Genomic DNA, 142,406 nt, shown 5'->3' on the forward strand with positions numbered 1-142,406 from the left:
TGGTGTAATGGACTCATTTCCTGCTTACAAGGATTAGAGAAATTAAGCAAAATAATTTCCCCTGCTGGGATTGCCTTAATGAACTCTGACTATGCATGGGCACAGCTCTCAGGGAGGGTACAGTTGGCTGGGATATGGTATAGATCTTACCGCATGGTGTAGCACCACTGCCATGGGACCTGTTGGTGCCATAGAATGGCGTCATTATTTGCTGTGCTGGTCCTTTGAGGTCATTTTCTGGTGCCTAGTCTTCTATCACGGTCCTGTTTTGGTCCTGTATTCACTTCAACTTCCCCCATGAGCCCTTGCCCCTCAATGTGGTGGATGACATCATAGGTTACAGTAATAACCTGCCCAAAACCCTAACCACAGTGGCTGCACCGGGGACACCAAACAATGGAGCCGAGAGCCCAGAGAGGCTGGGGGGAAAAGTCCTGCTGTAATTATGACATTGGGGGTGACCTAACTCTAAGGTTTTCCCCTTTCACTGTGCACAAAAGTGCAGTACAGGTCAATACCTTGCTCTTTTTGGCAGATGTAAATGACCTCATTCATTATAGACCACTATCGGGATCCCTGGCCAGCCAATCATTAGAGACCTTGCCTGGTGGATTTAGGAGACAGAGGCTTAGAGACAGGAAGACTATTGTATCCACTTACTGTAGGCCCACAGTCATGTACCCTTTCAACCACATCTCTAGCCCAAGTTCTCACAGTCATACAATGTACTCTACCCTCGGATGTTAGCAGGACTGCATGAATAGGTTCTGTAAAGAACAAGTTTTCCCATGCAGCAAATGTTTATACTGTGATACTGCGTTGGCGTATGTATTTATATACAGTAACCACGCATGTGTTCGTATTAACTGAATTCGTTTAACGGACCATGTGATATTAGGACTGAGAGAATTCGACGTTCTGGCCCAGCTCCCACAATGCACTGTGCCAGTCGTGTTGGCTGACCTTCTGGTGGACTCACATTAAGTGGGAGTTTGAACTTGATGGAGCCAGCAGTCAGCAGGACTGAAGCACTCCCCCACCCAGGGCTAAATTATACCAAACTACCCAGGGTTAACAAGGCATCTAATGGAGGGGTTACTGTAGTCTAGTCCTCCTCCATGTGTCCCTACCGTGTGTGTGTGTGTTTACCCGTATACCTATGCGTGTGTACTTGTTTGTGCGCGCCTGTCCTCACTGTCTCCCCAAGGCTTTTGAAAGTCTCCTGCGCTGGGAGTATCGCATTGTCTGGCTCTGCTGGTTCAGCGCACGCTTGACAGTTTTATGGGAGAACGCAGAGCAGACAGGGGCGCTGGCGGCAGGGCGGGGTGGAGAGGGGGTGTCTGTCTGATTGTCTGGCTTTGGACAGGCGGAGATGAGGAACGTGTGTGTGTCTGATCACCGCTCGGTGTGTCCGCGGAGAGTTAGAGAGATGCTGGCTGGCGGGGGGTGAGGGGGGTGGGGGTAGTGCGGGGGGTGGGGGGGTAGTGCGTCTTTATTAAAAGCTCTATGTCTACTGCTGCAGGTTGAGGTTATGGCAGACGGGGCCAATTCCTTTGGCTCAGCGAGGCAGATCTGCCGGTGGTGGTGGTGGTGGTGGTGGTGGGGGGGGGGGGCTGATTATAGAGTCACGGCGGCTGTGAGAGTGCTGCGTCTACATCCCTGTGAATACGAAGCGGCAGGCAGACAGTGACCTGGAGGTTAGGCGGGTTTAGAAGACACGTAGACAGACCAGGGCCTCTGACAGATTATCAGCCTCACTCCCACCATATCTTATCTCTGGACCAACGACACAGATAACAGAACATATACAAGAGGGGAACAATTGTTAAAGCCAGGAGACACGGGTTACATTTTTACATCAAACATGATGTGCGGAGGCTATTATGAAGAGCTTTTTGACGTGAGCACCTAATGACATAGCTCTGGGACGAACGACTGACCAGACATTCAGAAAAGAAGGGGGTAAAGGGGTATCTCTGTCTGCAACCTGACCCTGGTCTTAAAATGGGTGTGTGGTCATCCTGGGAGAGGCACAGTGATGAAGACCAGGTCTGGTGAGTGTGTGTGTGTGTGTGTGTGTGTGTGTGTGTGTGTGTGTGTGTGTGTGTGTGTGTGTGTGTGTGTGTGTGTGTGTGTGTGTGTGTGTGGGTGTGTGCGTGTGTGTGTGTGTGTGCGTGTGCGTGTGTGTGTGTGTGTGTGGAGCTCCAGGTCAGTTGGGTGGGTCAGGTGACAGTCTGGGACCGTGGGTGGCAGTTACACGTTTTTTAATGCACCAGAGGCAGAGTCAACTTCCAGCTGGAGGTATGATTTCATGAGCTCATCGTAGCGAGTTGCGTGCTCAGTGAGTACATTTACATGCACACGAATAATTTGACACTTAACCGATGATGGCATTAGGCCGAGTATGGCATTTTCGCATACAAACTTTACATGTCCGAACTCAAATAGGCTTCGCAAAAATAACATGGCCGCCGTGGTGGAACGTTTGTTTTGATTGGCTATCTTCTGCACGTATCAAAGTCCAATCAGATGGTCCATGTAAACAGGATTATTAGCAAAATCGTTCTTCTCGCAAAGCATGTAAACGTTTAAATCACACTATTATATTCATCTGACTATTCACAATGATCATATTGTTGTGTGCATGTAACCGTACTCAGTTCAGCACATCCGTGTGTCATTGTGTGACAGCTGTAATGTAGAACTGTCAGATGAGACAAACAAGGGAAAAACAAGGCAGGATACATACAAACGCAAACTCTATTACTACATACTCTGACCTTACATGTTGTTTACATGTGGTTGAGCGTTTCCGTACAGTTTATTCAGAGGCCATTTGGACCTGTGTATGCCCAGCTTGTATGTCAGTCCTTTAAAGGGGCAATCTATGATCGCTAGAGTCATTTTGAATTTACCCATTGATTCTTGAAGAATAGAACTTATGTAATGTCTCGTGAGCTAAGATCAACTGTTCTACCCCGTCAGAACTCAAAATATACGTTTATTTTACTCCGATGTCTGGAAACAATGTAAATGTAAACAAACACTATATACCCTGGAAACATGGTAAAAACAATTATTTTGATCCCGTGAATGGTCAGTCCTTGTATCCATAGCTCTGTTTATGAATTGGAGAGTGATTACATTTCTCCAGCCCCATTCCTCAGCTGCTTACCAAAAAAAAGCTGGCTGGGTGTCTGCTTGGTCGTTGTTTGAACTACAGATTACCCTTTGAACTAAGAGACAGTCTCCTGACGGGATCTCCCGAGCATTTCCCAGAACTTAGAAAGCCTCAGTGAGGAATCCATGGCATGTCTCCTGGACTATGACATAAAGCGGAGAGACAGAGGGGTGCCTGGGAGTGCCCATTCCAAAGGTATGATCCATATCCCTGTTCCAGAGAGAGGGAAAGTCCACCAACACACAGATATAAGGGATGTTGGGGGGGGGGGGGGTCTCTGTGTGGTCCAGTCCATGGGGCCAGAGCGTCTAACACCTTTAGGTTGTCAGAGGTCAGTACCAGGGCTTCTGTCCTATCTGACACTGAACAGAGCACCAGTCATGCTGCCAAGGTAGAGCTCCTGTATCTATAGGTCTGCTCTCACTGTCATGGTGACAGATAGGTTAGATAGTCCTGCCCCCACACAACAGGGCACGTCCAGTACACACAGCCAGAGCAGGTTTGCGTGTCCCTGATATTTCAAGGAAACACGCCTGGCCCAAACGAACCTGTAATTAGCAGAGAATGCAGTGCACGGTGTGTTGTATCCTTGAGTGGGTTTCTATCTCCACCTAGCTCAAAGGGTGCATGACAAGAGTGGATTAAGCAGCGTGGATAGAATAAATAGGTCTATAAATCTGCCCTGGCTGTCTCCTGTGGCGAGGAGGGGGAGGGAGGGGGGGGACGGGGGGGTAGCTATCTGTTTGCATTCCGGAGTGGCACACAACAACACAATCAACACATACCAAGCCAGCCCGCAAGGCAGGGGAATCAGACAGGAGAGTGACGGGCAGAGAGGTGCCAAAGATGGCACCGTGCTCTCCCAGGGGAATGTCGTTTTAACTGTCCTCAAGCACACATTCTCTCTTTCTCTTTCTCTCTCTCTCTCTCTCTCTCTCTCTCTCTCTCTCTCTCTCTCTCTCTCTCTCTCGCTCTCTCCTTCTTGTGCCCTGTTTGTCTATCATTTCCGTTCTAGCAACAACACTCACTCCCTCACAGATTCACTCAGTGTTGCTCTCCCTTCCACCACCGTTCCCCCGTGAGGTTCTCAGTGCCACCGTGCTGAAGTAGACACAGCAGTTTTATGATCTCAATCGGTCTTCCACTCTTCTCTCCTCCCTTCCAATGCAAGCCTATAGGGGAGACATGGTGCAAGTCTGTCATTTGTCTGGCTTATCTGGGCTTCCGAAGTCCTTTCATCCGACCTCTCTCTCTCTCTCTCTCCCCCTCTAATCCCCTCCATCTCTCTGCTGATATAGTGCTTTTTGAGGAGTGCTGCTGCGAAAGATACCCAGACTCCTCTTTTCTTGTGGGGAGCAGACTTGGATACTTGTTTATACACAGCTAATCCATCCTTCTAATTCTCTTCGATGCCAGTCAATAGGGATTATGGCCAGTCAATAATAATTATACACTGCCTTAGTTTATCTACGTTCTGTCCATATTACATGTTCTGCAGATGGAATCCCAGCTCACTCAGACAAAGTAACTGTCCTACCTTCCAGATACAGATCTCATGGCACAGTCGGAGCACAGTGCAACTATTCAATCATCAAGAGCCCTGGAATGGAACGGGGGCAGGAATGCATGTTGAGGTGAGAACTGGACCAGACTCTCTCACCCTGAAAAGGCTCCTTTATTCTGTAATGGCCATGTGGGGAAAAAAAAGATGACTTCTCATTAAAACCAAGGAGAAGAAGGGAGGGGAAGAGTGACAATGCCAGCATCTGCATGGCATAAATGAAATGACAGGCTTTTGAGGAAAAGAGGGATAGTCTCTACATTACTCTTCCTCCTCTCCATCTGTGGTACGTCTCCTCCACAATACATTTGACGGTGTCCCATCTGGATCCGATCTGAGGGGACTGGATTCTTCTGAGGGTGCGCGGTGGCTCTCAGCTGCAGACCTTTACTACCTTACTGCTGACTTCAATGGCACCGTTTAAAACAGCCAGCTGGGTGAAGGCAGGGACATGCGTGCCCAATGCTGTCCTGTGGGTCACATAAGTATCAGGTATCAGAGGAGGGGCTCTAAAGGAACAGATGAGATGCAATGTAGAGGGAGAGAGTGAAGGAGCACGACAGAATGACAAACGAAGGGGAGAGATAGGGAGGAACACTGAGGAGATGAAGAGAGAAGTAGATGCTGACATGAAATGAGAGCGTGGCAGGCATTGAAAAGCCCCTGACAGGGCTGAAACCACAATTGCCCTCATTGCTTTGAGCGTGCAGCCATTGTAAACAAAGCCCGGGACGTGAGTCTCTGTTCGGCATGTGCATCTCTCTCTCTCTCTCTCTCTCTCTCTGTAGTTTATACAAGGTGCTCTGCACCCTACCTCATCTGGGTGGGGGAAAAAAATGACTCCATCTACAGAGCACCACCTTCTCAGGGCTCTCCCTTCCTGGGTGACCCGCAAATATAGCCTCTCTCTGGGCAGTGTGCGCTCCAGATGCTGCCTGGCTGCCCCGCTCGGGGTCTCCGGGGCTGGTGCCCAAGCAGCTGCAGTAGGATCACCAGACATCACGGGCAGGGAATGTCTGACTAATCTCCTCTCCGGGCACCGAACAGACAGTGTGCTGCTGCTGAGTCTGTGGTGTGACTCTCTGTAAACACACAGGTCTAGTGCTAACCCTCACACACACGGGGAGAAGCGAGCACACACCTATCGAAGTTTTCTGCTTAGGATGTTGTCTGTTGTTTTCACCTCGGAGAGAGAGAGAGAGAGAGAGAGAGAGAGAGGTGGAGGGAGATGGAGAAAGAGAGAGAGAGAGCGAGAGAGAGAAACAGATACACAAAGAGACAGAGAGCGAGATAAACAAAGACAGATAGAGTGAGCGATTGCAGCAGTAAAGGCGTTTGTCATGGACATGGTGAATGGCATGTGAGCAAGCGTGGAATCTGTTGCCATGGCCCCCTATACTAAGACATTGAACAACATCAGTTGCCTAGATGAACTACAAAACAAATTGATTATTTTCACCAAACCCAATGGTATTTTGTGGCTCGGCCATTGTTTTGACGGGTCACCAAGCAATCTTCACAACACTAAACGCACCATTACTTCCCTGGCCCAGTCGCATGCACGTTGAGATAGCTTCTTTATGGAGAGGAGGTGTGTTTGCCACCTTATGACGTGAGCAGTAAGATTCCCTCACGGTGCTCTCCTCTTTAACTCAATCACACCATGTCATTGTATAGCCTTTCCTCCTTATTACCGTAACGGGTTTGGCAACAGTCGGACCACAGTCTGGTTCTGCTCACTCAATCCCTCAGGGGTCCAACACACACCTGTTCTATATACAGGCTTACTGAGTGTATCACACACACGTGCTTGCGCAATAACTAAACACACACACCCACCCACATAACTACACAAGCATGCACATAACCACACACACGCACGCACGCACACACACACACACGCACACGCACGCACGCACCCACACACACACACACACACACACACACACACACACACACACACACACACACACACACACACACACACACACACACACACACACACACACACACACAGTGTTACAGGTTCCACTATCAGAGGGTGTGTGTTACAATTTTTTTCCAATTGCTAACACACTAAAATGACATGCACAGCACAATTATTTAAACTGACACACAGAGAGCAAAACCTCTTCTCAAGTCTCTAAAAGTCTAAACACATTTTCTGCTTTACACACATTTTGCAATTCAAAATGGCACTTTTTAAATGCACTGCACACGGATCTCTGCATAAGACACAACAATCTGACATAAAGTCACATGTTTGCCATTTCAAAACACTGCCATTCAAAATGACACTTCATGAGCTAATTGGCCAATACATGTGCCACCTGGCCAAACACCTTAATGGTTAATTGTTACCCCTTCAATCAGGAAGTAAACACTATGAAAAGACCACAGGTGAGCACCTTTTGTTTTACAACAACAACGGAAGCCGTTGCAGAGAGAGGAAGAGGAAGAGGGAGGGTGAGAATGAGAGGGGGAGGAAGAGTGAGAGGTAGGGGTAGAGCTGGTAGAGGAGTTCATGGCCAAAGAAGACAACAACTTTCAAATGAAATCAGAGCAACCTTATTTGATCATGTCATCAACCATGGGCTGACAATGCGAGAGGCTGGACAGAGAGTGCAGCCCAACTTGTGCCGTTTTACTGTCGCCTGTGTCATCCGGACATTTAGACTGGAGTACAGGTATGGAACCAAAACATGAATGGCTGATGTCATACACTAACTGCACAAATTTCCTGTAGAATTTACTCTACTGTGGGGGAAATATCTTTAGGCTGCATTGTCCAAGCCCTATATTCTTGTTTTTTTGTTTTTCTAAAGGCCTGAGAGACGCAACCATGGTGGAGGAAGGGGCCAAATGTTCACCGGGGTACAGGAAGCTGCCATTGTAAACTTGGTTTTGGAAAATAATGAAATCAGATTACGAGAAATTCAAAGCTACATCATCCAAGACAACACCATATTCAACAACATTCAACGAGTCAGTCTGTCCACATTGGCTTGCATTCTCAAGCGAAACCAAATAAGACTGAAACAACTTTATAAGGTGCCGTTTGAGAGAAACTCTCAAAGAAACAAAGAGGTCAGACGAGCATATGTGGATGTAAGTACAATATTGACTGCAGTACACTACACGCAACATTGTTTCCCAGTGTACTGGATAACACCATATTGACTGCTTTTGTTCTTTGTTTTCAGGGAGTACTGGAAATGGATGCTCATGCAATCCCACATGAGTTCATCTTTATAGATGAGGCTGGGTTCAACCTAGCAAAGACCAGAAGAAGGGGGAGAAACGTCATTGGCCACAGAGCCATTATAGATGTTCCTGGCCAACGTGGTGGGAACATCACAATGTGCGCTGCCATCTCCAATACGCATGGTGTCCTCCACCGTCATGCCAACCTTGGACCATACAACACAGCCCATATTCTCACATTTCTGGACAGACTCCACAACATTCTCATACCACCAGAGCGTATGAATGATGCAGACCATCAAAGAACCCGGTACGTTGTAGTATGGGACAACGTGAGCTTTCATCGTGCAGCCCCAGTCCAAAACTGGTTTGCTGACCACCCACCATTTCTCGTGCAGTACCTCCAACCATACTCACCATTGCTGAACCCCATATAAGAGTTATTTTCGGCATGGCGGTGGAAGGTATACGACCGGCAGCCCTTTGTGCGCATGCCTCTTGTGCAGGCTATGGAAGAGGCATGTGATGAGATTGATGTGGGTGTGATTCAGGGATGGATAAGGCACTCAAGGCGCTTCTTCCCTCGATGTCTGGCAAGGGAAGATATTGCCTGTGATGTGGACGAGGCGTTGTGGCCAGACCCAGCTGTGCGGCAAGATGCTGCCTAATTATTGTTCTTGACTCTTTTTTTCTATATATTTTTTCTGCACATTTTTTCTGCAATTTTCTTTTTCAGTTTACTGTTTTTTTATGAGCATATTTTTGTTCAGTCCAATGTAAATATATCTGCTGTGCATATGTTGCACTGACTTGTTTGGTAAAAAATAAGATGTTTCAACAGCATGTGTGTGTATCTGCAAATATGTCTGTGCATCTGAAGAATTTTCTACAATTTGAACTATTTTAGTATTATGGCAAAGCATACTAAAGATGAGAGTGCTTTTCATTATGCCCAACAGTGTGTAGTTGGTTAGACAAAAATCTGGTAATATGAATGAAGTGTGTGCCATTTCGTGCAAACGTTTGATTTTGATAATGCTATATGTAGTTTTGGTTGCAGTGCTTCATTTTGCAGGATATATGAGGTATTGTGCAGTTTGGGTGTGTGGTTTTGTGAGTTGTGTTAAGTATTTTGATAAAACCAGCCTAGTTGGCAAAATTGTGTTTTAGCAATTGGGAAAAACTGTAATAGACGCTTGGTCTGTTGCCCTTCGTGTTCCAGGCTGATCCCTGGTGTAGGGTTGTGAGGCTTGTGTTTAATGTGACATGGGGTTCTGATGGGGAAGACTTACCTCCTCTCTCCTAAACATAGACCTCAGATTAAACAGGGCTGTATAGGGTTTTACTACACAGAGGAGAAGGAGCCGACATCATAAAACCCACACATCAGGTCTACCACGTATTTCCTCATCTGGAGCCCTTTGTACTTTAAACGGTGTAAACACTCAATTACTCTGACAGATTACAACGTCCGTGCGGCCTCCCAGTTAATCTGGGACTTCATAAAAATGTGGTATGTCGTGGTAATATTAGGGAAAACACAATCTGTGTAACATGAAACATGCTACCGTCGCTGTTCGTGAACTTCCAATACGGTTGTGAGGTCCGTTGTTGGAACTAGAGTTAGAATTCAGGGTCCACAGGACGCTGTTGCCCTGGCAACAAGGGCAGAACATTCTCTCAGGGAAAAGAGTGACCCGGCTGGATCATGTGACCGTAACGGAGCCACTTCCTCTGACCCGGGACTGTATACGAACACACAAGCGTGGGGAACAACAATTCTCTGAGGAGGAAAACGCTACAGATGTACTGAGGATCACTGGTGACCACCATGACTACAATCAACATTCATCATCCTCCCTTGAACCCCTTCTAGTCTCGTTTCTCTCCTGTGCGTGCAGACCGTCACGCATGCCTGCATGTTGAGCCAGGGGGACTTGAGTAAGCGTGGCGCTGAGGTGGGTGTTTTTACAGCGGGCCACGCCAGCAGAAACAGAGCTGGTGCCCCACTGAGACGCAGACTGTTTACAAGGTAACAATCACCTCGCTGCCCTAAAGCAGGTGGAATCTAATCATGAGCAAGCATGGGCCAGATGTCACGGCTTGCAAAGCCACGATGCCTAAAAAGCCAAGAGGGACACAAATTTCAGTACATATGTGAATTTCCCTCGACTTACCCATTTCATCAAGCAATCTAGACATAAGCAATTAGGACTCCAAAGAAAGTGTATTGAGCTGTCATTTAGGCCACAAACGGATAGAAACCCATCTAATGTTCCCATTCCATATGTGCACCCTGTGTGCTCAGAGTCTAACATACACTCCACATGCATGTGTAGTTTATGAGTAATGGGTGGGTCCTGCTATGAATTGAGACATTTCTCCCTTTACTTTGTTTTTGCCAAGTGCCCAAACATATTATGCTATACCAGATGTTCTGCATATTACACCACTACCTCACTTTTTAACACTAAGAGGGTCGGTCCATTCCCGTCACACTCCAAATTCTGACTAGGAGTTATGAGATAGTAAGTCATTATTATGGGATAGTAAGTCTGGATCATGGATATTGAATAGACCTGCAGGTCGACACTATTTAAAGGGGTAATCTGGGATCCAAACAATATAAAAAAGGGTTCTCAACGCCACTTCGATTGGTAAACAGCTGAAAAATGGGGCAGAAGAAATGTAACCACTCTCAAACTCATAGACGCAAGAACTCTCACATATGGATGCAAGGACTGACCATCCATGACATCAAAATGACAGTTCTACCGTGTTTTGAAGCAAAACAATGTTTGTCTAAAATTACATTGTTTACAAACAATGGAGTAAAAAGCATATATTTTGGGTTCTGATGGGGTAAGGCCGTTGCTCATGGGGCATTTCTAAGTTGTATTCTTAAACATTCAATGGCTATATATGAATAATTTAAAAGTAAAAAAAAATGAATGTGCCAATCCCAGATTGCCCCTTTAATGAATTTAATTGAATTAATCAATTAATTAAATCGGATGTCAACCAGATGTCATCAAACAGGCACCAACTCACATCAACAAAACTCTCCAATCCATTCATATGGAACAATATCACCACAAACTCTCTCTCTCTCTCTCTCTCTCTCTCACACACACACACACACACACACACACACACACACACACACACACACACACACACACACACACACACAATCACACATACTATCTAATAATTATGACTTAGTATCTCATAATTATGACTTAGTATCTCATAATTATGACTTACTATCTCAGAATTCTGACTTACTATCTCATAACTCGTAGTCAGATTTTATTTTCTTGGTGGCGGGAACGGGCTTCCATACGGTTAGACAAAGACAGACATGAAGAAATAGAAAGTGCGGTTAAGGGGACAGGATAAGGATATACCATTTGCAACTTTTTTCAGAATATTAGGTACGAACTTACTGCTTGTATATATGGTAGGTACAGTAGCAGAGTAACAGGTGGTATGTGCAGTATGTAGGCCTAACAGGTGTGTGTGTGTGTGAGGTTAATAACAGGGTTTGTTTCTAGCCGTGGTTAGGTATTGCTGGTAATAATTAGTCCACTGCTCAGGGGAGCAGCCAATATAAGTAAGCTAATTTAACAACGCCAAGGCCAGGTCTCAACTCTAGATAGAGGTCGGGAAATGATTGGAGCTCAGCAGGTTCTAAGCCCTGACAAGGCTTACGAGGAATGTATTAGTGGAGCTACAAAGAGGGCTGTCGCGTTAGGCCACAATATGGAGCCATTTTGCGACGGTACCATTAATGCATTCCTTATAGACCCATGGTTTGTTATCTTGCGCTGTCACATGTCATTAAAACGGCCTATTTATTCATGTTCCGATGAGAGCTTGCATTTACTGTGCCTGCAAAAAGTCGTCACACCCCTTGACTTATTCTATATTTTGTTCCACAGCCTGAATTCAAATTTTTTTTTTTTTAAATGATCTCGCCCATATACATACAAAACCCCATAATGACAAAGTGAAAACATGTTAAATTGTTTTTGTTTCCAATTTATTGAAAATGAAATAAAGAAATATCTCATTTACATAATATTCACACCCCGCATCGATACATGTTGGAATCACCTTTGGCAGCGATTACAGCTGTGAGTTGTTCTGGGTTAGTCTCTAAGAGCTATGCACACCTGGATTGTACAATATTTGCCCAGTTTTCTTTTCTAAATTCTTCAAGCTCTGTCAAATTGGTTGTTGATCATTGCTAGACAACCATTTTCAAGTCTTGCCATAGATTTTCATGCCGATATAAGTCAAAACTGCAACTCGGCCATTCAGGAACATTTACTGTCTTCTTGGTAAACAATTTCAGTGTAGATTTGGCTTGTGTTTTAGGTCGTTGTCCTGGTGAAAGGGGAATTAATCTCCCAGTGTTTGGTGGAAAGCAGACTGAATCAGGTTTTCCTCTAGGATTTTGCCTGTGCTTAGCTCCATTGTTTATTTTTTAACCTGAAAAACTCACCAGTCCTTAACAATTACAAGCATACCCATAACATGATGCAGCCTCCACTTTGCTTGAAGATATGGAGAGTGATACTCAGTAATGTGTTGTATTGGATTTGCCTCAAACATAACACTTTGTATTCAGGACAAAAAGTGAATTGCTTTGCCACATTTTTTGGAGTATTACTTTAGAGCCTTGTTGCAAACAGAATGCATGTTTTGGAATATTTATTGTATTCTTTACAGGCTTCCTTCTTTTCACTCTGTAAATTAGGTTAGTACTGTGGAGTAACTACAATGTTGTTGATCCATCCTCAGTTTTCTCCTATCACAGCCATTAAACTCCGTAACTGTAATTGTGAAATCTCTGAGCAGTTTCTGGCAACTGAGTTAGGAAGGACACCTGATATTCAATCTTTTTTTTTTTTTACCTTCTACCAAACCTGTGTGTACCCTTTTTGAAAGGCATTGGGAAACCTCCCTGGTCTTTGTGGTTGAATCTGTGTTTTTAATTCAATGCTCGACTGAGGGACCTTACAGATAATTGTATGTGTTGGGTACAGAGATGAGCTAGCTATTCAAAAATCATGTTAAACACTATTATTGCACACAGTGTGTCCATGCAACTTATTATGTGACTTGTTAAGCACATTTTTACTACTGAACCTATTTAGGATTGTCATAACAAAAGGGTTGAATACTTTTTGACATTTCAGCTTTTTATATTTTATTTATTTGTAAACATTTCTAAAAACATCATTCCACTTTGACATTATGGGGTATTGTGTGTAAACCAGTGACAAAAAAAATCTAAATTTGATCAATTTTAAATTCAGGCTATAACACAACAAAATGTGGAAAAACAGAAGGGGTGTGAAAACTTTCTGAAGGCACTGTAAATATTTGAATATTGATATCTAAGTGAATAGTATTGTGAATCTACAGTATATTCTCTGTGTCATGATTTGGATATAGGTTACTACTGTATAGAAGGGCACCTGCTCTGACCAAATGACTGTACTTGCTTCCTCTCATTGCTGTAGTATTTGGGCTGTTGCTGCAAAATCTCCCTCCCATTTTCCCATGGTCCATGTTTCCTGGGCCCTGGTCACAGACTGCGATCTTAGCTCAGGGACAGTTTGAAGAAGGGGTGGGACCATTGTCAGAATATAGTTTGTTTGTTTACTGAAGTCCTCAATTGGGAATTTGACATTATGGTGGACACAATAAATCATGATCCCACAGCTTCTGTATTGGTGGAGTGCCAAGCATCAAAGCACATCATGAATAGGTCATTGAGATAGTTAATCAAATGCAGTATCACTTTGGACTAATAGACTTCTTTGTTTTTAGAGCATTTTATTGTGTACATGTCCAGCATGGATCGTTAACACACTCAACAGGAGGTGAACACACAACACAAATGTATAAAATCTTCACTTTCTACATCAAAATAAAATGAAAACACATACGGAATGTTATTAAAAGTACAAAAAATAAACCCTACGAAGTTCAACGAAAAATTTGGAGAAAAACGACACATAATTAAACAAACTAAATGAATATTCAAAATAATCACGATAATCATACAAACAAATGAACTTTTTATTTTCATCCCATCAATGTTAATAGGCGTGGTGAGGTTTAAAAAAAAAAAAAATCACTGAAGCATTACCCGGGTAGTAACTTTCACACAACATTGCTGTAAAGTTTTTAAAACATTTGTGAGATGTAATGCTGCGTTGCCATAGCCTGGTAGGCTTTTAGTTGCCTGGTTTTCCAAGGATCTGGGAGGAGTAGTCTACTAAGTCAGTTGAGAGTTAATAGCATGTGGTTTCAGTTGTTCAAGCTCAGCTGAGTGAGTAAGGTGAGATGCACTCTGGGATAGGGATGCGCGCCCACTGAGTGTGTCTGGAGCTGAGACGTCGAGACTCAACTGAAGGGCATCGATCATTTCCCCCACCAACCTCTGGATCTGACAGACATCAGACAGGGGATTGAGACATCGAACGCGGGGATCAAAATGAACCCCTTTCTCTTGACATGTCTTCCGTGTCATCTTTCTAACATATCTCTCTTTTTCTCCACAAAGAGCGGTCTGGCATCCTGTGTGGTTGTTGATTGCAATGGATAACAAAACCATTTTGTCAAGCTAGTGGTTAACCGCGAGACATGATATGAAGCAACTGTACAGGATGCCTGTGAAATGCACTGGCCACAAACAACAACTAGCGGAATACATAGAATGAACATAGTCTGCTGGGTTCCTCTCTATCTTGGATATAAAACAGCTCTGCTCCCTCCCTGGCCATGACAGAGATGCGGGGAGGGACAGAGTGGGATTGTGGGAGGAAGGAAGCTTCCGGATCCTGGCCTAGGGCTCAGCCTGCCTTCCTGCAGGGCCGGAGCAATGACAGCATGGAGGACAATGCTGCACTTTGTGAGAGAGCCCATTGTTACAGTCCCCCCGGGGCCAAGGCTGGGCCTAGACGGGCTGCAGAAGAGTAGAGTGGTGTTCAACAGAGAGAGAGAGAGGAAGTAGTGATACTGTAAGGCTAGGGTAAAGTTATTACAGGCGACTACAGAGTAATAGCACTCGAAAAACTCACACCAAACACCTACACACAGAGTGTTGATACCTCAATCAATCCCTGACATAATATTTCAGAACTGTATTTTTCTTAACTGTATTTTTCATAACTGTATTTTTCATTGCTGTATTTTTCATTGCTGTAGTGTTCCAAACAATTCTCATGAATAACAAAAGAAAAAAGGAAAACAAACAAAGCAGTCTTGGAGTCAATCCCAGAGTGCCCTTATAAAGGCTCTAGTTTACTTCAAGCAGGCAGTTCCTTTGTGAAATTTCCCACATTTCCGTTGCATCTGCTTGAGCTAGTTCTTAGGCAGGCATCGTTGAGGACTACAGTGTCTTATCGGGGAGATGTCTCAGACCCCCCGAGAAACAGTTGGAAAATAAATCCACACTAAGAGATAGACATACTAGGGACACAAACAGCCACACAGGCCACAAAGGTCTGGGACTCGCAGTGATAAGTCTACTCCATACAGGCACAAAGATACTAGCTATCCCAGATAAAGAGAGAGCGAGTGAGGCATGGACTGTGTCTCAGACGAGGAGTGAGCATTTTGTCCAGATACCTTCCAGGCCCGCTGATGGTGATTTCTCGATTGATTTGGACAGGATGGGTGGGTGGATGGGGACAGGTGGGGGAGTCAGGGGAGAGAAGAGAGAGGGAAGGCTTTTACCTCTGATTAACTCCCCTCTCAACCTCGCAGCACAATGAGAGGGCAATGGGAGGAGGCGGTCTCCTAGCAACCCCATCGAGCGGGATCCATCACTGACACACGCAGGACGTCTCATGACAGTGATTCCTCTCTGCTGTCAATAATATTTATAATAGCCCTTTTAACTGGCCTTCCCCCATCGCAGTGGTATTATGGAAGCATCTCACGCATCCTCTGTGCACCTACCCCACCCCCGTCGATGCCTGAGACAGACATGTTCATCACAACTACTGTTTGACAGATGGTAAACAGTGAAACCTGTCTGGTATCTGAGTATAAAATGACTTATCTCTACCTTACGGAAAGTCCTTCCTCAGTATCTTTTGGGCTGCTAGTAAATCTACCAGACGTATGCATACTGTACATGGGCCTTCGTGGTCGAAGACAAGAACATAGGGAATACATAACAATGTGAGAAATAAAGAAGTCACATACACCGCGTGCTACCATTTCCCTTTGGTATCAGAGAATACACTCCCCAGTTCCTTCTCTGGAGCTAGTGAATGTGGGTCATGTGATACAGGGCCAATAATAATCCTTACAGGAAGAGCCCCGCCGTGAGCTCCTCTCCCTCACTCCCCCTACTGCCCTACTCAGTTGTAGGAAGGGACCTCTGGTCTCTCACTCAGCCTGCCTCGCAGCCTTCCCAACCCCCTTCCAACAATCACCAACATCTGGGTAAAACAATCCAGGAACAGACTGTAAGCCTTCCCAAACACTTAACAGATAAGGTTTATGTCTTTGAACTCCCTGTGTAGATTGCTAGCCTCTCTAGCCTCCCACGCCCTCTCTTGTTCCCCTTCTCCCTCTCTGGTAAAGTCTGTCTCTCCGTTTGGACCTCTCAGAAAATGAAAAGAAGCCTGCTTTGGTACAGAGAAGGCCTAAGATTCGAGGCTGGGGGTTAACAATATTTTAAAACACCTGCTATTTTTAAATGAGAGGATTAGTTGACATTTTCTGAGTATGTTCAGAGGAATACTTCTCTAGAACAAGCTCAGTGAGAGAGAGTTAGGGAGAGAGAGAAAGAGAGAGAGAGAAAAAAGCCCTCCAATCTATTTAAATCTAGGGGAGTAGGGTATTACAGAGAGAGGGCTCATTGTGTGGTGCATTACTTGAATTATATTTATTAAAACATTTCAGGAGGCTGAAGTATCGTTTGTTCCAAGTATTTCTCAGATGAAAAGTGTTAGTCAATCTCTTACCCACTGGGCACAGACGTTATTTCAAACTCTAGTTTGATTTAATTTTGGTTGAGTTGTCAACGAACTTCAATTCAACATGAAATCAACAAAACATTTCAGCATGTCATTCCCAGCTAGCACATAATGTTCTGAGAATCATATTTCTTCGAGCTTGGTGAGAGCGTGGTTGTCCTAAGGTTATTTTGCATAAAACCTTCCCGCAATGTTCTGGGAATGGTGCAGGGTACCCAGCAAGCACACAACGTTCTGAGAACCATATATTTCTTAGGTTGGAATGTCAGTACTGTTTCCTATAGGTTTCCTCATGGTTCTATTTAAAGTGATGTTCTCCAATTGTTCAGAGAACGTTAAGAAACAAAGTTCTTCTGTGGGAATTTCGGTACTTCAGAATAACTTTTTCTACAGGTTTTCTCATGGTTCTATTTAAAGTCATGTTCTCAGAACGTCCAGAGAACGTTAAGAAACAACGTTCTTCCGTGGGAATTTCAGTACTTCAGCATAACGTTTTCTGCAGGTTTCCTCATGGTTCTATTTAAAGTACTTTCTCAGAAACATTAAGAAAATGTTCCATAAAATCCCACAAGAAAACATTAGTAATGTTCAAAGAACGTTCTAAATTTTTTATTTAAAAACATATACATTCCGTTCTCAGCATCAATGGACTAAGTCCATGGATAGAGAGCAGAATACCATAAGTTCCTAAGAAGGTGAATTTCCATGTGTCCTATCTGTGGTTGGAGTTCAAAACAGTTAACCTAAGCTAGCAGTAGTATTAAGTCTTATTCCCAGAACTTAATTTAATTACCTTCAAATAACCTATAATTTCCACCTCAGAACATTAATAAAACCTCACAGGAAAACTTTCAGGGAACCATAGTAAAATGTTCTCACAACCTCCCTGCAACCGAAAAATCAACATTCCCAGAACAGGCAAAATGTTCACTTCCATTCTCAGAACGTTTAAAAGACATTCCGTTTTACTATTCAGGAAACGTATGGCTTCTTTCCCAGAATCAATGGATAACCAAAAACTTCTGTTCCCACAACTTCCAAGGAACCAAATGTGCTAGCTGGGTTGGATTTAGGTTAAACGTTTGGTGGAAAAATTTGATTCCCTTACGTTGATGACTTTTTGCAAATCCAATCAGCTTTCCACATTGATTCAACATCCTCACATTGAAATGATGTGGAAACAACATTGATTCAATTAGTTTTTGCCCAGTGGATATTCATTCAATACCCCGTCTCTCTCCTACCTCAGTACCTCAACTGCTCCTCCAAGTCCCACACAGAGTCATTTCACAGTGAATTGCCTTTGTCTTAAAAAAAATAATAGGAAAGAAGCACCTTTCTTTTCCAACCCCTCCCTATCATAACAACTCAAACTCTCATTGCCACGATTAATAGGACCGAAACAAGGTTAGAAATGAAAAAGGCACCACGGGACCATGTTTGGTTGAATAAGCCAAACATTTGTGAAAGTTGTCTATAAAGTATGGACAAGATTTCCAATATCATCCATGGTGCCCTTGAATTAAAAACAGATGAGAAAACGAAAAGTTAAGTTAGTGGCTGTTCAACATGGAAGGTGTAGTAATAAAAGGCATTGGGTGAGTTGCAGTTCAAAAGTGACACTATTTACACTGATCTCTCTCCTGTTGATACCTGACGTGCAGTAGGCCTGGTTCAGCTGAAGGAGTCCTGAGTGAGGGAGGAGGTGGGAGGGAGGGATGAGTGGGAGAGGGAGGGGGGGCTCTCTGCTTTTCACAGAATCAAACCTCCTTCACTCCCTTCATTCTGTGCTGCAGTCTCTCTCTATTGCTCTGTTTTATCTCTGTTTTCCTTTCAAAGGCTAATCCAAAAACCAGATGGAAGTTATCTCAGAGAAACCCACTGTAACGGGCGGAGAGAGAGAGAATAATGCAGACACTTCCTGGTTTAGAAAAAAAGACTCACACACAATATGAACCAAACAAAAACAAAAAACAATGTGCAAACTTTCTGATATAAATAGACTACAGTCAACTCACTGGGTAGAGCACCATGGGAGGAGAACGAGTTATGTGTATGTGTTTATGTTTGCTGTGTGTGTGTGTGTGTGTGTGCATCGTGTGTGTGTGTGTATGTATTTGCACGTATGTCACTACTACCATGTTTTGGATGAGAAGATTGATGAATGAGCGTAGGGTTCAGGTTGTGGGGTGGGGGGGGGGGGGGGGGTTATTAAGTGTGTCAGAGGTCACACCCAGTCCTGCATGGAGCGTTTGCAGTGGACCAGAAGTTTGGGAGTTCCTTTCCTCTTCAGTGTGTTGATGATGGCGTAGATCAGTCCCAGGATGCACAGCACCAGGACCAGGGGTACTGTCACCATGATGATGTTCATAGTGCGCGTCTCGCTCTCGTCGATCTTCAGCACCACGTCCACCTCGTTGGTCTCCTCTTCTCTCTCGTCCTTATAGTCTACATCGTTGGTACGGCCCTGATCCTTGTCCCGCTCCTTGTCCTTCTCCTTGTCCCGGCCTGCGTCAGGGTTGAAGGGCGGGCGATCCACGTCGGGGACCTTGCGGCCTGCGTCGGTGTCCCTGTCTCTGTCTGGGTCCAGGTCCACGCTGCAGCCCATGAAGTCCCTCAGGATGGATTTAGGGTAGCCCGGCTCACTCTTCATCCGGTGGTTGTCAAACTTCCAGTATTTGGATCCCTTGTAGAAATATGTATAAGCTGGGAGGGGAAGACAGGGGCAGAATGTTAAGTACTAAATACACTGTTATGATAATCAAATACTTATCCACGGCATTGATTGAGACAGTAAACACAGTACGGTTCTGGGGAAAAGGAAGAGAGCAAAAAAACACATTTTTCTTCATCCTTTCAAGGTAATGTTACTTTTCCCCCTACTCAGCTCATAAACCCTATACTAAGCGCTCTTTTTCTCTCCATCCCTCTCTCCCCCTCTCGCTCTCTCTCTCTGATTGACCAGACCCACCCTCCTTTGTTAAGAGTGTTCATTACTGGCATTCTCTTGGCCTCACTCTCGCCTCTCTCACCTCCATCATCGCTGAGGAAAGCCCCCTTGGGAGAGGACGGGACTGCAGAGCCCCACACACTGATTGGCTTGGGGTAGTCCTTGTCTACCGCACGGGACTGTTCGTTAAAGCGCCAGTACCTAGAGACGAGAGGGAGAGAATAACAGTATGTTAAACCACTATACAGCACGTATGTTAAATCAGACATTCATGTAGAACTCAGGGTGTATGTGTCTTCTAAGCCCAAAAAAAAGCAGTCAGCACACGCCAAGAGATTATGTGATCGTAATCGTGCAAAAACATATTCCGTAGCCCCAAAAAATAAAAGACAATTTACAGTAGTGAACACATGATGGAAACTCCTTCTGTCAACATGGAAAAGGGCCACAATTCACAGATAGCTGGGAGAGTCCCTTCCTTACCAGTCTCCTTTGAAGAAGTATGTGAAACCTGACGGTTCCCACCAGATGGCTGTCTCTATCTTGTCATAGGGGATGTCCCTGCCGTAGTCTGTCAGCTCCTGGGGGTAACCAGGCTCCAGGTTTGCCTCCCTGAACAACCAGTACTTATTCCCTAAAGGTGGAGGAGAGGAAGGGGGAGGAGAGGAGAAGTACAGTGGTGTAGGAGGGGTGGGGGAACAGATACGTCAAGGAGATGGCAGAAAAGGGAAGACAGATATTGGGTGGGACATGATCATTCGGGAGGGAGGGATGGAGAGAAAGAGGGAGGGAGAAAGGCATTCATGGTTAACGGTCCTTTGTGGAGCAAAGGGACTTTCCCTTTCCAACAGCTACCACTCATGAACCTGGAGATCGCTATGGAAACGGTTAACCCGTCATTACATTACAGTCTTGTTTATTTGCTGGCTAGCGTGCACCAATAATGGACATTATAGAGAGTGAAATTGTGTTTATGCACAGCTTTGGTTAGATATAATGCATTTGAAGTGGTTAGAGTGGAGGACATGGCGAGGCGTTTAAAAAAAAAATGTTTTACAGTATGTTAGACACAGAGGCACCATCCGCGTGCCCTGCTTTCTATTCTCCTGGCCCAGTTCTACACTGAAAACAAAACCTTCGCAGTCAGCATCTGGAGACAAACGGCTGACGCAACTCTCTCACTCACATTTGCCAGATGTTGCAGGCCAACTTTTGGTCCCTTTAGTTTCTTTGCTATGGCTGTCATCCACATTTCAGAAGGCCTTGCCAATGACATCATTTGCCCTGAAGACTTTCTCAGGGAGAGCCAGCTGTCTTAAAGAGCTACAGCTCAAATATCTCCCCAAAAACGCGTTTTTCGCTATCTTCGTCTGTCTTTCACCGTTTCTGGTTACAAAATTCATGGAACAAAGTGATGCCAGCGGGATCTATAATACCCTCTACAGACAAAATCATATTGAGTAGGTTCTCCTAAGGATATTATTACATTTGTGGTTTAACAATTGAGGAGGAGGTGGGGGGAAATCAATAGAAAACCGCAATGAAGTCTGGGCAAAAAAATCTTATAGCAGCAAAAGCACTTTTTATGTCAACCTAATGAGGGAAAATGATCTAAATGAAAGTTAAAACCTAAAGTGTTTGGGGGCATGGGACGGTTTCTAGGGCAACGGTGCAGGGAGGAACGAGGTAGTTGTGACCGAATGAGGAGTCTGGGGAGGATTACAGCTCGAGCCAATGGGCATTCACTGCCACCAAGGAGGTCTCATGTCTAGCCCAATCCAAATTGCATTTCAGCGCAAAACTCCAGGGATCTCCAGTCGATCCCATTTCAACTTGACGATGTCATTATCTTTTCCATTTAGACAGAAACATAATCTCTTCGATCAATGCAAAGGCTGTTTGTCCGTAATATACTATTCGAGGTTACAATACATTTGGGGATCCATGCTAAAGTGAATGTGGAGATCAAGGAACACTTACTATCTGCAAAAACAAGTGTTAATGTGGAATTAGCATTGTTCACTCACTACTCAACTGTAATTAAATTGTAATGTGGAAAATACTAACAGCTTTAGGTTTAATCTCCAAGGCACACTAGCGTAAAAAGAAAATACACACATTACACACACAGAGGACTGAAACAATGTTTGTGAATCTATTTTAGTATCAGCAACAATGCTTCATTATAGTGTAACCAAAGCTTTCAGTTGTTTTGTCATTGCTGCTACTTCAACACATTAACAACCACTAGACCAGTCCTCTGAGTTGGACTATTTCTTCTCTGTTTAACCCTAATAAAAAAAATAAAAACAATGACTGACTGTGTGTGTGTGTGTGCGCGCGTGTGTGCGTGCGTTCGTATGTATGCCTCCGCGCCTGCTTGTAGTCTTACGTGTGCGTGCACGCGCGGTACAACGATTAGGAGAGTACAAACACCTTTAAAGAAGACAAATTTCCCATCGTGTCTCTCGTAGGCTGCATCGATGTCCCCAGGCAGTCCCCTCCAGAAGTGACCAATGGGCATTGGGTAGTTGTCCAGGACCCTGTTCCTCCGCACCCTCCAGAACCAGCGACCCTGTCAGGAAAGAGCGGGGAGAGACGTTAGAGGGCACATCCACTGGAGCTCTACTGCTCAGCCTGACCTCTCACCTCTGACCCTGCCTGCCTGTGGAATGGCTCTCTGGAGCTCCAGACCTAGCTGGGAGCTGCTGCCTGCACACCAGATATGGAGGCAACACTGCGTATCAGCAGTTTAGTACCATCGCGCAATCATTAAACTGCAGAAACATTATGGGAGAGAGGAACAGAGAGTGCCAAACATGATGGGCCATGTGCCCGATAGTTCCTGAACCTCTCCTCTCTATCAGAGCCTGTTCAGCACATTGCCTGGAGGAGGAAGTCTTCACAGCCACGTTCAACAGTTTGGATCAATCAATAGGAGAAATATTTCAATAACGTATGCATACACTACATACACTACATACACATCTGCGCAAACATGCTCTCTCTCTCTCTCTCTCTCTCTCTCTCTCTCTCTCTCTCTGTCAGTGTGTCCTCAGTAAGTCCCTAGTCACATGGAGCTTGACCTTCACATTCCCTCCATCTCGTTGGCTCAGGCCCAGAGCTTGAGATTACTTCAGATCTGTCTAATATAGAAACCAGACCCAGGAACGCAGCCAAGGGCCTCTAAATTAAAACCGTCTGTTCTAACACCCAGCCCCCACCCCCCCTCCTCCTCTACATCCACTAACCCCCCCCCCACCACCCCTCTCCACGCCACACACTCCCCCTTTCATTTCACCACCATGGCACAGTCTGCAGTGTCTAAAAGAGAGGGCAGGGTCCAGTCTATAGAAAGAGAAAGAGAGGGCACATTGAGTTCCATTTAAAAGGTGGGGGAAACAGCTGTTAGCCCGTACTTTCTCCGTCACCTGACTTTAACACAGGCTCTGTTCCAGCAGCGTTTGGGGTTCAGGAGAAGCCTGGTGCCGGGTGGTCGGGCTCCCAAGCGCATCCGAAAGCCTGCACTACATGACAAGCCTGCCAGAACGGACAATGAAATAACTAAAGGCAATGCTAGAAGGCTATTAATACCCACGACCACAGCACTGAGCATATCGTGTGTCCAATTACTGTAGGAACTGGTTTGGGCTTGCTGCATGTTGCACGAGGAGCGTTTTTACGAGTTGGACTTTTAAATAAAGTAGTTCAAGTGATTGAACTGTTCTGTTTGTTTTAAGTCAGCACAAAACATGTCTGAAACGGTAAAAGAGAGAAATCGCCCTCTCAGTGTAGGACTAGGAGTGCTTTCCAAAAACGACCTCACAGATCTGCAAACTCATTCATTAGCGGTAAGTTAATAGCATTGGCTGTCAGCATTAATGGTAAAAGCTAAGAGTTGCATCTTCCTGGCAGCAGCTCTTGTCTTTGTCCTTCAAGCGGGGAAGCGCAGCCTGTTGGTGAACAGAACATAATTTAAAGCAGACCTGCCCTGCATCCAATCTACTCCAACATGGAGAGGCAGGAAGAGAAGAGAGATGAGAGAAGTGTAACTACGATTCTGAAGAAAAGAAAAAAACACCCGCACAAGTCAAATGTACTGACTGTGGAGCCTCACAGGAGCACAAGAGGAAAAAGATATGACTTTCAGTGAACGCTACTCAATGTCAGAGACAGCCTGGGCTCGATGGTACAATTTCCTAAAATAGGCTGAGGGCATGAGCAGGAGACGGCCTTGTGGAGCTACAGTCTGCCGTAAAGCTAATGTATACTACTTCAAATAAAGCGCGATGACAAAAGAGCACAGCACAGTCAAAGACTCTTTTCCCCCTGCTCTCATATCTTCACACCCCTCCAACTCTATGGTGTCTGTCGTGTACACCTCCTCTGCCCTCTCCCACAGAGACAGTTGGACAGAGAGACAGATAAGTGAAGTAGAGGCAAATGACAGTTCTTGGGGAAAAAAGAGACATCCAACTTATGTAGATCCACCCGGAAGTAAGAGGAGTGCAGTAGAGGGAACGTGGCTCTTTTCAGTGCTTGACTTGGACTGAAATAGGAGCCTGCCCTGTTTATATTTATATTTAGGTGCTAGATACCTTTGAGCTAATATTCTAAATGAAGTGCAGGAGCTTAAGCAGTAAAACATTTTAGGTGCCGGTACTCAGCTCCGGCGAGCTCCTGCCCAAGTCAAGCACCGGCTCTTTTCATACAAAAGAGAAGAGTTGACCACATCAACTGAAGCATAAACAGTGAAATTCTCTCCAGCTGTCGGCAAATGGCCTAACAAATGGTTCAAATGAGAGCCATCTCCGCAGCCCTGGACTGGTTGGTGCTGCAGTTGTTAAGGCACACCTGAGACCTAGAGAGTGCTGTCCCTCTGCTCTTTACTGAGCTCCATGTCATAAAATACAACGAGTCTGGGGTTTTACAGCCTGCTTAGGGCCCAATTGAACCCAGGCCCTGAACCACCTGCCCATAAGGCTCTCCAGATGCGACTAACATTTACATTTGAGTCATTTAGCAGACACTCTTATCCAGAGCAACTTACAGTAGAGAATGCATACATTTCATTAAATGCATTTTTTTTTTCATACTGGCCCCCCGTGGGAATCGAACCCACAACCCTGGCGTTGCAAACACCATGCTCTACCAACTGAGCCACAGGGGAGACTAACCTGGGGATAACAGCTTTTACTGCACTACCGAGAGACACATCATGGTTATCCCACCCACTGGCTGCAATAAGACCAGCCTTTGATCAAATGACCTACTAGATCAAATCAAATTTGATTGGTCACATATTTAGCAGATGCTATTGCGTCTGTGGGGAAATTCTTGTGTTCCTAGCTCCAACAGTGCAGTAATCTCCAACAATACACACAAATCTAAAAAGTTAAATTATGGAATTAAGAAATATAGAAATATTAGGACGAGCAATGTCGTATTCTGGAGTATAAATATAAATGCATATGTATAAATGTGACGGGATGTATAGACCATAAACAGTATATGGATAGAATATGTAGTATATCTGAAAAGTAGTATATGTACAGCAATAGTTAAATAGGATGGTCTCGACTAGAATATAGTATATACATATGAAGTGGGTAAAACAGTATGTAATCATTATTAAAGTGACCCGTATTCTATGACTATGTACATAGGGCAGCAGCCTCTAAGGTCCACGGTCGAGTAACCAGGTGATAGCCAACTAGTGACAGTACTGTATGTAGGTCATGCAGCCGTCCAAGAGCATCTGTTCCTTGCAGCCGCGCTGAGACTGAATCAACTCATTTCATATGTGTAGGGGGCAGTGTGAGGTCCTCACCTTGAACACAAACATCTCTCCCCTGAGCATGGTGACCGTGTCGAAGTTTCCTTCACAGATGTTTGGGCCGTAGTGGTCCGGGCGGTCAGTCGTGCGGGGCTTGTCTGGCCTCCGGGGTGGGGCGTTGGGGGGAGAGTTAGGGGGAGATCTGGGGGGAGTGTTGGGAGGAGAGTTGGGGGGTGACTTGGGGGGGGAGTTAGGGGGAGAGTTGGGAGGAGAGTTGGGGGGTTTGGGGTCTGGCTGGGCTGGCCGGCGAGGAGTGACAGTGGGAAGAGCCTGGGTGGGTGTACCGTCTGGCTGACCTAAAGAAGATAAAGTGATAAACGCATGAAATAAAAGCAGTTAGAGGCTACTCTCCACTCCAAAATCCTAAAAGGAAATCAAGGGCTCAGAGATTTGTCCTCCAACTGATCTCATAATTGGTAGCTGTGTCCTGGTTTTGCCCAAGCTAGATAAGTGGATATGTGAGTCAGCAGGCTGATTTTCCACTTAGAGCTGTGGGAAGGAGGCATGTAGAGTAGAAACACAGACCTCAGACTATTCCAGCTTCAATCAGGGTTCCAAACACAAGGGTGCCCAGGGCTGGAACTCCCCACTCTTATACAGTTATACTGCAGTGCCCAAATCAGACTAAAACACTGAAAACCAAAGCTCTTACAGCCAACATTATCAGGTCCATATACCAGTAGTTTTGTCGCAGAGGCCCAACTCACCATAGATCTGTTGTATTCCTCTGAGGTCATCCTCAGGCAGTTGAAAGTCGTCCGTTTCCATCCACTGGTAGAAAGGAGCCATGATGGCCATTGGGTTGTTGGAGTGTTCCAGGCCCAGGGCATGGCCCAGCTCATGTACCGCAACGAGGAACAAATCATTACCTGGAGAGAGAGAAGAGAGAGAGATATATATAGAAAGAGAAAGAGAGAGCGAGACCGAAAGAGAGAGAAAGGAGTATAGTCATTATCATACTCAAGGCACTTAAGAAGTATACACCTCGTCACGACTAAACCTAAAATAGACAGCGAGTGAGTAAAGTGAGAAGAGCAATGACCTGAGCTGTGGCCACAAGCAGGAAGTGTTAACAGAGTTACTGGGATCACCCAGGAGGGAATGGCAGACAACGAGCGATACGGGCCATTCAGGCAGCATCTCATGCAACGTGTCTTTATTCATCCTCTCTCTCCACACGCTAACTAACCGTGTGTTGACTTGGAGAGCTCGGGGCTTGGGTTGGACCTGGGGCTGTGGTTGGAGCTGGGGCTAGGGTTGGACCTGGGGCTTGGGTTGGGGCTGGAGCTGTGGTTGGACCTGGGGCTAGGTTTGGACCTGGGGCTAGGGTTGGGGCTGGAGCTGTGGTTGGACCTGGGGCTTGGGTTGGAGCTGGGGCTTGGGTTGGAGCTGGGGCTTGGGTTGGGGCTGGAGCTGTGGTTGGACCTGGGGCTAGGGTTGGACCTGGGGCTAGGTTTGGACCTGGGGCTTGGGTTGGACCTGGGGCTTGGGTTGGGGCTGGAGCTGTGGTTGGAGCTGGGGCTTGGGTTGGACCTGGGGCTAGGTTTGGACCTGGGGCTTGGGTTGGACCTGGGGCTTGGGTTGGGGCTGGAGCTGTGGTTGGAGCTGGGGCTAGGGTTGGGGCTGGAGCTGTGGTTGGAGCTGGGGCTAGGGTTGGACCTGGGGCTAGGGTTGGGGCTGGAGCTGTGGTTGGAGCTGGGGCTAGGTTTGGACCTGGGGCTTGGGTTGGGGCTGGAGCTGTGGTTGGAGCTGGGGCTAGGGTTGGACCTGGGGCTTGGGTTGGGGCTGGAGCTGTGGTTGGAGCTGGGGCTAGGTTTGGACCTGGGGCTAGGGTTGGGGCTGGAGCTGTGGTTGGAGCTGGGGCTAGGGTTGGACCTGGGGCTTGGGTTGGGGCTGGAGCTGTGGTTGGAGCTGGGGCTAGGGTTGGGGCTGGAGCTGTGGTTGGAGCTGGGGCTAGGTTTGGACCTGGGGCTAGGGTTGGGGCTGGAGCTGTGGTTGGAGCTGGGGCTAGGTTTGGACCTGGGGCTTGGGTTGGGGCTGGAGCTGTGGTTGGAGCTGGGCTAGGGTTGGACCTGGGGCTTGGGTTGGGGCTGGAGCTGTGGTTGGAGCTGGGGCTAGGTTTGGACCTGGGGCTAGGGTTGGGGCTGGAGCTGTGGTTGGAGCTGGGGCTAGGGTTGGACCTGGGGCTTGGGTTGGGGCTGGAGCTGTGGTTGGAGCTGGGGCTAGGGTTGGAGCTGGGGCTTGGGTTGGGGTTGGGGCTGTGTTTGGAGCTGGGGCTAGGGTTGGACCTGGGGATGACCTGGGGTTGGACCTGGGGCTAGGGTTGGACCTGGGGCTAGGGTTGGGGCTGGAGCTATGGTTGGAGCTGGGGCTTGGGTTGGACCTGGGGCTTGGGTTGGAGCTGGGGCTTGGGTTGGACCTGGGGCTTGGGTTGGACCTGGGGCTAGGTTTGGACCTGGGGCTTGGGTTGGACCTGGGGCTTGGGTTGGGGCTGGAGCTGTGGTTGGAGCTGGGGCTAGGGTTGGGGCTGGGGCTAGGGTTGGGGCTGGAGCTGTGGTTGGAGCTGGGGCTAGGTTTGGACCTGGGGCTAGGGTTGGGGCTGGAGCTGTGGTTGGAGCTGGGGCTAGGTTTGGACCTGGGGCTAGGGTTGGGGCTGGAGCTGTGGTTGGACCTGGGGCTAGGGTTGGGGCTGGAGCTGTGGTTGGAGCTGGGGCTAGGGTTGGACCTGGGGATGACCTGGGGTTGGACCTGGAGCTAGGTTTGGACCTGGGGCTAGGGTTGGGGCTGGAGCTGTGGTTGGAGCTGGGGCTAGGGTTGGACCTGGGGATGACCTGGGGTTGGACCTGGGGCTAGGTTTGGACCTGGGGCTAGGGTTGGGGCTGGAGCTGTGGTTGGACCTGGGGCTAGGGTTGGACCTGGGGATGACCTGGGGTTGAACCTGGGGCTAGGGTTGGGGCTGGAGCTGTGGTTGGACCTGGGGCTAGGGTTGGACCTGGGGATGACCTGGGGTTGGACCTGGGGCTAGGGTTGGGGCTGGAGCTGTGGTTGGAGCTGGGGCTAGGGTTGGACCTGGGGATGACCTGGGGTTGGACCTGGGGCTAGGTTTGGACCTGGGGCTAGGGTTGGGGCTGGAGCTGTGGTTGGAGCTGGGGCTAGGGTTGGACCTGGGGATGACCTGGGGTTGGACCTGGGGCTAGGATTGGGGCTGGAGCTGTGGTTGGAGCTGGGGCTAGGGTTGGACCTGGGGATGACGTGGGGTTGGACCTGGGGCTAGGTTTGGACCTGGGGCTAGGGTTGGGGCTGGAGCTGTGGTTGGAGCTGGGGCTAGGGTTGGACCTGGGGATGACCTGGAGTTGGACCTGGGGCTAGGTTTGGACCTGGGGCTAGGGTTGGGGCTGGAGCTGTGGTTGGAGCTGGGGCTGGGGTTGGGGCTGGGGTTGGAGCTGGGGCTAGGGTTGGGGTTGGAGCTGGGGGTGGACCTGGGGTTGGAGCTGGGGATTTGGGTTTTAGTTGGGGGTTGGGTTGGAGGTGGGGGTTGGGGGAAGTTAAGGGGTTTTCCCATTTTGACCCTGGTTATTGTTCCCCAGAGCTGGCCAAGTGAGGAACACAGTTACGTCATTCTGAGACTTCATGGCGGTGGGGCAGTAGTCTACACGTTCAGACGGCAAGCTCCTCCCATTGGGGTTGTGAAGTCAACGCAGAAAAATGGGCTTGTTCAGGGTTTTTAATGGTGTTAATGGTGCGCTCAGTCGATAAAGCGGTCGGTCTAATGTCTTCTGATAAGCATCAAGACACGCACTCCTCGTACCCTAATCAAAGCCTGCCGTTGTCCCACACAGAACGACAGTGATGCATTGTCACTGCAACAGAGAACACATCTGTGACACAGTGACCGCCACTTCAACCGCCCTCCACAAAGAACATCCTGCGGACACCCGCAAAAAAAAAAGCAGATGGAAATCGCCTTGAATTTAATTGACCTATCCTATAGGTTCGCCTTTTAAGTTGGTTCCAAGTTATGGCATGGTACTTTCCCAGCAAATGACACATTATTCCATTCCAGTATTAACTGACATTTAACCTGATCTGTGGGCCATCCTGTCTGAAAGGGAGGCTGAGGGTGGTTAGTGAGATGTCTGTAGGGATCACTCTATTATATTGACAGACAGCATTATGTCATATGGCTTCTGTCATCTGAGGGAGTTGAGCTGTTCAGGATTCCTCCTTTTGCCAGCTCCATGCTCTCATCCCCTCCCCTTCCAGCTTCTCCTCCAACCACAACCTGCGACTTAGCAAGCTATCTGCACATCCACGTTACTCTAAAAATATACCACAGGATACAGAGAGAGAGAGAGAGAGAGAGAGAGAGAGAGAGAGAGAGAGAGAGAGAGAGAGAGAGAGAGAGAGAGGGGAAGAAAGAAGTCTCTGTAAGGTAACCCTGACAACCATGTGGCTCGCAGACTTCAAACGTCTCGGGAGAAGAGCCAACTTATCTCTCTTCCTCCTCACTAAAATGAACACAGCAGCACATATCCCCATCTAAGAGCCTAAAGAATAGACTTGCAGCTTTGTTGGATATCAGTGTGTAATAACCACAACACTTGTCAAGCGTGTTTAAGCCTTGCCAACAACGTCGTTAATGTGCCACGAAAACTTAGTTGACCTTTACTTTTAGAATTTTCGTGGTTTAAAAGACCGTTAAAAGTGATGTGTCAGAGCGTTTCAAAGACCCAGGCTACACGAGGATACAACTGTGTTAAAGACAAGGTCAACTCAAAAACCGGTCTCCCACTGTGGAATTACCTCAACACCCTCACTGTGGCATTTCGACTTCTCTCCGATCTGTCCAGTAACACCTCCTACTCTCTTGACCTCACCAAGCAGAGTCAGCCACCCGCCTCTGCTCTGACTGGCTCAGGAAATTACAACGTTCACCTCCACAAGGCAGGGAAAACCCTCAGTCACTCACCAAGACTCCTCTGGTTAATGATTGAAAGGATGAAAAGGGGGGGGTTTAGAACGAAAGAATACTACCATTCCTTAAAACACGGCTTTGAGAGCCGGTGGGAGTTGTAAGAGCAGTATGATGTCATCCATCTAACTTTGAAGTTTAATGGAGGTAATGGAGGAGCGAAACTCGACAAATTCTCAACAAAATGAGGGACGATGTGGTTTTGTCGTGGCAACTATGGTTGAACAAGTGGAAGGCGGGGACAAACCAGCTGAAGTAGGTGAGGAGAGAGGAAAGCAGGGACGTTGCGTTTAATTCTAGAAGAATGTTTCAGAGGTAACGGTTCTGGTGTAGCGCTAAAGAGACCGGTGTCCATCCACATCCATCACCTACCTTGCAAGTTCCCATTGCCGATTGTCCACGGCTCATCAGAGTCAAAGTGAGTGTCACCGCCCATACCAGGGCCAGGGAAGTAGGCGTGGGCCAGGAACCCGCCCTCGCCATCGAAGGGTGAGCTGTCTCCATGGAAACCCGAGGCAAAGAAGATCATGATGTCAGGCTCCTTCCTGCGGCCGTATTTGATCTCCTGGTAGGGGATCTCATCGAAGGTCAGCGGGGTCACCTTCTGCCACACCTTGAAGGCCCTACGGATGGCCTCATACGAGTTGTACTCCCCGATCTTTGGTGTGTAGTTCTGTATACTGCAAGGGAAGAGGAGGAATCCAAATGAAAACTCATTTGGAATTTGGTTATGGACGAAGATTGACCAAGGTGAAGTAAATCCTGTTATTTACCTGTAGGTGAGGTGGCTCTTGTTCCATTTGTGGCCAGTGAGTGCATAACGTTTGCGCCGAACGTTGGTCTTGATCTGACCCCCAAACTTGTCTGGGACTCCACAGCGCGGCCTCCGCATGGCTCTAGGAGAGGACGTCAGGGTTACACTCCCCACTCCTCTACACAGTGTCACACTGGGGTTTTATGAGATACACTGCCCGTGACACCAGCCCAGGTGCCGTACCATAGAAAGGGTTCATGCGTTTTTTATGTGCAGTAACTGATCTGTGGGTTCAAGACGGGGCGGCGGGGTAGCCTAGCGGTTAGAGCGTTGGGCCAGTAACCGAAAGTGTTGCTAGATTGAATCCCCGAGCTGACAAGGTAAAGATCTGTCCTTCTGCCCCTGAACAAGGCAGTTAACCCACTGTTCCTAGGACGACATTGTAAATAAGAATTTGTTCTCAACTGACTTGCCTAGTTAAATAAAGGTTCAAAATAAAAAATAAAGATTGCTCCCTGTTGGGGATTTGATATTTACACCCCAGACCGCCTCACACTCCTATTAACTTATCACTCCAAGGCTCAAATCCTTCCGTCTCCCTCACACTGTACAAATCCACTACAAACTAGGAAATGAATCCATTGACATGATTGGACCCATAGGCATCAGAGAGAGAGAGAGAGAGAGAGAGGTCTGGTTCAGGAGAATAGCATTAGGATGGCAGTAATGACAGAGCACAACAGGGAAGGAAGTGTGACATACGTCACCGTGCCGTGGTCCATGGCGCCGGTGACCGCCAAGCCGTAGAAACGCTGCATGTCGCTGACGGCATTGGAAAGGATGTGAGCTGACCGCATGGTGGACATCTGCCTGCTGGCCTGAGGTAGGTAGCCATACATCCGCAGCCATGACTGAGAGAGGGACAGAGAGAAACTTAACACCATACAGAGTGTACACTTCTAAGGCTGCAATTCTGAATTTTTCTTCGACTAATTGGTCTTTTGGCCAATCACATCAGATTTTTCAGAGCTGATCTGATTAGTCAAAAGGCCAAAAAAGATCAGAATTGGGCTGCCTGTGTAAACGCAGCTTAATAGGCATACAGAACAGCGTAACTAATTGGCTCCTTATAGGACACATCACTGCACTCTATACTCTTCTGTGAAGTGATCATCTCTGTATACCCTCTCTTAGGCCTCACTCCCCCCTATCTGAGATATCTACTGCTGCCCTCATCCTCCACATACAACACCCGTTCTGCCAGTCACATTCTATTAAAGGTCCCCAAAGCACACACATCCCTGGGTTGCTCGTCTTTTCAGTTCGCTGCAGCTAGCGACTGGAACGAGCCGCAACAAACACTCAAACTGGACAGTTTTATCTCCATCTCTTCATTCAAAGACTCAATCATGGACACTCTTACTGACAGTTGTGGCTGCTTTGTATGATGTATTGTTGTCTCTACCTTCTTGACCTTTGTGCTGTTGACTTTGCCCAATAATGATTGTACCATGTTTTTGTGCTGCTACCTTGTTGTGTTGCTACTATGTTGTTGTCATGTTGTGTTGCTACCATTGCTGTGATGTCATGTGTTGCTGCCTTGTTATGTTGTTGTCTTAGGTCTCTCTTTATGTAGTGGTGTGTCTCTCTTGTTGTGATGTGTGTTTTGTCCTATATTTATATATACACATACCTATATATATATATATATATTTTTTTTTTATCCCAGGCCACCGTCCCCGCAGGACGCCTTTTGCCTTTTGGTAGGCTGTCTTTGTAAATAAGAATTTGTTTTTAACTGACTTGCCTAGTTAAATAAAGGTTAAATAAAAAAATATATATATTTCTTTTTTAAACTGCCATGTGGGGGAGGAAGACATGATGGGAGAAACCTGATACAATCACAGACTTCAGATTGACCGTTCCACCTGTTAAAGGGATATTTCATACCACCACAGGCTGTGCCAGAGCGTCACGGCAGACAGATCTACAGACGGAGACACTCAACAGGGTGGCCACGAAACTTTATCAGCTAAACCATTGTGAAAGAGAGATCAGGATCCCCTCATCCCTCGGCTGATGGGATACGCCTGGGAGGCGGAGGATACGGAGAGGTAGGGGTTGGCTTTTCTCTGAAGCCCACGCTACGGTATCGGAGGCTACTGATCTTTAATTACGTAATTAGCGCTAATTAAATAAGACGTCCCCCACACATATACTGTTAAAAACACAACTAACCCTAAACTGTGTTTGCTGAATCCTCGCCCTGCCTGCTGTAACCGACGTGGAGGCAATAACAGGGCTAGTGATTGAGAGCAGGGTTAAACACGGCGGGTTAACTTGATGTATCTCCCGAGTTTGATTACACACAGCTGCGCTGAGACACCATTTTGTTGACAGCGGTTTGTGTCCGAGAGATGATAAATCACAGCGTATGAGCCAGCGAGGCAACAAGCAATATTTTAACTGAAGAAAAAAGACACGGGAAACACGTGGCATACATTTTCCTCATCTCCCGAAAGAGCCATTTTAACATCCGGCGAGATGTTTTACCTCTCTGCCTTGAATCATTCTCAACCACTTCCAACTGTTAGAAAATCTTCAGGAGCCTCGTGGAGGGAGACGTGAATGGCCACACTTTTGTTGATGCCACTCCTCTGATATTTGTAAGACTGCCCCGTGTGACTGAGTGTGCGAAGCGGCCACACGGTTTACACAAGAATAGTAACAACCTCTGACCATGTAACACAAGCAACCATGGACATCTTCAGAAACTCTTAGAAGTGGACCTATCCCTACCATACAAGCACCGGACTGAGCAGAGTGGAGTGGGAGGAGTGCTGTAATGGCCACTTCACTTCTAGCTAAGGACCAGGCCTGGGTAGCTGTTCCTAGTTACAAGGGGCTCCCTCTGGTTTCTGGCTGGCATGATCTCCCCCTTCCAACCCCCCTGCTCACAGAAGACACAGGCCTTTGTGGTCCCCTCCCTCTGCTGTTATGCAGGACTGAATAGCCGGCCCTGTTTCTGGGCACAGGCTGAATGTAAACCCCTCTTTCTCCAGGGCACCAACTGGGGCCCCCAGATCCCATGCTGCTGCTTCTGGAAACACAGCTGACGAGAGAGCCTTACAGAGAGCTGAAACACTGCTCTGTCTCTCTCTCTCTCTGCTCTTTCTCTGCCGGCACTCTCTCCAGCCTCACTTATTCTCTTCCCCTTCCCTCTCTCGCTCTGATATCAACTTCCTCTCTCTTTCCTGTCACATTCTCAACCCCCTGCTGGCTACCTCTTTTTGCTTCCCTCATTCTACATGTTTCTCTCTCTTTCATACAAATTCAGGCAGATACTTTCCCTATATTTTCATTGGATATGGGTGGAAGCGGAGAATGGCTGGTTTATAGCTGGTTTAGGTGGGACCCACCTCATCTTCCAGATAAGGGCCCGATCACACAATCTGAGTCCGGGGTTCTGGGGGGTGTAGGAGATGAAGGGGAGTGTTCATACAAGACGGAAAATATATGTACCCAGCCTGTAAAATACACAGCAAAAAGGTTTCTTTTCTCTCTGGCATCGTTCGGGATGGTATTTATTGAAGGGCGTTGGAACAAGAGAAATAGGCTGCACCACGTTATAGATATATGAAAGCACCCTTTTAAAAAGTAAAGTGCTTCAGTCTGTACCCTAGCCTCTAAGAATCCTCTGTACTGAATACAAAGCAAGGCTATGGTTCCAGGGGGGAGTGAAGCGCAGGACGTACTTTAGTCCAATCAGCCACCCTGTCAGCAGCTCCTTCAATAAGACCTTGAGCCTACCTGCCAAAACGAAGGCCTCCTGGATCCAGCAATTCACGAAGAATTGTAAAACGAGCCTCACTCGGTGTGTGTGGTTGTGTGCGTGCGTGCGTGTGTGCGCGCGCGTGTGTGTCTACGTTCCCGCACAATGTCAGCCAAGACACTAACAAATGGAGAATGCTTTTATTCCCTGGACTTGGTAGCCTGCCATCTTTTGGTCCTAACCTCCAGCAGAGAGAGAGAGAATAAAAACGAAGGAGAGAGAGAAAGAGGGAGGAAATAAAAAACACACACAGGCACTGTCTTACTCTGTAAAGGGAGTGTCTTGAGAGAGAGAGAGAGAGAGAGAAAGAGATGGACACAAACAGAGAGAGCGCAAGAGACAGAGAGAAAGAGAGAGAGAAGAAAGAGCGAGAAACAGGGATCCAGAGAGATAAAAACAAAAAAAGAAAGAGAAAAAGAGAGAGATCCAGAGGGATGACAGTCACCATTAGAGGTTAATGGCTTTTCCCGTTCTCATCACTACCCATTTCCTCTCGCCATGGCGATGAAACCTCGCTGTACCCATGGCGACGGGCAACCTCAGGGGAACACAAAGGAACTGGTTGGAATACATGGAGTAGGCATGCTGCAGATTCCATAGATAAGCAGAAATAGAGGGAGGCTGGCCCTGCCAACGTTAAGGGTTAAACTCGGGATAACGATAAGGCTTCAGGAAGCAAACAGTCGGCCTCCTGTGTCCTGCAGACTTAATCAACCCTGGCCCCTCCCTCTTCTCTAGGCTGGTCTCTCTTTCTCCCTCGTTTCACTCTGAAACAGTCCTCTCCGGACAAGAGCCCCCATTGTTGCTCCTCAGCTGCCTGGGAGTCCTGCAGGTCTAAATGTCTCTCCACTGTTTGTGTCCCATTTGGAAGGAAAAAAAAGCTGTCACACTTACCCATCACATGGCGGCACGGCTGAGCAAGCCTCCTAGTTCCCTCTTCCTTTCTCTCCCGCTCTCTATCATTTATCGCTCCATATCACTCCCACTCCATCTCTGTTCATCAAGACAGCGTAGGAGTCCAGTCTCTTGTGATAGGTCAAGCTGTAGGCTCAGGGAGGGAGCTGATGACCATAGCGTCAGTGAGAAGGTTCAGTAAAGACGCAAAAGGGAGAATCCATTCAAGACCGACCTCGGCTGCGCTTCTATGCATTTTATTTGCGCACGCGGATTCATCCCGTTATGTTGAATTGAATGGAGAGAGAAAATCAGATATAGGCTAAGTGGAACAGTTTAGTGAAGACACACACGAAGCGTGAAATTCTCAAGTGAACACCAACCCACACCTTGAGGACAGACGCTGGCAGGTAGGCATTAACTAGCAGGCTGTCTGTTCTCGTCAGTCTCCCCCGCCCCATATTTTTAAAACAACTCCTCATTCAACAGGTCTCCCTGACTACACTTAAAGACCCCATTACCACCTAAACGCTACAATGCTAATACTCTACCAGGATGTGGCATGTCGGGACAAGAAAGTCGTCCCCCCCGGTCTTTTTGTCTGGTAAACAATGGCAGCCGGGTCAGCAGTAACTACCTGTGTGTGAGCCTCATTCTTCATCGTAAACCCTTCAGTCTAGCCAGTCACAAATCTGCCTCACTCAGAGTGCACTCAACCAAAACACAAACATAAACACAACTCCGGTAAGAATGCACGGGCACGCATTGGCCGACCCATCACTGATGTGACCAGTACTGACTAACTGAATGATGACAATATTGATGTTCCTCAGCGCAGCGTTTCAATCTAAGAGTCTGCGCTACATTCATTAGTGGATGATTTATTATGACACAACAATGTTTTATACTCCTTTATGGGGTTTGTCTTACATTTGCATTGTCTCTCCTAAATATGCGATTTTATAGTATTCTAATTATATTATTAAGTTATAATATTGGTAATATACCTTGGGAGTCCCATAGGCCGAACACCATGGTCACTAGGGCTTTGAGAGTCTATATATATATATCTATTTGGCAGTGGTAAATCCAGGGTGAAAGTTGGGCCAATAAAAAGTAGACCTCATCATGCCCGTCTGAAAAAAAGAAAAACGGTGTTGTCCACCCACGACGATGCAGGAGAACAACTCCTGGTCTCTCACAGCACCGGAACCTTCCAGCTAGCACAAAGGTGCTACGGCATAGATGTTAAATCTGCCACAGGCCCCACAGGTGGGAGAAATGTGTATACACATGGGTTGGCAAAGGATCCAGGCAGATTGTGGTGGTTCAGACTGCCTCACATGGCTATGTGTTAACACTATGACCTCAAAGTGGCTTAACAATCTTGGGAGTCACGACACAACAACCGACCTGAACTGCAGTGGCCCGTGAGGGAGAAAGAAACAGCGTGCACATAACTGACCCCTTCATTAAGCCTTGACCTGACGGGAGAGGCTAAGCACTAAAGTCAACACAGCATGGTTAAGTGGGTGCAGCTGGGACAAAGTCCACAAAAACACAGACCGATACAATAACAAAGGAGAAAGGGCATTACAAACATTCAATACTGCTCTGCTGGATTGAAACTGGCCCTCCACATTCACTTGGAGTGTTGTAAAGAAAAACTAGAGGGGTATATTCTTCTCTACACATTTGTTGGGACATTTGATTCCCTCTGGCACACATGTTCATTGCTAAGCTCGCCGCCCCAAACATTAGCCTACACCTCAGCTCACTCTCGCCTATCTCTCCCCAAACATTAGCCTACGTCTCAGCTCCCTCTCGCCTATCTCGCCCCAAACATTAGCCTACATCTCAGCTCACTCTCGCCTATCTGGGGCAGGTCGGAAATCAGCACTACCCTGCTGCTGAAGACAGAAAGCGTGATGGTCTGGAAATGAACTGCGAAAGCATTTGCCTATTCCGCCCACATTTAATCATTCAGTTGATTCACACTGTACGTCCAATGCAGGGGGCAACTAGTGAGATGAGCATGACTCGCTCAGTGATGCAGATATCTTTTCAGGTACTGTTGTAGTATTTCAAGAAAGCAAAACAACCCTACCTTACCTGTAAAGTGGGGTGGAACAATACTATGGATATGCGCTTACAGAATGTGGTTATAACAGTGGGATTACTTAACCTGACCCAGATCTCCTCTAAGAACAGCAGCTTTCCACATATGGTGCTGCCTGCAAGAGTGTGTCAGTGTGTCAGTGAATTGAGTAAGATTTGTGTAGTTTGGCTAGCAGCATGGCCTTTTTGGGGAGAAGTTCCAGCCCAGGAGGACCCTGCTGGCGGCACACAGGGGATAGGCCTGTTAATATTGGAACAGCTAGTTATGAGCAGGATATGCAGCTTGGTGTGCTGGATCGAGTTCCTCAGACCGAATGAGCTGGGTCATTAAGTTCAAAATGTGTGTGAAAGTGCCCCATTTGCACTCATGAATGCCTTATGAATAAGCAACATGTATAATAATGATCTGGCTTTTTGTTTCAAGACTGGAACAGACTTGACCTAACAAATATTTTGGTTTTCTTGCAGGGGTATCCAAAATGATTAGGAAGACCTGTCCTCAGCACACACAATTGTTATTTTGGCCAATTGTTATTTTGAGCGCAAGGTTGTCAATGTTATATGCGACCATCTCTATTGAAATATGGGCGGTCAAATAGCAATGTCAGCTAAAGTTAACTGGAGTTTTGGTGAGAGTTTAAAAGAATTATTTGTATGTGTTTTGCTGCATATTATGATACATTAAAACTAGTTTTTGTGTAAACACTACAGCATTGTTGTCACACAGGGAACTTTCTGAACATTGACAGTTTCAGTGACGATGATCCAATTACCTCTGCATTAAACGCGTCATCCTCTCCTCCGTGTGTCCCGAGACAGGTGACCCAAAGCACGAGGAGAGAGGGAACTAAAGTCCGTCTCCAGAGTAAGCAAATCCACTTTTCCCATGAGGATGCCATAGCCTACTCTTGGCTTGCCAAAACCCCGGACAAGGAAATGGATACCTTGTCCAAGTGTCCACTGTGCCACTGGGTACAAAGACGTGTTTCGAGTTGTTAAGAATAGTTTATGTTGGTCACCTTCCAAGGAGTTCCTCGAAAATACTATAAATGTTAAGAGGAACAAATATTACATTTGCTATGGCGATGACATCAATACAGACGATGACATTCATCAACTCCGTCAGTATCGCTTCCAGACAACAAGGTTCACTCGAGTAGCCAGAGGTGTTGCAGCTGTTCGAAAGGTTGTCCTTTGGACTGCCAAACGACAAGTCTTCTCAACACAGTTCTGTTTGAATAGACCACAGTCCCAGGAGGGGGATCAGAGAAGTCTTGCACTGTTGCCAGGATTTCTAAAACGCTTAGGTTGCCTATTATTGCTTGCGGGCGTGTCCCCAATTTTACTCACAATTCCGTATCAGGATTAGCCGATAAAAAGTAATTTCCTAACAACCAGCTTTATGGTAAGTGGCATGTTGGTGTAACTGCACCAGAAGCCAGCTCACAAAGCACGCATAGTGACTTTAATCGTAATATGTCAGTCATTTACGGAACTGCTTTGTGTAACAGGCTTAAAACTGACAGAATAAACGTGCAATAAACGTGCAAATGAGCCCAGAGAAACGGAAAACGGTTGAAGGTTAAATAACGGCTCCAAGTTTGTTGACAATTATTTACAGAACCCGACAAAGAAGTTGAAGTCGGCTGCAGCTGTCCAACACTCGCGCAAATCTAGCACGGGTGTCCCCGAAGCCTGTTTTGAATCGCGGAGCCTCTTGTGATTATTTAATATGATGGTTCTCTTCCCGTTAAAATCCAGATTTTTCTTCCAGTTTTCCTGGACTCTGTCCACTCTGTTCTGTTCCTCTCCCGGGTTTATGGAGCGGGGCAACTCGAAGCTGGACTGGCTGCTTCATCAGTGACTCTGTACCTTGTGCGTCGCCGTCAAAGTCGTTCCTCCAGCTATCAAATCAGTAAGGAGAGCGGATGTAGCCCCCCCACCCCATTAGCGGATGTAGCCCCCCACCCCTTTGGATGCTATCGAGCTCGTCTAGGCTACGAATTAGTATTTGGATGGCATTTACGTTTTCAGAGGTTTCACAAAACATTCTATTAATATGGTTATTGGCTGAATTCATTCTGCTTCATAGTTGGAAATAACAAATAGACTAGCCCTGAATATGATTATATTGTAGGTCTACTGCCTGGTAGCTCTAGAACTTCAATTCACCTCCCTAGGCTAATTGCCATTGACAGAAAGATCTTGGTGAACGAGATAACACCTTAGTAGGCCTACTTGATGATTTGTTTTTGTCCCTCTCTCATTAACTATCTTATTTATTGATAGTCTATCCCTCAATAGAATGCCTCAGGAAGGGACTAGCAGCAGCGGGGCAGAGCACTCATGGTTGTCAACAACAAGCCAGTAGCAGAGGAAATGTGTGCCAACGGCTGGGAAGAGACAGGTGAGTGTATAGCAGCCCTCTCATTAGTTCTGTCACATTCAGCCAACTCCTTTGTCTAACCTATGTCCTGTCCTGACACCTGCCTAATGGCAGCTGGGGACAGACATATCTGTAGGGTCAATGGAGCAGTCCCCTCCAAAGGAAGGGGATACATACCTCAGTAAGCAGCCTAATACCTCCTCTCCATGAGTAACGGTGCTTTCCAACAAAGGAGGCACAATCTGATCAGGTGAACAGCTTTTGCATTTTGTTATCAAGTGAGATCAAAGGGGGGGGGGGGGGGGGGATTTTGAATCCCTGTACTATCAATCACTTGTCAGCTTCTTATGTGTCTATCATCTGTTCAACAGCCTCTGGCTGGTTATATCCCTAACCTGTCTAATAACAGGAAGTTCACCTTTATTGGATATTACCTCAGCCTCACCACAGAGCACACAGGCAAAGTGTCATCACATTTGAAACACGGGATGTAGCTCACTGGCGTTACCACACATCCCCGCATTTTAGAATTACAGGACATTAGCTGTAAAACGGCAACATTTTTCTCTCTGCCCCATGGCAATATGTGTAGAATCGTAGGAAGCAGATCGAGGACCTGTATGTCTTTGGTTTGCATATGCACCACCACCACCTAAGAATGTGGCCTCCTGTTCCATTTTTTTATTTTGTATTTATTTTTTTATTTCACCTTTATTTAACCAGGTAGGCCCAGTTGAGAACAAGTTCTCATTTACAACTGCGACCATGTGTCCAGCCAGCCGCTAAACAGGCTGATTGATAAAGCGGTGTCCAGAGATGGACTAAGTGACAAAACAAAGATGTGGCTGAAATATATTTAGAATGAATGGGCACAGCTTTGCCCTGGGTATGTATGACTACTGGGTAGGACTAGGACCTGTGTTTCTGTCACTGACAGGGCCCGTATTAATCAAGCCTCTCAGAATAGGAGTGCTGATAGAGGTTCAGCTTAGCCTTTTAGATCGTCATTCATTTGATTATAATGGACAGAGACCACCTGATGCTAGATCAGCACTCCTACTCTGAGACACTTGGTAAATGCGGGCCATGTAACTCTACCTTGAAACGGCTTCAGTTGAGAGAGATTTGCTTATCTCTGGGCGCCCTCTACTGACATTGATTTTAGTCAGATGTTATGTATATCTTTTTTTTTTTTTTTAAATCTGTTTTCTGTCAGATGTAACCTGTGCCATTGGAAGGTAGTATCCATGAGTGATGGCTCGGCATCATCGGCGTTGGCTGTCTTGTGTCACAGGTAAACATGTTATTCATTGGAGAGGTTTTTGCCGGTTGGTTAGCAGTGTAAAATGAAGACTCTGCGGTTGTGATGGTGTTGATGGCGATGATCAAATTCATCGTCATAGAATGATTTATTTTCGTCCGCTCCTAAAGTGAGCATTCACACTTACAATTCAGCCAAACGCCTTTTGCAATGACCAATGCGAGCCAGAACGCATTACAGGATTTTGTATTGAGCCTCGATAAAGTGAAAGGGCAGGGGAAAGGGTATTTTTCTTGGAAAACATCATATCTCTCCAGTGGTTTAGTCCTCTAATCACTCTAACTAATTTCCCCTTTGTTTAAGTTTGTTTGGCATTTCCCGTGCCTCGTAGACAACATGACAGTGATGACACGATGTCAATGCACAGGTAACTGTACAGCAAGGGTATAAGTTGAAACAACAGAGTCAAACTGTGAAATACAGTATCTGTCATATACTGCATGTACATCCTCTGTAATTCTATTTGCACACACATTACTTCCTTAGAATGCATATAACCGCTCTGACCTCCTCTGCACCTCTTTGAGTTCTGTCGTTAGGACCCAAGTTCTGTTCTAATAATATTTAAAGAAAATTTACCCTGAACCTTGACTTCCCAGGTTGATAGGTAAGTTCTACTTTGACTTTGAGACATATTGTTATTACTACATCCAAATATGTATTTCTACAATAATCGTAATTGTATTAATTGTAATCAATTTCAGCATATCCAACCAGTATTCAGTGGTGACAGACACGTGAGTGGATGGGTTCTTTGCAAAATTATAGCAACATTTCCTCTTTACTAGGTCACAAGAAATATGCGTAGGCAATGAGATTGAATTTGGTTTTATTAAAATGAGTGTTTCTGATGTTGAAGGTCAACAAACATGTTGTGACTGAGCATTTACACTGGATTATAGGTCCTTAAAACACTGGCTACTCTATTGGCGCAATACAGAGACAGTGTGAAGTTGAGTTCGAATATTTGGGGATTGCAACACCTGGACGATTGATTCAACGATTATGTGATATCAGATAAATAGAATAATGGAGTAAGGGATGTCTTTCCACCTCGTGTTTGACTTTTACCCAATTAGGATGAAGTCCAGGTTGTTTGACCTCATAGTTCTGCTCACAGGTCTCTCTATGAACGAAGGAAACAAATATTCGTGCTCCAACTACACTGAAGGTAGATTAAAACAAATATGAGTTGACCTTCTGACTTAAAAAGTGAAATTGTTATGAACTTGATTATTATCTTACTGATATTCTGTTGCCTAGTTTTATCACTTTGATTTCCTGAGTTTGCGTCAAGTGTACATTTGATTTTAAACAACTAGAAGGACTCAGGTGTTTCACGAATCATATTGTTTGTTTGTACAGTTCTATCTGGCGTTCCGTCTGTAGTCGATGTGGATGGTGCAAGATGCTGGATGGAAGTTGTCAATGAGCAGCTTAAGACGGAGAACTTCAGCAATATCGTTAAGTATGCATCGAATCATTTTTGCGAGATAATATAGATGATATATCACATACATTTCATACACTCCAGATGTGGTATTGACATTTGTACGTTTGCCAAACCTCAAGGAATATGTATTATGTTTGTCCGTGCTTTCCTTACAGATCTGTGGAGAAACTAGAACGGGTTCTTGAAAACACAGCTTTGAATGAGACAACTTCAATTATTGTTGAGAGGCTTGTGGCCCACATATTCAGGGCCGAGGTCAACTTTACCGGGCTTAATATATCTGCCAGCCAAGATAGGGTAAGATGACAGTGACCTACGATGAAATGTTTGAGGAAGTTTACACACAGTCTTCTGTAAACCACGTACAGTTTGGCATTTATTGGGAATGGCATGAATCTTGTCCTGGAGGCAGCTCTGCAGAGTGGTCACTATTTATTTGCCCTAGCCACAAACTCATAACATCTTATTTTAAACCTAACCCTAATCTTAACCCTAACCTTAACCATACTGCTAACCTTATGCCTAACCCTAACCTTAATTTAAGCCAAACATTTTTTTGTTTGTTATTATGAAACATTTTACGATACAGCCAATTTTGATTTTGCGGCTGGCCCAACCCTTGGAAACTGCTCAGCACCGCCTCCAGGACAAGATTCATCCCAATAAACGTCAAACCTGCATCACATGCAAATAGATCATTTGAATGGAAATGCAAATAGAATATTTGAGGTATGACATTTGGGGTGGGAGGGTGATTTGAGATGGGGATGACATCATGACATAATTTTACAGCAAGTAGTGAACTCTGTGCATGATCATTATCCTTGTGTCATTATCCCTGATTGTACTGTTACCTAGGTAACATCAGACAGTGACTATGTGGCCAACATTACCGTCAAGGTCCACCTGCCCAAAGAGCTCTTGAAAACCAACGAGAACAATACCATTGTCTTCTGCATGATTACCTCACCTGAAAAATATGGGGTAGGTGTGTGTGTGTGTGTGTGTGTGTGTGTGTGTGTGTGGTGCGTGCATGCATGCATGCGTGTGTGTTCGTGTGTGGGTTTTTAGTACCTTGTTTAATTCTTTCAGTTTAGCCATATTTTGAAATGTTCCTCTAGCCATTGGGGATTCTTGATGGCCGAATAGTAGGTCTGTCTGTAAGCAAGAAGACAGTGTTGGGTCTGCAGGACAAGGTCAACTTCTCCATGCCTCTACAGCGCCCCACATTGGAAAGTCAAGTGAGTGCAATATCAACTCTCGGCTACCTGCACAAGTTCTATGACTATGATAATGGCAAGAATATAAACTTAGATGCCTCATTTCTGTTGTTGTACGTAGGCTGACAAACAACCATCTTGTCAATTCTTCAATTTTTCAACCAGAGGTAAGTGCCAATATGAAATGTTATAATACTGATTATAATACTTTTATGAAACTTTTAATACCCTTAAGGTATCAATCAATGTGATATCGCATTACTGTGTTTTCTCTGTACAAATGAATGTTTAGAGTTCTACCAGGATGGCTGCACCACAGAGTGGAAGAGAGACGAGGGCCGTGTGATTTGCTCATGTGACCACCTCACATACTTTGCTGTGCTGATGGTAGACTACTTTACAACTACCACAGTGCTTCCTTCGTTTCCTTATCACAGCATAAGCACACATTTTAAAAACGATTTACAGTCAAATGGAAGAGAATAAAAACAAAGTCAGTAAAGTATACCCATCTACAAAAATACACTTTAGGATTTAGCTTTATTTTCCTGCGTTTAGGTGTCTCCCTCCATCTCTGAAAGCGACCAGGAGATCTTAAGCTACATCACTCTGATTGGCTGCAGTCTGTCTCTGTTCTTCCTGGTGGTCACAATCGTTCTGTACGCCACTCAAAGGTATGTCACTCTCTGGGCATCATGGTCAGCTCCTCACAGGAACCGCTGGTTTGTCATAAGTTTGACATCATCAGAAAGTGACATCAAGATGTACAGATTAAATTAACATTTTATAGCAACTGACCTTGTTTTCACCATACGCTTTCTCTCTATTCCATTGTTCAGAGGTACAGGCACAGACATCTCCCTGAAGGTGCATATCAACCTGTCTGTGGCCCTGATCCTCCTCAACCTGCACTTCCTGCCCAGCCAGCAGGTAGCAGCATTATCCTCCTCTGGGCCATGTATCTATGTTGCTGTCCTTCTGCATTACTCTCTACTGGCCACCTTCACATGGACAGCAATCGAAGGCTTCCACCTTTACCTGTTGCTGGTCCGTGTCTTCAACATCTATGTCAGGAGATACCTGCTCAAACTGAGCCTGGTAGGATGGGGTGAGATTGCACTTTACAACCTGAAACTGGTCGTATGACTGTAAACAGTAAGCAAAACAAAAACAAAACAAAATGGATATTTTAAAAGAGGCATGGGTGATGGGCCAACCTTCTGTCTGTCCTCTGTGAGTTTTGTTGATCCGAGCGGGCATACAGTATAATAGATAGCCTAATGTCTCATTTTGTTTCAGGATTCCCTGCTGTCATTGTCATCGTGATTGCTATCATTGACAAAGACACATACAGCCGTGTGACTCTTCATCCGACTAAGACCAATGGCACAGCTGTGGAGATGTAAGACTGTTGTACCTCTTAAATGACTGACCCTTGTGGCTGCTATGTTTAAACCCCAAAACCTCTTGTCACATTTTATTATTAGAGTCTGTATTGAAATATGAGGACCCCCCATAGAGGTTAAGAGGTTTCTCTCTCTCTCTCTCTCTCTGTCTATCTGTCCATCTAACTCTCTCTATCTCTCTTCCTACCCCTTCTCTAACTCGCCTAACTAGGTGTTACCTCTCTAATGATGTGATGAAGCTGGTGACCACGGTGGGTCTGTTTGGCCTGGTGTTTGTGTTTAACCTCGCTATGTTGGTTGTGACTATGAGGCGCCTCAAGTCTCTGCGCACTGAGCAGACGTCAAGGGAGAAGGGTAGGGCCAGGAGGGACACCTGCACTGTGCTGGGCATCACCTGTCTGCTGGGCATCACCTGGGGCATCATCTTCTTCTCCTTCGGCCAGCTTACCACACCTGGCCTCTACCTTTTCTGTGTCCTCAACTCTCTACAAGGTAAGAGTCTATCACGGCTATCGTCGTCGTCAGACGATATGGCGAAATCATCGTCGGAAAAGGAGGACCAATATGCAGCAGAATTGAGATTGTTCATCTTGAACATTTATTAACTCAGAAATGAACATACAAAAATAACAAAACGAACTCACGATGTACAGACAGTCTTCTCAGGCTCACATACGCTAGACAAGAAACAATCTCCCACAAATGACAAACACAAATACACCCTAATATATGGGACTCTCAATCAAAGGCAAATAGACCACACCTGCCTTCAATTGAGAGTCCCAACCCCAATTAACCAAACATAGAAACACACTCACTAGACTACACATAGAAATACATAAACATAGACCATAAACCAAAAACCCGGAAATACTAAATCAAACGCCCTACTACCAAAACACCACCCCGAACTACATAAACCAAATACCCTCTGCCACGTCCTGACCAAACTACAATGACAATTAACCCTTATACTGGCCAGGACGTGACAGAGTCATTATCATGACTCTCATTTATGGACGCAGGTCAAACTGACTGTGTTTATTATTTAGTAGTAACCTAATGGTACTTCATTTTTTATACAAAAAGTAACTTTACTGCCATCGTGTGTATGCAATCAGTGTGCTATGTAGTTGAAGGGTTAACCATAATGTTGTTTCCAATCCTTGTCTTTGGAACATTAATGTCATAACAACTGTGCAGTAATGCAAGAATGACCAATACATCAACATACAGGATAATCTCCTCAATTTATTTAATCTTTATTTAACTAGGCAAGTCAGTTAAGAACAAATTCTTATTTACAATGACGGCCTACACCGGCCAAACCCGGACTACACTGGGCCAATTGTGCACCGGCCTATGGTACTCCCAATCACAGTCGGTTGTGATACAGCCTGGATTCGAACCAGGGTGTCTAGCACTGAGATGCAATGCCTTAGACCGCTGCGCCACTCGGGAGCCTATCTTCACATTGACTTTCTCTATGCATTTTTTTGCACTCTGTGGAGACTTTATTTTTATTTATTTATTTGACTGAAACAATACACATCGATTAACATTTCTGTAAATGTGCCAAATTTAGCCGGCTAGCTTTTATCTGTAGTCCCTGGGCAGATAGATAAAATCATTTAGCATCACAACATTCCACATATTTCTTATTTATTTCAAATCCAGTCCCTAGATGTGTCTTAAAGAGCGACTGCCTTTAAAAAGCAATGAATCCCTTTGAAAACAGTGGCATCGATATGAGCCAAAAACATTTATTCTAGTCTCAAAATTGCCTACGAAGTTGTAAATAGGATAATTTTGGTCATAAAGTCAGTCTCATCTAAAACTGAGCTTGGAACATCTGTGCGTCACAACGGGTAAATGAAGGTTGAGTTTTGATTTAATGATGTCCTTTTGCCCACTAACATGGAGTGAACAGCTGCGGTGATTGCTCGATCCAGTAGCATAGACAGTGAGACAGACCTGCCCGGCAGCTCTGACATGTTTTTACTTGAGAAATACTGCACCAAACACCTTAGTTAGATATAAAATTGTGCAACTAAAACATCCTCTGCAAAAGCGTCAAAATTAATTACAGATTTCTTGAGTTAACCCTAGATTCATTCTGGGGATTTTGAGGAAGTGAAATAGGCTTCCGCATCAACAGTGTCTCATGGTGGACAAACATCATTAACCAAATGTGGGATCAGTCAGGAAACACCTCCAAGACTGAAATCTAGTTTTTTGAATGAGCAACAGAAAAACACATGCGCAAATCGGCGTGTTCAGTGGCTCTTTAAAATAATAGGAGTAAGAAGTAAAAAATAATAGCAATAAAAAAAGTAAAATAGGCCTAATTGTGAAAAATAAAAATCACATCGTATAAAATACTAGCATAAAATACAAACAACCAAATTGTACAAACAGCAACAAAAAAGGTTCATACCCTACTGGTCCAGGGTATGAACTTTTTCTGTGAACTCACCAACACTAGCAACACATTTTAAACCTTCTGGAAGTTGTTTCCAGTGCTGAACAGCTTTTTACAGAAAATGCCAACTTTGAATAAGTATTGACATTTGGAATATATTGTGTGGGTTGTGAGAGGTTGACTGAATACTGTAATGAATTTCTGTCTCGAAGGGTAATATGTCTCATCTTCTTTTGTAGGTTTTTTCATCTTCCTCTGGTTTTGGGTGTTCAAACGGAAGACTGAGGACAGGCAACCTGGCAGTGACACTCACAGTACCAATACCGGATCTGCCTGAGGACAAAAGTCTGTTGTCAACCAATCCAGCACTGTTGTTATCAATGTTCATTTCAAACTTTATTGAGATTTTTTTCTTTTGAGAATACACCAGGTTCCTCTAAACTGTAGACCTTCGAAAATGTCTACAAACCACCCACTTGTTTTATACCAATACAATAACATGTCATATTGCTCTTTTTTTCTTTTTGCGATTGTTTAGTTATGGAATGAAGGAAGGTGTTTTCAGAACTCTTTTCATATGTGGTTTGTTCAATTATAAATCATGTGAGCCAACAGGATCTGATGTAATGTGGTGAGATCATATCCCTCACTAGTTGATTAACCTGCAACAGTAGATGAATAAGATTGACCTAAGCAGAGAACTGTAGCCTATTCATTGACGCTCCGCTCGAGCAAGCTGAAGTTCAGACTAGATTTGCATAAAACAAATGCAATGCCACCAGGTTCCTCTAAAGGTAACATAAAGATATTAAAATGTTGCAGTTATAAAATTTGACTATGAGCAGTCATGAAGAAAAAACAGCTCCAAATATTAGAATGGATGTTTGTTAAAGGCACAGTTGGAAATACAAATTGGATGGGAGTTTACTGTGTTCAATGATGTAATTATCTCTACAAAGCAGACAGTGGTTTCACAGATCATTTGCTCACCCCACAAGGACGTCAAATGTGAGTGAAATCAACTCCTAGCATGTAAGTAAGTGTATGTGTTTGTGTGTGAGGAATATGATTCAATCCTATTTTGCCATTGTAAAGTTCAGCTATTGTGTTGATAATGTTGTGCCATTATCTTACCTGAGTGATGGCAGAATGATATGTCTGGGAATAAGCAGACATTACAGTGTTGGTCATCAGAAAGCATGGCTAGGTTTTGTTAGTGCTGAAGCATTGTTGAAAACGAACAGAATGTGTTAGGCATACGTTGCGGTATTGAGCAGTGTTAGCCTAGGTGTCAAGCTGAAATGAAATTCTCAGGCTGTATAGTGTACTTTACTGAGTTTAATGTTGAATGAGTGGTAAGGGCTATGACAGAATGTTGAAAATATGGATTGCTTTGTAATGTATTTTTTTGTCATTCATATATTGCACTGTTCTACCCTTAAAACAGCCACAATGTTTCCTCTGCATCTACTTCTACTTATATCTGGAACACTGGCTATGAATTGCTCAAATTCAGGTACTAGCACACCTCGACTAACTGGTGCTCCCCGCACACTGACTCTGTACCGGTACCCCCTGTATATAGCCTCGCTATTGTCATTTTACTGCTGCCCTTTACATATTTGTTACTTTTATTTCTTATTCTTATTTTTTTGTAGGTATTTTTTTTGTAGGTATTTTAAAATGTTTTACTGCATTTTTGGTTAGGGCTTGTAAGTAAGCATTTCACTGTAAGGTCTTACACCTGTTGTATTCGGCGCATGTGACAAATACAATTTGATTTGACTAATGAGCTCAAACTGTGTTTCATTTTAATGCACTGTGGGACCAAATCAGTGGAGGCTGCTGTGGGGAGGACAGCTCATATTAATGGGTGGAACAGAGCAAAGGGAATGGCACCAAACACATGGAAACCATGTGTTTGACGTATTTGCTACCATTCCATTCATTCCGCTCCAGCCATTACCACGAGGGCTTCTTCCCCAATTGATATGGAGGACTTAAGTACACTTGATTTGGGTTGATATTGGTACAATTGGCACATTATTTTATGCTGTTGTAATAATTAGGCAAAAAGCTGTAAATAACCCCATTCATGGTTGTCGTAACACATAAATTGAATTGTGGGGTATCAACCAAATAATAATAACTTTATGCATGTTAGAGATGTTTATCTATTGCTATTTCATTTCCGTAGATGATACCTTTTATTTAGACACCACAACCGGGGAGATTTCAATGAAAAACATTCTGATCACCATCATTGATAAAGCTGAGGAAAATCTGAAATGCGTTTGGGTCATTGAAAGCTATATTGAGTGCACCCCAATGAATGTGACCTCGATTAACCTCACTGACTGTCAGACGGTGCCGATTTCTGTAGTCGAGAACTCAACCAACAAGTTGATCTTCAACATGTGTGAGCAAATAAACCTATCTTTCTTTTGTCTATTCGTAATCTCGAAAATTCTGAATGAAACGTGAAACTGTAATTCCTCTGTGATGTCAGAGGTGTTATATATTCATAACAAAATGACACTAATAACCCCTACTGAACTGTAACACTAGTACAAGGGCTCTTTTACTTTTGGTCCCTCAGCTTCATCCACGTGTGAGGTCACCAAGTGTACTGGGCCACCAGTCACTGCCCTGATGAGAGAGATACAAGACCATCCCAGTGAGGGTCCAAAGGATCTTAAAAGGGTCCTGAACATGCGAAATATGTGTGCAGACCTGTTTAAAAACAATCGGACCATGAGGATGATGTTTATTGGGTAAGTAACCAGCCAACCTGTTTCCATTGACTTCTGACAGAGACGTAACTTTGATTACCTGCCCTGTCTCTGTGCTGTATTTGCAGCGTTGAACGGTACCTGGTACACAAGATGGTGAACGTCTCAATCACTGGAGAGCCTGTGTACTACCACCTCAGTGATCTGGCTCTGATTGTGTTCAACCTGACCAACCTAACCAGTGCTGATGACAAGATGGTGAAAATAAAAGCACCAGAGGTAGGGCTGTGTCACAAGTATCTTCGTCTTCTGACGATAATGCGAAATCGTCATCAGAAAAGGTAGACCAATACGCAGCAGGTGTGCAGTTGTTCATTTTGAACATTTAATGAAATCAACACGAATACAAAAACAACAAACAAGAAAACGAACGATAAACTGACAGTCTGCAAAGCATAGGCTCAACACAGAACAATCACCCACCAATCACACACACAAACACACCCTCATATATGGGACTCTCAATCAAAGGCAGATAGACAACACCTGCCTTCAACTGAGAGTCCCAACCCCAATTAACCAAACATAGAAACACACACACCAGACTAACCATAGAATACAAACACATAGACCATCAACCAAAAACCCGGAAATACTAAATCAAACACCCTTTACACAAACACACCACCCCGAACCACATAAAACAAATACCCTCTGCCACGTCCTGACCAAACTACAAAAACAATTAACCTTATACTGGCCAGGACGTGACAGGCTGCTGTTATCTGGGTTTGTGTTTGGGCATCAATCTCAACGTCAACAGTGAAGAGGCGACTCCGGGATGCTGGCCTTCTAGGCAGAGTTGCAAAGAAAAAGCCATATCTCTGTCCAGTGTCTGTGTTCTTTTTCCCATCTTAATCTTTTCTTTTTATTGGCCAGTCTGAGATATGGCTTTTCTTTGCAACTCTGCCTAGAAGGCCAGTTTTTCTTTAAAAAACAAGGACATTTCTAAGTGACCCCAAACTTTTGAACGGTAGTGTATGTCCTGAGTAAATATGTGGTCTGTGTCTATTTTATGTACATATTGTAGTACTCTGACTGCAGAAGGGGACCCTCTAATGATAATGAGTATAGTGTGTCAGCTAGGTATTTTCCTTTCTCGCTGAAATCATTTAGCTTCTCTCTGAGCACAATTCTTACATTCCGGAAACATGGATCCCTATTGATGCACTCCAGAACATCCCAGAGGAAAAGAGGACTGTGGGCGTGGTCACCTATAAATCACCCAATCAGTTCTTGGTACGACTTCTTATATTGTGCATCTATTCTATAATTAAATTCAATCATTCTTCCAATTCAATAAATGAAAATAAATCAAACATTTTGTGATTTGATGGACTGGGCTTTCATGAAATCGCAACCATCATAATCCTCCATGTCATTATCACCCTGTTCTATCCAGTTTAAAGAGGAACTCGTGAGAACCATGGTCATACGGATAGAGGTGGGCGGCGGCAGACAACTAGAGAACTTGACCACCCCACTGAAGATGAAGTTCAAATTGCTTGACCCTATTATACCAGTAAATTGTAAATTGTCGTCATAAGATTTAGGATGTTCCTGTAATTGCGACATACAAATGTTTTGGGACAGTGACACATTCTTGGTTGTTTTGGCTTTGTACTCCAGGACTATGAGTACAGAGCCAATGACTATGAGGTTAAAGTGCAGACTGTCAGCCTTCGTTTTCGGGTATTTTCATCCATATCGGGTGTACTGTTTAGAAATTACAGCCCTTTTTGTATATAGTCTCTCCATTTTAGGGGACCAAAGGTATTGGGATTCATTCATTTATATGTGTATTAAAGTAGTCAAAATATTTGGTCCCATTTTCCTAGCACGCAATTATTACATCAAGCTTGTGAATCTACAAACTTGTTGGATGCATTTCTTGTTTGTTTTGGTTGTGTTTCAGATTACTTTGTGCCCAATAGAAATGAATGGTAAATAATGTATTGTTTCATTCTGGAGTCACTTTTATTGTAAATAAAAAATATAATATGTTCCTACCTAAACACTTTAACACATTAATGTGGATGCTACCATGATTATGGATAATCCTGAATGAATCGTGAATAATGTTGAGTGAGAAAGTTACAGACGCACAAGTATCATTCCCCCCACAAGAATGCTAACCTCCCCTGTTATTGTAATGGTGAGAGTTTAGCATGTCTTGGGGGTATGATATTTGTGCATCAGTAACTTTCTCACTCGTCCTTATTATTGTTATAAACGGTTCACCCGATATGGATGAAAATTCCCTCAAATGAAAGCGGACAGTCTGCATTTGAACCTCATAGTCATCACATCCAAAATGCTGGAGTATAGAGCCAAAACAACAAAAAATGTGTTACTGTCCCAATAATTTTGTAGCTCACTTTAGTTCACAGTTGATTATTTTAATGCATTACCGTATCGGCGTTTTTTTTCTCTACAGGTGAATTACAGCCTGTCATGTCAATATTTCAATGAATATGGTGGGTTTATTTCTGTTACAGTATGTAGGCCTACAGTAACTGTGTTTACTGAAAACTACAGTCCATTGCATACCACAGTCCTTTGCATAACATTTTGTTGTTGCCTCATATGGCAATATAAGCTGTACACATACTGACTGCATTTGAGAATGACTAAAAAAGGGTACTCTCTTCCAAACAGGGAACATAAGCCTCCCAGACACTGTCTTTTGGAAAACAGATGGATGTGTTACTAAGATCAACGACAGCGTGGTGGAGTGTATCTGTAGCCACGCTACGCCGTTTGCCGTGCTGCTGGTGAGCAATTTATATCCATCAATTCATCTACATCATCCTATCATAAATTGTCACCTGGTGATAGTCATCGTGCCTTATCCGTTCTTATCCCCTCCAGATCGCCGACCTATCTATTGACAGTGCACACTGGCAGGTCTTGTCTTACATCAGCTACATTGGCTGTGGCTTGTCTGCCTTCTTCACCGCCGTATCCTTCCTCACCTACGTCATTACCACGTATGTGACCCCACCTCGCCAAAATGCCGCCTGCCCACTTTTCCCTCCTTTCTCCATTTTTGAATTGTATCTCTTCCTCTGTATGTTTCATCCCCTGTCTATTTCAGCATGGCCCGTGTAGTCATCCCTGCGTCTGTATAGATGACTGCACCCGTACTAGTCATCTATCCGCGCTGTTTTATCAGTTGTCTGATACGGTTGTACCCTTACTTAAGGAACTCCAGGGTGGACAACGCCAACAGCATCCACGTGTCACTGAGCGGGGCTCTGTTCCTGCTCAACACCTCTTTCCTGCTCAACGAGTGGGGGGCCAGTCTGGGCATCAGGGGCGTGTGTATCTTCATTGCGGTGGCCATTCACTACAGCCTCCTCAGCTGTTTCACCTGGATGGCCATTGAAGCTGTCCACCTGTATCTCCTCCTGGTCAAGGTGTTCAACACTTACTACCGACACTATATGGCCAAGCTGTCTGCCATTGGTTGGGGTAAGTGAATCAGTTATAAACATGCTCATTCAGGTGAGAGATACAGTGGGACAAGAGTTTGCGGACATGGAACCGTGGTCGGACATGTGAATGCACTCATCCTGTGTGTGCACTGTTCAGGAGTCCCTGGTATCATCGTGGGAGTTTCATTGGCAGTCAAGGATATCAAACCATTATATGGACCTACAGAAATGACTATGGCAGACACTAACCAGACAAACACAATGTGAGTAAATGTTACCGTTCTCTTTTTGAATGTTCACATTTTATCAGTACAATTTCAGGGGTGGCCCAACGTACAGCGTGTTTATGTTCCTAATGAACGTGCTGTGTGGAGATCAATAAGTGAATGTTGAGGACAAGGTGAATATGATTATGTGTTTGGTAAAGACCAGATGCAGTTTGTCCAATAGAATCACAGTTTGATCACTGCATTTTAACCAACGCTCTCTCCCCACCCCAGCTGCTGGATCATGGACATCCCCTTCTTCTACAGTATGAACCTGGCCTACTTCACCATCATCTTTGTCCTTAACTCTGGCATTCTGTTAACGGTGACCACCCGGATCTGCCAGCTGCAGCGCTATGGCAGTAAGGGTAAGCCTGGGAAGGCAAGCCTGGCCTGGAAGGACATCGGCACCGTCCTGGGTCTGACCTGCCTGCTGGGCATCACCTGGGGCCTGGCCTTCCTCAGCTACGGCTATGTCAACCTTCCCATCCTCTACCTGTTCAGCATTTTCAACTCCCTCCAAGGTGACCCAGGGAACATCACGAAAGACAGGGACAGAAAGAGATAGTAAAGCTGATGTAGAGGGGTGGAAGGGAAGAGAGTGGAGATCAAATAAGATTATGTACAAAGGGAAAGGAGTGACAGGTAGAGGAAATGTGGCCCTTTGATCTTGAATAGTTTGAAAGCACCTATTATTGAGCACCTATGTGGGTGGAGTCTGATGATCTGTCTGTGTTTCTCTCTCTAAGGATTCTTTATATTCCTATGGATCTGTGGCACTGCCAGGAAAGACAGGGAGCGGGTGGCGAATACCAAGAGCACATCAGCAGCTCTGAACACCTCTACAGCCAAACCCAAGGAGGAGATGTTCCCTGGCAACAACCGCTACCAGTAAACAATGTCTGTCCATAATGGAGATCACCCATATCTTCTTAGATGGCAAGGGAGTTTTGGCTTTGTGCCTAATGGCATATGCATTGTCTCTTTCTTTCTCTTTCAAATTGAGTTATCGTTTCTACACCGGTTGTGTTGATGTATTGTCACGGATCCCTCTGGAACTTTCATTGCGCACACCTGGCCCCTATTCCCACTGATTGTATTTGTATATAGGTGCCCTTTATTCACCATGGTAGGGACGATTATTGTTATAATGTCCGTTGGTGCGTGTGAGCACCTGTGCTGTGTGTTTTGGGCTTTCGTGCTCTTGTGGATTGTGCAGATGATTACGGGTCTCGTCCCGTGTGTTAATCATTGTGTGTGTGTGTTATTTATTTGAGGTACTCCTCGCTCTTTTGTTTGGGTTTCAACCCTGTGTCTTTGTTAGGTGTTTGTTTGGTCTTCGTCCCCATGCCTTTACACGGCACGCCGTAATTTGGGGCTGAATAAAAAAAAACGATTACGCATTCCTGCGCCTGTCTCCCGAATCCATTTATACCAACGTGACATGCATTTTCTTCTGTATCATTCCAATGTATTTATTGGGAAAGTGCTTTGAGGGAATCATTTTACTTGAAGTGTACGTTGTTTATGATTATCAACCTTCATTAAATATCCGATCTCAAGTTGCTGAACTGACTGTTGCATAATTAGTCAGATACAAACCAAAGGATTTAGTTTCCTGCATACTATGAGTTTTCTCTATGGTTGCTGTGGTAAAGCAGAATGAAATTAGATTTTCAAGTGTACTGATAGGGCATACATATTTAAAAATATATATATACTGTCAATATTCTATTTCAAATTAGTTACTATACTGTGTTACACAAAGAAAGTCCATGTATCATCAAAGTGAGTTTGTGAGATCTTGTTGGCGTAGTGCAACAAGACGTAAACTGTGACCTAGGTTTTTCACAATTTTTGGGATAAAGCCCACATATTCTCAACACATTGAGACAAAGCACTCTGATGTGATAAACGTTTTCACACAGCCTCATCATTATTCGTTTCACAATCTATCACTTAATTTTCTAACTCAACTCTGGAAAGTGTGTTGCAATCTGGTAATGTCTACGTTTGAACTAATATCACTTCTGCAGAAAGTGTCTCACTGGGAGCAATAGGTTCTCAAATGCACTCATGATTGACCATTTCTTTATGATTGTGAAACAGAGACATCCTCTTTTCTAGCAATTGTCTGGTGAGTGGCAGAATGAGTCTTAGAGATGCAGAGAAATGTCACAATATAGGAATTTTTTTTGATGATTCTCACTGAAATGTTTTGATTATATTGATTTATCTAACATTAACTCCCCCCCCCTCCCCCAAAAAAGGACTACAAAGGACATAAGCTTTCAAGCTTTATTGTGTCATTCTTGATGATTTTTCTTAAATTGTATGTGGAGGCGTCTTAAGACCAGTATGTTTTTTATTTCTATTGTCTAATAAATTGAATCAATCACTAATATAAGTATTGTATTCATTACATGCTGTGTTTACAACAGCCTACTTGTATTCACCCAGTTTTGTAATGCCATAACCTACAGTATACATGCAAATATGTCCAACCCCCTCTCTAATTATAGTAATGATATGAAACCAGGAAACAACAACACACGAGCAAAGATCAACTAACAAGACAGACCATTAACCCATCAGCGGTCACAGACTGAAAGAGGGAGAGAGTGATGAAGACCAGTTATTTCATTCTCATATTTATATGCATCCCTGCAACCCTGCGTACCAATGGTAAGCTCCTGTTTGTTTCTATGTGTCGAGCAAGTGTTAAAATGGATGGCACGTGTGGATGAATATTGGTCGAGGTTATGTAAACATTTTTGAACAAACAGTGAAAAGGGGTGGACCAGTTAATTGTATATCTGGGGTGGCCAACCCTGGCCTGGAGAGCTGTCATTTTCAAATAAGATACCTAATCAAGGTCTGTTAAAAAATATACACGATTAGTTCAACCAGGTGTGTCTCGACAGGGCTGAAAAAAGCTTGCAATCACTGCGGCTCTCGAGGACCAGGGTTTGCCACCCCTGATTGACGTGGTCCCCACTGAGTTTTTGTCACCATCATTGGCTTTAGTGTCTACAGTAGTTTTTCATCTGGTTGTTTTGAATGTGTTTGTCTTGAGGTGAAGCGTTGGTACCTTGTATGGATTTTTGTCATTTTCAGAGTGATATAATGGCTAACCTTGTCAATAACGTTCCCAGACAATCTTCCAAACTGTAAAGATGCTCTTCGAGATTGTCTTCGCCAAGAAGTGGTATGGACCAGGTACTCCAATAAAATTATTTATGCCCTATTGTAATGGGATTTTAACGTGCCATGGATATTACAAAATAGCCAGTACATGTTTATCCTTTTAACTACACAGTTAAACATCTAGCTAGTCCATATGGGAATGTCCATTAAGTTGACATTTTAGCGCTCTCATCCAGAGCAACTTATAGTAGTGAGTGGATAGATATTTGTACTTTTACATACTTTTCCCTGTGGGAAACAAACCCACAATCCCGACATTGCAAGCACCATGCACTACCAACTGAGCTATATGGGATTCGATAACCATTTGATATCCATTCATTACATTGATTAGGTTGAATATAAGAAACGGGTCAAATCATGTAAGATGATTTGTGTTTTTGGTAGGTGTTTTGAGGATAGAATTACAATATGCATTCCAAAGGCCAGAAAGCCCATACCAAACTTCTACAGATGGTCTGTCAACTCATCCAATAAGGTGAGATCATGAATTCATTGCTGTTGATCTCACAACCTTCTGGTTCAGTCATATATACCGGGGTGCAGCAACAAAGACTTCAGACACAGCCTAATCTCTTGTTTTTTTTTTTACTATTGCATATTGCAATTTTTGGTATTTCCGATGGATATGTTGCACTTAAAACTGTAATGTCCATTAATTCCACCATAGGCAGAAGAGAGCACGGATTCTGGACACAGAGTGCACATTCCTGCGCATGCCCTCCAGAGAAGCAAGAGGAACGACTCTAATAGCACTGACTATGTGCACATTACAATGGCTGTACTCAACAGCTCTCTATTCAAGGTTGGTAACTGACTCAAACAGTAGGCGATTCTTAGTTTTAGCTGAAACCAACCAATGGTAATGGACAAAATATTATCACTGCTGCCATATCCGGTATACAATTTATCACTACAGTAAAACAATTAATATATTATTTAGGATCATGAAGTCATTTATTGAGGAAGGATTTTACGGAAGTGAAAGGCACATAAGACCTCTCTGAATGACATTTGCTCTTCTGCTGCTGCTTTCTGTTGCACTTCCCTCCAATGTTAACAGCTTGGTCCAGTTCGAGGCTCTAGATCAGGGGAAGTCCTGGGGCAATCTGTGCTGGCTGTGAGGGTGGGGGACCACAGTGTGAGGGACCTTGACCAGCCTGTCAGAATCACCTTCAGAAACACAAATGTGGTGGGTGAATGGAGTCCACTTGAACTTTAGACACTTACTGGAAGAATAAGACTGTGACTGTGCACCTACTGTATCTCTGAGACAAATATTAGTTTAGTCTATACTTCAATGAACAGTGTGTGTTTTACATTGCCTTTGTTTCAGACTGAGAGAGGGACTTGTGTTTTCTGGAAGGACTCAGAAAATAAGAATGGCGAAGGTGGGGGCTAGGGCTTGACTCATCTTTTAATGGTTGAACAACTGCTGTTATTTTCCTGTGTGTGTGGGCATTTGTGTGTGTGTGTGTGTGTGTGTGTGTGTGTGTGTGTGTGTGTGTGTGTGTGTGTGTGTGTGTGTGTGTGTGTGTGTGTGTGTGTGTGTGTGTGTGTGTGTGTGTGTGTGTGTGTGTGTGACATTTGTGACTTTTCTGTCTGCAGGGGACTGGAGCTCAGGGGGTTGTAATACCACCCTCATTCACGGAGAGTTTGTGTGCAGCTGTAACCATCTCAGCTTCTTTGCAGTGCTTGTGGTAAATATGTGCTACAGTAATTATATAGGTCATTACTTTAGTTATTTGAATAGCTCTATACAAATCATAACTGTGTAATACATGCAAAGACTGATATAGAAGTCTTCAAAACACTCATTTTAAAGGGATAGTGGTTTCCTTACTCTGTAAGCAGTCCATCGACAAGGTATGACAGAAATCCATGTTTTGGTTTGTTTACCTGGCCATTGTTTCCAAATGCAAATGTTTTGGCACAAATCCAATGCAAGGCAACGATACAGATATTAGCATATTTTGAGCTTCATGTCCAAATCATCTACAAGTAACTTAATTGCGCTACGGAATCAATTGTAGATACTTTGGATAATTTGGACATGAAGTGCAAAAAATGCTAATAGGTACCATTAACTTGCATTGGATTTGTACCACCAATGCTAAAACGTTAACTATCACTTTAATAATTACATTCTTTTTTTTTGTATGGTAAGTCCTAGCTGGTAACATACTCTTGATTCCTTATCGTATTTTCTCACTGACAGAACTCAAAGTTGTCGGTAGACCCTGTGAATGCCGCCAACCTCGGCTACATCTCCTACATTGGTTCATTATTCTCTGTGGTTTTCACAACAGTAACCCTTGTCATGTACACTTGTCTTAGGTAAGTATTCTCTCTTCATTGAAAATAAACAGAGTAGTTAACAATGCAGCTACACAATAGTACACATTCACAAATGTATGTGTCAAAAATATTGAGCGATACAATTCAAAGTAGAGGTAAGCAAGAGACTTCACTTCAGCCCTTTAATCTGTACACAGACAAAGGCCTGATCACAGAAATAGAGCATACATGGTATACATTATATAAACATCTCTGTGGGCCTGAGCCTCTTGTTTTCTGTCCCCAAAGGAAGGGGCGTTTTGAACAGTCAATATCAATTCATGTGCAGCTGACAGGAGCGCTCCTGTTTCTGCACCTCTCCTACCTCTTGAGCGAGTGGTGGGTGTGGCATGAGGCCGATGGGGCTGAGGGACGTGTCTGTCTGACCTTTGGGTTGATGCTGCACTGGGCTCTCCTGTCCACCTTCACCTGGTTGGCCATTGAAGGCTTCCATCTCTACATGCTGTTAGTCCGCGTCTTCAACATCTATGTCAGGAAATACCTGCTCAAACTGAGCCTGGTTGGATGGGGTGAGATCACAAGTTCCACTCATAAGTCTTTTTTTCCCTCCTTCGACAGTTGAGCGATATTCTACACCATAAAATGTATAGTCTAAATGCGGTCCTTGATTCCAGGCATACCCACTGCAACTGTGATGGCCTGTCGTTTCTCAGGAGTCTACGGCATACATAGCTTCCACATGATGGGGGCCAACAATGGCTCATCAACAGACATGTGAGGTTCAATTCACAGTATTTTGTCATAGGAAGCTAATATTTAAATATATATGTAGCCATGAAAACAAGCAAACGTTCAAATGGACTCTTGTCTAACTGCAGATGTTGGATAAGCAGCGCTACAGACAGCCATGGAGTGGTGGTCAGCTACGTCACCGTGAGTGGATACCTGGGCCTGGTCTTCCTCTTCAACACAGCCATTCTAGGTGTGGTGGTGGTGAAGCTGTGGGGGCAGAGAGGGAAGGGTAGGATGTGGAAGGACTGGGCCACGGTCCTGGGGCTCAGCTGTGTGCTAGGAGTACCATGGGGGTTGGCATTCTGCACCTACGGCCCCCTTTCTCTCCCTGGATTGTACCTCTTCAGTATATTCAACTGCTTCCAGGGTCAGTATCCTATCACACACAACGTCTCTAAGGAAAGATATATGATTGACTGCTTTAAATCTGAGTGATCGCTGAGTGATTTTGTTGCTTTTCAATCCCTCCAATATTATTCCTACAACAGGTGTCTTCTTGTTCCTGTGGTTTCTTGCCCTTTCACGTAAGGGCCGCCCAGAGCACTCCTCTGTGAAAGACTCTTCCAGTCAAAAGATGGAGACAAACTTCAACTGATACTGTGGGACTTGCAACACATTCCAGGATACCTTTTAATAGTGTTTGCGGACCAAGTCCTGAGTATTAAACAGGGGGGAAAGTATAATTAATTTCTTCCCGGTACGGACCTCTTATACCGAAAATAAATGTTTGGGCCTAAAGATAGAATTGCATATAGAATCCCTATCAATTCAATAGCATTTCTTTGGGCCTAGTGGTAAAGATTTGACATGTAACTTTTAAAATGTATGACCTTTTATTATGGCATAAACATAACCAGTCATGATTTTTTCATCAGATTGTCAAACAAGGGCTCCTTTACTATGCTATCCGCGCACGTTTATCCACTCACAACATATTTCCAGCCCCCAAACAATGGTGAATGGAAAGAGACAGCTGTTACACAAAAACACCAAAAAAGTGTCATGACATTTGGCGTTTGTAATTAGGCCAGAATATATGCGTCCACTGCTGTCTGCGTGTGTCTCGGTGTCGGCCACTCATCTCTGCCGTGGCATAATTTCAGTGTTTTTACATTACATTTTGGAGTATACCACCTGTTTCCATGTTTCATTTGCAAAATGTTCATGCCTCTGACAAGCGGTAATAATAAAAAGTGGTGTAATAGCCTACAGTTTTTTTACATTTTGATTTCAATTATTGTGATATTTTACCGGTACAGTAAACCCTCACTATTTATTTTGTGGGGACACAGTGCCAGACCGTACCAACTTACTTTCACCCCTGGTGTAAACATGACATTTATGATACTATGACACATAAAGTGTGACGCATGGAGCAAATAGCCATTAGCACACAGCCTGGATAAAATGGTGTTTGGTGTTGTGGTGTTAATCAGATAATTTAATGCTTTCTTATTTCATTTACATTTTAGTCATTTTGCAGACGCTCTTATCCAGAGCGACTTACAGTAGTGAATACATACATTTCATTTTCATTTCATGCATTTTTTTGTTGTTGTACTGGCCCACCGTGGGAATCGAACCCACAACCCTGGCGTTGCGCACACCATGCTGGCGTTGCAAACACCATGCTCTACCAACTGAGCCACACAATGCTATCTGACCTATGATTCAGCCTTTTCCACAACGTTTTAACGATATATAATAGAATGTCACTTTGAACTTTAACATAATGTAATTTATTGGAAACAGCAGACAAAGGGCTGTGAGACAAAGGCTTAAGGGGCGGCAGGTAGACGAAGGGGCGGCAGGTAGCCTAGTGGTTAGAGCATTGGTCCAGTAACTGAAAGGTTGCTAGATTGAGTCCCCGAGCTGACAAGGTAAAAATCTGCTGTTCTTCCCCTGAACAAGGCAATTAACCCACTGTTCCTAGGCTGTCATTGTAAATAAGAATTTGTTCTTAACTGACTTGCCTAGTTAAATAAAGGTTAAAATAAAATACAAATATCCTTGACACACGAAAAGGGGATGTATGCGGAGCGTATGGGTCAACAGAAGATGAACAGCAGAGGGGCTACGGACTTCAGAGACGGGGAAAGGACCTATAAAATGGGGGAAAGTTTATGAGACTCCCCCCGGAGGGGCAGGTCCCACGTAGACAGCCATACCCTCTGCCTGAGACGATAGCGGGGAATAGGAGTCCGGTGGTGGTCTGTTTGCTGACAATACCTGGAAGCGCTCTTGAGAGAGGTGGATGAACATCTGGGCCGAGGGTATGTTGACCTCATCTTCTTGCTCAGGGAAGAGCTGGGGCTGATAACCCATGGAGCACTCGAAAGGCGAGAGCCCAGTGGCTGAGCAGGGAAGAGTGTTCACGGGCATACTCCACCCACACGAGTTGCCGACTCCAGGTGGTGGGGTTGGAAGAGACGAGGCACCGAAGAGTAGTCTCCAGGTCCTGATTGGCACGCTCTGACTGGCCTTTGGACTGGGAGTGGTTGAAGGAGGCCAGCCGGAGCTTGCCGCAGAGTCTTATTCTGAGCACATACCGTGCATGCAGCGACAAATGCTGAGACGTAAGGGAGGATGGTCTCAGGGATGGTCTCAGAGTCCGAAGGTGTAGAAGCGGAACTATACAGACGAGAGAGAGCATCATTCTTCACATTCCTGGACCCTGGGCGGTAGGAGATGGAAAAGTTGAAACTAGTGAATAACAGAGCCCAATGGGCCTGCCTAGAGTTAAGGCGCTGGCGGTGTGGAGATATTCTAAATTCTTATGGTCCGACCACACCAAAAATGGATGTTCTGCCACTTGAAACCAGTGCCTCCACTCTTCCAAAGCCATCTTGACCGCCAGACGTTCCCGATTTGCTACGTCATAGTTTCTCTCAGCGGGATGGGACAGGAAGGCACAGGGATGCAGCTTTTGCTTCTGGGCAGACCGCTGGGACAGGACAGCCCCCACTCCAACGTCAGAAGCGTCGACCTCAACCACAAACTGACGGGACGGGTCCGGATGGATGAGGATGGGGGCTGTAGTAAACCGATGTTTAAGGTCCAAAAACACTCTGTCAACAGCTGAGGACCATGTGAACGGCATCTTGGGAGAAGTCCTGTAGCCCCGAATGAAGCTGCGGTAGAAATGAGCAAATCCCAGGAAACGTTGCAGCTGCACTCTGGATGTGGGTTGGGACAAATCCACTACTACTCTCACACCTTTTCAGGATCCATCTGAACATTCCCTTCGGCAATGATGTATCCCAGAAAAGAGATAGTGGAGTGATGGAATTCACACTTCTCTGCTTTCACAAACAACTGGTTCTCTGGAGGACATGTTCTTGAGCAGAATGGGAGAAAACAAAGACGTTGTCGAGGTAGACAAACACAAACCGATTCAACATGTCACAGAGCACATCGTTGACCGGGGCCTGGAACACTGCGGGAGCGTTGGTGAGTCCAAACAGCATGACCATGTTCTCATAGTGTCCGTTAGCTGTGTTGAAGGCTGTCTTACACTCGTCTCCTTCATGTATCCGAACTAGGTGGTAGGCGTTCCGAAGGTCCAACTTGGAAAAGATGGTTGTCCCCTGGAGAAGTCTGAAAGCCGAGGAGTGGAGTGGTAGAGGGAAATGATTCTTAAGCGTGATGTCATTGAGGCCCCCGGTAGTCAATACATGGACGCAGGGTCTTGGTGCCAGGGAGGAGGTCAATGGTGCAATCATAGGGACAATGCGGAGGAAGGGAGGTGGCGCGAGCCTTGGTGAAAACCTCCAGGAAGTCCTGGTACTCCGTGGGAACGGCAGAGAAATCCGAGGCCCTACCAGAGCCCGCAGGAGGATGTCCCAGGCCAGGCTGTGCCGCCTTAAAGCAATGGGAGTGGCAGAACAGGCTCCAGCCCAGGATAGAACCAGTGGCCCAGTCTATAAGGGGTTGAAAATCCCAAAACAGGAATATGGGGAGATTCAATAAGAAGAAACTGCATGGACTCACTGTGATTGCCTGACACATGCAGGTTAATAGGAACCGTACTGTGAGTGACCCTGCCAATGGAGCGTCCTTCCAGTGCAATGGCGTCCATGGGAACGGAGAGGAGTTGTGTGGAGATACCCAGCTCAGATACCAGAGTAGCGTCCATGAAGCTCTCATCAGCCCCAGAGTCAATGAGCACCCAGAGAGATTAAAACTGGTTACCCCACAGCAGGATGACATGGAAAGGGATATGAGTAATAGGAGTCGAAACCCTCCCAGCATGGCCCACCATAGTACTAGTACCTAACTGATGAGTCTGGTCTTTTACTGGACAGGTGGATTTGTAATGCCCTGTAGCACCACAATACAGGAAACTGTTGGAGTTAAGCCTGCATAATCGTTCCTGAGGCAACAATCGAGCTCTGCCCAGTTGCATAGGCTCTGGAGTAAGCGAGTCGCCCGTTCCCGATGATTCCTGAGGGGACTCGTGTGACTTTGGATCCTCTCGGAAATGTAGGAGTCGGGACTTCCGGGGTTCTTCGAGGGCGAGCAAGCAGCCGTTGATGAACGAGTGGGGCCGAGAACAGACCTCCTCTCCCTCCTGCATTCCCGTAGGCGTCCATCTATCCTCATGGTTAAGGCTATGAGGGACTCGAGGTCCAGGGGTAACTCGGGAAGACGGGGTAGGCTGTACACAATCACCACTGAGCATCCGGGAGGTCTCTGTTGTGGCATGTTGCCTGATAGATAGTCCACGGTATTGCTCCAGTAAGGTTTTGAAACCCTGTTGATGGAGTCCCGCCAGCATATGGAGTCCTTCCATAAGGTTCTGGAGTAGCTCTTCTTGTCTTCCAATGGTGGCTCCATGCATGGAGACAGTGTTGTGGAGCTGGTCCATGTCCGCTGAGTCAGTCATGGCAGTTCGTACTATAACAACACAGGATGAGACTCAGCTGCAGACACGGGAGGCAGATGGTTTGAGTATCTGATATTTATTAAAATACAAGGGGCAGGCAAGAGGCAGGTGGAGGATAGGCAGAAGTCTGTAAACCAGGTCAGAGTCCGAAAGGTACAGGGCGGCAGGCAGGCTCGAGGTCAGGGCAGGCTGAATGGTATGGCAGGCGGGCTTAGTGTCAGGGCAGGCAGAAAAGGTTGGAACCGGGAGGACTAGAAAACAGGAGTACGGAATAACACGCTGGTCGGCTTGACAAGACAAGACAAACTGGCAACAGGCAGACAGAAGACATCGGTATAAATAAACAGGGGATAATGATAACAAATGGGAGACACCTGGTGGGGGGTGGAGACAAGCACAAGACAGGAGAAACAGATCAGGGTGTGACAGACTCGAAAGTATTGATGGCAGGGAGGTGTGTGAGGTGAAGCATAGAGAGGACAGAGACAGCCAGACTTGTACATTGGGCTAAGGAACAGGAGATGGGTTTTGGAGAAATGCCATCGGTGCGTGCTCTGCAAGTAATACATCAAATCAAATCAAAGTAATACAGCAGATGAAGGCGCAGCAAGAGTGTGGGGAATGGATAGATGTGGTTATGGACAGCAAGGAAGAAGGAGAAGAGCTGAGTGTAGTGGAAAGATGTGTGTTGAGGAAGAATTGCGCCAAGTATAAACCATATTCTGCTGTCTCTGCTGGCTCAGATTGAACCTGACAAGAGTGAGAATTAATTACCTGTGGTGGCAGGTGTGGTGAAGACCTCCGAGTCCGAGCCTCGCACCGATGGTCATGCAAAGGATGAATCTGGCCCAGTGGGAGTGACATTTTTGGAGAAAGTGAATCCCTGCCTTTTGACTGATCCATATGTTTTTATTTTTTAATTTTATTTCACCTTTATTTAACCAGGTAGGCCAGTTGAGAACAATTTCTCATTTACAACTGCGGCCTGGCCAAGATAAAGCAAACCAGCGCGACAAAAACAACAACACAGAGTTACACATGGGATAAACAAATGTACAGTCAATAACACAATATAAGTAGTCTCAGGCTGGGTAGAAAAGGAGTTTGGTACTGTTAACCTGTTGAGGACAGACGTTCCGCTAGCGGAACCCCGTTCCGCCTGCGGAACCCCTAGCCAACAGCCAATGGCATCGCACGGCGCGAAATACAAAACCAACTAAAATACCACAATTCAATTTTCTCAAACAATCAACTATTTTACACCATTTTAAAGATAAGACTCTCGTTAATCTAACCACATTGTCCGATTTCAAAAATGTTTTACAGCGAAAGCAAAACATTAGATTATGTTAGGAGAGTACATAGACACAAATAATCACACAGCCATTTTCCAAGCAAGCATATATGTCACATAAACCCAAACCACAGCTAAATGCAGCACTAACCTTTGATGATCTTCATCAGATGACACTCCTAGGACATTATGTTATACAATACATGCATGTTTTGTTCAATCAAGTTCATATTTAGATTAAAAAAACAGCTTTTTACATTAGCATGTGATGTTCAGAACTAGCATACCCACTGAAAACTTCCGGTGAATTTACTAAATTACTCATGATAAACGTTGACAAAATACATAACAATTATTTTAAGAATTATAGATACAGAACTCCTTTATACAATCGCTATGTCCGATTTTAAAATAGCTTTTCGGCGAAAGCACATTTTGCAATATTCTGAGTACATAGCTCGGCCATCACAGGCTAGCAAATTTGACACCCACCAAGTTTGCGGCTCACTAAACTCAGAATTACTATTAGAAAAATTGGATTACCTTTGCTGTTCTTTGTCAGAATGCACTCCCAGGACTTCTACTTCAACAACAAATGTTGTTTTGGTTCCAAATAATCCATAGTTATATCCAAATACCTCCGTTTTGTTCATGCGTTCAAGTCACTATCTGAAGGGTGACGCGCGAGTGCATTTCGTGACAAAAAATTCAAAATATTACATTACCGTACTTAGAAGCATGTCAAACGCTGTTTAAAATAAATGTTTATGCTATTTTTCTCGTAAAATAGCGATAATATTCCAACTGGGCAACGTTGTATTCATTCAAAGGCTGAAAGAAAAAAATTGAGAAGTCTCGTGACCGCACATCTCCAGTCTCACTGTCCCCAGGCTGACCACTCACAAACAGAGCTGCTGTACTTTGCCCAGAGACAGCAGACACCCCATTGCACTTTCTGGCGGCTTTAGAGAGCCAATGGAAGCCTTAGAAAGTGTCACGTTACAGCACAGATGCTGTAATGTCGATAGAGATGCAACAGAAGGACAACAAATTGTCAGACAGGGCACTTCCTGTATGGAATCTTCTCAGGTTTTGGCCTGCCATTTGAGTTCTGTTATACTCACAGACACCATTCAAACAGTTTTAGAAACTTTAGGGTGTTTTCTATCCAAAGCCAATTATATGCATATTCTAGTTACTGGGCAGGAGTAGTAACCAGATTAAATCGGGTACGTTTTTTATCCGGCCGTGTCAATACTGCCCCCTAGCCCTAACAGGTTAAAGCAGAGTCTTTACCTGATGAAGTCATGTCGGGATATGTCAGTTATCCAGTGAGAGCTTTTGTGCCGAACCTGCTACAGTGTTTCAGATACCAAGTTATGGTCATGTTGCAGCAGTGTGTAGGAGGGAGATTACAAGATGTGAGAAGTGTGCAGGAGGGCATGGGACAAAGGAATGTGTAGTATCGGTGGAGTAAAACTGTGTGTCAATTGTGTCCGGTGAAGTGGTGTTCAACCTTCCCAAGTTCTCTCACGTCACCCCGCTCCTCCGCACACTCCACTGGCTTCCAGTTGAAGCTCGCATCTGCTACAAGACCATGGTGCTTGCCTACGGAGCTGTGAGGGGAACGGCACCTCCGTACCTTCAGGCTCTGATCAGGCCCTACACCCAAACAAGGGCACTGCGTTCATCCACCTCTGGCCTGCTGGCCCCCCTACCTCTGCGGAAGCACAGTTCCCGCGCAGCCCAGTCAAAACTGTTAGCTGCTCTGGCACCCCAATGGTGGAACAAGCTCCCTCACGACGCCAGGACAGCGGAGTCAATCACCACCTTCCGTAGACACCTGAAACCCCACCTCTTTAAGGAATACCTGGGATAGGATATAGTAATCCTTCTAACCACCCCCCCCCCCCCCAAAAAAAAGATATAGATGTACTATTGTAAAGTGGTTGTTCCACTGGATATCATAAGGTGAATGCACCAATTTGTAAGTCGCTCTGGATAAGAGCGATGCGCATCAAGATGCTAGAACTGATGCGCATCAAGAAATAACCGGAGACAACAGGAAAACAACTTTAGGCGCTCTAGAGTGCATTAGATAAATTAGCTCGGAGGTGGTTTAAACTGCATTCTAATGTGGACTACTTATAGAAAAAAAAGGGTCTTACGTATGCTCAGGTCTTCGGTCTCAAGCGCAGCACGAGTGAAAACTTAAAATGGAAGTTATGGAACTCCCTAGCATGAATCCATTATAGGAAAAAGTCCACAATGACACTGATATTAAATGTAGAGAATGATACATTTGCATCTGGAGGCTACTGGAGCCTACCATGTTATACAATAAATATGTTGAAATGATGATATCACTGGAGTCATTGCAAATAATTTGTGCCACTTGTGTAGCCTACCTGGAGCTGACAAACGGATTTAATCAGTGGTGGAAAAAGTAGGTTCCCCAATTGTCATACTTGAGTAAAAGTAAAGATACCTTCATAGAAAATGACTCAAGTAAAAGTGAAAGTCATCCAGTAAAATACTACATCAGTAAAAGTCTGAAAGTATTTGGTTTTAAATTATATATTTTTTATTTATTTAACTAGACAAGTCAGTTAAGAACAAATTCTTATTTACAATGACAGCCTACCCCGGCAAAGCCCGGACGACACTGGGCCGATTGAACGCCGACCTATGGGACTCCCAATCACAGCCGGATGTGATCCAGCCTGGATTCAAACCAGGGACGTCTTGCACTGAAATGCAGTGCTTTAAACCGCTGCGCTACTCGGGAGCCCTAAATCATAAATCAATATATACTAATAAACTTAAGTGTCAAAAGTAAATGTCATTGCTAAAATATACTTAAGTGTCACGCCCTGATCTGTTTCACCTGTCATTGTGCTTGTCTCCACCCTCTCCAGATGTCGCTTATTTTCCCTGGTGTATTTATCCCTGTGTTTCCTGTCTCTTTGTGCCAGTTTGTCTTGTTCGTCAAATCAACCAGCGTTTTGTTTCTCAGCTCCTGCTTTCCCAGTCTCTCTTTTCTCGCCCTCTAGGTTTTGACCCTTGACTGTTCTGACTCTGAGCCCGCCTGCCTGACCACTCTGCCTGCCCCTGACCTCGAGCCTGCCTATCGCCTCGTACTGTTTGGACTCTGACCTGGTTTATGAACTCTCTCCTGTACCCAACCTGCCTTTTGTCATAATAAATATTGGAGCTCAACCATCTGCCTCCTGTGTCTGTATTTGGGTCTCGCTTGGTGCCCTTATACTTATGTATCAAAAGTAAAAGTATAAATAATTTCAAATTCCTTGTATTAAGGAAATCAGACCACACTACTTACTTTTTTTAATGTATTTATGGATAGTCAGGGGCACACTCCAACACTGAGACATCACTTACAAACAAAGCATTTGTGTTTAGTGAGTCTGCCAGATTTACATTTACATTTACGTCATTTAGCAGACGCTCTTATCCAGAGCGACTTACAAATTGGTGCAATCACCTTATGATATCCATCAATCTTATGATCAGAGGCAATAGGGATGACCAGGGATGTTCTCTTGATTAGTGCGTGAATTGGACCATCTTCCTGTCCTGCTAAGCATTCAAAATGTAACGGGTACTTCTGGGTGTCAGGGAAAATTTATGGAGTAAAAAGTACATTATTTTCTTCAGGAATGTAGCGAAGTAAAAGTTGTCAAAAATATAAATAGTAAAGTATAGACCCCCCCCAAAAAACCTACTTAGGTAGTACTTTAAAGTATTTTTACTTAAGTACTTTACACCACTGTATCCATGTTATTAATATTTGATTCAGTGATTGAAATTACGACCCATCCTCAGTAGCTTTTTCCAGCAGCCTATTGGGCAACGGAAGCACTTCTTACCCCGAAATCGCCTTGCTATTCATGATTAACAAATGAGTCAGTCAATTTGAACTAAGCAAGCAGATACATTTTTTATTTTACATCTTGCCTACATTTTGCCTAGGCTACTGAAGGATATCTGAAATTAGATGTAGGCCTACCAGGGGCTATAGGCTACCTGTATCTAGCTAACCAAACCATGGCAAAGTATGATTACAATCATAAACTCAGATTTTAGTCAGTAAGACTAGCCTATGCCCATTGAAATGATAAGTCAATCTCGCAAATTGGCCATTTGTAATGGTTTGTAGTCTTAACGTCTGGCACATAACGACACAATTGCCAGAAAATAGTCTAACATTCGTTTAATAAGGGCAAATTACATTTTCTCTCGTGACATATTCAAATTCCTTTATTATTCACATTAGGTCATAATTATTATTTTGATGGAAAACCTAATTTTGCTTCTTAGGTCATTAGAAGTTAAGTCGATATTCATTTTTAATTCACTTGATAATGTTATAGAAAAGGTTTATTTGGCTAAATGTGGCAACTCCTCTCTTGCTGTGAAAAACTATTTGGGGCTAGTTTTCAGGCCTTGTGGGCAGGTTTTGAGTAGTCATTGGGGCTAGAATTTTAGCTAGATCAGGCAACCCTGCCTCCTGGAAGATCTTCTGACGTCCTTTCCCGAGAAGGAGGGAAAGATGGCGGAAGTGGATGCTGAGTTCAAATCAAAGAGTGTGTCGAGCAATGTTGAATGTTCTGAATGGACAACAGTAGTATCGAAAACAGGAACAAAAAGGAAATTGTCTGAAATTGTAGTGGAGGATATGTGTATGAATGATAATGAATCGCTTCTTGTTGGGATGCTTTTGTTGAGTAAGGATGCATATGTGGGAGACCTGTTAGAGGTGTTTAAAGTGGTGAAGTATGCGCTGGGAAAAGTGGAGTCTGTCAACGTGACCAGGAGTGGTCTTATTTTGATGAATTGTATTTCTGAAGAACAGAGGAAGGTTGCAGTGAGCCACAAAAAAATCCGGACAACAGAAGTTTTGTGTTCTGAACTTCGGAGTAGAGCACCCGTCAAAGGAGTCATCTCAGGGGTGACGACGAATGTTCAGGTTGAATACCTGAAGAGAATTCCTGGTGTGGTTGGTGCCCGGCATCTGACCCTTTATTTTTTTTTAAATAGAAAATACCTACGCATGTGAAGCTTGGTTATGTAAGATACGTTGTAAGAGCTTTCATCCCCAAACCATTGCAGTGTAAGAATTGTAAAGGATTTGGCCATGTTTCAAGTGTGTGCAGACAGACAGAGTATATTGAAGAACGGTGTGTAGAAGAACGACGGTGTTGCAATTGTGGTAGGGATCATGATCCCGAGTTCCTGGAGTGCCCTGTAAGGGTGAATGAGATTGAGGTCGCAAAAGTTAGAGCGGTCAATCGAATCTCCTATGCGAAGGTGATTAAAAGAATTGAGAAAACAAGTGATGCTAGTGAAGATATGGTAGTGGACGCACCACAGTCTGTAGTTCTAAACTATATGGCACAAGTCTCAAAGAAGTCTAAGAAACTGGACATTATTGTGGCTGCGGCAGAAAGGTTTTTGGGACTTAAGGACTTTACATCTGAAGACCTGCAAGGGGTACTGGCGCCGAAAGACCTGCCCTCCCAGATTCCCCTTGAGTCTGTGTAGGGATCAGATTATACATTTATTGGTAGTTTGGTAGTTTGTTCAGTTTTCGGGGGAACCCTGTTTCCATCCCGCACAGTAGGTGGCGGGATGCACATTAAATTGTGCTATCGCCAATTTACCATAGAAGCGAGGATACTGGAGGAGAGATCCGTGAGAGGCTGTAGGGGGAGGAAGCGTCTGTGGATGATGGTTGGAAGAGTGCGCTTGTTTGAAATGGAAAAGCTTCTCGGTAGCTACTGACAAAGAAGAACATCAAAACAAAGCAGCTGCTTTACAAGTGGGATGCACTGTTGAGCTCTACTACCCGAGGGGTTCATGTTGATTGTACAGAGATTGTGACAGCTGGTAAAATGGCGTCCCTTGAAAGGGAAAGAACAAGATGTATGTCAGGAGAAGTGCAGTATTATCATAAGGAGACGTGTACTTGGAATACGGAGAAGGAATTGAGGGAAAAAGAGAGGTAGAGGAGGACGATGAGAGAGAAGGAGGAAGAGGGTGAGCTTGAGTCTAAAAATGGCAGAAAAAAAGGGAGATCGTTTGTTAAAGAAGAATGGAAGAAGGTGTAAGCAGAGTGAGCTTTACGTCGGATCGTAGACGAGGAGAAATGGAAGTGAATGAGGGCGAAATATCGGAGGTAGTAGGTGTGGTGAAGTTCTCGGAGCCCGAGGCTTGCACCAAGGGTCAGGATAAAGATGAGTCTGTGACAGTAGGAGTGCATTTTTTTTTTTAAAGTGCACCCTTGCTTTTGGATGATCAATTTGTGGTTTCAGGGTGGGTGAAAACAGAGTTGAGTGGTGTGGAATCGGTGAACATAACCAGAAGTGGTCTTGTGATAATTGTTTGTGTTTCTGCAGGTCAGAGGGAGCAGGCGCTCCGCGTTAATTGAATGAATGGGGACAAGCGATGTGAATTATTTTGCTCTCAAGGAAATGGCATCACTGAGAGGAGTGATTACTGAGGTAGGGGTGAATGTGAAAGTTGACCAACTGAAGGGGGAGATTCCCGGTGTTTGTGATACTCATCATTTGTTGCGACACAGACAGGGTGGCGTGAGTGGTGAAACAAAAGAGTCTGTCCTTGAGTTTTGATGTAGTCTTTGCCCAACAAAGTGATGTTAAGATATATAAGTTATCCTGTCAGGGGCGGAAATCCCGGGGGGGACGGGGGGGACACGACCCCCCCATCCTGGGAAAAATATGATTTCCCCCCCCCAATATATCACTGAAACATAACTATGTAATTTAAATAATATTAATAATACGCAATGAAAGCAATTGTGCTGATTATAGACACTTAATAGCTCGTTTTTAAGTTTCAAAAGATTGCGACCCCCCCACCCTTTGCCTCACAATGGTTTGATCCACTGCCAGTTCCTTAGCTTGCGAGGTAACGTAGAGGTCGTATCTACTGTCTGAAAGGCACTCAATGCACGTGACTGACAAGAGGTTAATCCAGTCAATCGCGCACACACACTAGCTGAATATGCAGAGCTAGCGCGCAAATATTAACTATTAGGCTAGCTAGTACCTATTCCATTTATGTGGCGTCGTCAAAGATGGAATCTTTGCTATCGTCAATTTATTCCAAGATCAGCATGCATGTAAGTTAGTGCTTCAAAGTCCCTGTGATAAGGTTAGCGATAAACTGAACAGAACTACACACTCTTCTAGCATTGTTTTAAATATATTTAATGGTCTCGTTGCAAAAGCTAAATTGTCGCAAGGGAACTTTTATTTATATATTTTATTTCACCTTTATTTAACTCAGCAAAGATTATAGCAAACACCACTGAATTGGTGCTCGCTAGCTTTGCAAATTCAGCTATTGTTAGAAGCCAGCCAATATGAAACAAACGATTAAAATTATAAAAGGTTGCAGCATATGTTGTGTAAATGGTGAACTCATACAGCTGTCAACTCTTGTCACTGCAATCCGTTTCACATTTGCTAGCTACCTTTTAGATAGAAGCCCATATAGAATGATAGAAGATAAGATGATAGAAGCCCATCTCCTACTGTAAATAACCTACATACTGTGTGTGTGTGTGTAGCCAACCAGGTAGAAAAATGGCAGAAAAAAGACGGACATCAGAGTATTTTTCAGTACACCAAAACGCAAAGAAAGAACCCTAGTAGCCTAATATCTCAAAGACTAGTTGATAAAATGTTCATAAGAAAGAAATGAAATTCTAATGGAAATGTTTCACAATGATGTCATTAGGCAGAGCAGGCAACAGATGGCACACAGACAGCAGAGTTGGGGACAGATATGCAGGGACAGACTGGCAGAGACAGGGAGTCTCAGGTAAGTTTGTTGAGTCTTTGTTTGGCAACATTATGAAAGGTTCTCAATTTTTTTTACTTGTAAAATAGGAACATAATTGGAAAATGCCATGGATACTCCCACTCTCAACTTAAACTGGTGACTGAACTAAGATTTGTTAAAGGCAATGGTATTGCTGTTGTGATTAGTTGTGTAGTTTTAGGTACCGGTAGTTAGGAGTACGGCAAACACCTTATTTCTTTGGTTCCTCAATATACATTTACCATATTAAACGTAGGCTATGTGTTACAGCACTACTTTTGGTGTCCCCCTCAGGAATTGCTCTTGAGAAAATGTAATGTAATTGTCCCCTCCAAAGTTGATATCAGATTTTCGCCCCTGTATCCCGTACGAGTATTTGTGCTGAATACATTACGTTGTTACAGGTGTCAAGCTTATGGGCATGTGGCAGCAGTGTGTACGAGAGAGGTTCCTAGGTGTGAGAAGTGTGCAGAAGGGCATGAGACAAAGGAATGTGTAACATTGGGGAAATGAGTTGTATGTGTTAATTGTAGGGGTGCCCATGGGGATGGGGTTCAGAAATATCCTGTGCGAGAGAGGCCGTTTGAGGTTTCCAGGGTTAGAGTAGTGCAGAGGTTGTCGTACGCTGAGGTGGTGAAGAAAGTAGAGGAAGATGGGTCAAGGGGGAGGGATCCTGAGAGGAGTGATGTGAGTAGTAGATCTGTACCAGTAGAGGCCAACAAGTGATATATGTTTCAGTAAGATTGTATTTTTATCAGTTATAGCAATGGTTATCAACTGTACTGCAGGGATGGAACATAAGTCACAGAATATTGAGGTTGTGGTGGCAGCTGAGAGTTACAAGGTGTTAACTGGTGGTGTCCCATCCCTTCAGGCTGTTGGCTTGAGGTAAGATAAAAAAATATTTAAATAGTGGAGTAGGGTGGTGGGTTTTTAGTGAGTGTAGGGTTAGATGGTATGGTATATGTTGATGTATGTATTTTATGATTATTTATTTTAAGTATAAGGAGTATACTCCAGTCTAGTAGGTGGCGGCAACGCAACATTTATTGGATGCCAACCGCCGTAAAACCTAATCGAAGAAGTTACCATAGTAGTAGTAGTAGAAGAATCCTGCCTCCTCTTTCACAAGTGCGACTATAGCTAGCAAGTTACGGTAGCGCCAGCTGGAACAGCCATGGATCCAAGCACCACTATTCTCCGGGTGAAAAGAAAGAGAGGAACTGACCCTGCCGATGCGTTGCTGCTTGCTTGTAAACGTATTCGGCCAGAGACCACATCCCAGATCGCTGGGGAAACTGTGCCTGAGCCCGATGATACAGAGGTTGAGAATTCAGTCTTCAAACTCGTGGCAACCGTAGCGTCACAGGTATGGGCCGCTGTCAAACCACGGTTTCTCGTGGGCGATGTACACAATCGGCTGGTGCTGTGCAAGACACTCAAGTCTGCTGTTTTAGTTTGGCTAGGTAGCTACCTAATGTATTTGATGTTAAACTAACTGTAGTTAGCTTATCAGCTGGTTAACGAACATTGTTTATTGCTAGTTAACGTTAGCTATATACATTGTATTTTCTCTCCAGCTCAAGTCATCCTTACTTAGCAAACTGGCTAGTTCGCTTTGTGTTGATTAGCAAGCAAGCTAACTAGCTGGCTAACAACACAGATAGCTAGGTAACTATCGTTCGCAAACTAGCGAGCTAGCCTACGTTCTCGCTAACTTCACAGCACCATTATCTGGTGTACCTGTCTCTTGCACACCTGCCATTTCAAGATCGGACAATATGAATTTGTATATTTAGCTAGCTATGAGGAGATAATCCTTCGCAACACCTGTTTGGGTAGAAAATACGTTTTGTTGGCTCCCGAGAGGCGTAGCGGTCTAAGGCAGTGCAGCTCGTTGTTGGAGGCGTCACTACAGACCCTGGTTCGATTCCAGGCTGTATCACAACCGGCCGTGATTGGGAGTACCATAGGGCGGTGCACAATTGACCCAGCGTCGTTAGGGCTTGCCCGGGGTAGGCGTCATTCTAAATAAGAATTTGTTCTGACTTGCCTAGTTAAGTGAAGCTTAAATAAATAAAAAGATGAGTTGGCTGGTCATGGTCCTGAGTCAGTCATAGCTAGTTTCATAACCTATTTCTTTTACATTGAAAATAAAACAATCTTAATGTTTTCTTAACACTCAAACAGTTCTGGTAGCTAAGTTTAATTTAGTGAACCTGTCATGTAATGCACTGCCAGTCTTGTTAGTCTCAACCCTCTTTGTTAGGATAACTGCTTCCCTATATTGTCACTATGCTCAGGATGCCCCAGTCCAGACACAGGTTCGTGAAGCACTGGCCCGCCCCCGTATGGCCCATGCCCTGCGCCCCTCAGGCAGCTCCCAGAGGATTGTGGGAGATCTGCGGAGCGTAAAGTGGAGCACCAGGCGGGAGGAGCGATACAGGATCCTCTCCAGCCATCGAGCAGGGATGCCTGCAGAACAGCCCCCCTCAACGCAGCCAGAGCCCACAGAGGAGCCAGGCAAAAATGCCTGGAGCCTGGGTGAAGTTCAGGTGTTTGACATCATCCAGGAAGATGGGGACCAGGGCAAAGCTCCTAGCAAGGTAAGTGTGAGCTGTGCTCCCCTAGCTAGAGCTGGGGAAACATTCTTAAAACCAAGATGTCCTATGTAAACGTATCAGTGCCCACAGTTCCCATATGATGAATTCAGTTGATCCAGATCGTAGCCTACCTGCCACATAGGCCTAGTATTTGGATGGCTTAAATTTGATGATTACGGTGACTGTTTCCCAGTTGCTGACCCCTGACCCAGAGACTATCCTGTGTAACTCGATGAAGATGCTCCGTGAGAAGCTGAGAGTGTCTGGAGAGGGTGTGGGTGTTGAGCATCGTGAACGGGAGGACGACTACGTGTATGACCTTTACTACCAGGAAACAGTCGCTGCAGGCTGGATCCTGGACATCCTGTCCGTCAGGCCCTACTCAGACGAGGGAGAGTTGGTAAGGATCAAAAGTGTATCTTAGAACTAGTTTTTACAAACTTTGTGCCCAAACTCAATCAATTGGGCTTCCCAAAAATATGGTTGCTATGTTTGAACTCTTTTTTTTACCATTTTAATACAGCTGTAGCAGGCTCTCGCCTTGATTTTTAACCCACCCCACTTTGTTGCAGAGTTTCCAGGCTCTATACGCAGTAGCAATTGAGCATTGGATGATGCAGGAGGAATAACCTTTATCTTGGTTTTCCAGGTGCCTGACTTGGTGGTGAATGAGGATGATGAGAATGAAGAGGGGAACTGGAGGAATGACTACCCAGATGAGGATGGCAGTGACAGAGAGGAGCGCTATGGAGGTAGGCTAGTACTTTTTTCGTTGTACAAAGTTCAAAAGCTTCACGCAATGATTATCAAAGCTCCCACAGTAAGGATAGTTGCATTAGTTTCTATCCAAAACCTAATTTTGCCTGTTCTCATCCTGAAGGGTACTGGGAAGAGCAGTCGTACAGTCGGAGATCCTGGGACCAGTACCAGGGCGAGGTGATGCAGGAGTTAGATGATGATGATGATGATGATGGAGACAAGGATGACTCCGACTGATCTCCATCTTTAAGCATTGGTGGTTGTTTTACTGTGCAAGTGTTGGTGTGACTGTGTGGTAGATATGTCACACATAACTGGTATGCTTTGTGTGCTTCTTGTTAAACTTGTATGTTGGCGAGATGGTTTGGACTGCGTGTTGTGCATGGTAGTATGTACGTGTAAGCGTATGGTAGTGATTGTGCATCTGAGTGTGGGGCATTTTGTGTGTGAGATACTGTTTGGGTCTACATTCCCTGTCCCACGGGAGATTGTACTCTTGATGTGTGAGAGATGGTTGATGAAAGTGACTCTGAATCCCTTCTGTAAATATGTAGATGTGTATAAAATAAAGCTTTCAAAATAAATGTGACTTCCCAAAAAAATTGTGCATTATTGCTGTAATGAATAAAATTATACTGCAAACTGGTTAAGTTTATTAATAGACTACACAACAAATTAAACCTAGCTTCCATGAAACTAGAATTTAGCAGGCAAACTCAAACCTCATTTAACTTGTTCATGGGTAACAGTGTCTTTCTTATTCGCTGAATAACTTGGCCCAGGAGAGCCTTTGCAGGGTTGACTTACAGGTACAATTAAGTTAACGTTCTGTTTAATTCACTGCTGCTGCCCTAATAGGCCCATCAAGTGATCCCAACTGTTAGTAAAGCTGACATGGTTTGCCACCATGGCCTTTGGAGGGTTACATTTGCCATTTCACATTTTCAAAAGCAGTACAGAATGTCTGGGTGGGATTGGGTTTTCAGGTTTACGGATAGAGGTCCAGCCCCATTACAGAAAATGTGCGTATGGATGAATAGTTTGCAACGACAACCTTACTGAGGTCAGTCAGCATCTGATAACTGAAGTAACACCAGAGAGGGCTGGGAAAAAACAAGCAGCAGACATTAGGTCATTTGTTCCCTTTTTCCAATAAACTATCATCCATAACTCAAAAGCTCCAAGAGGAACACAGACCGCAGCATCACCTTTAAGAAATACAGTTTAATATTTATGAAACTCTGTCTGTTTGCATATGCCGAAGGGACATGCAGACTTACACTGAGTGTACAAAACATTAGGAACAACTTCCTAATATTGAGTTTTTGCCCTCAGAACTGGCTTGAACACTACAAGGTGTCGAAAGCATTCCAAAAATGCTGGCCCATGTTGACTCCAATGCGTCCCACAGTTGTCTCAAGCTGGCCTATGGGTGTTGGACCATTCTTGATACAGGAAACTTGAGTGTGAAAAACCCAGTAGAGTTGCAGTTCTTGACACACTTAAACCGGTGTGCCGGACAACTACTACCATACACCATCCAAGGACATTTAAATATTTTGTCTTGCCCGTTCATCCTCTGAATGGCACACATGCATAATCCCTGTCTCAAGGCAACAAAATCCTTATTTAACCTTTCTCATAACCGTCATCAACACTGATTTAACAGGTGACATCAATAAGGGATCATATATTTCATGGAAAGAGCAGGTATTTCTAATGTTTTGTACACTCAGTGTATATGTATTTGACAGGCAGAGCATATTAAAAAGTGCATACCTATACCCTTTGACATCAAAACGACCTCTCTAGGTCATTCCATCACGAGATAAGAGATGTACTGCCATCTTACATGGATCTCCAGCCCTTGAGAAGGGAGAGACCAACTCCATAGGTTCTGATATGGATCTCCCCCCATACACCAGGCAGGGGACAATGATATGTCAGGAGAAGTAAAACTATGAGTAGGATAATGACATAAGGAGAGGGGATGTCCCAGAGTACTGGCCAGATGACCACGGCTTTCCTTGGGATCTGTCCTTGCCCAATGCTTAACTTCTCATGAACCATCAGGCACCAAGTTGGCGGCAGTGAAAAGTAATTGGAGTCCCACACTGTCACCTCCCTATGCATGTAAAACGTGTGTATAGTGTCCCAACTTGTAAACTACAGACTAACATAGTAGTGAGACATTCAGGTAAAATTATTAAATATTCCCTTGTCTTTGCAAAAGAGGTGAATTTCCATGAGTTGGTCCCATGTGTCTGTTTGTAAATTGCAAAGGGTGGTGAGTAACATGGTGAGAACTTTATGTCATGGTTGGGAGTGAGGTTTACTCACTGATGTCCATCTCAGTGAGCACACAGAAACAGGTGAGCTGGGTAAAGCGTGTGAAAGAACCTAACACAAGTGAAAGAGAGGTTAGAGCAATCATAAAATTACTAAAAATGAAAATACTGTTGCCACATCTTTCAATTGAAATATTTTCAACTATTATACAAGACAGGAATATAAAATCAGTCCTCATTTGGAAACAGGCTGAGGAAATGGTCTTATTGAGAGAGGGTAACTCACGTAGTAACTTGGTAATGTAGGGTGGTCGTTTGGACTCGGGCAGGTGGATGCCCAGGAAGTAGACCGGCACTCCAGAGAGAGCAATGGCGATGCCAATGAGAGAGTTGATGGTGTCACTGTACAGTGGCACTGCCACGAGGAACACAGTGCAACAACAGAAGATGATGGGGTACAACAGGGTCAACTGCACACAGGAACACATAGGGGAGACAAGCCCAGACATGGAAGGAAGGAGGAGAAAATAACATTAATTGTTGCCTTACAGTGGGGGGGGGGAAAGCATTTGATCCCCTGCTGATTTTGTACGTTTGCCCACCGACAAAGAAATTATCAGTCTATAATTTCAATGGTAGGTTTATTTGAACAGTGAGAGACAGAATAACAAAAACACATGTCAAAAATGCTATAAATTGATTTGCATTTTAATGAGGGAAGTAAGTATTTACCCCTCTGCAAAACATGACTTAGTACTTGGTGGCAAAACCCTTGTTGGCAATCACAGAGGTCAGACGTTTCTTGTAGTTGGCCACCAGGTTTGCACACATCTCAGGAGGGATTTTGTCCCACTCCTCTTTGCAGATCTTCTCCAAGTCATTAAGGTTTCGAGGCTGACGTTTGGCAACTCGAACCTTCAGCTCCCTCCACAGATTTTCTATGGGATTAAGGTCTGCAGACTGGCTAGGCTAGTTACATTTACATTTTTTGTCATTTAGCAGACGCTCTTATCCAGAGCGACTTACAGTAGTGAATGCATACATTTCATACATTTTTTTCTCCGTACTGGTCACCCGTGGGAATCGAACCCACAACCCTGGCGTTGCAAACACCATGCTCTACCAACGGGACCATAGTTCTGGGCGGATTCCTCACCTCACCATGATCATTGCAACTCCACGAGGTGAGATCTTGCATGGAGCCCCAGGCCGAGGGAGTTTGACAGTTCTTTTGTGTTTCTTCGAATAATCGCACCGACTGTTGTCACCTTCTCACCAAGCTGCTTGGCAATGGTCTTGTAGCCCATTCCAGCCTTGTGTAGGTCTACAATCTTGTCCCTGACATCCTTGGAGTTCTTTGGTCTTGGTGGAGAGTTTGGAATCTGATTGATTGCTTCTGTGGACAGGTGTCTTTTATACAGGTAACAAGCTGAGATTAGGAGCACTCCCTTTAAGAGTGTGCTCCTAATCTCAGCTCGTTACCTGTATAAAAAGACACCTGGGAGGCAGAAATCTTTCTGATTGAGAGGGGGTCAAATACTTATTTCCCTCATTAAAATGCAAATCAATTTATAACATTTTTGACATGCGTTTTTCAGGATTTTTGTTGTTGTTGTTATTCTCTCTCTCACTGTTCAAATAAACCTACCATTAAAATTATAGACTGATCATTTCTTTGTCAGTGGGCAAACGTACAAAATCAGCAGGGGATCAAATACTTTCCCCCCCCTCACTGTACATGTAACTACTTATCTTCCAAGAGATTCGATCTTTAGTCGATTAATTGATAAAGTATGAACATATTAGTTCACAGGTGAGACAGTCAAGTTCTCACCTTGAGTGGTCTGGGTCTGTCTGGTTCCTTCCAGCGCAGGTAGATCTGCCCGGCGATAGACAGACCCATAAAGAACCAGTAGCTGAAGCTGTAGTAGTTGATCAGCTGGAAGACATCCTCTACAGTCAGGTAAACCAAGGCCATGGCACACTGTGGACAAAAAAAAAAAAAAAAAGAAAAGACACTGGTCAACAGAGGCAGAACGTATGACTCACCAGCAGGGAGAGACATGGCTCATCAGCGTCATCCACACCAGATAGTTAGGAAGCTGCACTGGGCATGTCCATCCACCAGGTGTCAGCACTGACAACAGCTTTGAGTTGATGTGGTCAGTAGAGATGATTCTACTTTGTTTGTTTGGCATAAAAGCTGATGAAATTGTTCTAGAGTGTGCCATGTAAGTGATGTAAGGAAAGGGGGTGCTTACGTTGAAGAGCAGAGCAGGGACAGGAGTATACCTCTCCGCATGAATCATTGATAAGGCGTCCGGGAGGTGACCTTCACGAGCACCCACGAAGAACAGCCTGTCAACGGCGGAGGTATCACTTAGTGCTGAGCGATTAGTGCTTTTTTTGGTTGGTTCAGTTTCGGGTAGATTATTAAAAAAATATTATTTTTTTTTACATTAAATGCACTATGCATTATGTGGGTTGGACAACACAGAATAAAACAATTAATACAAGTCCCGTGATGGTAGCGACTGCCCATTACTGCTTATCACTTATTAAAATCAGTTATTCACATTATTTTACTTTAATCAAATACTTCAGTTGTTTATATTGGAAGACTTTATTATTTCATTCCAAGTCACCCCTATCAAGCTGCTGCCTATGCGGTCTGACAAAATCACTATTTTAATAGTTCTTGTAAGTAAATAAGTGTTTACTTTTATAACTGCTAAATACCAACTATCAATCACTTAGATCAAGTATTTTCAGGTAGAGATACCTCGAAGCAACTTCTCTATCCCTTTCAATCGCGCCTCTTCTCTCCCTCTCCCTGCCCCACACAGACCGGACAAGTAGCCGCGCAATGGATTACGGTCATTGTAGTTAATTATCACGTTTTCTGCGATAAACTATGTAGAACATTGGCCTATTGGTAACGACAACTCACTGCTATAATCGCACAGTCCAGGCATGATCTGAAATGATGACTAGTGAAACTGCAGCCAATGTGTGCACTGAGCTCACAGGAAGAAAAACGAACAAAATGGAATTCAAATAATTGAACAGATGTCGGTCAATTATTTGTTTGAAAAATAACGGACATTTCGGTTAATCACTCAGCACTAGCGGCCACTAGAGTGTCTGGACAACATGATGGTAAATCTGTGGCATACAGCATACACTATATATACACACAAAAGTATGTGGACACCCCTTCAAATTTGTGGAATCGGCTATTTCAGCCACACCCATTGCCCACAGGTGTATAAAAAAAATAAAATTAAAAAATAAAATAATCAAGCACACAGCCATGCAATCTCCATAGACAAACATTGGCAGTAGAATGGCCTTGCTGAAGAGCTTAGTGACTTTCAACCGCGTAAAAATCATCTGTCCTCGGTTGCAACACTCACTACTGAGTTCCAAACTGTCTCTGGAAGCAACATCAGCAAAATAACTGTTAGTCGGGAGCTTCATGAAATTAGTTTCGATGGCCGAGCAGCCGCATGCACACAAGCCTAAGATCACCATGCTCAATGCCAAGCGTCGGCTGGAGTGGTGTAAAGCTCGCCGTCCATTGGACTGGAGCAGTGGAAACGCGTTCTCTGGAGTTATGAATCACGCTTTACCAACTGGCAGTCCAACGGACGAATCTGGGTTTTGCAGATGCCAGGAGAACACTACATGCCCGATTGCGTAGTGCCAACTTTAACATTTGGTGGAGGAGGAATAATGGTCTGGGGCTGTTTTTCATGGTCCGGGCTAGGCCCCTTAGTTCCAGTGGAGGGAAATCTTAATGCTACAGCATACAATTACATTCTAGATGATTATGTGCTTCCAACATTGTGGCAACAGTTGGGGAAGGCCCTTTCCTGTTTCAGCATGACAATGCCCCTGTGCACAAAGCGAGATCCATACAGAAATGGTTTCTTGAGATTGGTGTGGAAGAACTTGACTGGCCTGACCTCAACGAACACCTTTGAGATAAATTGAAACGCTGACTATGAGGCAGGCCTAACATCAGTGCCCAACCTCACTAATGTTCTTGAGGCTGAATGGCTGCAAGTCCCTGCAGAAATGTTCCAACATCAAGTGGAAAGCCTTCCCAGAAGACTGGAGGCTGTTATAGCAGCAAAATGGGGGACCGACTCCATATTAATGCCCATGATTCTGGAACGAGACGTTCGACGAGCAGGTGTCCACATACTTTTCGTGTACCTCCATAGCCATGAGCAGAAAATAACTCCAGCTGGTGTTTATTACAGAAGGTCACTGTAAAAACCCTCGGAGCACAACATAACCAGAGATATAACCAGATGGAACATGGAATCGAGGCCTTAGAGACTGTACAGCAAGACCATAAAGCTTAGGGCATTGTATGGGAGCGCATCACAGGATTTACCTGGATGCAGCGATAATAGATGCGTTTAGCCCTCCGTAACAGGACAGAGCCACAGCGATGGGGATGGTCCAGCTCATCACTCCCAGAGTGTGGTCTGCAAACGTCTACAGAGGAGAAAATATACACTGATCAAAAAAATAAAGGGAACACTTAAACAACACAATGTAACTCCAAGTCAATCACACTTCTGTGATATCAAACTGTCCACTTAGGAAGCAACACTGATTGACAATACATTTCACATGCTGTTGTGCAAATGGAATAGACAACAGGTGGAAATTATAGGCAATTAGCAAGACACCCCCAATAAAGGAGTGGTTCTGCAGGTGGTGACCACAGACCACTTCTCAGTTCCTATGCTTCCTGGCTGATGTTTTGGTCACTTTTGAATGCTGGCGGTGCTTTCACTCTAGTGGTAGCATGAGACGGAGTCTACAACCCACACAAGTGGCTCAGGTAGTGCAGCTCATCCAGGATGGCACATCAATGCGAGCTGTGGCAAGAAGGTTTGCCGTGTCTGTCAGCGTAGTGTCCAGAGCATGGAGCCGCTACCAGGAGACAGGCCAGTACATCAGGAGACGTGGAGGAGGCTGTAGGAGGGCAACAACCCAGCAGCAGGACCGCTACCTCCGCCTTTGTGCAAGGAGGAGCAGGAGAAGCACTGCCAGAGCCCTGCAAAATGACCTCCAGCAGGCCACAAATGTGCATGCGTCTGCTCAAACGGTCAGAAACAGACTCCATGAGGGTGGTATGAGGGCCCGACGTCCACAGCTGGGGGTTGTGCTTACAGCCCAACACCGTGCAGGACGTTTGGCATTTGCCAGAGAACACCAAGATTGGCAAATTCGCCACTGGCGCCCTGTGCTCTTCACAGATGAAAGCAGGTTCACACTGAGCACGTGACAGACGTGACAGAGTCTGGAGACGCTGTGGAGAACGTTCTGCAGCCTGCAACATCCTCCAGCATGACCGGTTTGGCGGTGGGTCAGTCATGGTGTGGGGTGGCATTTCTTTGGGGGGCCGCACAGCCCTCCATGTGCTCGCCAGAGGTAGCCTGACTGCCATTAGGTACCGAGATGAGATCCTCAGACCCCTTGTGAGACCATATGCTGGTGCGGTTAGCCCTGGGTTCCTCCTAATGCAAGACAATGCTAGACCTCATGTGGCTGGAGTGTGTCAGCAGTTCCTGCAAGAGGAAGGCATTGATGCTATGGACTGGCCCGCCCGTTCCCCAGACCTGAATCCAATTGAGCACATCTGGGACATCATGCCTCGCTCCATCCACCAACGCCACGTTGCACCACAGACTGTCCAGGAGTTGGCGGATGCTTTAGTCCAGGTCTGGGAAGAGATCCCTCAGGAGACCATCCGCCACCTCATCAGGAGCATACCCAGGCGTTGTAGGGAGGTCATACAGGCACGTGGAGGCCACACACACTACTGAGCCTAATTTTGACTTGTTTTAAGGACATTACATCAAAGTTGGATCAGCCTGTAGTGTGGTTTTCCACTTTAATTTTGAGTGTGACTCCAACTCCAGACCTCCATGGGTTGATAAATTGGATTTCTATTGATTATTTGTGTGATTTTGTTGTCAGCACATTCAACTATTATGTAAAGAAAAAAGTATTTAATAAGATTATTTCTTTCATTCAGATCTAAGATGTGTTGTTTAAGTGTTCCCTTTATTTTTTTGAGCAGTATACATTACACATGATAACAAACAAAAAAACGCACACTTTTCCAGGGGGTCACGTTTACATATCGCTAAAGAAAGATCCACATCTAAAACGGGAGTCTGTCGGACTCCAATTAAACAGCCTGACTGTCAACGGGCCAGACAGCCCAGCCCTGACAGTCGCCTGAGGGTGAGCAGGTGCTTATAGAAACAAAGACAAACAGACCTAAGAACAGAACATCAACTCAATGTATACATAAAAAAAAAACAAGCAAGGGCATTAATCACATGGTAATTACTTTAACGTGTGGCATGTGGATCGGCACATTCCCGGAAATCAGAGCAGTAAGTAATCTGCCCTTCAACAGAGACCCAATAAACAAAATAAAACCTATTCCATGATATAAAAGTGAGCGCTCTTAATTCTGAACTCACCACAGCCACGGCATCACTGGCGAGGATGGCACTCATGTCCAGCACGGCGTAGTAAGCCACGTTAGTCATGATATATATGATCGTGACGATGGGCATGGAGATGGCAATGGACAGGGGCAGGTTCCTATGGGAACAGGGTAAAGAGGTCAAACATGATCATTCACACAGTATACGTCTCTCTTTGCTTGGCATATACTCTTACCGGAGTTAATGTGTTTAAACAAACAGTGCAACATGGTGGTAAGGTTACATGGCACTGGCGTTAATGTGTGAATGTACATACAGTAGGTTCTACTTTGGAATAACACCCAGCTGCCAGCAATCACTATGGAACTCCATTATCTACCACTGCATTCACACATCCTTGTTCCCAAAGTTTCCTCCAATTAGTAATGGAACCCAGTTACCGTTCTAGCACGGGAGCGGAGCAGTTTGTGCTTCAGCCGACCCCTCGGTTGGATTCGTTGTCGGTCAGGCTAGTTAATGACTGACTATAGAGGCGGAAATCAAGCAGGTCAATAGCGGTATGTTTGGTATGTGTTGTCAGGGCATCATGAGTACCTCTCTGGGTCCTTGATCTCCTCGGTAACAAAGTTGAGTGTGTCCCAGCCTGAGTAGGAGAACAGGGCAGAGTACAGGGCCAAGGCAATGTCTCCTGGGTCTGTGGAAGAGCCCTGGAATGACGCCTCAAAGTTCACGGTGTATCCTGAGAGGAGGCAGACAATAATTACTATACAACCTCTCATGCAATGGGATAAAAACCTGATATGAAAATGAATCAACAGTAGTGTGTTGGCAGCAGCGTTACAGTGTCACTGACCTTGGCATAGTTTCACTACGCCTGTGATGATGATGACGATGAGGGCGAGAACTTTGGCGTAAGTGAAGACATCCTGCACCCTGGTGCCCCACTTCACGTAGGCCGAGTTGATGAACGTCAGCAAACCTGGGCCAACCAAAAGACAGGAGTGTTCACAACATCAGAAGACTAGTACTTGCAGAGGACTGTTATAGATCAAAGACGCAAATATTTGTACTGTGCTGTGAGTCTTTCAAATCACAGAGTACTCATTCAATTAGTTACATGTTATGTGTTACAATTCACAGGTGACATGAAGAGAGGACTCGAAGCTTCTTAACTCAAGAGTAGTTCTGCCTGCCTTGTTTTGTTGGGCTGCGCTCTGTACAGACGCACAGCGCAGTGAGTGCACACACACATGCATGAAAACAGATCTGTAATCAGTTAATGTACCCTGTAGCCAGGAACAGTATGTACCATTTCTGTCTGCTGAAGTTGCGTAGGGTTACTGAAATGGGCACGAGGTAGGAAGGTACTGGAAAACCTGAAGAGCAAGTCCTACTAAGAGCAATTTGAGAGCATTCTATTGACTCAACTTTAATTAAACAGTCTGCTAATGTCTTATTTGCGTTTTCAGAGCGTATCCTTTGTTTGCCATTCGTGAGAGAAGGATAAAGTGAAGCAGAGAGTGCATAGGCACGTCATAAGGGTTAACTCACATATGCAGGCGGCTGCGATGAGGCGCGAGGCTGAGTAGGGTGGCTCACACGTGGGGAACAGCGGCTGCACCAGGTAGTTAGCGAACGTTATGGCGATGACCGCCTGACTGGTGGGCTCAATGATGAGCAGTGATGTCCACAGGCGAATAAAGGCAATGAATGGACCAAAGGACTCCAGGATATAGGCATAGCTGGCCCCGGACTTGGTGATGGTGGTGCCCAGCTCTGCGTAACACAGAGCACCGACCACTGAGAATATTCCACCGACAGCCCAGATGACCAGCGACAGGCCGTAGGAGGCGCTGTAGATGAGCACGCCCTTGGGAGACACGAAGATGCCCGAACCAATCATGTTGCCCACGATGAGGCTGACTCCGTTGAGCAGGGAGATCTCTTTCTTCATCTGCATGTTCTCTTTAGCCTGCTTGGGGGCCACGGCTGAGGTGTCGTCGGGGTGCGAGGAGCTCTCGTTCAACTTCCTGGACTCATCCCGGTTCTCCATGCTGGGACTGTCTGGGGGGCCTGGCTGGCTGGCTACTTCTGGGAAGAGGGTCCCCTCTGATTGGGTGCCACCTGCCTTAAGAGACAAGAAAGGAGAAGACGGAGAATTGGAGATTTGAAAGAGAGAGAAGGAAAAAAGTGGCGTAGCTAATGCTTCTGAAGCAGGCAGAGAGCGTGGAGTGGTCTAGTCCAAATGACTTCCCTCTAATCTCTAGACCCACTCCCTGGTGTAGCGAACACAACCGCAGCTCTGTGGGACAATGCGCCTATCATCTCACACCCATGTCTAAATTGTATCATTTAGATTTTTTAAAAAGAAATTAGACAATAACCCAATTGCATCGTATATGGCAATGTTTGACAGCCATCGTCGATGTTGACGACATTGTGATGTCACAAAACAAACAGGTTTAGTCTATTTGAAATTTGTGCATTTTATATAAAAATCAACAATCAGATACATTATTTAGCCTATAACAATCTTTATAACACTTGACTGAACATTGATTTAGGCAACAACAAAAAAATACAAATAGGCCTATTTTGCCTATCGAACTGTAAAAATCTTTTCATATAGGCCTACAAGTTAGAGAATAAATAAAGTAGCCTAAACAAAACGAGTACAAAAATAACCTAAATTAGTGAGAAAACCCACCCCCAAAAAACTGTGCAAATAAATCATTCAAGGTTTGACATAATATTCCAGCCTATCCTATAGACTATGTCTTTCGATTAAGAGGAATCTGGATTTGAATATAGGCTACATTTAAAGTTAAATAAAGTGCAATGAGGAGCCATTAGGTCGAGTTGTTTTTACCACATCTTAGGCCCCATAAAAGGTTTCTGGCAAGGAACACCAGCATGTTTACCCAGTGGCGAACTCAGCAGGATGATGGACTTGTAAATACTTAGCCCAGAATATTTTTTTATATTTTTATACAGGAGTAATAAAGGTCTAGTTCACTAATTTTGTGGGGGGACCCTCACACCCCTACTTCCCACGGCTATGCTGATATGAGGATTTTTATGGACAAGAGTACATGGCTCAACCAATTTGAAAATAATGCAGCCTAGACTAGATTTTTTTTCAACTAGGTTTAACACTGTTTAGGCCTAGCAATGGGTCCTTTACACATTTTGTTCTTCCCGCCGGGCAATTGACGCCTCCGTGTGCACCTACCTAGAGAGAAATAAAAAAAACCTCCACAATATTTGGACAGGAGGATGGGACGATGTGTCACTCCAGACAACTGCCAACCCTAAAGTGATGCGTTTGTTGTCCAATCTACAAGGGTAGTAGGCGAGTCAGAAATATGTCAGGGCTCTCCACAGGATCTTAAAAAAATATATATAAAAAAAATATGTCCCTTTTTCAGGACGCCGTCTTCCAAAGATAATTCATAAAAGTCCAAATAACTTCACAGATCTTCATTGTAAAGGGTTTAAACACTGCTTCCCATGCTTGTTCAATGAACCATAAACAATTAATGAACATGCACCTGTGGAACGGTCGTTAAGACACTAACAGCTTACAGACGGTAGGCAATTAAGGTCACAGTTATGAAAACTTAGGACACTAAAGAGGCCTTTCTACTGACTCTGAAAAACACCAAAAGAAAGATGCCCAGGGTCCCTGATCATCTGCGTGAATGTGCCTTAGGCATGCTGCAAGGAGGCATGAGAACTGCAGCTTTGGCCAGGGCTTTAATTGAAATGTCCGTACTGTGAGACGTCTAAGACAGCGCTACAGGGTGGCAGGAAGGACAGCTGATCGTCCTCGCAGTGGCAGACCACGTGTAACAACACCTGCACAGGATCGGTACATCCGAACATCACACGTGGGACAGATACAGGACGGCAACAACAACTGCCCGAGTTACACCAAGAACGCACAATCTCTCCATCAGCGCTCAGACTGCCCACAATAGGCTGAGAGAGACTGGACTGAGGGCTTGTAGGCCTGTTGTAAGGCAGGTCCTCACCAGACATCACCGGCAACAACGTCACCTATGGGCACAAACCCACCGTTGCTGGACCAGACAGGACTGGCAAAAAGTGCTCTTCACTGACGAGTCGCGGTTTTGTCTCACCAGGGGTGATGGTCAGATTGATGTTTATCGTCGAAGGAAGGAGCGTTACACCGAGGCCTGTATTCTGGAGAGGGATCGATTTGGAGGTGGAGGGTCAGTCATGGTCTGGGGCGGTGTGTCACAGCATCATTGGACTGAGCTTGTTGTCATTGCAGGCAATCTCAATGCTGTGCGTTACACAGAAGACATTCTCCTCCCTCATGTGGTACCATTCCTGCAGTCTCATCCTGACATGACCCTCCAGCATGACAAGGCCACCAGCCATACTGCTCGTTCTGTGCGTGATTTTCTGCAAGACAGGAATGTCAGTGTTCTACCATGGCCAGCGAAGAACCCAGATCTCAATCCCATTGAGCACGTCTGGGACCTGTTGGATTGAAGGGTGAGGGCTAGGGCCATTCCCCCAAGAAATGTCCAGGAACTTGCAGGTGCCTTGGTGGAAGAGTGTGGTAAAATCTCACAGCAAGAACTGGCAAATCTGGTGCAGTCCATGAGGAGGAGATGCACTGCAGTACTTAATGCAGCTGGTGGCCACACCAGATACTGACTGTTACTTTTGATTGATGTGTCCCTTTGTTCAGGGACACATTATTCCATTTCTGTTAGTCACATGTCTGTGGAACTTGTTAAGTTTGTGTCGCAGTTGTTGAATCTTATGTTCATACAAATATTTACACATGTTAAATTTGCTGAAAATAAACGCAGTTGACAATGAGAGGATGTTTCTTTTTTTGCTGAGTTTATATACATTTTACGGACACAATGTATTTCATAATCGTTATTTTTTTAATCCCATCCTTTAATCCCATCAACCCCTTCCATCTACCTCTGAATCTGCAATGTTTGAATTTCCCACTTTAAAATTACATAACAATTAAATATATTATTGCCACCAGCTTGCATTCTAAATAGCAGCATTGCGATACCGTAGGCCTAGCTACGTGAAACAGACGTTAGGCTTAACATTAGAAAATGACGACCAATTAAATAAAATAAACATGTACCCATTCAAGCAAAGCTATAGGCTACTTCAAGCCCTAGGACCACAAACTGATAGGCAGCAGCGTAGACGTCACAATTTCAGATCCATGGAGAGCGATCGGCAGTCTATACTTTGAGTGGCTGACGCAAACTCCAACCAGAGAAACTGCGCTATGCCAGTGGGCCCACTGTCATGGGCTGCATTCCAAACACTTAAAAAAGACACACCCTATTCCCTCAAATTGAATGATGGGGGCGTTTCAGGCCCTCGAAGTGAACATAATTGTACACTTGTAAACTCCATTAAAAAACGAGGGCTGAGGGGCTTACGTTACAAACCGACGACAAATATGGCTGCGGGAATTCCCCCAAGGGCATAGAACTGGGTTTAGGGCCGAGGGCGGTCTACTTTGAGTTGTTTGAAATGCAGTCATAGTATGTATGATAACATCACATCCTGGCTCTAAAGCCCTCCACGGTGCAGTCAGTGCTGGGGCAGGGCTGTACATTACATGTGATGAATGTGTGAAATGCGTAAAAATAATGTGCTTAACTGATCACGTCAATGAGGACAAATACCTTTGATATAACTGCACTGTCAATAACTAGGCATTACTTATTCTGCGATTATACCATCTGCTTGTCAAGAGATTGTTCATTAAGCATAATAATTACTTTTTACCATATCATTTTGATGAAGACAGGTGAGAGGTAATCAGACTTCTTCAAGTGAAATGAAATACATGAATTGCTCAGAAAAGTGCAGTGAGACTTGAGTGAAAGGGTGGGAGCCCCATGTGCTGAAAGTGAGCGCATGTGTTTAACTAAGAACATGTTCTAAGACATTCCTGCCCTACTTTCTAGAAAACCTTCAAATACAGCACCATGTAAAGTTCGCTCTTCCAAGAATAGTTGCGATATTTGCATGGGACAATCTGCAATGTTCCCTCTAAACTGCGTGGCCACGCAGCTCCCCTCAGACTGCCACAAAAAAGAAATATCAGCACGAGATTGAAATTCACTCAACTGGTCCCCTTTGGTTAACACCATCAACATTTCACTCAACTGTGGGAATTGCTCGAGTCAACCAATTAGCCACTTCAATGTAACATACCGACACAAAAACGAACTATGCAAGACTTAGTATGCAAATCTAACTGTGCAAGATATTTTTATGTAGGCAGAGCGTATCAGAGTAGGAATCTATTGCATTGAAAGGCATGACTCAGGCCTGTACTCTCGCCATAACCAATCAGAGCTGTAGTAGGCCTATACGCAAATCTAAGCATGAAAACAAGAACATTCAGTCACCTACTGTACTTGTCTGAATGACAAGTGGATAAACATGTTAATGTCAAGCCCTGCATTAACCTCATGGAATGTAGGCCTACATTGAACACCACCCATTTGCTGCTACTGTAGACTGAATGACAGAACGGCTATTTCCATGTTAAAATGTTATGGGATGCATTTTTTCTCCATTGTTTTTGATGGTAGGCCACTCTGGTAGGCCTACATTAGGATCAAATAGCCACAGTAGCCTACTTAGTCACAGTTAAAACTAACTTAAAGCGGGTACAGCCTCAGTGTTCACACAGGCCAGAAGTTGCACAGAATTTTCACAACATTCAAGTTTGCGCTCAGCAGAGCTGAAATTTGCTGTCTTGAAAAAGATTGAGGGAACATTGACTGTCATTCCACTAAGATATACACTATACATGCGGACTGAGAGAAAAAGAGGTGTCAATATCCACATCCCACAGGTGGTTATTTGAACCTGGAACAAAACAGGGGTTGTGTTTCTGAACTGCCCTGTCTGGAAGGGGCTCTGCTTTTGTTTCTCCTCATGAAATAATGTACAGATCCTCACACCGATAAGGTGTATACAGTATCAATGACATATCAAACCCTACTGCTATATAATGGAAGGGTTGAGCAATATATCGAATTTTGAGGTATACCAGCATGGATTTTTACAAAGTTATTTTGATACAGTGCTAAATAAATGAAAAGTTGGACAACTGTTTTTTGTCATATTTTGGTTGGTTTGGTTGAGTATAAAACAAATCCGAATGGAGAAAGCCCATTTAAACCACTTTGAATAGAATGACATCCTAGGGTCATGCAGTACTCTTGAAACATATTTAGAACTTTAATTATTCAGAAAAATGAAATATCGTCAAAAGTAAAATATTGTGATATGATACATTACAGGACCAAAAGTATGTGGACACCTGCTCGTGTCAAACATCTCATTCCAAAATCATAGGCATTCATTTGGAGTTGGGGCCCCCCTTTGTTGCTATAACAGCCTCCACTCTTCTGGGAAGGCTTTCCACTAGATGTTGGAACATTGCTGCGGGGGACTTGCACCCATCCAGCTACAAGAGCATTAGTGAGGTCGGGCACTGATGTTGGCCGATAAGGCCTGGCTCGCAGTCGGCGTTCCATTTCATCCTAAAGATGTTCAATGGGGTTGAGCTCTGTGCAGGCCAGTCAAGTTCTTCCAAACCATTTCTGTATGGACCTCACTTTGTGCACAGGGGCATTGTCATGTTGAAACAGGAAAGGGCCTTCTTGAAACTGTTGCCACAAAGTTGGAAGCACAGAATCGTCTAGAATGTCATTGTATGCTGTAGCGTTAAGATTTCCCTTCACTGCAACTAATGGGCCTAGCCAGAAGCATGAAAAACAGCCCCAGACCATTATTCCTCCTCCAAAAAGACTAATGTTGGCACTATGCATTGGGAAAGGTAGTGTTCTCCTGGCATCCGCCAAACCCAAATTAATCCGTCAGACTGCCAGATGGTGAAGCGTGATTCATCACTCCAGAGAATGCGTTTCCACTGCTCCAGAGTCCAATGGTGGCAAGCTTTACATTACTCCAGCTGACGCTGGGCATTGCGCATGGTGATCTTAGGCTTGTGTGCGGCTGCTTGGCCATGGAAACCTATTTCACGAAGCTCCCGACGAACAGTTCTTGTGCTGATGTTGGAAGTCGGTAGTGAATGTTGCAAACGAGGACAGACGATTTTTACGCGCTACGAACTTCAGCACTCAGTGGTCCCGTTCTGTGAGCTTGTTTGGCTTACCACTACATGGCTGAGCCGTTGTTTCTCCTAGATGCTTCCACTTCACAATAACAGTACTTACAATTGACGGGGGCAGCTCTAGCAGGGCAGAAATTTGACAAACTGACTTGGTAAGGTGGCATCCGATGACAGTGCCACGTTGAAAGTCAGAGCTCTTCAGTAAGACCACTCTACTGTCAATGTTTGTCTACGGAGATTGCATGGCTGTGTGCTCGATTTTATACAGCTGTCAGCAACAGGTGTGGCTGAAATAGCAGAATCCACTAACTTGAAAGGGTGTCCACAGATACACAAAAGTAATGTATTTTGGCCATATCGCCCAGCGCTATGGGATGGTATATCACCCTGGAAAAACCATGCCACAGCAGTACAGCCCAGTCAGCCCAGACACGACGGTGGTCGGCCTGATCACCGATGACGATGAGACAGCCTAAATGGATGAAGTCAGAGACCTGGCCGTGTGGTGCCAGAACAACCTTTACCTCAAAGTCAGACAAAGGAGTTGATCGTGGACTACAGAAAACAGAGGGCCAAGCACGCCCCTAATCACATCGATGGGGCTGTAGTGTAGACGGTCGAGAGCTTCAAGTTCCCCAGTGTCCACATTATTAAGGATCTATCATGGTCCAAACACACCAACACAGTCATGAAGTGGGCACAACATCTCTTCCCCCACAGGAGGCTGAAAAGATTTTGCATGGGCCCTTAGATCCTCAGAAAGTTCTACAGCTGCATCATTGAGAGCATCTTGACTGGCTGCATGACCGCTTGGTATGGCAACTGCTTGGCATACGACCGCAAGGTGCTACAGAAGGTAGTGTGTTTGCCCAAGTGCATCACTGGGACCAGGCTCCCTGCCATCCAGGACCTCTATACCAGGCGGTGTCAGAGGAAGGCCCTAAAAATGGTTGAAGACTCCAGCCACCCAAGTCACAGTTTGTTCTCTCTGCTACCACACAGGAAGCGGTACCAGAGTGCCAAGTCTGGGATTAAAAGTCTCCTGAAGAGCTTCTACCCCAAAGCCATAAGACTGCTGAAGAGTTAATTAAAATGGCTACCGGGTGCTCTCTGCTTTTCACCCCGTACATAGTACTTCAATCAATCACCCCAACTACCTTGTACACTGACTCGGTACCGGTACTCATTGTATATAACCTCACTATTGTGTTACTATTTTCTTTTTATCTATTTGTTAATTTTCATACTTTTTAACTGCATTGTTGGGAAAGGGATAGTAAGAAAGCATTTCACAGTAAAGTCTACACTTGCTTTATTTGGCGCATTTGTGATAAATACAATTTGATTTGACAGTGGCCATGACACTGAATAAGACATTAAGTCCTGTGTTGCTGAGCGGGTATGTTCGCTCTATGAGTCATGTTCTTATGGCACAGGGCCAGCAGATCCTCAGTGCTTTTCACTTGAATGGCTTCTGTACTGTTACAGGATCTGATGGCTTTTGTTTTTGCAAAATAAGTGAGTTAGTGTTGCGAGTCAATGCCTGGATATCAGAGGTCTCATTTACTCACCTTGATATAGGGCTTAGCGATATAACCAAAATATCAAAGCACAATATTTCTCTTATCTTTGACGGTATTTGACATTTCTGAATATTAAAAGCTCCAAATATGTTTCATGAGTAGTGCATGAGAATCAATTAATTCTAAGTGGCTTAAATGGGCTTTATCCATTCTGATTGTTTTATACTCAACCAAACTAGGACAAAGTTGACAGTGAACTAGTCCAACTTAATATATTTAGCACTGTATCAAAAATACCTTTAGACGGTATTGTAAAAAAAAAAATACAAAATGATTGGACCGGTATGTGGATCCATACCAGTGTATCTTAAAATACTATATACACTGCTCAAAAAAATAAATGGAACACTTAAACACAATGTAACTCCAAGTCAATCACACTTCTGTGAAATCAAACTGTCCACTTAGGAAGCAACACCATCAAAAACAATGGAGAACAATGCATCCCATAACACTAACATGGAAATAGCTGTTCTATCATTCAGTCTACAGTAGCAGCAAATGGGTGGTGTTCAATGTAGGCCTACATTCCATGAGACCTTTAATAAAAGCATGCAAGGCTTATCGTTAACCTGTTTATCTACTTGTCCTTCAGACAAGGAGATGACTGAAAATGTGTTGTTTGATGCAAGAAACCACTTTACAAAATAAAATTCATTATTATCCCATATCATTATTAGAGATAAATACACTGCTCAAAAAAATAAAGGGAACACTTAAACAACACAATGTAACTCCAAGTCAATCACACTTCTGTAAAATCAAACTGTCCACTTAGGAAGCAACACTGATTGACAATACATTTCACATGCTGTTGTGCAAATGGAATAGACAACAGGTGGAAATTATAGGCAATTAGCAAGACACCCCCAATAAAGGAGTGGTTCTGCAGGTGGGGACCACAGACCACTTCTCAGTTCCTATGCTTCCTGGCTGATGTTTTGGTCACTTTTGAATGCTGGCGGTGCTTTCACTCTAGTGGTAGCATGAGACGGAGTCTACAACCCACACAAGTGGCTCAGGTAGTGCAGCTCATCCAGGATGGCACATCAATGCGAGCTGTGGATAGAAGGTTTGCTGTGTCTGTCAGCGTAGTGTCCAGAGCATGGAGGCGCTACCAAGAGACAGACCAGTACATCAGGAGACGTGGAGGAGGCCGTAGGAGGGCAACAACCCAGCAGCAGGACCGCTACCTCCGCCTTTGTGCAAGGAGAAGCACTGGCAGAGCCCTGCAAAATGACCTCCAGCAGGCCACAAATGTGCATGTGTCTGCTCAAACGGTCAGAAACAGACTCCATGAGGGTGGTATGAGGGCCCGACGTCCACAGGTGGGGGTTGTGCTTACAGCCCAACACCGTGCAGGACGTTTGGCATTTGCCAGAGAACACCAAGATTGGCAAATTCGCCACTGGCGCCCTGTGCTCTTCACAGATGAAAGCAGGTTCACACTGAGCACATGTGACAGATGTGACAGAGTCTGGAGACGCCGTGGAGGACATTCTGCTGCCTGCAACATCCTCCAGCATGACCTGTTTGGCGGTGGGTCAGTCATGGTGTGGGGTGGCATTTCTTTGGGGGGCCGCACAGCCCTCCATGTGCTCGCCAGAGGTAGCCTGACTGCCATTAGGTACCGAGATGAGATCCTCAGACCCCTTGTGAGACCATATGCTGGTGCGGTTGGCCCTGGGTTCCTCCTAATGCAAGACCTCATGTGGCTGGAGTGTGTCAGCAGTTCCTGCAAGAGGAAGGCATTGATGCTATGGACTGGCCCGCCCGTTCCCCAGACCTGAATCCAATTGAGCACATCTGGGACATCATGTCTCGCTCCATCCAACCAACGCCACGTTGCACCACAGACTGTCCAGGAGTTGGCAGATGCTTTAGTCCAGGTCTGGGAGGAGATCCCTCAGGAGACCATCCGCCACCTCATCAGGAGCATGCCCAGGCGTTGTAGGGAGGTCATACAGGCACGTGGAGGCCACACACACTACTGAGCCTCATTTTGACTTGTTTTAATGACATTACATCAAAGTTGGATCAGCCTGTAGTGTGGTTTTCCACTTTAATTTTGAGTGTGACTCCAAATCCAGACCTCCATGGGTTGATACATTGGATTTCCATTGATTATTCTTGTGTGATTTTGTTGTCAGCACATTCAACTATGTAAAGAAAAAAGTATTTAATAAGATTATTTCTTTCATTCAGATCTAGGATGTGTTGTTTAAGTGTTCCCTTAATTTTTTTGAGCAGTATACATTATGCTACCCTATGCCTATTGGCTACTTAGCTATTCAAGAGTCTCAAAAATACAACACTGCCCCTTTAAGACATTCAACAACAAAAAAGCTCTTTACCCGACTCACTTTTCAAACATGGCTAGAAATGCACACATTTTGTGCTCTCACAGGAAGCAACCACCCCCATTACTGACTAGAAATGAGCTATAACTGGGATAATACCTCACTAACTAGCAAAGAATATGAACAAATGTGCACAGGTGGCTGGCTACATGCAGCTCTCGCTTTGTTATCAAAACAAGCGCATCTACTGGCAACCGCTCATGCTATAAATACAGTCCAGTTCAAAGTGAATGGCACAGATCCATATATCAAATCAAATTGTATTGGTCACATACACATGGTTAGCATATGTTATTTTGAACTGTAGCACACCTTGATTGGATGTAAAATTATGCAGCACACCTAAAATGTCCCTAATTTATTTAGTGGTAATGACCTCCATCTCATCTGATCCATATTGCAATCTATTTTCTGTGACAATTTTTTTGGTAAATTGATTAGATAGGGTTTATTTGAAATATTTTCATAGTTTTGATAGTTCCTTACTCGTGATGGTTAATTTGTGTCCTGCCAAAAAGAAGAAAAATGTAGCTCAGGTAAAATCAGTTTGGGCTACAAATGACAAGGCCATGCTGAGTTATATAGCAGGCGCTGTGGAATACATACAGATAGCCCAGAGCCATATATTAAGAAATGAATTACTCTGGCTAAACCTAAATCAGATTTGCCAGTGCTAATGTTTTTCACCGACAAAGTAAAATTATACAAATTAAAACAACAGCCTGAGCGCACTGGATACAGATGTAACCATGTTCCTTTGAATGTATTATCTGACCAGCACTAGGGCGCTCAAGTCACAATTACATGTGCATTCCGCAAACGTTTGCGGCACACCTGAGAGTTCCTCAAGCCACATCGGTGAACTGCGGCACACTGGTTGGAAACTACTGCTCTAACGTACTGTTACTCTACTAAAATTAAACGCAACTGTACGGTACTTTACTGAATTCAATTAATTAAACTGGACTGTACTGTCCAAACTTGTGAAACAGTCTTTTCAACGTCCGGAAAATAAGTATTCTATGTGTCTTTTCAACGTAATTTAGCTTACTGGGTACATTGTTACACTGGGGATGGTTGTCAGACTGTGACACGCACCCCCATGCCAATTAGATGTTCGTTACCACATGGCTTGACGCATCTTTAAATTATTTCACAGCCGGCCCTGGATTTTGAGTAAGCACTGTGACAACCAACCCCGGTCTCCCCTACAGGGAAATCGTTGATTTTAATTTGTTGCCTTAATGAGAATGTTTTAGAAACAGACCAAAATCAATATCGACATGTTTACCGTAATGTTCAGTAACCCCTATGCAAACACAAGGAACCAGTTATCTTTTCCATCTTCTTGCCAGGAAATAACAACCCCCTTTGTCCTACATGGCAGGTAGGCTGTGAATCAGGCACTTACGCTGACTAGTGAAATTAGCAGTAACAGCTACATTCGTATCGGCTATTTGTCTTACCTTTCTCTTGTTTTCTGGTTATCGCGTTTGACGACCTGCCAAGATGTGTGTGGTTGCGGCATCCTCACTGAACACCCAGCAGAGACGAAATTATCAGTCACGTGACGGCGGCAATAAATGATCACGTGAATGGATACAGTCGCTGTCAAAAACAGTAAACTGGAACACATGTCTGACTCTATTTATTTTCTTCAAAAATATATATATATATACTCTGTGTTCACAGTGTATTTGTTTGATTGTTTGATTTACAACTGCACTGGACCAAGAAACAAAAATGAAAAAGAATGACCTAGGTTGAATTATTCAGAATTCATATGAAATTAATTTGGTTGGAGGCAAGTGAAATGATTCTCATTTACTGTGTAATTTATCTCACCTGTGGTAATTTGCAGGTGCCTTCAGGGTGAAAATAGCCATTCAACCAGTTTTGAAATGAGAAAACACCCACTGGGCACAGATAGTCGTATATTCTACATTGGTTCAACGTAATTTCATTGAAATTGTGTGGAAACATCATTGATACAAGTGTGTGTGTGTGCCCAGTGGGCAATATATTTGAGCGCAACAGTAATAGGCAACAATTCTTCAAGTAGACCTACTTTACGCCACTGGATGGAAATTACAGCCTCTACTAAACATCTTCCTTTGTTTCTGAGTGCATGAACTCAAAACCCAACAAGAAAAGAGCTGCTTGAGTGTCAAGGAGGAGTCTTGATCTAATGTTGTTATAGATTAATTTGCTTTATTATACAACTCCAAATATTCAGATCATTAGGCTATTCACACACAGACAGTGCTTTGGGGAAATTACCGTCTTCTGTTCTCAGCATGATGTTAAACAGACCAACAACAAAAAAATATGTACACTATGGCCAATACTTCACTGGGCCTCATTTGACAAGACCCCTTTTTACCCATTTAGTACATAAACGTCTTTAGACTGTACTTACAATGTGTGACAACTGGTACTGTGTGAAGACCAGACATGCAATTAGACATGTACTGTTAAAAGGCGTGTTGAGCGAGATGCGCAACAAAATCAAAGGGTACCCTGAGGGGAATGTGACAATGACCTATAGGTTAAAGGATTGAACAGATTAACAAACACAAACAACCTGCAAAAGTGGCATAAAATGAGACTGAAGTTCAGTTATTTTATCTGATAAACCAACAAATAATAATCTTGTTACAAGATACCAAGTCAGACACTGCTGAACAGGACAATCCAAACTATGTTTAGCATATAGTTTTGTACAATATGTACTTTACAAACTGGCTGTCAAAAGATGAGCTACATTGTGGCACCACACAATAACCCACAGAGCAGAGAGAGCCAAAAGTCATGACACAACACAGAAAATGTAGCATCTAATATTGAACAAACTGTTTTCTGTGTGCTAGCTCAGTAGTTACCACTCATTATCGCTAGTGATGGGTCATAAACATGATCAAAGCAGATTAATCATCCACACAGCTATTCACTTTCATTGGTTTCTCTCCAACACTATTGTTTCTATAATTTTACTGTCACAGAAGCTTCCTCTAATCAAACATTTATTTGACATCAACTTCAGAGGTAGCACCACTCTGATTGAATACTCAGACGTATCAAAGGCATGGACAGGTGTGTCCCCAACATGGATCTCTATGGATATAGATGAGTCATTGCAGCTGTTCTGATGAAATTAGGAATCTCAGGTTCTCCAACGTATATTCACTCTGACTGACCGTATTAAACCTGAGTGAGTATATATTCGATTTGGTTAGGGTTCCTCAGCTCCTCACTCTATGGCTCCAGTCTGAATTGACATTTGAGTCTCAATTGACATTTGATACATTTGGTTAGGGGCCTTTCACCACACAACCCCCATTCTAATAACCATCCATCCACCTTCAGTGAGACATCTGTGAAGGGCCACGATTGGTGCCAATGGACATCATACCAAGGGTGGTAGCTACCAGGGAAGCTGCGTGTTCCCCTAAACAGGTACAGGTGTCCAGTAGGGAACGTGTGCGAGCGGTCAGTGTCAGAGAGGCAGAGATGACCTCATAGGCCTCCAGGGGAAGGGCCCGCCGTGAGATGAGCACATCCAGTAGGTTGTTGAGTCGTCCCTCCGTCATGCCTCGAATGATGCCCTCGCGCCTCTCGCGCAGGATACGACAACAGCTCACCGCCATCGGAGTCGGAGACACACACCGTGCAGCTGCTGACAAGAAGGGAGGGTGAAGTTTCAGGGATGATACAAACACGATGATATCACATCACACACACTTATAAAACACAAATCATGTAGAGGGGGACCTTGAGAAAAATACTGAGACAACTCAGAGAAAGAGGACAAGAGAGAAGTAGTAGCTATCTGATATGAAAGACAGTAATACATACAGGAGATTATTTCACTGAAGACTGAAATTCATAGCCTTACTAGACAAGTTACCCTCTTATTCAACACAATCACCATCATAAATGTCTAGTAGCCATGTATTGCTTGAAAAAAAATTATAATCATTTGACTCCGAGCATTTACTGGGACAACAGACAACTTATAGAGAGAAACAAAGATCCTCAAGGGAGGAAACGCATTGGATAAAGATAAGACTGTGAAAGGATGGCCATGCAGGAAACCAGCAATCACCAAAACTGCTTACTGTGCACATACAAACACAGAGGGAGGCTCTGTTTGTTACGTCTACTCATTTTCATATTGCTTTACACCTTTTTCAGCAACATTTTAGAAACATGCGATAAAAAGATACGTCTATTCTAGATAGCTACATTCTGGCACTGTACATAAGTTTGCAGACAAAACTGGGTAATAGGTGGGAGGTCTAAGCTTAAACACATTTCCTACCATGGTAGCTGGCAGTGGGCTGGTTGAGAGGGCTCTGTCTGAGGGCTTTGTAGGGGCTGGAGAAGAGTGGGGGTGGTGGGCTCGGTCTCTGGGCGACGCCTCCTGTCCCTCTGGGATGCTCAGGACCCGGGCCACTGCTGGGACATCTGGGACTGGTGGAAGACACCACACAGCCAGTCACACAGTCTGGGGAGAGACACGTTGCTGTTAGACTGTCCGAGATAAGGTATAAATGAATCATTACTTAATAAAGAAGATAAATAAGAGGGTGGTTTCGCTGACAAGAAACTGAGCACATTCACAAACTGCTCTCATTATCGATCAGTTGTAAGTTCTTACCCTGACAGTGCCTCCTCTGGGATGCTTCCCCTGTATATATGGCTGTAGGGGGACTAGGGAGTGTTTCACTAGGGCAGGAAGTCTGTGGTAAGGGCAGTGTCTTGTTGCTCACACATTTAGTGTCTCCGGAACCAGCGCAGGCCTAGTATGAGATATGTAAATATTGTTTTCAATGTAATAGACATCACAAGCATTAAGTACAATCAGAATATCACAAAAAATGTGAACCAAGCTCACCTCTAGGTTGTTTATCTCAATGGGAATATCCTTCACAGGAGGGATTTTAGAGTCATGTAGCCCCCTCTCCTGGTAAAGGGACAGAAATCACATACACATGTTTGCTCATGATTAGTGACTGGTCTATTTACTGTTTTCAGTAGTAACTGTTGACAGATTAAAAGCACATGAAACATATCCTGATTCCCTCAGTCAAAAAAAAAACTGATAGCAGATCAGGGTTGTGGACATGGAGAATATCGGACTTCGGAGTGTAATAGAACTTTTTAAATGAGGATGATCCGTACCTTGCTTTCCCTCACACTGAGGGTAGCCCTTGTAATTGCATCAGGATCAAAGGTTGCTATGGCGCTCCTCAGTTCCAGTGCACAGTCTGTGGACAGAGAGCAAGAGAAAGAAGAGGACATGAGAAAGATGTCCTGCCAAGTAAACATCACATTGACCATAATGCACCAAAAGTTCACGTTATTCTTTAATACACACATGACAGTCATAGGTAATGCATAGGTAATGAAATACATGGATATGGACTATCATCAGCAAATAAACAGTTACACACAATTTAGATGAGAAGACTCAGAGTCTTATTGACTAAGTGGCAGAAGTAGGGTATGGGATTGTATCTCTCAGTCTCGGCATGTGGAACAGAGAGGAAGTGGGTGCTGCAAGTGGTTCTGCCTGTCACCTGTCCTTAACAGGCAGGTAGGTAACCAGTCAAGGAAGGGGGTCTTGTAGGGAGAGATCAAAGTCCAGGCACAGCTGCTCTCTTCACCATTGTATATCTCTACTCTGATTCACCCTCACAGACAGACTTACCCTCTGCTGTTGGACGGCTGTGTGGGTTAGTGCTCCAGCAGCTGGTCATCAGCCGGGAGAGTGTATGGCAGTGGGGTACATGCTTGGGTAGCAGCTCATCCTCCAGGCCTGAACCAACCCCATCCTCACCCGAAAGCAGCTGGAGCAAATCTGCTTGGGTATAGACAATGACATGATGTGTTACAAGTTCTAAACGTAATACAATATTGAGACTGTATGATATACGGCCAGATATAACCTAGTCCCCGCTGACAGAAACAAGAGCTGTTCTTTGAACAGACGGAAATAAATAGAAACACACCTCCACATGGTTGTCTTCTGTTCAAAGTCTCCCACAGCAGCACACCAAAGCTAAAGAGAGAAGATGTTCATTGGGTAGCTGCATATTCATTAGTAAAGGCATCTGTAGAAGTGGTAAACCCCTCCTTCCCCACCTGGTAAATTTAATTGGTGAATATGACTGTTTGAAGTGGCAGGATCATGAAAGGTGACCTCACCTGTACATGTCTGCCTCCACAGAGGGTGTGGTCCCTGTCAGGGTCTCAGGAGACAGGTACACCAAGTCCCTGAAGCGGGGCCCTCCTCCAGCAGAGAGAGAGGCGCCAACCCTCCACTCCCTAGGCAGGCCCCAGTCACTCACCTGGAGGTAGGAACATGAACACCCACACACATGAACATAAACACACACACACAAACTGACAAAAACACCTGCTCTAACACAGAATCAAACCCACATATGTACACTGTAAAGCGTACACCTGTAACTGTTCACAATACACCATATCCCATGGATCATATACCATCAATCAAATGGAGTTCTTTCTCACATTAGTTGCACTACTCAGAGAGAAGGACTGGGTCAGTTATTGGTCACTGTTCTCTACCTTGGCCCGGTACTGCTGGTCCAGGAGAACATTGGTGGGTTTCAGGGCCTGGTGGGGGAGTGGTATGCAGTGGAGGTGGCACAACCCCTCTGCCACATCTAATAGGATGCCAAGCCTGAAAGTCATGGGTAGACCTGGATACAGCTGGGTCTGACAGGGATAACAATCATTCAACAGATTCATTTACATTTTAGTCATTTAGCAGACGCTCTTATCCAGAGCTACTTACAGTAGTGAATGCATACATTTCATACATTTTTTTTTCTGTGCTGGCCCCCCGTGGGAATCGAACCCACAACCCTGGCGTTGCAAACACCATGCTCTACCAACTGAGCTACAGGGAAGGCATGAACTCTATTCACTTCAGTAAAATGGATCATAAATACATGGGAACTGAAAATGACTTGTGGGGAAAAAAAGCACATGACAACACAAAGTTGAAATTGTGAACTGAAAATACTAAAGAATTCAACATGATCACGACACAACTTACTGTATGCAAATACAGTTTAACCAGACAGTCTAAGTCATGTGCAGTGGAATGAAGTCACGTCTACTGTCTGAAGTTATGTTCCAGCCAGGGCACCTCCTGAACCAGGAAGAGCTCTTTGTGTAAATAAGGCAGTGATAGTGCTGATGACAGATAGATTGATTTTTTCATCAGCCAGGGGCTTTCCAGACACAGCATGTGGGTGACAAGCACAGCATTGTTCTCCATGAAGACACAGCAATTGTAAATAAAGCAATCAAAAGATGGACCTTATTTGATTAACTTTGTGTCTATCGAAGCTCTGACCAGCAGTTTGTTGATATACACTGAGTGTACACAACTTTAAGAACACCTGCTCTTTCTATGACATAGACTGACCAGGTGAAAGCTATGATCCCTTATTGATGTCAATTGTTAAATCAGTGTAGATGAAGGTTAAAGAATGATTTTTAAGCCTTTAGACAATTGAGACATGGATTGTATGTGTGCCATGGTGAATAGGCAAGACAAAATATTTAAGTGCCTTTGAACGGGGTATAGTAGTAGGTGCCGGGCGAACCGGTTTGTCAAGAACTGTAACGATGCTGGGTTTTTCCTGCTCAACAGTTTCCCGTGTTTATCAAGAATGGTCCACCACCCAAAGGACATCCAGCCAACTAGACACAACTGTGGGAAGCATTGAAGTCAACATTGGCCAGCATCCCTGTGTAATGTTTTCGGACACCTTGTAGAGTCCATTCCCTGACAAATTGAGGCTGTTCTGAGGGCAAAAGGGGGAGGGGGGGGCTGCGACTCAATATTAGGAAGGTGTTCCTAATGTTTGGTATTCCCACGTGAACACTGTAGGCCCCAACCAAGGGAAAAGTTGCAGAACCAAGTTAGATTCAGCCTTCTAGCCTACTGCCACCCACTATACATGCATATTCATATTTGAGTTAGACTTAGTGCTCATATATTATACTGACCTGGTATAGTAGAGAGTGTAGAGAGCCCTCAGGCATCCAGTCATACAGCAGGCCCATCAGACACCGGGCCTTGTACACACCCAGAGGAACCAGAACCCTCTCTGAATGGACTTTTCTGACCACAGCCACGTCTCCCATCCACTCAGTCCACTCACTGTGCAGAATATACACACATATGCAGTAAACACATTTAAAAAAACCACAAACCCTCAAAACACACGCATCAGAGAGAGAGGCCGCTATAGCCTGTCTTCTCTCGAGAGCCAGGTCTACCCACTGCCCACAAAACGAGGTGGAAACTGAGATGCACTTCCTAACCTGCTGCCAAATGTATGACCATATTAGAGACACATATTTCCCTCAGATTACACAGACCCACAAAGAATTTGAAAACAAATCACATCTTGATAAAATCCCATATCTATTATGTTTAATAGCACAGTGTGCCATCACAGAAGCAATATGTGTAACCTGATGCCACAAGAAAAGAGCAACCAGTGAAGCTAAACACCATTGTAAATACATACTATATTTGTCTATTTTCCCTTTCGTTGCCTACTTCAGCTATTTGCATATTGTTGCAACACCGTACATGGCTAGTAATAACACTTTTAAAATGTCTCTATTATTTAGAAACTTTTGTGAGTGTAATGTTTACTGTTCATTTCTGATTGTTTATTTCACTTTTGTTTATCTATTCCACTTTGGCAATGTAAACATGTTTCCCATCCCAATAAAGCCATTTGACTTGACTTGACTTGAGAGAGCGAGAGAGACTTTGTCATTGCATTTGAGTTTGAGATATGCCAATTTTACCTTCGACTTGCAGTGCGAGATGACAGGGGCTTGATTGACACCTGTAGCTCTGTTCTCCGGTAAGTACCCCGAAGACACCCGCCTGCGCTGGTTCGGCACAAGATCACATTTAGCACGTCCTCTTCACGAACAGTTTCCACCGCCATCTGATAGGAACAGAAACCAGTCGACTCAATAATAATATAACTTCGTTTTATTGTATCTTGCTTGTTGCTCTGCCATGGGACTAATGTATTTGTCTTTCACTGCACTGACAAATTGAACAGCAAGCAGCGAGTTGCCGCGTGTGCTATAATGACGGCGTGTTTACATCTACACGATTGGCTGCTTTGTTCACGGAAATCCCCTGGCTAGCTACGTAGGAAATATAAAATGAGGGATGAAGTCTCTTTTTTTTTTTATACTGTCAATGGTGTAACAATGGATAAAGGCGGAGCCATAACTTAAATTTGAGAGAGAGTAAGAGAGAGGGAATACAATACATCAGACAGATTTACAGCTAGGCTATAAATAGGCTTGAACAACTACTAATTCAACTACCCACTGGGCAAAAACTGGTTGAATCAACGTTGTTTCTACGCGATTTCAATCCCCCCAAAATCTACATGGCAACGTTTAATCAACGTGGAAAACTAATTGGATTTGCAAAAAGTCGTCAATATAAGGGCATTTAGTCTTTTTTCACCCAACTTTTAACCTAAATGCAATGACATAGTGAATATTTCTCTTGATTTCACTCTGAATTCATGTTAGTTAACAACTAAACAATTTACACTAAATGTAAATCAAAACTAGACGTTAAACTGACCTCTGTGCCTAGTGGGTACTGACTCCTGAACAACACATTCCTCTGACAATGTGTGAAGTAAACTGGGAATTTCCCAAATCTGACCCCTAACAGGAAGCAAGGGGAAATCCTTTTCAGCCCTTTCACTTTTGCATCTGTCAGTCAAGAATTAAGTCGTTTTGGGAACAAAGTAGCCTTAAGGCAATTATTCCATGGTAACAGAATTACGCTGAGATGTTGTCACTTTAAAATGTACACCAAACAAAACCCAATTGATTTCAAAGTTTAGAACTATAAAGATACAAATTTGCTGAAAGGAATCGGCGTAAATAGAAAAATATACCAGTTTCAGGGGACAAAAATGTTGACAGCTGCGCCATACCGGTTGCAAAATAAATGCGAAGATATTTTCGATGTACCTATTCCATGGCACATGGTTTATGTATGCAAACATGTATATTTAAAATGTAAAACATATGTACAGTACCAGTCAAAACTTTGGACACACCTACTCATTCGTTTTTAAACATTTTATTTGTACTATTTTCTACATTGTAGAATAATAGTGAAGACATCAAAACTATGAAATAACACATATGGAATCGTGTAGTAACCAACAAAGTGTTAAACAAATCAAAATATATTTTATATTTGAGATTCTTCAAATAGCCACCCTTTGCGTTGATGACAGCTTTGCACACTCAACCAGCTTCATGAGGTAGTGACCTGGAATGCATTTGAATTAACAGGTGTGCCTTGTTAAAAGTTCATTTGTGGAATTTCTTTCCTTCTTAATGCGTTTGAGCCAATCAGTTGTGTTGTGACAAGGTAGGGGTGGTATACAGAAGATAGCCCTATTTGGTAAAAGACCAAGTCCATATTATGACAATAACAGCTCAAATAAGCAAAGAGAAATGACATGCCATCAATACTTTAACACATAAAGGTCAGTCAATCCGGGAACATTTCAAGAACTTTGAACATTTCTTCAAGTGCAGTCGCAAAAACCATCAAGCGCTATGATGAAACTGACTATCATGAGGTCAGCCACAGGAAAGGGAAGACCCAGAGTTACATCTGCTGCAGAGGATAAGTTCATTAGATTTACCAGCCTCAGAAATGGGCAATTAACTGCACCTCAGATTGCAACTCACAGAATTCAAGTAACAGACACATCTCAACATCAACTGCTCAGAGTAGACTGCGTGAATCAGGCTTTTATGGTCGAATTGCTGCAAAGAAACTACTAAAGGACACCAATGAGAAGAAGAAACTTGTTTGGGCCAAGAAACACAAGGAATGGACATTAGAAATCTGTCCTTTGGTCTAATGAGTCCAAATGTGAGATTTTTGGTTCCAACCGCCATGTCTTTGTGAGACGCCGAGTCGGTGAACAGATGATCTCCGCATGTGTGTTTCCCACTGTGAAGCATGGAGGAGGAGGTGTGATGGTGCTTTGCTGTCTGTGATTTATTTAGAATTCAAGGGACACTAAACCATCATGGCTACCACAGCATTCTGCAGCGATACGCCATCCCATCTGGTTTGCGCTTAGTGGGACTATCATTTGTTTTTCTACAGCACCATGACCCAACACAGGTCCAGGCTGTGTAAGGGCTATTTGACTAAGAAGGAAAGTGATGGAGTGCTGCATCAGATGACCTGGCCTCCACAATCACCCGACCTCAACCCAATTGAGATGGTTTGGGATGAGTTGGACCGGAGAGTGAAGGAAAAGCAGCCAACAAGTGCTCAGCATATGTGGGAACTCCTTCAAGACTGTTGGAAAATCATTCCAGGTGAAGCTGGCTGAGAGAATGGCAAGAGTGTGGAAAGCTATCCATCAAGGCAAAGGGTTGCTACTTTGAAGAATCTCAAATATGAAATATATTTTGATTTGTTTAACACTTTTTTGGTTACTACATGATTCCATGTGTTATTTAATAGTTTGTTTTCACAATTCTACAATGTATAAAATAGTAAAAATAAAGAAAAACCCTTGAATGAGTAGGTGTGTCCAAACTTTTGACTGGTACTGTATATGTAGCAGAAAAGCTGGGAAAAAAACCCAAACAAGATATGTGTGGTGGTGGATGGGTTAATAAAAAAAAAACTAAAAAAACCCTATGCACAAGGACTACTTTTAAACATTTCGACTTTACATTTTACAAAAACACATTTACAGGAAGAACTGTGCAGATACAACGTTTGGTAACAGAATAAAACTAATTCTGTTATCAAACTTTGCATCTGGACAGTTTTTCCAGTAAATGTTTTTTGTTTGTTTTATTGTTTTATTGAGTAACTTGTTCAAAGTAGTCATTCTGCATAGAGTTGTGTGGTTTGTTAACATTTTAAATAAATGTTTTTTGTTTGGCATACATTTTTAAGTGACAAAACGGAGTCTCAGCGTAATTCTGTTCATGGAATTTTTTTATTTAACCAGGTAGACCAGTTGAGAACAAGTTCTCATTTACAACTGCGTCCTGGCCAAGATAAAGCAAAGCAGTGCGACAAAAACAACAGAGTTACACATGGGATAAACAAACGTACAGTCAATAACACAATAGAAAAATCTATGTACTGTACAGTGTGTGCAAATGTAGTAAGATTAGGGAGTCAATAAATAGGCCATAGAGGTGAAATAATTACAATTTAGCATTAACACTGGAGTGATAGATGTGCAGATGATGATGTGCAAGTAGAGATACTGGGGTGCAAAAAAACAAAAAAACAATATGGGGATGGGGTAGTTGGGTGTGCTATTTACAGATGGGCTGTGTACAGGTACAGTGATCCGTAAGCTGCTCTGACAGCTGATGCTTAAAGTTAGAGAGGGAGATATACGTCTCCAGCTTCAGTGATTTTTGCAATTCGTTCCAGTCATTGGCAGCAGAGAACTGGAAGGAAAGGCGGCCAAAGGAGGTGTTGGCTTTGGGGATGACCAGTGAAATATACCTGCTGGAGTGCGTGCTACGGGTGGGTGTTGCTATGGTGACCAGTGAGGTGAGATAAGGCGGGGCGTTACCTAGCAAAGACTTATAGATGACCTGGAGCCAGGGGGTTTGGCGATGAATATGTAGCGAGGGCCAGCCAACAAGAGCATACAGGTCGCAGTGGTGGATAGTATATGGGGCTTTGGTGACAAAACAGATGACACTGTGAATGCAAATTGGATGCAGTCTTAGTAGAGTGTGGGAGGCTATTTTGTAAATGACATCGCCGAAGTCAAGGATCGGTAGGATAGTCAGTTTTACGAGGGTATGTTTGGCAGCATGAGAGGAGGAGGCTTTGTTGCGAAATAGGAAGCCGATTCTAGATTTAATTTTGGATTGGAGATGCTTAATGTGAGTCTGGAAGGAGAGTTTACAGTCTAGCCAGACACCTAGGTATTTGTAGTTGTCCACATATTCTAAGTCAGAACCGTCCAGAGTAGTGATGCTAGTCGGCGGGCAGGTGCGGGCAGCTATCGGTTGAAGAGGATGCATTTAGTTTTACTAGCATTTAAAAGCAGTTGGAGGCCACGGAAGGAGTGTTGTATGGCATTGAAGCTTGTTTGGAGGTTTGTTAACACAGTGTCCAAAGAAGGGCCAGATGTATACAGAATGATGTCTTCTGTGTAGAGGTGGATCAGAGAATCACCAGCAGCAAGAGCGACATCATTGATATATACAGAGAAAAGAGTCAGCCCAATAATTGAACCCTGTGGCAACCCCATAGAGACTGGCAGAGGTCCGGACAACAGTCCCTCCGATTTTACACACTGAACTCTATCTGAGAAGTAGTTGGTGAACCAGGCGAGGCAGTCATTTGAGAAACCAAGGCTATTGAGTCTGCCGATAAGAATGCGGTGATTGACAGAGTCGACAGCCTTGGCCAGGTCGTTGAAGAAGGCTGCACAGTACTGTATTTTATCGATGGCGGTTATGATATCATTTAGGACCTTGAGCGTGGCTTAGGTGCACCCATGACCAGCTCTGAAACCAGATTGCATAGTGGAGAAGGTACGGCGGGATTCGAAATGGTCGGTGATCTGTTTGTTAACTTAGCTTTCGAAGACTTTAGAAGGCAGGGTAGGATAGATATAGGTCTGTAGCAGTTTGGGTCTAGAGTGTCTCCCCTTTGAAGAGGGGGATGACTCCAGCAGCTTTTCAACCTTTGGGGATCACAGACGATAAGAAAGAGAGGTTGAACAGGCTAGTTTCTGCGGGGGGTGCAGAGCCGTTGGCCGGGGTAAGGGTAGCCAGGTGGAAAGCATGGCCAGCCGTAGAAAAATGCTTATTCAAATGATCGATTATCGTAGATTTATCGGTGATGACAGTGTTTCCTAGCATCAGTGCAGTGGGCAGCTGGGAGGAGGTGCCCTTATTCTCCATGGACTTTACAGTGTCCCAAAACATTTTGGTATTAGTGCTACAGGACGCACATTTCTGTTTGAAAAAGCTAGCCTTAGCTTTCCTAACTGACTGTGTATATTGGTTCCTGAATTCCCTGAAAAGTTGCATATCGCAGGGGCTATTCGACGCTAATGCAGTACGCCACAGGATGTTTTTGTGCTGGTCAAGGGCAGTCAAGACTGGGGTGAGCCAAGGGCTATATCTGTTCTTTGTTCTACATTTTTTGAATGGGGCATGCTTATTTAAGATGGAAAGCTGATGGGACACTGTTTCAAGGTCAAGGGAGAGATTGGTATAGGCTAAGCCTACTAGACACAGGAGGCAAGATACTTTCCAATAAGTGCAGGATTGATTGAATAAATGTGCCTAGAGTAATCATTGATGACTGCATTGGCATTCATGTGCTCAATACCAACATTGAAAAAAAAGTTTACATAATGTATGTAATGTTTACATAATGTAAACCTAACATAGGCCTACTTTTCCCCTCCTTCCAAGCAGGAGGGCTGCAACCAACTGACTTTAAATACCATCTGTGTCAGGAAGCCTGTGCTAGTGGAATATACTATCTATCCCAATATAAACAGGGGTCTTCGGGTAAGTAGTCCAATAGTCTACCCACTTTTCTCTTATACACTGTTCAGACAGAATTGACGGTAAAAAATTTTGGGGGCCAATGTTTATATGAGCACCTTTCAAACAGTTCCATTTTTACCACATTCTTGCCAGCATAAGCCTTTTATGCATCCTGTTCGCATGCCGACACCTATTGGTTATCAATGGGAGTATATGCTGATGTGGGTGGGAGTCTATTTGAATAAATCCATTGAATATACACCATCACAAAGCAATCCATTATGAATTATTTTAGGCAGGTTCTAAGAAACATTATAAGACTAAGAAAAATAGAATAGCATATTTTGAGTTTAATGATGTTACTGGTCTGTGCAGCTTATAGGCTTCATGGCTGTGCCATGCAAATTAAATCAATAGTTCATTATTTTGTTCATTAAACAGACAAGACACACATGCCCCTGCACTGATCACAGTCAACACACATATTTTAAAGTAAGAAAATAATGGAATATAACAGAATAAAACAACTTAAGTGTCACGGGAACAGAACTGCTGTCATAACAAAAAAAGTGACATTTTTTTTGGTTTGTTTGTAGGTCCCTGTAACTTAGAATCTGCTCTTTCCAATCATGTTAAGAAATTTGACCTGAATGAATTGCGCACAGGCTCATCTGAAAAAGAGAGGTTGTGTGTAGCTGAAGAAGCTCATTCATATTAACCCATCATTCGTTGGCTAATTATTAGGCCCTATAGGCTACTGCAGTAAATCAGAATCAAATCTGTCTTCATCACACCATCACCCGCTTTATTTCCTTTCAAACTCCCCACCAGTTATTTTGGCTGAAGACAGATTTGTAGTTTAAGTGAGAATGTATTTAAATGGAGAGAATAAATGCCTTAAAAACATTTTCTGTTAAGCTTTGTGATTGACAGGGAAAAGTTTGATGTCAGACAACTATAGAATGATCATGATTTAATGTGTGCCAAAGCTGGTGTTGTGCCGAAAAGCTCCCCCCTGCCAGAATTGACCAGTAGTGTGTGCCACAGAAATAATTTGACTCTAACCACAAAATTAAGGAAATAAGAAAATAACTGGTGGTGAGTTTGAAAGGAAATAAAGTGGGTGATGGTGTGATGAAGACAGATTTGATTCTGATTTACTGCAGTAGCCTATTAGGCCTAATAATTAGCCAACGAATGATAGGATAATATGAAGGAGCTTCTTCAGCTACACATAGCCTGACGTTTCACCACGTTTTCTACTGTGATTGGTCAACAATGTAGAGCAGAAGCCAAAGGGCTGTGTTGGAGAGGATCAAAACAGAAAGGTATCATGGGTAAATTGTGACTGACTGACCTACAAAAAATAATGAGTCGTTATTTATGATGCAAGGTGATTTGTTGATCCGTCAGTCGGCAGTCGCTTTGATGCTCTCGAACACTGTCATTTTCTCCTCTCCACCTGGATAGAATATCACCACCGCCTAGGCTTCATTGAAAATGGATGAGCCACCATGTCCGCCGAGCGCTGTATGTCAGCACCTTAATAGAGATAGCCTGCTTGTTGCCCTAACCTCTTGCTCGTTCAGCCATCCTATGGTGAAAATGAACGGGGAAAGAATAGGGTTTTGGGATAAATGTCGAAAATAAGGTATAAGGTTAACACAAGCTTAGATTGTATACATTTTGTTCTACGAGATAATATCAATAAGTTAACATGACCTTTATGAATTATGAAGCCTTTATGTGCTTTTTGGAATCACATAAATGCTACATAATTCACAAAATGTGACTAGCTGATGAAGATTCTCATAGAACAAAACGTATAAGATCTCCTAAACTTGTTGACCTCGTACCTTATTTTCGGCGGTTATCACAAAATCCCACAAAAACATCATTCATTTCCACATGGTCCAACGAACCATGGCGGAGTTAGTGCCTACAAAAAGACGCCATTGCTATTTCTCAAACCCGCGCTCAATACGGCGCGTGTACACTGTAAATTGCAGCGTGCCGCTTACACCGCCCAGAGTGGCTCGCTTGTGGGCGTGCTGGCAGCACGTTCGATTGTGCGTCAAGAATTCAGCATAGCAACTGGCTATGATAGGTGAGGTTCATAGCTAGGTTCTGAACTAATGTGTATACCAAACATTTTAGGGTCCATACACAGATTGGCTACATAGCTAGCTACACATCCATAGGCATACAGGTATTTTTTTTATCCTCCACTGCACAATAAGCAAGAAAATAGTTAGCTAGCTACGTTACTTCAGCAAGGCAAGCTTACAAAATTGTACATTACATTTGTACTAAAGGTAGTACAATTTCATACTCATGTCACAACACCCATAAAGCTATCCAGCTAGCTGGCTAATGTTAGCTAGTCAGCTAGCTCGCTAAATAGCAATTTTTGTAAATTATCTTTATGACAAAAAACATGGCACTTTAGCTAGTTAGCTAATAATACAGTGGGGGAAAAAAGTATTTGATCCCCTGCTGATTTTGTACGTTTGCCCACTTACAAAGAAATGATCAGTCTATAATTTTAATGGTAGGTTTATTTGAACAGTGAGAGATAGAATAACAACAAAAAAATCCAGAAAAACGCATGTCAAAAATGTTATAAAATGATTTGCATTTTAATGAGGGAAATAAGTATTTGACCCCTCTGCAAAACATGACTTAGTACTTGGTGGCAAAACCCTTGTTGGCAATCACAGAGGTCAGACGTTTCTTATAGTTGGCCACCAGGTTTGCACACATCTCAGGAGGGATTTTGTCCCACTCCTCTTTGCAGATCTTCTCCAAGTCATTAAGGTTTCGAGGCTGACGTTTGGCAACTCGAACCTTCAGCTCCCTCCACAGATTTTCTATGGGATTAAGGTCTGGAGACTGGCTAGGCCACTCCAGGACCTTCATGTGCTTCTTCTTGAGCCACTCCTTTGTTGCCTTGGCCGTGTGTTTTGGGTCATTGTCATGCTGGAATACCCATCCACGACCCATTTTCAGCCCCAGGCCGAGGGATATTGTCAGTTCTTTTGTGTTTCTTCCATTTGCGAATAATCGCACCAAATGTTGTCACCTTCTCACCAAGCTGCTTGGCAATGTCTTGTAGCCCATTCCAGCCTTGTGTAGGTCTACAATCCTGTCCCTGACATCCTTGGAGAGCTCTTTGGTCTTGGCCATGGTGGAGAGTTTGGAATCTGATTGATTGATTGCTTCTGTGGACAGGTGTCTTTTTTACAGGTAACAAGCTGCGGTTAGGAGCACTCCCTTTAAGAGTGTGCTCCTAATCTCAGCTCGTTACCTGTATAAAAGACACCTGGGAGCCAGAAATCTTTCTGATTGAAAGGGGTCAAATACTTATTTCCCTCATTAAAATGCCAATCGATTTATAACATTTTTGACATGCGTTTTTCTGGATTTTTTGTTGTTGTTATTCTGTCTCTCACTGTTCAAATAAACCTACCATTAAAATGATAGAGTGATCCTTTGGGCAAACTTACAAAATCAGCAGGGGATCAAATACTTTTTCCCCCCACTGTACATAGTTTTCAAAATGTATTTACTTACTTTAGTAGGTTCTCCCAGTCATGTGGATGATTGAAAAAGGGCATCAAATTTTGTCACAAGAGTGTTTTAGAGCATATAACTATTTACCTGTGAATAAATTCGTGAAATGGAGAATGGATTAAACTATTTACCCATTTAATAACCAGACCTTCATAAAAACTTGCTATGCTGAATTCTTAACGTACAATCGAATGTGCTGCCGGCACGCTCACAAGCGAGCCACTCTGGGCGGCCTAATCGGATCACAGCAATTTACCGTGTGCTAGTGTACACGAGCCATAAGGTGGCACGCGAGCCGCCGCCTATCCAATTTCCTTCTTCTTCGATGAGGTTTAACGGCGGTTGGCATCCAATAAATGTTGCATTACCGCCACAGACTGAAGTACAAGTCCCTTATACTTTGCTTGAAAAAATAAATACATAAACAAAAAGCCTACCATCTAACACAACACTCAAACTAAATAAATAATAATAAAAAAATAACAGCACCCTACTCCACTATTTAAATCTATTTAGTCCTATCTCAGGCCAACAACCTGAAAGGATGGGACACCACCACTTCTGATGTCAAGTCTCGCACACCCAAATACCTCTGTGCAGCTGCCAACACAGTCTCAATTTTGTACAACTTACATTCTATCCCTGCAGTACAGTTGACAACCATTGCTATAAATGCAAAGAAATCCAATCTTACTGAAACATATATCATGTTGGCCTATCCCTCTGTACTGGTACAGATCTACTACTCACATCACTCCTCTCAGGATCCCTCCCCCTTGACCCATCTTCCTCTGCTTTCTTCACTGCCTCAGCATATGACAACTTCTGCACTACTCTAACCCTGGAAACCTCAACCTGCCTCTCTCGCACGGGACATTTCTGATCCCCAGCCCCATGGGCACCCCTACAATTAATACATACCACTACTTTCCCCAATGCTACACATTCCTTTGTCTCATGCCCTTCTGCACACTTCTCACACCTAGGAACCTCCCTCCTGCCACATGCCCATAAGCTTGACACCTGTAACAAAGTAATGTATTTGGCACAAAAGCTCATACAGAGTCAATTATATTCTAACATCACTTTGTTGGGCAAAGACTCAACATCAAAACTCAAAAGAACAGATAATGACTCTTCTGTTTCACCACTCACGCTACCCTGTCTGCGTTGCACCAAACGACGAGCATCACAAACACCAGGAATCTTCCCCTTCAGTTGGTCAACTTTTACATTTACTGCTACCCCAGTAATCACTCCTTTCAATGGCGCCCTTTTCTTGAGAGCAAAGCAATTCACATTTCTTGCCCCCATTCGTTTTAGCCAATCTCCTGAGCTGAGTTCGAATACTCATACTAACCGCACTAACCATACTATTTGTGACTCAAATTGAGTGTGTAGTATATATTCATTAAAAACCTCTACGGGATCAGTGTCCCTAAACCGCGACGGTTGTTGCTAACGTGCGCTAATGTGACTAGAATGACGTTGTATAGAACAGCCAACTTTCCGGGACACATGCATGTCTTATTTGGGCAGAAAGCTTAAATTCCTGTTAATCTAACTGCAATGTCCAGTTAACAGTAGCTATTACAGTGAAAAATACCATGCTATTGTTTGAGGAGAGTGCACAACAACAAAATACTTTTATCACGGCAACTGGTTTGATACATTCACCTCTGAAGGTAAATAATGTACTTACATTCAGTAGTCTTGCTCTGATTTGTCATCCTGAGGGTCCCAGAGATAAAATGTAGCATAGTTTTGTTTGATAAAATCAATTTTTATGTTCAAATGTAGGACCTGGTGTCGACAGTTTGACCCCACTGCTGTCTCTGTCTCCACAGCCACGCCGTCCCCGGCCATCTAGATGTGTGAAAGTTAGTGTATAAGCTAATGATTCATCATGTATGACATTCCTGGGAGTGTAAACTACATTTTTTGTATGTTCTCTATAGTTATGTACTTGAAAATGTATTAATTGACCAATTCGGCACATTTGGGCAAACTCCTGGCAGACTTGATACAAAAGATTGAGCAGTAATGTAATTCTTCACTGGATCAGTCTGAGATTTTGCACACACACTGCTGCTGTTTAAAAAAAAGAGAAATTATTATCCTTTTACTATGTAGTATACAGTATGTTAGTATAGGTATTCGAAAATAGCTCTGGTCTGGAGAACAGGGAAGTGGTACAGCCTTAATAGCCTTAATAACTAAAATACTCAAAGGCAGATAAAATACCGACATTACTGTAATGAGCTACCTGGGAGGGGATATGGCTGAGACATGAGTATGTTTCAGCCAATATGTAGACATTCACTTTTACAATGTTTTATAAGTTGATGTCCGACTGTCTTTAACAAGGTGGGGAGTTTGGGAAATGGCACGCTATAGTCACAATGCAATATGGACGTGGTCATCTCTGGGCTCATCATACACATCATTGATTTGAATCTATCTGACTTGGATCATAATTGTGTCAATATGATGAGTTCATAACTGGCCTTGATGACTCAGACAAAGAGGAAGTAATATGTGTCTCTATTCTTGTTTCCATTTACTTTAAGATGTGGTTAGGGTGTTACGCTATTTACAATGGGTAAGTTGAAATATTTATGGGTATGAAAAGAGGACTGTGTCATATTAAACCCTATGTTTTACTTACATGCCTTTGTGTATTAAAAGCACAGGGATATAGTGTGGACACAATCGGTTTGCTGTATCTAAGTCTGGTAACAGTAAATTCTAATGTAGGCTAAATATAGTCAATCATCTACTTAAGAATGGACATCTCATTGACAGCCTAAAAGAGACAAGTATCAGTTTGATGGCTTACTTCCTCATTCTCCCTCACCCTTGTCCAACATGTGTTTTTACATTGCATTTACCCTGCTCCCAGTCACTCTGAAGTAACCCAGTGTGTGGCCACGTAAAAACCCTGTTGTGCAAGTTTCCACACTGTCACTGTAATCATTCTGCAACTAAGCAATCATGATACACTCAGTGTTTTCCCTTTGAATCTCTGCAATTTACTGTAAACCAAAACTACAGCATCAACATACACCGAGTGTACAAATATTAGGAACACCTTCCTAATATTGAGTTGCACCCTCTTTTGCCCTCAGAACAGCCTCAGTTTGTCGGGCATGGACTACAAGGTGTCAAAAGTGTTCCAGAGTAATCCTGGCCCATGTTGACTCCAATGCTTTGCTTCCCACAGTTGTGTCAAGTTGGCTGAATGTTCTTTGGGTGGTGGACCATTATTGATACACAGAGGAAACTGTTGAGCGTGAAAAACCCAACAGCGTAGCTTTACTTGACACACTCAAACCAGTGCGCCTGGCCCCTACTCCCATGCTCTATTCAAAGGCACTTAAATCTTTTGTCTTGCCCGTTCACAATCCATGTCTCAAGGCTTACAAATTATTCTTTAACCTGTCTCCCCCGCTTCATCTGCACCGATTGAAGTGGATTTAACAGGTGACATCAATAAGGGATCATAGCTTTCACCTGGATTCACCTGGTCAGTCTATGTCATTGTAGTTGTATACAGTGCAGATATTTTGCTTATGGATTGTATAGATATCAATTATTACATATTTTTGTAGTTACACATTCAAACTAAGGTCCTGGTGTTATTTTCTTATACAGTAAACTTTTTTTGAAGCAATACACATTTACATTCATACTAATATACAAATACAATACGTTTTCAAAAGTTGCAAAATATATACACACAATGATGTGAGTGACACAACCAGTCATGTTCTCTAAAAAATAAATATCTGTACAAGTGAAAAAATAAAGTGCAAAACATAATCCAGTAACTATGATCTGAATGTACAGTGTGTCGGTCTCAGAATAGAGCAAGTTGCCAACTTCAACCAAATGTCATAGGCCATCATCTGAAAGACACTAAGCAGACATTCTACAGTGACACTTCTATGAGTCCTTTTCTGAGTAAAGTAAATGGGAAAAATCACTGAAACAGTACATAGTTTTAGAGACGTTGTAAATTACAAATCACCTACCGATTATCCACAATCTTAATTAGAATATCTCCCATACAGCACATTTCAGTTTCATCGAACTTCTTCTAACATTCGTATGACTGATGTATGGGCTGCCATTCTCTGGAAAACTATGTATGAAATTTTCTTACATATGGGATTTTACAACATGATGAATGGGTAAACGATGAGGCTCAAAAGCTTGAAATGACTGATATCTATGAAATAATAAGCTTACACAGAAAAAAACTACCTTTTTAAGGGTCGCCCTGGGGCTTAAAGCTGGAATCCATAGCGGTGAAACTGTCACGTCCGTTTCCAATATTACAACAACAAAGACGTTACTTCAAACACCAGTTTTTTTTGTTTGCCTCTGACATCATCGCACATGCGATAGATCAGCAGAGTACTATATCATTTTTTTCCCACGAGGCAGGGTGCATCTCTGCCCCGTAAAAAAAAAAGATTAACAAATGCGCCTGGGGCGACCAGTGACGCTGTTTCACCGTATGCAGATTTTAGCTTTAAGCTTTCATTTTGACAGTCGTTTTTTTACAGTCACTCAGATATGTGTATGGAAATGGCTTGTGCAGTACAATATTCTGAATCTCAACCCCAGAGTTGGAATGTTCTGAGTGACAGAGTTTGGTACATTGCTCCTCCTTTACCCTACAAAAATATGGTATCCCATGTACCCCAGCTCAGCTCTACTCCTGCAGCATGTGTTGCCTGGTGGAAGATGCTGTGCTACTGCTACCATCCAAACTAGACCCCGATTGTTTCCGCATCCGATCAAGAATGTAGAATCGAAGCATCAGGAAGAAACCTATGGGACAGACCACAAAATGTTTCCGATTAGTTATGTGATGGGCAAATAACACCTTACAGAAGCTATAATCTATGCTCCAGAATTAGATTCCAGATTCTGAATTCAAAACAGCCTATAATCAACATCATTCTAAGCTACCTGTAACAGCTAAACCCGTATTGAATGTCACTTATTTCAACAGTTGTGAAGCAAATGACATGGAAACAAATCCATATAGGTATCTTAAAATGGTCACACCATAAAGTACAGTTTTTTTTGTGAACTTCTAGCAGACTGGTTGCAGGGAGGTTTTCTCCTGATACACTGCTGAAACAGAACACTTTTACAGGGCATTGTTTCAAAGCAACACAATGGACGGTTGGCTCTGACAGCCTCCTCTGGTCATGTGACTATATTAACCTTTTGTTAGACTCAACAGAGGCGGACCTACCCTGTAGGGAGTTGAGGATGCAGAAAAGGAAGAGGATGAACTCAGAGAGCTGTCCAAAGTCCAGGAATTCCAGGCCCCATGAGGTCCCAAATAGGCAGCTGAGACCCCAGATACTGATGAACGCCACCTTGTTCTTCCTCCACTCGTCTCGGTTCTGGATCTTTCTCTGGACCAGGAAGAGCATGATCAGACCAGAAATGACCACTACAGCCAGGAAGGTCAGGTTGATGAAGTAATGGGCTAGTAGGCCTACAGAGTCTGGAGAGACATCCATCCAGCACCTAGAAGACCATGGTGAAAAAGTATGAACCACTGGGCTAACTTACTCACCACCTCAGTCAAATGTCAAAACTTGAACTACTGTTCATCTTACAGGTGCAGTAGATCCAAAGTGTACTCACATTAAGTAGGGTTTGTTGACATCATCACTGGACACAACCTCTTTCAAACCATAGACTTTTCCAATGGCAAGCAGTACAATGACCGGAACAGCTGGGAGACCTGGACAGAGGATGAAAATGATGGTACAGTAACAGTCATTGGCTTAAAGTTGTACTCAAGTCAATTGTATTCATCTACCAACAATGAGCAATGGAATATAAACCATTTATTGTGTATGTTTCCACTCACCAAAGCCAACCAGGTTCCAGACGTAAGGACTGGGAGAAGGTCTGAACACCACGTAGACCAACAAAAAGGCGTGTAACCCTTCAATAGACATCCAGGAGAAGGAACTGAGCAGAGCATAGTGGAGAGCCGCCCCAAAAACCCAGCATGCCTTGTTCCCTCCCACGTTGGCCACAATCCCTGTCAGGAAGAAGAGGGAGCTAAGAAGGAACAGTGCCATGGCCAGACCTCGATGGACCGCAGTGGATGGGTTCATCTCTCTCCTGCCACAGTGCAAGAAGAGAAGAGAAAGTTAGTGAGAGAGAGAGAGAGAGAGAGAGAGAGAGAGAGAGAGAGAGAGAGAGAGAGAGAGAGAGAGAGAGAGAGTTGGAGGGAGGGAGGGGAGGGGGATGGAGGGAGAGAAATAGATAGACAAAGAGAGAGTGGGTAACTGTTATGAAACAAATATCACTCATATCTTGTTTTTTTTAAGACATTTAGGAATTTCCCATGATCTCTTGAGATATTTGCACAACATGATTAGGAAGTATTGTCACATGTTGAGGCCTGGTAGGAGATATTATGGGTAGGACAGGCTGCAGGGAGATAGACCATTGCATGTGAGGAGAAGTACCTCTGTTTGTTAAGGAAGATCATGATGACAACACAGCTCAACGTAGAAGCGGCACAGCCTATTGATGTAATGACCGTTAGAGCCTCCAGATGGCGCACTGGTCGTGGTTCCAATTGCTGAGGTGAATAGAAAACAAAACCAATTTTAGGCCTACTATTACCAATCTACTTGAGATTAGTTGTTATTGATTTATTCAAATGACTGCCCATGGAAATATTCTAGATAGAGGTTATAGCTCACCACTAGGATCGCGAAGTATGTGAGATGATTACAGCGGCATTCTGTGTCCTCTGCACCTTTCTGTATGGTCTCACAACCTTCCTTTTTCCATGTGACCTCCGCTGGATCTGTAACAATTAAACCAATACCAATAGCCTTAGCAAGACCTGGAAATGCTAACACAGCATAATTAAGAATTAAGGCCCGAGGTGGTGTGGTATATGGCCAATATATCACAGCTCAGGGCTGTTCTTACGCACGACGCAACGAGAAGTGCCTGGATACAGTCCTTAGCCATGCTATATTGACCATACACCACAAACCCCAGAGGTACCTTATTGCTATTATAAACTGGTTACCAACATAATTAGGTTTATAATTTCTCATTTACCACGGCTTTCAGCCAATCAGTATCCAGGGCTCGAAAGACCCGGTTTATAATCATTAATAAACATCCTCTATATTCAATACAAATAATAATAAAATAAATAAGTACGCTATTATTGCAACCAAGTTGAAACATGTTTCTTTACAAACCTTTCTTTGTGTCCCAAGAAACACATTTTCTTGAGTGACTTGTCTGAAGAAAAAAAAGTTACAAAAGGGAGGTGAGAGGCAAGTAGGGACTAACATATTTAATTCACCACTAGATGGTGATCTGGATACTGAACAACCACACATACCAAATACTGTATATCTGTCTGGCATGCAAGATGAGCTGCAAACATATTTTACAAGTGTTACTGTTGACCGGCTCACAAACTGACTCAGAACAGAAAGGATCAAGTGCACAATGACCTGAATACAACATTTTCAATATAACTGATGCACCAGTATCATTCAAAATATCTAAAGGTGATAACACTAAGACCATGCTGAGATAAAGTCCAGAAACACTAAACACTACAACCACACAACAGAAAGTTAACATTACTCTAACTGTACAACTGTTTAAGAATACAAATATACTGTACTCAGTGGCAACACACCTGTGATGTACAGTATTGAATAAAAAGCTACTTGCTACAGTACAATTGCTAGAGTGACTCGTTCTGAGATGAAGCAGACCATTTTTTTCTACAAATCTTTCACTTTTGTTTCCTTTTGCTTCTGAAAGGGGTTTGTTCTCGGAGAGTTTGAGACAGTAAAATACATCAAGGGAAGAAAACGGCGGCACTTCAAGTCTAACTAAGACACACACACACACACACACATGCATTCAGGCACACACGCACACACTTACTGGTATGACAGAATGATGGAAACCAATCCTGATTGGCTCTGTAAGGTTGGTGATGATCTCATTCTCCACAGTGATTCCCACCACATCTTCTAGAATCCTGATGACAGGATCTTCCTTAGAACTCCACTGTGAACACACAACAACCAGAATCCCAACTACACTTCATACTTTATGGACAACGATTAAACTCAGTCTCGGACTACTAATGTTTTGGTGCTTTAGTGTAAACTGTAATGTGCAGCTTACATAGACTAGGGTAGCAGCCAAGTGGAAAACCCCATTGGCTCTTACCTGGAATAAGGTACTGTTTTTGAAGTAGGTGCAGACAACCTTGACCTTTTTCTTTTCTGGTGGTTTCAGACAAGAAGGCAGGTGAACTGATGGAATCATTTGAGGAGGAACTCCTCGAGGCGCCTGCATAATACCAACACACAAGTTAGTTATAAAATCGTATAACATGATGTGTGTGTGCGTGCGGGTGTATGCGTGTGTGGTCTTACAGGCAGAGGGATGTAGCCCTGAAAGCCTTCCTCCATCTCCACCACAGTGCTCAGGGCACAGGGCAGCACCACGTTCCCCAGCACCTTGGACCTCATCACTGTCTCCTCTATCCTACAGACCAATACAGACACAGTATTTATAACCCAATCTGTCTCATACAGGTAGTTTCTATGCATTTACATATAGGCATTACTTTTGGGCATGTGATAGTGATATAGAAACTGCTGTACAATAGATGGAAGTTTTGTGTACCAACTAGACTCCACCCATTATTCACACTGAGCTAAATTTGGGGGTTTGTGGCCTAAGCTCTGCGGCTCACTCATAATAGATGACGTCATACTTCACTACTGCCCGAACATGTTTACAACAACATCTTGTCATGCTGGTTAGTCAACTCAAGAGGATATGCATAGCCATCGAGGATAAAGGAGTTTGAGAGATGACATGGAGGGGTGTAATTCAAAACAAAGAGGTACAACTTACATGTTCACTTTATCACCAGATTCCTGACTCGCCTCATTACAAAACTCGTTTTCTGAAAGGCAAAGAATCCATTCAGAAGCAGTCTAGTATTTATATTTTCGAGACTGTATAACACACCCAAAATGTACTTAGATAAACAATAACTTATTAAAGGTGATTTCCTCATCAGACAATATAACTGACAAGATAACTCAAAGGCTTGCTTACTGCAGTTGATCATATTGCCAAAAAACCCATAGGCTGGCTGTATTTGGTAACTTATGATATCATCCTGTTGTGTCGCGTTGAGTATCCCGTACGTCGCAGTCCCTTTGTTGCTGCCGTGGGACAGGTTAGTGCAGCAGTTCCCCTGTAGACCAGACGACCAGCACAGAGTGTGGTTCTTTCCATTCACCTCTACCCAGACGTGGTCCAGAAGTGGCTCCCAGTACACACAGAAGGGTCTCTCTCTTGCCTCTGGGCTCGGGCCCAGCTCGATGACAGAAGAGTTCTGACATTGGGCCGTTATCTGACCATGGATGGACAGGGAGCTCTCATTGGCTGAGATGGTGATGGTGCTACAGCCCCTTTTCAAATCGTGAGCCAGATTTAATTTCCTGTTGCCATGGCGCCAGGTTCCACACATTTTGAAGTTCCTGTCGTTTTCCCCTGATCCTGTTTGGACAGTTTTTGAGAATTATTTATGTTTTACTTTTGGAATTTTAAAGAAACAGAATCCCTTTCAATTTATACAGTATTTTGCTTTATTTGTAGACCATTGCTAATAAAATTGTCACTTACCTGATGCAAAAATGGTAAAGAGAAAGATCATCCACAGGGTACCTCCAAACCCCTGGTTGGGCCCCATTGTTACTGTATGGTTTCACCTTTGACCTCTATAAAATGGCAAGAAGAACAACACAGTTGTAAAACATCAGTACTGCTCAACTTTAATTAGTGTTCCAGACACTTCTCTCAGTGAAAAGCAGGATAGATCTGTCCCAGGGCGATTGCAGTCACTCTTCTCTAAACAACACACTCTTCTCTAAACAACACATCTCCATCTTAATTTTTTTTTATAATTAACTATTTCCTTATCAATAAAAACATTTGTTCAGTCCTAAAAATACATTCGGTGTCCTTTCTTGAGTTCTTATCAATGAGAACACTATTTTCCTTCCATCAGTCACACAGACACCATTCAGTCTTGTATTCACTGTCTTCGATGACAAGTGTGTGTTCTGAGGGCTCACAGATGCAGACTTAGCAATGAATGCAATGCTGATTCACTGTATTCACACTAATTCCCTGTCTGAGAACGAAAATATATCACATTAGCTATTCTGCAGAAGACGTGTAAAACCCATGAGGCTGCTGCCATGGTGATCAAAGAAGTTTCCCACAGACACACGGCACAGTCTTTTATTTCAATTCCAACTGAGCTGTAGTAGCAGACATGTGACCTACATGTGTACAATTTAAAGTGTTAGTGAAGCTACACTCTTTAAAAAAAAAGGGTTCCAAAAGGGTTCTTCATCTGTCCCCATAGGAGACCCCTTTTTGATTCCAGGTAGAACCCTTTTGGGTTCCATGTAGAACCCTCTGTATAAAAGGTTCTACATGGAATCCAGAAGGGTTCTACCTGCAACCAAAAAGGGTTATTCAAAGAGTTCTCCTATGGGGACAGCTGAAGAACCCTTTAAGGTTCTAGAGAGCACCTTTTTTTCTAAGAGTGTATAGAAATGTCACACTGGAAGAAATTAAGCTACACTAAAGCTACCCTGAAGAAAATTATAGTTTACTTATTTAAAGTTACTTTGGAAAAGTAGTCCACTACATCCAAATTACTTTGTGAAAAACTATCATATGTAAATCTGAAACGTCATAGACTACAAATTGCAAGAACAGATCACTTGGGTAAAATGTAACAGAATGTTTAATTTAGCCTAATAAACATAACTATGTTTCATGTAAGAATTGTGCAGGTCTGATGCCGAAAAATAAAGGAAATTCTTGCCTACTTCACCCATATTTCATTTTTTGCTAAAAAAGTTGTGTGTATTTCCAGTCGGTAACTACACAACTACATGGAAGCTAGCTAAGGGTGGATTCCGCTACATTAGTAGATCTATCTCTTTTCAACATCAGATTGATGTGGTTACTGCTTCCTGTGTGAGTGCAGCTATTAGCATACCATAAATACCATAGTGTATAGACAAACAAAATAAGGACAACAATTCAAACTATACAGGAGCTTCTCATCTAAACCATATTGTGCATAGTGTTGCACACTTGATTAATGCAATTATATTATTCACAAATATTTTTGTGGATATTTTTAAAGCCTTTACTTTACAATTTGGCTAACAGAAAAAAATGCTGTCTACTGGTATTAAGTTAATTAAGGTAATTCTTGCAGGGACATTATCTTTACGCTGTACGACTCAGAGGGGGGGTATGTGGTGTAGATGTCTCCAACACGACCTCAGGAGGAAGTGTGGGAGACATCTCTTGAAGTAAGATTTGAATCTAGATCTGTCTAGAGATCTGTCTAAATATACAAAAGTATATTTCCTGGGACTAGTTTGCGTCGTCAAAGTAGTGTAGTGTAAAGAGGACTAAGATTGAGGGGACAGGACAGAATTTTAGCTAGCTGACGTTAACAATGCTAGCTATTTTTGACAAACTTTGCTAGCTAATGGCAACATTGCCATCTCTCTAAAGTAAATTTTCTGACATGATAATGATACTAAATATTTGCCTACTTTAGTAATGCCATTGTAATTTAGACTAAACAGTCATTAGCCCCTTTCAGAATGACTGGGCATCAGTCAACTTTTGGGCACCAATATGGTGAACAGCAGCATTAGAACGTTTATAACAATGGCATTACACAAACGAATGATGGCAGTGCAACCCATGATGAAGCTGCATGCTTTGGTTTCTGTGGGAAAGCTGCACTCCTCCACAAGAGAAGTCAAGCTGCACTCCTCCACAAGAGAAGTCAGACAAAAACTGCACTCAGCCGTTGAACCACAGTCTAGTGGGGTTTGTGGAGGAGATAGACTATGTACAACAGACATCAGAAACCTGTCACCTGCAAATGCTACACACAAACAAGCACTGAGCTAAATATTGACACAGAAAGGTTTCCTACGGATGAAGGCCTATTCTCATCTACGACAAAATGTATTTCTTACGTCATGAGCGTGAGCACCAACACGAGTGAGACATCAATCGATCCCACGATAGGCCCACTGTAAAAACAGCATCATATGATGATATCCTATGAGAGATGTCACAAACAGCACAATGAATTACGTTTTCTATATGTCTTGATTGTGGTCTCTGTATTTCCCCTATGTGGTGAGAGAGTAGCAACAAAAGTCTATTTTTAATAAGGCGTGACTTCCCATGGTATAAGACGTAATTTCCCCGACTTCCCCGTTTCAGGTGTTGAGGAACTTCTCCATTTCCAGACACTTTTCTCCTCTGAGTGGAGTTTATAACCAAGTCTTTACCTATCCTGCCTCCCTACACAATATTTGTCCTATGCTCAGAACATATCTCACACATAATCTAACACAATGGGGGCAGGTCACACAAGTCTACAATACTACTCTTCTCCATTTCCAACCACTCGTTCTTCCTCTCTGAGCGTGGTCCTCTTGGCAAACAGATCATACTACTGATAAGCGATACTACGGTTTTGTACTTTTTAAGTAGTGCATTGTGTAATTCCAGTTAGGAATTCGTTGGACTATACTTATAAGAAATGCACAGTCTCCCCCCACCGCATTATCAGACTTCACCTAATCAACACGTGCACACAAGGTGCTCAGTTCTCTTCTGTTTGAGAAGGGCGAACCCGACCTCCACCCAGTCTCTGCTCCCACCCCCTCTCCATTGTTCAAGCCGAGGGCTTCAACGCAGTGAAAGAATGTCCCTTTTCACTTCTCAACTTTGTGTGTGCGTGTTTGTGTGTGTGTGTGTGTGTGTGTGTGTGTGTGTGTGTGTGTGTGTGTGTGTGTGTGTGTGTGTGTGTGTGTGTGTGTGTGTGTGTGTGTGTGTGTGTGTGTGTGTGTGTGTGTGTGTGTGTGTGTGTGTGTGTGTGTGTGTGTTGACACAGTTCAGACAGTTATAAATGCTCAAGGCCAAAGCATGTTGTATAGTAGCTAGCCACATAATGCATGAGCTTGGTGACAAAAATGAGACATACCATTGTGTAAGAAACTCAAGTTTCCATTTTGATCATTCTGATGAGACGGGTAAATTCGCACACACAATTTTTCACACTTCTCCACTCTTTCCACACATTAGTTTAAAAGATGCTGCATTTGTGACATTGTGGCCTCAATTGAAACTTGCCCTATCCAATGAACTCTTGTTCAAACTTTCTTTAAGCTGCAGTATTTTGATGTCTTCAACATCAGTGATTCACCCTGTCTGTCACTGAAAGCATCTGTATATCACTTCAGGGTAGTATAGCTATGAGTGTCAAAGCAGTCAAAGCAAGTGAGAGTCGACAGACATACTCCACCACCTTTTGTCTGAGAAGAGAAAACAGAGCATAAGACTAGTCAGGATCGAGGGAAAGATGAATGGAGCAAAGTACAGAGAGATTGTCACGTCCTGACCAGTAATAAGATTATTTGCTATTGTAGTTTGGTCAGGACGTGGCAGAGGGTATTTTGTTTATGTGTTTCGGGGTGATGGTTTATGTAGTAGGGTGTTTGATTTATTATTTCCGGGTTTTTTGGTCACTGCTCTATGTTAGTCTATTTCTATGTTCTTTCTAGTTAGTCTGTTTCTATGTTTAGTTAATTGGGGTGTGGACTCTCAATTGGAGGCAGGGGTTGTCTAGTTGCCTTTGATTGAGAGTCCTATATATTAGGGTGTGTTTGTGATTTGTGGGAGGTTGTGCTTGTTTAGCTGTCTATGCCTGACAAGACTGTATTTCGTCGTTCATCATTTTTGTGATTTTTGTATACGTGTTTGTTTGGTTTTCCTTCTTTCTCCTATTAAAAGAAGATGAGTATACAACCCGCTGCGTTTTGGTCCTTTCCAGACGACAATTGTGACAGAGATCCTTTATGAAAACCTGCTCCAGAGAGCTCAGGACCTCTGACTGGGGTGAAGGTTCACCTTCCAACTGGACAACAACCCTAAGCACACAGCCAAGACAACACAGGAGTCTCTGAATGTCCTTGAGTGGCCTAGCCAGAGCCCGGACTTGAACCGGATCAAACATCTCTGGAGAGACCTGAAAATAGCTGTGCAGCGACGCTCCCCATCCAACCTGGCAGAGCTTGAGAGGATCTACAGAGAAGAATGGGAGAAACCCCACAGATACAGGTGTGCCGAGCTTGTAGCGTCATACCCAAGAAGAACCGAGGCTGTAATCGCTGCCAAAGGTGCTTCAACAAAGTACTGGGTAAACGGTCTGAATACTTATGTAAATGTAATATTTCCGGTTTTTATTTTTAATACATTTGCAAAAAATTCTAAACTGTTTTTGCTTTGTCATTATGGGGTATTATTTTTTACTATTTTCTATATTGTTTACTATTTTCTACATTGTAGAATAATAGTGAAGACATCACAACTATGAAATAACACATATGAAATCATGTATTAACCAAAAAAGTGTTAAACAAATCAAAATATGTTACATTTGAGATTCTTCAAAGTAGCCACCCTTTGCCTTGATGACAGCTTTGCACACTCTTGGCATTCTCTCAACCAGCTTCATAAGGTAGTCACCTGAAATTCATTTTAATTAACAGGTGTGCCTTGTTAAAAGTTAATTTGTGGAATTTCTTTCCTTTTTAATGCGTTTGAAAGAAAGACACAGAGTTACCTCTGCTGCAAAGGATAAGTTCATTAGAGTTAACTGCACGTCAGATTGCAGCCCAAATAAATGCTTCACAGAGTTCAAGCAACATCAACTGTTCAGAGGAGACTGTGTGAATCAGGCCTTCATGGTCAAAATGCTGCAAAGAAACCACTACTAAAGGACAGCAACAAGAAGAAGAGACTTGCTTGGGCCAAGAGACACAAGCAATGTATATTAGACCGGTGGAAATCTGTCCTTTGGTCTGATGAGTCCAAATTTTAGATTTTTGGTTTCAACCACCGTGTCTTTGTGAGACACAGAGTAGGTGAACGGATAATCTCCACATGTGTAGTTCCCACCATGAAGCATGGAGGAGGAGGTGTGTTGGTGCTTTGCTGGTGACACTGTCTGTGATTTATTTATAATTTAAGCCACACTTAAACAGCATGGGTACCACAGCATTCTGCAGCGATAAGCCATCCCACCTGGTTTGCGCTTAGTGGGACTATCAATTGTTTTTCAACAGGACAATGACCCAACACACCTCCAGGCTGTGTAATGGCTATTTGACCAAGAAGGAGAGTGATGGAGTGCTGCATCAGATGACCTGGCCTCCGCAATCAACCAACCTCAACCCAATTGAGATGGTTTGGGATGAGTTGGACCGGAGAGGGAAGGAAAAGCAGCCAACAAGTGCTCAGCATATGTGGGAACTCCTTCAAGACTGTTGGAAAAGCATTCCAGGTGAAGCTGGTTGAGAGAATGGCAAGAGTGTGCAAAGCTGTCATCAAGGCAAAGGGTTGCTACTTTGAAGAAACTAAAATATATTTTGATTAGTTTAACACTTTTTTGTATACTACATGATTCCATATGTGTTATTTCATAGTTTTGATGTCTTCACAATTATTCTACAATGTAGAAAATAGTAAATTAAAGAAAAACCTTGAATGAGTAGGTGTCCAAACCTTTGACTGGTAATGTATATTAAAGGGAAATGGGGATACCTAGTCAGTTGTACAACTGAATGCCTTCAACTTAAATGTGTCTACCGCATTTAACCCAACCCATCTGAATCAGAGAGGTGCGTATTAACCAATTTTAGAATAAGGCTGTAACGTAACAAAATGTGGAAAAAGTCAAGGGGTCTGTATACTTTCCGAATTAACTATATATATTTTTCCTGATGTTTCTTATATCTCTCAGATATAGGATAGACACTTCAGAACAAACTTCCTTTAGATGTTTTGGGGGGACTATCTGTTGTTCCATGTAGTGAATCTGCTATTCAATGCATTTGTATGGGATAATGGCAGTAAGGCCAAATGTTATTTTTCATCAAATATTTTTTTTTATATTTTTTTTTATACTTAAAATTCTAATTTAAATAGCTAAATGATTCTTGGTATGACCTTCTTAAAACAATTCCATATAGCTTAGTAGAATGCATTCAGTTGTGCAACTGACTAGATATCCCCTTTCCTAATGTGCATTTAGTTGACCACAATAGTTATTGAACTTTGCAGTCTTTGCAAGGCATTTTGTCCCGATGTTTATAGCAACAATTGTAATCTGCTGGTTAAAAGGCTTATACTGAACTGTATTATTTTGCCAACCTGTCAAGCAAGTGGGCAAACATTAAACTACACCAAAACCATCACCCAAGCCTTGGTATAAATACTAGCAGCACCTAATCCTTTGATTCTGCATTTCATAATAGTAATAAGTAATACCATTACAATTACGCCTACTAAAAGTAAGAACAGATACAATTTTGTAGAAATTAAGCCAAAATCAACTGTCACATACTTCAGAGCAAGTTATTTTTGCCTACTGCGTCGGTCAATCTGACAAAGAAATTCATATGTTACCTTGACTTGATAACTGTCAACAACACAAATGTAACAACTGGTTTGTAACGGGTTGTCGCCTAATTTAGCACAATGTGAAGCAGGCCAAATCTGAGGTTCTCTATTAGACCCTAAGACATAGAAACACCTGCCTCTGCTTTGTCAATACATTCATTGTCTCCACACTGAATGTGTTAACCGGTAGGCTACACACGTTATGGTGAAATTAGGAAAGAAATAGAATATCACAGATTAGTGGAGTGAAAAAAAAGTTGTTTTACCTTTACACAGTCGGAACCCGTCTGCTCCTCTGCTAAAAGTGTTGGTTATGGTTTTCCGTCGATGTCTAAAGATGTTTGTTTTCCTATAAACGGTGCTCTTCACAACTGCCCACGCGGACTATAATCTTGCTATATCATAGTGACAGAAACAGAAACTGTCCGTGTGAAGTGGAAGGCGGAAAGAAACCGGATTCTTCCCAGAAACTCAGACAGCCACAGCAGCGTGTGAAAAGGAGCTCAGCCATGTATGACTGGAAGTTTATCTTTCAAAGACTCGGGTATTTTTAAATGTAATTTGGCAACTACCAGACACTTCAGAACATCAGACACTGCACCGGCACCCGTGCTACACAGTACTGCCACATAGAAAAGGTTCCAGTGTTGTTTGAGCTGCCAACCCCTACATATAACCCTTAGAGAATAGCTGTCAGCACAGAAAAGGTGTGAACGCCAGACTGCCTGTGGGTGTTTGGTAAGAGGTGGCGCAACTGTTGTGAGTTTTTTCTCTAGAAGAATAGAAAATAGGCTATTCACTATACAATTTATTTTAGGCTATAGCGTGTTCCTAGCTCTGGTTTTCTGTACGTTTTCTTAGATAACTTACTGATCTATAAGTAAAATGTAAATATTTATATTGTTATGCCCTGTTATTTCCCCAAGGTTATCAGCAGTAGGCTAGCCAACTGTGCTATTGTGCCAAGTTAATGTTTAACCATGGGTAACAATTACCTGTAGACATTTTGACTTTGACATTTTGGCAAGTCACATTTTTCAATGAAAAACCTTTTCACAGGACGGAGAGAGAGAACGATTTAGTCTTCAGCTGTCTGTGTTTGTGTCTGTACAAGAGGGTGTGCGCATGCGTGCATGGGAAGAAAAAAATCTAACAAAGGGATACTTGTCTGATATGTGGAGTGGAAGTATTTGACCGTTTTATTATATGGCTGTTGCCCTCAACGAGATAAGGATAAGTCCCATTTCACTGGTGATGAAAGGAGCCTGCTGATTCTCTGTGGCTTGTTTTTGGGGGTTGGTATCGGGAATATGACAATACAGAATTCATATAGGCATAGGGGGCTACAGTTGAGAGTCACAACTGGCCGTCCGTCCAGCACTGCATGCACCCTGACACCCCAATAACTCTCCAGCCTACCCCAGGAGTTATAAATGGAAGCAGAAATTTGTCACACCTCCATATGAGAGACAAAGAGGAAGTTTAAACAGACAGTGGTTATGATGGTTGATAGTCAGGCTTTTTCACTATTAACTGCGCCAGTCAGTTAAGTAACAACTTCACAATGGTTCCTCAGCGCTCACACACACACACAAATGCCTATCATCTGTTATAGAAGGTCTGTCATTCGTTAAAGAGTTGTAAAACAGTAATGGTCTTTGTGAAATGTTAAAATTGCATGTTGGTGTAGTTTTCACTGGGAGACCAATAGGTACTGATGAGTCAGCTCAGCTACAAGCCTTTATAGGTTTGGCAGCCTCTGTCTGGACTCCAACATCCTGCAATTCTGGTTTTCACCTTCAACCTTTCATTAAAAACATATCAAAACACAAATGTGCTTTGCTTTTACCCGCTTTTGAAAATATTGTCTGTCATTTCTAAAAAGGTATAAAAAAGATGTGAACTTGGTGTTGAAGGAAGCTACACTTCCTCAAACCTTTCTTTGAACATCATGTCATTTGTAGGAGGTTACATTCAGTCGTTAATGCTCTGAAGCTTAAAGCTTAAAACATCCCGTATCACCTCAGACAGTATCAGGTAGATTTCCCTCATACACTTGCACACCCACAGCTATGGCTCAAATACAGCAGGTGCCTTGTGCTCCGAGATACTTTTGTTACACTCATCACACCCTTTCTCCCTCCCTCAACCCTGGAATGCCATGGCGCCCCAAGGTAATAACACTGAAGCATTGTGCCTAGGGTTGCACACACACACACACACACACACACACACACACAAATGTGTCTTAGGTCTTGCCCTATTAAAGATTTGATGGATGCAAGCCAAGACACTTGGACTCCCCTTCTCTGAGACCTCCTCTTGTTATTGTCCAAGTCAATGGTTTCATAACAATTTGGGTGATTTGGGGCCTCAACCACTAACTCCAGTCAATGGTTATAGCACCTAAAGCCACATTCACAGCAAACACAAAAATGTAACTGTTTGTGATTGTTTGTGAGATTGTTTGTGAGTAAGTGTATGTTGTAACTCTTTGTCACGGTTTGTTCTTTTTTTGTTCATTCAGTTTATTTTGTATGTATCGCATAGTTTCACGGTTCAATAAAATATGTGGAATGATAATCACACTGCATTTTGGTCTGCTTCATCCTACGACAACCGTAACAGTATTTTGGACCTGTAATACTGAGTTCACTACACTTTGGAATCACATATTTTTGGCATCTCTGAGTTTATGTGCCCTCATTATCACCACAGCCCCAATTATGACTACATATGTATGTATTGTAGTTGTTATTCCAGGGTGGGGAACATTGAGACTGGCTGCCTGCCAATGAGGTGCCAGCAGACTTCTTAAAACCACCGCCTGTATCCCTACTCCCACGCCTGTTTTGCCTAACCCCTACTACCCACAGTGATAGAATGTGGGGGAAATCCAGGTGGTTGCCTCAAAGGAGAGATAATATCTGTTTATGTGAGAGACTCCACACAGTTTCCCCTTTCTCTAGGTTCGTCTGTGTCTGCCCACAGAGGGAAGTAACATTGTAGCTGACTGAATGTCTGGTGTGGTTCGCCCCGTGTTGTGTGTTCAGTGGCATCTCTCACAATACAACCCACTGTAGACAGATGGCAGGGATTTGGCTTGGGCTGACAAAGACTTCCCCTGCATTATTAAAAAGATTTTAACTGAACATAGGGATTCACTAGGACCCTGAACGACCCTGCGATTACATAAGGTCTTCATCTGCTGTGTCCTGTCACCAAGGTGACGGGTGGTTGCCCAGGGACTAGCTCGTCAGTGTTGCTTCTCCCCCAGGCTCTCTCTCTGCAGTCAGTCAGACACTGAGCTGCCTCATTACAGCCATTACCATATAGATAGAGTTTGTTTAGCCACTGAATGACTGTATCACTTATACTAGAGTACTGTATCATAAAAAAAACTCATCTCACAAAATAGTCATATTGATAGGATTTTACTTTGGTCCTTATGATAAAGGAGTAATTACATCCCAATGCTATGGTTTATGGCTACTGAGTAGTGTGTATATTTCAGAACCATCGGACCCAGAGGAAGATGTAAGAACGTGAGGAGACCAGCTCTGTTGCTAGTAAGAGAGTAAAGTCTACATGATTACAGAGTAAACATGCTGTCACGACTTCCGCCGAAGTCGGCCCCTCTCCTTGTTCGGGCGGCGTTCGGCGGTCGATGTCACCGGCTTACTAGTCACCACCGATCTATGTTTCCCTGTTCGTTTTGTTTTGTCTTAATTATACACACCTGTTTTCAATTCCCTGATTTATGTTCCTTATTTAGCCCTCTGACGTCCCTTTCTGTCTTGTCCGTGATTGTTCATGTTTAGTGGTTGTTGGAGGTGTTTCTCCCAACCCTGTTATTTTGCTGTGGGAGAATTTTTGATTGTGGTTTTTGAGTAAACACGTTTGTTTGCACTTATCCCTGTGTCCTGCGCCTGACTCCGCTACTTCTCCAAACGAAAGCGTTACACATGCAAAGGTTTCCATTATATCATTCCATACTTACTCACTCACTCACTGAACTCATTTCCTCATCTTTCCCAGCTGCCTCACTGTAGTATGCTGTTTAGTTAGGTTATATGAAAAACATTCAATTCTGTGCTTAACTGATCAATTATCTGCTGTTTTTCCCTGGCCTTACTTGATAAGGATCCTGACACCCCTTACAAAAAAACTTGTGGAAAAACATGTGGTTTTCAGACCTGTGTGAAGATTCACATGTACATTTGTCATGTGTTTTTTCCTCATGTGAAAAAGAAATTCTCCACATGTGATTTCTTTCCAACACATTTATTTTTCATATGATCATTTTTGACCAATTGCATCTACATCTGGTGTCCCATCTAGGGACGACCCTGCTTAGCTTCAGAGGCAAACCAGCAGTGGGATGCAGGTTGCTATGTTGCTGGAATTAATATGCCAGAACTTACACCTGGACAAAAGGCGGCGAATGCAAAGACCAGGGTAACGTAACCAAAGATATCAAAGATAGGGAAAATTGCAGGAAAGAGAAATGTGTTTTATTTAATTGCATTTTCATTTTGAAAAATTCTGGCGTTTAAAAATTATTTCCATGCAATACTTTTTTGTTGCTATCAATACTTTGGGGTTTATCTTTGTATTTCTTTCAATATCATTATTTTTGTTTGCAATACTAAGAATTTTGTTCTCGACTTCTGAGGCTTTGCTTGATATTAATGGCACAAAAGTAACTCAATTACAAGAGGATTACACGATATAATAACACTATTACTCTATTAAAGGTGTTTAAAGAGGCAATCCTTCATTTAAACATTAACACAGTTTTGTTAAAAAGCTGAGGGAGGGGGCTGGAGAAGTACAACCACTCTCAAATCCATAGACTATGCTATGGATGCAAGGACTAACCATCCATGATATCAAAAGTATAGTATCGTGGAAAATATGTGGAATTGTAAGTTTACATGTGATAAACAAGCAGATGTGAAAATCAAATTTGTTTCAATTTGTTTCATATGTGAAAAACTTTTCATATGTAAAAAAATAAGTAATTAAAAATGACTTTTTTTTTGTTGTCCTGGCACCACACTGCCAGTTCTCTGACCTCCTCCCTATAGGCTGTCTCATTGTTGTTGGTGATCAGGCATACCACTGTTGTGTCGTCAGCAAACGTAATGATTGTGTTGGAGTCGTGTTTGGCAACGCAGTCGTGGGTGAACAGGGAATACAGGAGGGGACTAAGTACACACCCCTGAGGGTCCCCAGTGTTAAGGATCAGTGTTGCAGACGTGTTGTTGCCTACTCTTACCACCTGGGGGCGGCCCGTCAGGAATTTAAGGATCCATTTGCAGAGGGAGGTGTTTAGTTCCAGAGTCATTAGCTTAGTGATGAGCTTCGAATGCACTATGGTGTTGAGCTGTAGTCAATGAAAAGGTGTTCCTTGTCCAGGGGAGAAAGGGCAGTGTGGAGTGCGATTGAGATTGCGTCATCTGTGGATCTGTTGGGGCGGTATGTGAATTGGAGTGTGTCTAGGGTGTCCGGGCTGCTGTTGATATGAGCCATGACCAGCCTTTCAAAACACTTCATGGCTATCGACGTGAGTGCCACGGGGCGGTAATCATTTAGGTAGGTTACCTTCACTTCCTTGGGCACAGGGACTATGGTGGTCTGCTTGAAACATGTAGGTATTACAGACTCGGTCAGGTAGAGGTTGAAAATGTCAGTGAAGACACTTGACAGTTGGTCTGCGCATGCTTTGAGTACACATCCTGGTAAACTGTCTGGCCCAGCAGCTTTGTGAATGTTGACCTGTTTAAATGTTTTGTTCACATCGGCTACCGAGAGCATTATCACACAGTCATCCAGAACAGCTGGTGCTCTCATGCATGCTTCAGTGTTGCTTGCCTCGAAGCGAGCATAAAAGGCATTTAGCTCGTCTGGTAAGCTTGCGTCACTGGGCAGCTCGAGGCTGGGTTTCCCTTTGTAGTCCGTAATAGATTTCAAGCCCTGTCACATCCGACGTGTGGCAACTCTAGCCTTTAGCTCGATGCGGATGTTGCCTGTAATCCATGGCTTCTGGTTGGGATATGTATGTACAGTCACTGTGGTGGGGCAAGTTATAGAACGGCAGGCATGCTCAGGGTCAGGCCAGGCAGAACGATCAAAACCGGGAAGGACAAGAAAACAGGAGCAGGGGAACAAACCATGGTAGGTTTCACAAAACAAAACAAACTGGCTACAGACAAACAGAGAACACAGGTATAAATACACAGAGGATAATGGAGAAGATGGGTGACACCTGGAGGGGGTGGAGACAAGCACAAAGACAGGTGGAACAGAGCATGGTGTGACAGCATCATTAAGTTTGCAGATGACACGACGGTGGTAGGCCTGATCACCAATGACAATGAGACAGCCTATAGGGAGGAGGCACGAGACCTTGGCAGTGTGGTGCCAGAACAACAACCTCTTCCTCAACGTCAGCAAGACAAAGGAGCTGAAAACGGACGGCCAGAGGGAAACAGAGGGTTGAGCATGGCCCCATTCACATCAGAGGGGCTGTAGTGGAGCGGGTCGAGCGCTTCAAGTTCTTCGGTGTCCACATCACTAAGGATCTATCATGGTCCACACACACCAACATAGTCAGCTTAGTGGTTACAGCATCGGACCAGTAACAGAAAGGTCGCTGGTTCGAATACCTGAGCCGACAAGGTGAAAAATCTGTTGATGTGCTCTTGAGCCAGGCACTTAACCCTAACTTTCTCCATGGTGACCCTGTAAAACGACATATGCACCTATCTGGTGTATGTGACAATAAAAACTGAAAAGATTTGGCATGGACCTTCAGAGTTCTACAGCTGCACCATTGAGATCATCTTGACTGGCTGCATGACCGCTTGGTATGGCAACTGCTTGGCATCTGAATGCAAGGCGATACAGAAGGTAGTGAGTATGGCCCAGTACGTCCCTGGGGCCAAGCTCCCTGCCATCCAGGACCTCTATACCAGGCGGGGTCAGAGGAAGACCCTAAAAATAGTCATAGACTCCAGCCACCCACGTCTTAGACTGTTTTCTCTGCTACTGCATGGCAAGCGGTACCGATACACCAAATCTGTAACCAACATGACCCTGAACAGCTTCTACCCCCAAGCCATATGACTGCTAAATAGTTTAAGTAGTTAACCAAATAGCTACTCGGACTATCTGCATTGACCATTTTTGACTCATCACCTACGCTGCTGCTACTGTTAATTATCTATCCTGTTGCCTAGTCACTTTATTCCTAGTTATATGTACATACTGTATCTTCCTCAATTACCTCGTACCCTGCACTTCGACTCGCTACTGGTACCCTGTGTATATAGAAAAGTTATCATTACTCATTGTGTATTTATTATTACGTGTTATTACGTTTCTGTTATTTCTATATTTTCTTTCTTTCCGCATTGTTGGGAAGGGCCCGTAAGTAAGCATTTCACTGTTAAGTCTACACCTGTTGTTCACAAAGCATGTGACGAATACAATTTTATGTATTCTCCTCACATGTTGTCACGATCTGTCACGTCCTGGCCAGTATAAGGGTTAATTAGTATTGTAGTTTGGTCAGGACGTGGCAGAGGGTATTCGTTTTATGTGGTTCGGGGTGGTGTGTTTGTTAAAAGGCTGTTTGATTTAGTATTTCCGGGTTTTGGTTTTGTTTAGGTATTTCTATGTTTAGTCTAGTGTGTCTGGTTCTATGTTGAGTTAATTGGGGTTGGACTTCCAATTGAAGGCAGCTGTTTGGGGTTGCCTTTGATTGGAAGTCCTATATTAGTTGGGTGTGTTTGTCTTGTATTTTGTGGGAGATTGTTCTGTGTTTCGCCTTGTGCCTTACCAGACTGTTTTTGTTGATCGTTCGTGTTTTGTTATTTTTGTACGTTCAATTTGAAAGTAAATAAACATCAAGATGAGCCTGCACATACCTGCTGCGTTTTGGTCCTCCTTCA

The 142,406-nt window shown here is 43.8% G+C and overlaps 8 protein-coding genes across 14 annotated transcripts; 4 read left to right on the forward strand and 4 right to left on the reverse strand.

The window, feature by feature from the left end:
* Nucleotides 1-16,847: 16,847 nt before the first annotated feature.
* On the reverse strand, nt 16,848-39,376 carry LOC106587140 (matrix metalloproteinase-15). Its single transcript, XM_014175188.3, has 10 exons — nt 39,087-39,376; nt 32,232-32,380; nt 31,489-31,611; nt 31,088-31,395; nt 26,451-26,612; nt 25,738-26,039; nt 22,344-22,482; nt 20,391-20,541; nt 19,990-20,108; nt 16,848-19,663 (listed from the first exon to the last, which is right to left on the reverse strand). Exons 1-10 carry the CDS (start codon nt 39,210-39,212, stop codon nt 19,185-19,187), a joined length of 2,058 nt encoding a protein of 685 aa, XP_014030663.1. The 5' UTR covers nt 39,213-39,376; the 3' UTR covers nt 16,848-19,184.
* Nucleotides 39,377-39,943: 567 nt separating this feature from the next.
* On the forward strand, nt 39,944-50,313 carry LOC106587141 (adhesion G-protein coupled receptor G5). Its single transcript, XM_045708638.2, has 15 exons — nt 39,944-40,228; nt 40,618-40,720; nt 40,814-40,949; nt 41,916-43,191; nt 43,386-43,488; nt 43,629-43,770; nt 44,332-44,457; nt 44,595-44,714; nt 44,815-44,860; nt 44,986-45,080; nt 45,252-45,367; nt 45,533-45,801; nt 45,993-46,095; nt 46,311-46,591; nt 48,761-50,313. Exons 4-15 carry the CDS (start codon nt 43,062-43,064, stop codon nt 48,856-48,858), a joined length of 1,629 nt encoding a protein of 542 aa, XP_045564594.2. The 5' UTR covers nt 39,944-40,228; nt 40,618-40,720; nt 40,814-40,949; nt 41,916-43,061; the 3' UTR covers nt 48,859-50,313.
* LOC106587142 (adhesion G-protein coupled receptor G2) lies at nt 49,388-56,581 on the forward strand. Of its 4 annotated transcripts, XM_045708634.2 has the most exons (14): nt 49,388-49,553; nt 49,969-50,037; nt 50,719-50,940; nt 51,121-51,295; nt 51,382-51,532; nt 52,430-52,552; nt 52,716-52,835; nt 53,751-53,790; nt 53,972-54,087; nt 54,185-54,303; nt 54,519-54,787; nt 54,908-55,013; nt 55,251-55,540; nt 55,766-56,581. In XM_045708634.2, the coding sequence occupies exons 2-14, from the start codon at nt 49,974-49,976 to the stop codon at nt 55,909-55,911; spliced, it is 1,941 nt and encodes a 646-aa protein (XP_045564590.1). In that variant the 5' UTR covers nt 49,388-49,553; nt 49,969-49,973; the 3' UTR covers nt 55,912-56,581. The 4 variants fall into 4 exon arrangements, with proteins under 4 accessions (XP_045564590.1, XP_045564588.1, XP_045564589.1 ...); XM_045708632.2 differs by lacking the exon at nt 49,388-49,553 and having other exon boundaries at nt 49,905-50,037; XM_045708633.2 differs by lacking the exon at nt 49,388-49,553 and having other exon boundaries at nt 49,905-50,037; nt 52,490-52,552.
* Nucleotides 56,582-57,542: 961 nt separating this feature from the next.
* On the forward strand, nt 57,543-62,533 carry LOC106586999 (adhesion G-protein coupled receptor G1). The gene is made up of 12 exons (XM_014174784.2): nt 57,543-57,701; nt 58,172-58,235; nt 58,611-58,701; nt 58,894-59,028; nt 59,287-59,415; nt 59,560-59,614; nt 59,832-59,923; nt 60,442-60,560; nt 60,810-61,090; nt 61,196-61,295; nt 61,400-61,680; nt 61,802-62,533. Exons 1-12 carry the CDS (start codon nt 57,641-57,643, stop codon nt 61,906-61,908), a joined length of 1,515 nt encoding a protein of 504 aa, XP_014030259.1. The 5' UTR covers nt 57,543-57,640; the 3' UTR covers nt 61,909-62,533.
* A 13,918-nt stretch (nt 62,534-76,451) lies between these two features.
* On the forward strand, nt 76,452-79,309 carry LOC106587144 (putative RNA polymerase II nuclear localization protein SLC7A6OS). Its single transcript, XM_014175201.3, has 5 exons — nt 76,452-76,727; nt 77,662-77,964; nt 78,155-78,361; nt 78,611-78,713; nt 78,842-79,309. The coding sequence occupies exons 1-5, from the start codon at nt 76,536-76,538 to the stop codon at nt 78,955-78,957; spliced, it is 921 nt and encodes a 306-aa protein (XP_014030676.1). The 5' UTR covers nt 76,452-76,535; the 3' UTR covers nt 78,958-79,309.
* Nucleotides 79,310-79,356: 47 nt separating this feature from the next.
* LOC106587143 (Y+L amino acid transporter 2) lies at nt 79,357-101,212 on the reverse strand. Of its 2 annotated transcripts, XM_045708421.2 has the most exons (10): nt 101,076-101,212; nt 89,045-89,621; nt 88,347-88,472; nt 88,088-88,232; nt 87,527-87,650; nt 85,414-85,517; nt 83,270-83,366; nt 82,843-82,992; nt 81,295-81,478; nt 79,357-81,120 (listed from the first exon to the last, which is right to left on the reverse strand). In XM_045708421.2, exons 2-10 carry the CDS (start codon nt 89,544-89,546, stop codon nt 81,053-81,055), a joined length of 1,500 nt encoding a protein of 499 aa, XP_045564377.1. In that variant the 5' UTR covers nt 89,547-89,621; nt 101,076-101,212; the 3' UTR covers nt 79,357-81,052. The 2 variants fall into 2 exon arrangements, with proteins under 2 accessions (XP_045564377.1, XP_045564378.1); XM_045708422.2 differs by lacking the exons at nt 83,270-83,366; nt 85,414-85,517 and having other exon boundaries at nt 101,076-101,211.
* Nucleotides 101,213-101,795: 583 nt separating this feature from the next.
* LOC106587145 (receptor-interacting serine/threonine-protein kinase 2) lies at nt 101,796-108,809 on the reverse strand. Of its 2 annotated transcripts, none has more exons than XM_082969405.1 (11): nt 108,478-108,809; nt 107,662-107,815; nt 106,207-106,356; nt 105,820-105,962; nt 105,624-105,673; nt 105,323-105,472; nt 104,794-104,879; nt 104,507-104,575; nt 104,270-104,411; nt 103,931-104,116; nt 101,796-103,282 (listed from the first exon to the last, which is right to left on the reverse strand). In XM_082969405.1, the coding sequence occupies exons 1-11, from the start codon at nt 108,621-108,623 to the stop codon at nt 102,972-102,974; spliced, it is 1,587 nt and encodes a 528-aa protein (XP_082825531.1). In that variant the 5' UTR covers nt 108,624-108,809; the 3' UTR covers nt 101,796-102,971. The 2 variants fall into 2 exon arrangements, with proteins under 2 accessions (XP_082825531.1, XP_045564756.1); XM_045708800.2 differs by having other exon boundaries at nt 101,796-103,285.
* Nucleotides 108,810-120,819: 12,010 nt separating this feature from the next.
* On the reverse strand, nt 120,820-135,188 carry LOC106587146 (adhesion G-protein coupled receptor G1). 2 transcript variants are annotated; one of them, XM_014175204.3, is made up of 15 exons: nt 134,715-135,188; nt 129,951-130,036; nt 127,552-127,646; nt 126,979-127,425; nt 126,772-126,823; nt 126,285-126,396; nt 126,076-126,198; nt 125,785-125,910; nt 125,079-125,121; nt 124,563-124,669; nt 124,323-124,438; nt 123,713-123,972; nt 123,484-123,583; nt 123,083-123,363; nt 120,820-122,649 (listed from the first exon to the last, which is right to left on the reverse strand). In XM_014175204.3, the coding sequence occupies exons 3-15, from the start codon at nt 127,616-127,618 to the stop codon at nt 122,531-122,533; spliced, it is 1,953 nt and encodes a 650-aa protein (XP_014030679.2). In that variant the 5' UTR covers nt 127,619-127,646; nt 129,951-130,036; nt 134,715-135,188; the 3' UTR covers nt 120,820-122,530. The 2 variants fall into 2 exon arrangements, with proteins under 2 accessions (XP_014030679.2, XP_014030678.2); XM_014175203.3 differs by lacking the exon at nt 129,951-130,036 and having other exon boundaries at nt 134,715-135,187.
* Between the last annotated feature and the right edge of the window lie 7,218 nt (nt 135,189-142,406).

This window comes from Salmo salar, chromosome 26 (genome assembly GCF_965601325.2).
Source record: "Salmo salar chromosome 26, fSalSal1, whole genome shotgun sequence".
Classification (NCBI taxonomy): domain Eukaryota; kingdom Metazoa; phylum Chordata; class Actinopteri; order Salmoniformes; family Salmonidae; genus Salmo; species Salmo salar.

Excerpts from the sequence above, each read along its gene's own strand:
- LOC106587144 (XM_014175201.3), top strand. The coding sequence starts at position 76,536 with ATGGATCCAAGCACCACTATTCTCCGGGTGAAAAGAAAGAGAGGAACT. Across the intron at positions 78,362-78,610 it reads ACTCAGACGAGGGAGAGTTG|GTGCCTGACTTGGTGGTGAA; the intron begins GTAAGGATCAAA and ends TTGGTTTTCCAG. Across the intron at positions 78,714-78,841 it reads CAGAGAGGAGCGCTATGGAG|GGTACTGGGAAGAGCAGTCG; the intron begins GTAGGCTAGTAC and ends CTCATCCTGAAG.
- LOC106587142 (XM_045708632.2), top strand. The coding sequence starts at position 49,905 with ATGGATTGCTTTGTAATGTATTTTTTTGTCATTCATATATTGCACTGT. Across the intron at positions 50,038-50,718 it reads TATGAATTGCTCAAATTCAG|ATGATACCTTTTATTTAGAC; the intron begins GTACTAGCACAC and ends TCATTTCCGTAG. Across the intron at positions 55,014-55,250 it reads ACTAACCAGACAAACACAAT|CTGCTGGATCATGGACATCC; the intron begins GTGAGTAAATGT and ends TCCCCACCCCAG.
- LOC106587141 (XM_045708638.2), top strand. The coding sequence starts at position 43,062 with ATGTCTTTCCACCTCGTGTTTGACTTTTACCCAATTAGGATGAAGTCC. Across the intron at positions 43,771-44,331 it reads TATCTGCCAGCCAAGATAGG|GTAACATCAGACAGTGACTA; the intron begins GTAAGATGACAG and ends ACTGTTACCTAG. Across the intron at positions 44,715-44,814 it reads GCCCCACATTGGAAAGTCAA|GCTGACAAACAACCATCTTG; the intron begins GTGAGTGCAATA and ends TGTTGTACGTAG.
- LOC106586999 (XM_014174784.2), top strand. The coding sequence starts at position 57,641 with ATGAAGACCAGTTATTTCATTCTCATATTTATATGCATCCCTGCAACC. Across the intron at positions 59,615-59,831 it reads AGAAAATAAGAATGGCGAAG|GGGACTGGAGCTCAGGGGGT; the intron begins GTGGGGGCTAGG and ends TTCTGTCTGCAG. Across the intron at positions 61,091-61,195 it reads ACTGAGCCTGGTTGGATGGG|GCATACCCACTGCAACTGTG; the intron begins GTGAGATCACAA and ends CCTTGATTCCAG.
- LOC106587140 (XM_014175188.3), bottom strand. The coding sequence starts at position 39,212 with ATGGCATCCTCATGGGAAAAGTGGATTTGCTTACTCTGGAGACGGACT. Across the intron at positions 31,612-32,231 it reads ATGGACCACGGCACGGTGAC|AGCCATGCGGAGGCCGCGCT; the intron begins GTATGTCACACT and ends GTCCTCTCCTAG. Across the intron at positions 31,396-31,488 it reads AAGAGCCACCTCACCTACAG|TATACAGAACTACACACCAA; the intron begins GTAAATAACAGG and ends CTTCCCTTGCAG.
- LOC106587143 (XM_045708421.2), bottom strand. The coding sequence starts at position 89,546 with ATGGAGAACCGGGATGAGTCCAGGAAGTTGAACGAGAGCTCCTCGCAC. Across the intron at positions 87,651-88,087 it reads GAGATCAAGGACCCAGAGAG|GAACCTGCCCCTGTCCATTG; the intron begins GTACTCATGATG and ends CTGTTCCCATAG. Across the intron at positions 81,121-81,294 it reads CTACATTACCAAGTTACTAC|GTTCTTTCACACGCTTTACC; the intron begins GTGAGTTACCCT and ends CACTTGTGTTAG.
- LOC106587146 (XM_014175204.3), bottom strand. The coding sequence starts at position 127,618 with ATGGGGCCCAACCAGGGGTTTGGAGGTACCCTGTGGATGATCTTTCTC. Across the intron at positions 126,397-126,771 it reads TCTGGTGATAAAGTGAACAT|GATAGAGGAGACAGTGATGA; the intron begins GTAAGTTGTACC and ends ATTGGTCTGTAG. Across the intron at positions 125,911-126,075 it reads AAAACAGTACCTTATTCCAG|TGGAGTTCTAAGGAAGATCC; the intron begins GTAAGAGCCAAT and ends GTGTGTTCACAG.
- LOC106587145 (XM_045708800.2), bottom strand. The coding sequence starts at position 108,623 with ATGGCGGTGGAAACTGTTCGTGAAGAGGACGTGCTAAATGTGATCTTG. Across the intron at positions 104,880-105,322 it reads CAGCCGTCCAACAGCAGAGG|ACTGTGCACTGGAACTGAGG; the intron begins GTAAGTCTGTCT and ends CTCTGTCCACAG. Across the intron at positions 104,117-104,269 it reads CCAGAGGAGGCACTGTCAGG|ACTGTGTGACTGGCTGTGTG; the intron begins GTAAGAACTTAC and ends GTCTCTCCCCAG.